General features: G+C 51.4%; 3 protein-coding genes across 5 annotated transcripts; 2 read left to right on the forward strand and 1 right to left on the reverse strand.

Annotated features, from left to right (window-relative positions):
* The first annotated feature begins 1,549 nt into the window (after nt 1-1,549).
* On the forward strand, nt 1,550-38,039 carry TMEM94 (transmembrane protein 94). Of its 3 annotated transcripts, none has more exons than XM_074160389.1 (31): nt 1,550-1,603; nt 8,451-8,570; nt 9,258-9,385; nt 9,954-10,090; nt 10,763-10,959; nt 11,716-11,867; nt 12,474-12,576; nt 12,890-12,976; nt 13,527-13,643; nt 17,418-17,474; nt 19,357-19,461; nt 20,018-20,182; nt 20,428-20,637; nt 20,793-21,108; nt 21,854-22,027; nt 25,157-25,259; nt 26,507-26,724; nt 27,945-28,126; nt 28,327-28,465; nt 29,091-29,206; nt 30,102-30,201; nt 31,664-31,772; nt 32,295-32,484; nt 33,042-33,119; nt 33,515-33,600; nt 34,001-34,082; nt 34,400-34,554; nt 34,878-34,972; nt 36,164-36,257; nt 36,507-36,677; nt 37,523-38,039. In XM_074160389.1, exons 1-31 carry the CDS (start codon nt 1,550-1,552, stop codon nt 37,593-37,595), a joined length of 4,113 nt encoding a protein of 1,370 aa, XP_074016490.1. In that variant the 3' UTR covers nt 37,596-38,039. The 3 variants fall into 3 exon arrangements, with proteins under 3 accessions (XP_074016490.1, XP_074016491.1, XP_074016492.1); XM_074160390.1 differs by having other exon boundaries at nt 27,948-28,126; XM_074160391.1 differs by having other exon boundaries at nt 20,428-20,589.
* A 5,375-nt stretch (nt 38,040-43,414) lies between these two features.
* Nucleotides 43,415-73,096, reverse strand: CASKIN2 (CASK interacting protein 2). The gene is made up of 19 exons (XM_074160388.1): nt 73,003-73,096; nt 53,989-54,040; nt 51,923-52,020; nt 51,678-51,823; nt 51,438-51,533; nt 50,463-50,593; nt 50,154-50,262; nt 49,911-50,019; nt 49,503-49,597; nt 49,305-49,422; nt 48,899-49,060; nt 48,345-48,469; nt 47,819-47,900; nt 47,615-47,706; nt 47,301-47,411; nt 47,083-47,184; nt 46,700-46,838; nt 43,769-46,358; nt 43,415-43,511 (listed from the first exon to the last, which is right to left on the reverse strand). The coding sequence occupies exons 1-19, from the start codon at nt 73,094-73,096 to the stop codon at nt 43,415-43,417; spliced, it is 4,548 nt and encodes a 1,515-aa protein (XP_074016489.1).
* A 16,549-nt stretch (nt 73,097-89,645) lies between these two features.
* On the forward strand, nt 89,646-94,289 carry LOC141473077 (melanin-concentrating hormone receptor 1-like). The gene is made up of 2 exons (XM_074160403.1): nt 89,646-89,703; nt 93,247-94,289. Exons 1-2 carry the CDS (start codon nt 89,646-89,648, stop codon nt 94,287-94,289), a joined length of 1,101 nt encoding a protein of 366 aa, XP_074016504.1.
* The last annotated feature ends 22,584 nt before the right edge of the window (nt 94,290-116,873 follow it).

Consider the following 116,873-nt stretch of genomic DNA (forward strand, 5'->3'; position numbering starts at 1 on the left):
TGACAAAAAATGCAGTGTCCACTTCCCTTCAGCTTTAAGAGCTTTGTGAGATTACATATTGATGTGTAACTCAGTGCTGGCACAGAGGTAATAATTAGTTCTTTCAGGACTTGTCTTAGATCTGGTCTGTGTTGGGTTTACTGTAAATACTGAGACCTCTTAATCTCTACACTTCTGGCTTTAAACACAGAATACGGGCTGTGCCTATTTAAACATCTGAATCTCGGAGAAGGAAAGGAAGCAAAGAGCTTGGCCAGGGATGGTAGGAGAACCCTGACATGGATACATGGTCTTCAAAGCCACATGATAAGCTGAGACTGGAAGCCTTTCCCATGCCTGTCTGTTCCATTCTGTACCAGCCAGCTGTAATCCTTGGCAAGCGACTGATGCGGTTCTTGGCTAGGCCAGTTGTTCACCCCTTTCTATGTGGAATGAATGTAATTGGTTTAGTGATTGCTCTGCAGAACTGGGAAGCCCCAGACAGAATTAGGACAGCACTGAAGTAGGAGCTATATAAAAACCCACTTATAAAGGTGCTTCCCTCCAACAATGAGAAGGAAGCGTTCCTGTAAAACATGAAAATGAGACAGAAGGCTCATTTCTCCTTCCCCTCCAAAGGCCTTTTTATCTCATTACCTGTTGTTCTGCCCAGCCCTTCCTTGTCTACACTAATCCTTTCCTTTCTCTGTGCCACTGCCCAGATGTCAGTAAACGGGGAGCCCCAGGGATGGTGTGTGGTGATGAAAAATTTGCGTGCACCTGTTGTTTTAGATTGTGAGGCTCAGGGTGCATGAATATTGGATGCTGAGAGGGGCTTTTGCTGCTTTCTCTATCAGTGAAAGAAGAGGGAGGGAACACTTCAGACCGGACCTATAACCATTTATAGGTTATAGGGTTAACCCAATGTTATAACCATAACATTACAACTTGTTTAAACAGCAAATGCTTATATTTTTTAATTGAACTTGAATCCAAAGCTGTGGAGTCATCTGGAAGACTCTCCTAGGTTTATGTAGGGGAGTTATTCCTAGTATTCCTAGGTCTCTCTGTCTCATCTAGTCTTTTTCCTTGCCTGCTCAGGTGTTCCTTCCCCTGTAGTATATTTTATAGCACTTTGTCCTCTCTAATTTGCCATCTGCTTTTCCACAGACCCCTGTTTGTCAGCATCAACCCTTACTGTGCCTGCATATGCATCTCTACAGGCAGGGAACCCAGGGATTCTGGCTGCATCGGCTCCATCTGATGAATGGACCATTCTTACAGACACCTGGTGCTATCCTGGGCAAACTTTCTTCTCTCTGCATTTTTTTTTCCTCCTTTCTATCCCTCATCCCCCACCCCCATCCACCGCCTCCTTGCTGGATATGCAGCGTGACTGGAAACAGGCTGAATTAATCAGCAGACTGGTGCTTCACTCTGCTGCTTCTGTCTCATTCTCTGCAGCGCTGGGCTCTGCACAGTCTCGCTCGCTCTCCCTCTCTGCTCTCTCATTTTTGGAGAGCAGCAGCAGTGCAAGTTGCTGGGGAAGTGGCGCAGGAATTTAGCCCAGATGCTCTTCAAGCAGGCTGATCTCTGGATCCCCCACCAAGGCAAATGCCGCAAAGTAAGTTTCTCTCCCTTAACATTTAAATTCAAAATGGCTTTCCCTCTCTCCCTCCCCAACCTGCATCCTGCCTGATGTGATGGTGCATGAAGAGCTTTGAGGTTTTGGGGAAAGAGGTTATGGCAGGACATGAAACAGTGAATGATGATTTTAGCTGGAAAATAGCTTGGTGTTGGAGGGGATGGGGAAAGGAGCTCTGTTTTAAACTGCAGATTTAACCCTAGAGCCAATAGGAGGGACCAAACATGATTTTAGCTGCTGACTCCTGCTTTACTGTCCCTTGGCCTCAAGACTTAAATTTGTCTGTTTCTTCTATGAGCTGTGATCTGTAGCTGTTGGACCTCCTTATCCCTTTGAAACGTCTCACAGCACCTGCTAGGCTGTACCATAGTTTTAGTCCCCAAAGACTTCAGATAAATAAGTGGGGATGGGAAGGAAACTAGTGGGGAGTTCTGTGGATTTCTGAGCATTGCTGGCCTCTGGGAGGGGATTAGCATCCTCTGGAGTAAGCTCTGCATTGGCATAAAGCAGTATGCTCTGTGTTGAAGCCAGAATAAATACAGATCCCTGACTGCTCTCTGAACTTGGAGGAATACTGTAGCTGGATAAATTACAGTAATGAAAGCTCAATAATTGCATAGTACAGGTGAGCTGCAAAGCACTGCATAAACACTGCTTCATCCTGCCAGCAGCCTGCTGGAGCAGGTAACTATGGTTGGGGATTTGGTGCTGCAAACAGGACCGAAGAGACAGACCAGGGAAGGTACGATTCAAAACTGAGCTTTTACCTGGGGAGAGATCATGTCTTTCTCTGCCGTTGAACTGCTACTGGCTGAGGGAGAAGCAAAGCACTGGGCTTTGCATTACTCATGTGGAAAGGCTGATCGTGCTATTGGCATCTTACTCTGTGCTTTATGGCGGGCATAAAATGTGAATGTCATTGTCTGGATTAAAATGGGCTCTGTTCACACTAAAATGCAGTGGTGATTCAGAGGGCTGATTAGCAGTGCTTCGGCCAGGTCTCTCAGAGATCTGTGCTCCTGCAGCTATGTCTCTTTGCAGTGTAAGTCTGCAGGCCCTGTTAGCGATGAGCTGCAGGGAGCTTCAAAACCAGTGACGACACTGGAGCCCCCACAGACACCCAGTTCCAAGCTGTGGGGGCTCTTTTGTCCGGGGGTAGGGGGAGGCCTGGGCTGCCTTTCATACCGTTGCTGCAGATGGAGGAAGGAGACAGTTGTTGACTATTGCTCTGTCCATTAACTTGGGCACTGCTGTGCTGAAGACTTTGCTTGTTTCATTTGAATTGAGACCACCAGCAGCTAAACTGTGGCTGCTAAACTTGTGTCAGGTGCCATTTAAACCAAGTTTAACAGCTGTGTTCGTTGTGCCTTCTGGTACCATTCTCAGCCAGTCCAGTTTTAAAAGCAGTGCTCCCCACAGAGCCATGATCTGCTTGATGGAGCTGCCTGAATCATGCAGGTATCAACATAACTTAGTTTTATCTATGCTTTCTAGTCGTGTTCAGGTAGGTTGGTGAATATTATGATTTTCACAATGCCTACAGTTGGTAGGGAGTTGGTAGTCCCATTATAGAGATGAGAAACTAAGGCACAGAGGAGCATCCGATTTTCACACTGCCAACCAAAAATCTGTGGCAAAGAATAGAATCCAGCTGTCCTGATGGTTAGTCCAGAGTCTTAATGAAAAGATCATCCTGTGTAGTAGGAATGTGTCAGGGTGGAGGCTTCATGTAGCCTGGGTCACTAGAGAAGCACTCTTGCTAGGAGTCAAGGATCAGACCTCTTTTGAAAAGTAACCAGGTGAGCACCAAAAAAGACAAAAAGCATAATCGGGACCAAGGATGTATGTAGTAAAAGGAAACTTTTGCCCAGAATGGCCTATACATTGGCTTTGCTGCCTACATCTGTATCATTCTGTAGCATGGATGTGCCATTTCAGGCAGTCCGAGCGCTCAGCAGCCATGGTTGGGCAGAGCTGTAGCACACTGATGTATGATTTCCTTTAGAACAAGAATAAATCCCTCTCTAGCACTAACCTGCTGTAAGAAACATTGCCCCCCAAAATTGCATGCTTTTCTGTGTATGATGTCTGCCAGCCTCTCTGATGAGACCCAAAAAACTCTGCTGTCCGTCATATTGCACCTTACCCTAAGCAGGAGTCTGACTTACAGTACTAAATGCAAATATATTTGGTGGAGTCACTCCTTCTCATGTGTTTTTGAAACTGTGAATAATGTTCACATTTCAGGAGGTGTAATCCTTGAAGTAGATTAATAGCCTGCAAAATGTCATTGTTAAATTAAAACCTGCCTTCTTTTTCTGCTAAGGAATGCAAAATAGCTCTCAGAGAAGGGAAGAACATTCTGTTGCCCAGTTTCCCACCTTCAGCTGTTTAAATCTGAAAAGCAATAGAGTAGAATTGTTAAAAAAAGGGGTCTAGTGTGCACAGTCTGGAAAGAGGGAAGCAATCTGACAGCTGCCTCGGAGGGGTTTTCCAGACCACTCTGAATCAGGGGGGTGGAACTCCAGTCTATGAAAATTGAAGCTTCTAGCAAATCTTGTTTTCTATTCCCTTACTTGTTTAAACAATCTTTGTAAAGGCGGAAAGATTCAAGTGTGTGGCAGTCTTGGTGAGAAGCCCTTATTCTGCAAGAGACTGAATCCACAGAGGATGGAGGATGATTCAACCCACTTTGCTCTGTAAAGCAAAGAATATATTTGTGCTCCAGTATTATTTGAAAAAATGTTTGGCATATGTGATACAACACCACGTATTATATCAACATTTACTGGTACAACAAATAAATATGCTACTATGGATGTGTAATGGCTGTATGAAAATATCAGAGGAGTTAATTATACTAATATTTTGTGTCCATTTCTCACCTGTATACGTTCTGACCTCTGCTTGTTTGTTCCTCTTGAAGGAAGGAGCAAGACCTCTGTCTTTCGTTGGGTAGCAGAGAGTGTGAGAATAGCTGATAAACTTTTAAGATCTTCTTGAATGGTTCTATGTTTAAACGAACAGGATGGGAATTTTAGGAGGACAGATCAGGAACCAGTGGTGATTTTGTGTGAGGGTGAAGGTGGGCTGCGGGAGTAGGTGCTGATGCTCAGGAGGCAACTGCACATTGTGGGAGGAAAAATCAGAAGATAACCAGTCTCTTCCTACCTATCAGTGTGAAAATGCTCCTGCAAGGCAAAGGAAACATTTTTGCTGTGAGCCAGGCAAGGCTAGAGATTTAAACAAGCTCTTGGATCATTGGGTATTTGCCAACTCTGTCAAATTATGGAGGCCCAGGTGAGCGGAGAAGGCAAAGAATAATCTACTGATTCTGTGGCTCCACATCTCCACTTTTCCTTCCTGAAGAGCCAAACCAGCTCCTAAAACCAGGCATTTGATCCAGCTCAAGTTCCCTTTCCCTGATGTTTGCAGGCAAGCTAAGCAGTAATTTAACATTTAGGATATTTACTGGAAGTGGAGAAGAGAGGCGCCCATTCACGCATCTTTTCATCTTCCCATCCAGTCCACACCTGGGCGCATTCATTCCCTCCAGAAAATGAAATCACCTGTACAAAAAAATCTATTGCACTGTGTGCTTTTTCCTTAACAGCCATCCTGCAGGTTACAACTCTGAGAGAGATGCATTATCATCCTCAAGGCAGAAGGTTGCAGTTGTCCTGTGTTTACCTGGCTTCAGTCACGGCTCTTGGCCTAAGGCTGCGATAGCCGGGGTCAGCTCCAGAGGAGCCCTAAGTGCACTCAGAGGTTCCTCTGCTCTCCAGCCTCTCGAGGCAAAGGAGAAAGCAACTGCTCATTTTCTCCTCAGGACCTTTTCCCTTTAGGTATGGGCAAAAGGAAAGTATGGCCTTTTAAAATGCCTCCTGATACCCATCAGGGGTTTGCTTTCACTGTAACCTGGAATTTACTGTCTGTTTTTTCTCTCTCTTTTTTTTTTTTTTTCTTTTGTTCTTCAGAGGAAACCCTATGCTAAGGCAGCTGGTGGGAAGGTGTCTTGCTGTTTTTGTTTTGACCTGAAAATTAGAGGATTACTCTTTTCCAAAGCGAAGATGTGAATGTTGAGGTTTTTATTAATGAACTGACACCTCCTGTGAGTGACTTCTTCACCCTGGGGTGCTCACCTCCTGTTTTGTGGCACAAAGAGCATTTGCAGCTGATGAAAGCCTGGAAAGATCCCTCTGGGACAGCTTGATAGTGCCTAGGTTTGCCATATACAAAGGTTTACTTCAGGGCATTTGAAAGATGCCTCATTAGCAGTTGATGATTTAACAGGGCAGCTCTTGTTGCGAAAACCTGGAGCTGCCCCTTGCCAGGAGCTCACGGTGGCTCTTCTTGCCTCTCCCTTTCATTCCCTGGTTCCACATGCATTCCCGTGATGCTCCCCAGCAGCAGGTTATCCGAGTCACCCCAGGCAGCCTCTCACATTATTACACTGTTTGTTTACCAGGCTGGCTCTGTCTGCTTTGCCAAATACTCCACGTTTTAAGAGTCAGGATGGGTGATCCCTGCCCTTCCTGCTGTTCTTCTGCCCCAGCCCTGCCACGCTCTGCACTTGCCCTCTCTCACCTGCTACAGCCACCTTCCTTTTGTGACTGCCCTTACCTTGACTGATACTACAGCAAAACAGTAACCCCTGTGTAAAGACTGGAGCAGGTTTACAAGTATTTCAGGAACCTTTTCGAGTGCCTCTGGATTTGCTGCCTCTTTCTGCTTGCTGCCTGCTGTGATGTGGCAGTTTCTCTCTCCAGGCAGCGTGTGACTGTACTAGATGTTGGCATTAACTGCACTTTTCCTTTCATTTCTTCTGTAGCTCTTGATGTATCCGTTGGAACCAGCCTAACCTGGAACCTGTCTAAGCAGACTTTGCTTTTCTGTTGAAGTCCCTCATTTATTTTTCTGCTTTCCCAGTATTGGAGAGGATGAATGTTTTTGTGAGTGCTTTGCTGTGCCCCAAACAGCCAGTGGTCAGCGTGGAGAGACACCTTACTGTCCCTTGCTCCATGCTGTTCTCAGGCACTCCTGTTTGCAGCACTCCAGCGGTGCAGCAGCATGTCCCTTGCCAGCTCCGTTGCCTGCCGTCTTCTCCTCTGGGAGTCTTTGAGAGACTCCTATGTTTAGTCCTGTGCTGATGTTACCTGGGCTGCTTCCAAGAACAACACAGAACTGCTTCCTCTATTCCTAAAACTGACACGGAGAATGAAAACTACAGCAGGATTATTTTTAGTTCTGTAAAAGTGCAGCTAAAGCAGCATTGCTACACTCTGCCTGTGCAGAATTTGCTGTTTCAAATTGTCCCTGATAGGTGGGGAGTGTGTGTGGTAGATGGTAGTTTAAAGAGCATCTATCTGCTATTCCGTGACGCTTACGTTGGAGTTTTGGGTTGGGCTGTCAATGCAAATGAGTCTGAAGTCCAAGATTAAGTTTCCAGTAAATGTTGATCTAGAAACTGCTCAATTCAGGAAGAGGAAGAAAAGCGCAGATCGCAGCTGAGCTGCCCTTGCAGAGCTGGGTAGGTGCATGCAGCTCCTGAAGAGCAGAGCTGCGGCAGTTTGAGACCACGTAGGACTTGGCAGGGCTGGAGGAGCTGGTGACTGCAAGAGCAGGAAGAGCTGCAGGTCCTGCCCAAGCTGTATCTGCTGGGGGTATCACCATGTATCTGTCACCCTGCTGGGGACCAGAAGGGGAAGCTTCCTGCCTGCTGTGTTCAGTAGTTCTGCACTCTAAACAGCGTGATACACCTGAACACGTCTAACGGGCAGGATATCCCACGTGCTGTACACCTTCAAGGTGTTTGTATTAAAACATGAAATGCAAATGAGAACTTTTATTGACCAGTTCCCAATATCTGCTGCAGCCCTCTCATGGACACCTGCCTGCTTTTCCATGTTGATTCCCTTTCAGTGATCTGGTACCCACAGTATCTCTCAGCAGTCTCTGTGATTTGAAAGGAAGGAAAGTGCTTGTGTTCTTGCCCCAGAAATGCAAGCCTTCACCCCTCTTTCTTCTTACCAGCACCTTATGGCGGTGTTTTCCAGATGGCATGCTCCTGGGTTGTGTCCTTTCAGGCTGATGGCTCTTTGCTGACCCATGAGGGAACAGTGCTCTGTGCTCTCTGTGCTTCCTTCAAGTCCAAATGTCTCCCTCATATGTTCATACACTTTGGCACTTAAAACTGCAGTGCTTTGTTTTGTAAAAGGAGGAGTTCATGCTGGAGTCATCTCTCTGCCTGAACTGATCCATGGCCTAGCACTTCAATCTGGGGGCTTCTGTGCCAAAGTAGCCACAGAGGCAGGATTCATAACGAAAAATTCATAATGAGCAGTTGTAGAAATAGGACCACTCTTGTTTGGAATTGCAGATATTCTACTACTTAGTTGTTATTACCATTAGCAAAATCCATCCTGTATCATAAAATTCTACCATAACTGTCTGTGTTCTGCTGTCTCCACAAGCTGATACCAGTTCAAACCTGCATAACCTCAGACCTGAGCAGCCTCCCTTTGTATTGTCCTCAGCCTCTGCTGATTACGATCTTGTTTTGCAGAAATGACTTGGTATTGTGCTTTGATAAAGTATTTATCCAGCACAGTCAGGACCGGTTTGTTTACCTGATATTATCTAAGTGCTCTAATTCCAGCCAGCAGTCTCAAGTTCACGGGAGGGAAGATGATTTCAGGAAAATGGAGAATCAGACTGGTGATGATGAGTGCAAGGCATTCACGGTAGGGTGCTCAGTCAGCCGCCAGGAAAAAGCCTAAAAAGAAAATAGGAAAGCACTAAACAATTTGTTTTTCTGGCACCTTAGGATGAGATGACCTCAAGTTTGGGCCTTACTACAAAGAAAGCCCTCACGATCCTGAGAGACCAGTTGTCAGCACTGCTGGAGGGGCATCAGAAAGAACGGAAAAAAGTGACTTCATGGAAGGTGAGGCACCAAAAAGCACAAGGTTGGGCACTCAGTCTCCCCTTCTGAAAGTAAAGCTGAAGATTAAACAAAAGTTGGCTGCATTCCCTCCTGGACTGCTGCTGCAGAGTGTCCAGGTGTAGAACTGCTAAAGTCCTTGGGAACAAGGCAAGGAATCCACCTAAGAGTGTATTTCTCCCAGTACTCCTCTCCAGGATGTTGGAGCTCTACAGGAGCTTAGCTCCACCTGTGAGGGATCTAAGGGCTTCAACAGTGACTAATGGCAGTGTGCCTCCGGGTCCTTATCAGGTGGAGAGAAAGAGCTGTGAAGTGCAGCAGTCTCCCCTTGTCCACCATGTTTGTCCGGCGTGTGTGTTGAATACAAAGTGCTAGTGTTTATGCACAGTACTTAGAAGTGTTCCTTCCTTGGTTAGTGACAATGTGGCAGCCTGGCACAGAACCCTTTTCATTCTTCCAAGCAAGAGTAAAGCAGAGAGTGTTCACCCAGATTTTCCAGCTGAGCAACTGTTAGTGCTTTAGCATTGGCATAACTGATCTGGGACGCTCTGTATCATATTCAGGGATTTTACAAAGTTGTGTTCACCCTGGACTGTCATCTGCTGCCTTCACCCTTTCTCACTCTGCTTTTCCAAACGTCTGGCTCTGATATTTCACTGATGCTGAATGTCTGCTGCTCTCCTTTTGTAGGAGGTGTGGAGGAGCAGTTTTCTGTACCATGGTAACCGTTGCTCCTGTTTCCACTGGCCTGGTGCATCCCTGATGCTTCTGGCAGTGCTGTTGCTGCTGTGCTGCTATGGGAGCCAACCGCAGGGGAGGTAAGCAAAGCACCCTGTGCTGGTGAACTGAAGTTCTATATCACCTCAACACTGCCTGTGACTGACGTAACAGTGTTGTCCCTCGTTCTGTCTAGACATCTAGACCTCAGCATACTCACACTGGTAATTCTGTCACTATCAGAAAAAAACTTCAGCCAACTTAATTCTACTTCTAATAGACCCACAGAGCGTCTTATGGAGAGACTGAGATTTTTTTTCTGCAGCATTCCTACATCTTGAAAAGTCCTTAGAAATTATCATAGATAGGAAGGATTTTGAAACTGGAGAAGTTAGTGGCTCATAGGAGAAGTTACTGTGCATGCCTTGACCATATTTGTAAGGGTATTTTTAAATTTAGACAGATCCTTTCAGAATTCTCTGGTGGCATTATTCTAAAGAAGCGTGATCATAGATCCTCTGCTTTTCCTTTTTAGCCATAAGTCTGTGGGATGTAGGAGTAAACAACTGAGCAGGTGTGCATTTATCTCTGTGGGCGGCTGGCAGTGCGTTCTGCTCATTTACTCAAACCTCGTCTGCTTTCTGCTTTCTTCTGTTTTGCTGTGCAAAGCCAAGGTGCTGAGATAGTTAATGCGCTGGCACTCTTCCTCCTTCTCCTCTTGGATCTCGTCATGATTGGGCGTCAAGAGAGGCTGAAGTGCAGAGAGGTGGAGAGGAGACTTCAGACAATCATTGATAAGATAAATGGTGAGGCCATATTCATCTCTCATTTGCATTTATGTTTTCCTCCCATTGGATTTTTCTCAAAACCTGATCACATACATTACTAATTGAGCTTATTAGCCTTCCCCTGTGTTACATGGAAACAGGCTGTGAGAATTGGGTCCTGCTCGTGCCTGTCCTGTGGAATAGTTGTTTTAAGCTGTCATGTGGCCATGTGCTTCCAATCTGTGTGTTATCAGGTAGGCGTCTGTTATGTCTGCACTTTGGAGTAATTCAAATCCTCAGTATCTTACAAAAATATCTGCCTTGTAGCAGATGATGAGAGAAGAATATGTGGGGTTGTACCACAACATAGAACAGAAGGAAGTAAATTGCTGTGCGTGAGCATCGTCTCAACAGGGGCTTCTGAACCTGAGGAGCAGTTCATTTCAGTGTTGCAGTTTTAAGGACAGCCTTTAGCTTTTCCATTGTTCAAGTATGTATTTAAGGTTATAAAATGACTATGTTTAGTTTTTTATACTGGGTGCAGAGAGAAGGGAAAAGCCATCAAGGAGAAAAAGAGAGATGATAAACGATCATGGGAATGGACTGAGCTTAGCACTGGAGGACCTATAGCCACTACAGGATGTAAATCGATGTATGATTTGTCCCTCTAGAATTGTTACCACTTAATTCGTTCACACTTTGGGCTTTCAGAGACACTTGGCAAAGAGGTGAAATGGCCAGACTCCATGTACCCTGACCTTCACATGCCTTATGCCCCCTCCTGGTCCCTTCATTGGGCCTACAGGGATGGTCATCTCGTCAACCTGCCCGTGAGCCTGTTAGTAGAAGGAGACGTCATTGCTTTGAGGCCAGGCCAGGAGTCGTTTGCTTCTCTGAGAGGGATTAAGGTAACTTGCTTGTCTTATTTCCCTGGCCTGTAACAGTGTATTTCCCAGGAATTTTCTTGCTAATACTCTAATTCTCAGTGTACAAATTCTTGGAGTGTTTGATTTCTTCTGACCTTGAAAACAGTTTGAAATTCCAGTTCAGTCAAGGACGGTGCTTCATTAGACAGGCTGCATCTGCATGAACTTCCAAACCCAATGGACAGGAGACACTAATGTAATACCGAAGCACCATATTTCCGTCTCTTCCAGGTCAAGGGGGAATTGTAACGTGCTGCTAAATATAAGTGGCGTGAATCTGTCCAGTAGGATAATCTGACATACAAACTCCCTACTTTATCCTGGATTTTATTTGGAGAAATAAAGTTTGTCTGCTTTGACCTTCTTCTTGCTACTGATTTATTATAAAAGAAGATGATATAAAATACCTGGGGTAGCAGTAAATTAAGAAATCAATTACAAGATCTATGCAAAGATTTTGCTGCTTGAAGAAGTTCGGAAAAAGTTTAAAGCTTGAAATTTACCTTTGTTGGGTTTTATTGTAACTTTCACTCAAATGCCAATTTTAATGAAATAACCAGATGTGCTTCAACACAAGCATTTCATTTTAGCTAGTTTAGCTAATGAATTTTTGAGAGCTGAGAGAAGGAACTGTGACAGTGGGAGGGGTCCTGCTGGACTAAACCTCTGGTCCCTCACAACAGGGTTCCACCGAGGCCCCGACTCTGCAGCCTTTGGGCTCTCTCACTTTTTTTATAGGATGATGAGCACATAGTTCTGGAGCCAGGAGATCTGTTTCCACCTTTCTCACCTCCACCTTCCCCAAGGGGAGAAGTGAAGAAGGGACCTCAGAACCCTCAGCTGTATCGTCTCTTCCGTGTCTTGAAGACCCCAATAATCGATAATGTCAGGTGGGTTCAATACAGTGCACAGTGCCTAGTTTGTCTGTGTCCTTGTTGCTGCCTTGTGTTGGCAAAGAATGAGACTTAGTGGTCCAGGATGGAAATTTTCAAATATGCTGTGCTGTGTCTCCTCTGTTACCTGGGAATGCTGTAAGTCTCTTACTGTCTGTCTTCAGTTGTCCTGGCAGGTTAGGCTAATATATAAAACCACATCTCTGCTAAGTATTACTGTTCAGATTATTACTTTCCAATTACATTTGAACAATGCAGGGAGGTCACAGATTTAATGCATTTGATGTAACCAGCGATATGACACCCTTTGGTCATCTGGAGATACAGCTATCTCAATGTCCTGTTGGAGTTTCAGTACACATTGGGGTGATGGAGCCTTCCTGTTTAGTGGGTGAGGAGACCTGGGGAGTTTGCTCAACAGCGCTGCAAATTTCCCTTGGCAAGTGCAATGCTGTTATTGTAGAGCTTGGCTTCTCTTTTGAGTGTCATTCCCCGTAGCGTAGGGTGAAGACAGTGTTCTAATCAGGTCTACTAGGAGGTTTATATCCGAGGAAGTGCAGGGTTTTGGTTGCTGAAATCTCAAACTGTTTTCCATTTTTTTAGGTGGTGTCTGGAAATGGCTTTGTCACGTCCTGTGACAGCTCTGGATAATGAGAGATTTACTGTACAGTCAGTGATGCTGAAATATGCTGTCCCTATTGTACTGGTAGGTCTCATTTCAAGCCTTTGTTGTTGAATAGAGCCATGTTTTGTCAATAAAGGTGAAGAATTTGCAGCCATCAACAGGAAATTGTGGCCAGGCCCCAACTCATGCGGCTGACTCTGTGTGTACCTTGGGTAGTTCAGAGAAGCAAAGATGCTGAACCATCTGGCAGTGAGAGTGGAGGGAGGAACCGTAGCAGCAGACCAAGCATATCTTCCAGACTTTCCCAGGGCTGAGAATGTTACAAGGTGGTGAAAACTCCTTCCCCACAAGTTCTAGTAGTTGGCTGACAGTGTCATTTCTATTTGAATTGCAGGCTGGCTTCCTCATCACCAATGCTGTGCGCTTCATTTTCAAAGCTCCTGGAATTGCTTCTTGGCAGTACACTCTTCTTCAGCTACAGGTAAAGGAGAGCTTTGAGCTCCAGTACGCCTGCTCCCCAGAGCACCTCTGGGACCGATTCCCTCCCTCAGCAGCTTGCTTCATCCCATGGCAGCATCCTGTGCATGTCCTTGGGCATGCTGGATCCAGGAGCTCTCAGTGGAGCAGGACAACAACTCTGCCCTGACCATTCCTCCTAGGCTGACCTTTACGTTGTTTGCTCTCTCTCATTTGCCATGTATGTGTATACACATATATGTGTGTGCATATAAATATATCTATATGGTATCCTTTGCCTTTAAACTTGTAAGAGTTTATGCCAAATTCAGCAGGAAAACCAGCTGTGAGTTAGTGCGATTTATTCACGGCCTCCTTCATTACAAACCCCTAAAGGTGTATGTATCTCCCCTCCTGTGCTTCTCCCCGTGTCGCACTGCTTCCAGTGCAAGCAGTCTCCTTCCTTCCTGCCACTGCCTTTTACCCATCCTCTCACTGTGGTGGAAAAGATGTCATGTAAAAGGTCTGACTTTTTGTTGTCTCTGTGCTTGCTGGTAATTACAATTTTTTTTCAGGTGAATGGTGTCCTACCCATCCTTCCATTGCTCTTTCCTGTCCTGTGGATCCTTGCTACAGCCTTTGGAGAAGCCAGAGTCTTGGCCCAGATGAGCAAGGCCTCGTCCACCTCACTGGTAGGTATCTCTCCACATCAAACCATTGCAGTAAAAAGGGCAGGAGATGAGAAGTGCTCTGTGAAGTGAGCACAATGAATTCAGCAGATGTGTCCATGTAACTGTAAAAGCTTTGGGTCTTTGGTTGTCCCAGCTACACCGTCTCCCTGGAGCAGTGTGACTTCTTGAACAGATGTTTTTTTTTTTCAACCTGTGTACAGCTATCCCAAGGTGATAAGAAGCTCCAGTGATTCCATAAACCTCTTCAAGGCATGTGCTTTCTATCAGCTAAATATAATCTGTCAGAGGGGTTAACATGGAGATAAATGCCCTATAGTGGCTATAACTAGGGAATGTTTAGCCACTGGGAAGGAATGGGATACATGAGATCCTCTGCAATCCCCTGTTTTAATATTTGGGTTGAACAGCCCTTTGCTGCAGCTCTGGGGCTTTTCTTGCAGGCCTGGCCTTTGCAGCAGATCAGGGAGTAAGAGGAATTTCTGGTGGTTGTGCTGGTTTGGGGAATGGAGTTTGGCAGTCTGATGGGCGTATGATCCTGAACTGGATGTGCTGATGGCTGTCTCTTGCTCTCTCCTAGTGGCAGTGTTGGTGGGATGCACTGTGCTATGTTTGTCTTCTGTGCTGACTTCTGTTACGCCTGTATTTGGACAGAGTTTCTCTCTCCTTCTTGTCCTTTGTTGGCCTCTGTGGCCCTGGGTCTGCGTTTTCTGTTCTTTTTCCTATAGGTTGTATGTGACTAAGCTGCCTGTGTCCTGGGAGGGAGGACACGTTACATCCCCTCAGTGGCATGTCCACCTTTACCATCTCTTTTCAGTGTTTTCTCAACTTCACCTTTCCCACCCATTCTCAGCATCACTTGCTTTCTGTCTTTGGAACCTTCCTCTTCCCTTCACACCTTGCTGTTTGCTGGGAAAAGCCAGAGCTCCTTGGCTTCCCTGCTTCATCATTCTCAATATACCCATTTGCCCTGTCACTCATACTTGCACCTTCCTTGTGTTCTTTCCTGTCTTCTCTTTTTTCTTGTCCAGGCAACTCACTCTGTCCAGCCAGCTCTTTCTGTGACATCCCAAACATGACCCTCCATCCTTGCTGCTGCAGAACAACTGTTGTGATGTGCCTTGGTCATTCTCCCCCTTGACCAGGGCAGTCTTCTCTTGGCCTCTCTATTTCACTCCTTCCCTCTCTCTACTCTGTTCAGAATGTAGCAGGTAAGACCTTCGTCCTCTCCAAGCACTTGGCCTGTGTGACACTCTTCTCCACCTTCTGTCCCTTCCCATCATGTTCCAGCTGTTTGATTCCCAGTTTTTCAAGGCTATAGGTGACCCCTGTGACTGGTTAATTAGATTCCTGCAGGACACAAACCAGTGCCCCTCCAGGTGAGCTCCTGCCTCAAGTTGCATTACTACAGTTGGATTACAGCAACATTCCTTTTAGAAAGGAATTTGATGTTGGTTTGAAAACATTTGTGCTGCCTTTGATAGGTTGTTTCAGTAATTATTTACCTTCACTGCTAAAAATGGGCCTTCTATGTTAGTGGGAATTTTTGTAGTATCTGGTTTCCAGCCCTTGGAACATTTATATCTTTTGTCTTCTATATTTAAGAGCACGTCAATCAAATTTCTGGTCTCTTGTAGCTACTCACATTCCCTTTTACCGTCTCTTTGGTTAAGTAAACAGTTTAAGCACCTTGAGTCACTATAAGCATATTTTCCAACCCTCTAATCTTTCTTTTGGCTTTCCTCTTAGCTTTCTCCAGTGCTTCGGGATCACTGTAGAATTATGAACCTCCAAAGCCCACAAAGTATTCCAGTAACAGTTATGCTTGTGCTAAATGTCAGAGTAATTTGGACTCTCTACTCTGTGTTCCCTTGTTAGTGCAACAAAGGATCATATTAGATCTTTAAGCCACTACTTTAAATGGCCAGGTTTTGTTCAGCTGATAATCTACAGCTATTGCTTTCTAAGACAGAGTCCTCATCCTGTAAGTCCAGCCTTCATTTTTGCTCCTAGGTATGCAACCTTGCTTTTGTGCCTGTTGGTATCCATGGTTTTTCTTATTTACCAAGCAATCCATATTGTTCTGTAACAGTGGTCTGTTCTCTTTATTGCTAGACCCTGCCCCAAACTTTGTATAGTTTAGAGTCTCTATCAGTAATGGCTTTTTATTTTTCTTTGAGGCTATTAACAAAATACGCAGAATTTGCCCCTGCTTGAGCTAGTCACACATCCTATTGCAAATAATCTGTTCCATTTGGAGATAGTTTATTTCTAAGATATTTAATATGGGCCCTATTTTCTCTGGTATTATTCTAGTTTTTTTAGAAAACCAGTAAAGCATTTTGTATCAAGTCAAAATACCAAGCGGTCTATGTCAAAAGCATTACTTTTATCAGTCAAATTTGTAACTTTGTCAAAAAAGATATCACAATAGTTTGATGAGATTTATGACTTACATACTTGTGGTGTTTGGCACTGGTTGTATTATTCCACTTCTTTTCTTTTAATTGAGTCTCGTGTTAGCTGCTCTGTTATTCCGTCTGAAATCAAAGTCTGTCTGGGATCCTGTGGTAACTTGGTTTGTTCTCCTCGCCCTTGTCAGGCACTGGCACCGCATGAGCTTTCTTCCATTGCACTGGGACTTAATCCATGCTTCGAGCCTTGTGCAAAATCAGCAGTAACAGAAAGTTGTCCAGACCTGCTAAATTAAACATATTTACTTTCAGTCGCTAGTGTTAGAATGGAAAATATTTCATAGTTATCATATGGTATGATTATTTCACTGAATAAGGAGTAGCCATATTGATTTAAGAAGCCTGCAATATCATTTGCAATTTCACTGTCTTCAACAAGCAGTGAACTGGTTTTAATTACCTATTAGTATACCTTTTCTTATTTTTATGTTAATTTTTACTTCTGTTTTCACTTCCACTCAAAACTGGGACTATTTTATTTTTACAACTGTTGCTGTTTAAAATTTTAATAAAATATTGTTAAACAGTTCCTAATTGTCCTTCATAGTTCTCAGTTTAAATTATTTCTGACACTTGTCTTGGCATTTTTCAGCTGTGTTAAACTGATCCTTTTTAAAGTGCCAGATATATGCATTATTATTTGGGGTGTCATTTTATTGACATGCAAATGTAATTGCCATATTCACTTATGCTTATGAATATACTTAAATTTAAACTGTTTTTCAATATCACGTCTACTGTGGAATCCTTTGTGCTGGATGCACAAATCTTAAGGTAGTAAATGTCTCGGTGTAATTCTAAGAGCCCCATGGTAGTGCCCTGCTATAATTTCTTTTCATTTCCTATCCATGTCCCATTCATACCACCTCATTTCTCCATGTCCATTGTGTTCCAGGCACCTGCTTTTACAACCTTCTCTTCCAGCTCCTTTCTTTTAACTGACCCATAGAGCTTAAAAACAGATCAGTCAATCCTGGCTCTTTCTGTCTAAAAATAACCATCCAGAAAGAGCCTCCACTGGGTCTAATTGCTGTTATTTTCTCTGTAGACATCTAGGTAATGACTGTGTTCTTCCGTGATGAACAGCACCAAGCGCTTTGACTGTGCTTCACGAGTAGATAAAGACATAGTCCATTAAAGACATAATTGCTTTGATGAATTATTGGTCTGCCTTGGCGTAGCAATTCCCACAGGGCAGGACTCCTGCTTTCTTCTCTCTGAAGGCACAGTATTTAGGGAAGGATGTTCCTCATGACACATTTCTGAGCACGATTATAGTAACTGGTCTCTTCTCTTGCTGCAGCTTGCTAAGTTTTCAGAGGACACTCTCAGCAGCTACACAGAGATGGTATCTTCTCAGGTACTATTATTATGAATTGTTTTCTTCCCTCTTCACTGCAGAACTTCATGATATCCTTTCCCTTCCTCTCTGATCTCCTGCTTGTTCCTAGACCCTTTGTACTTGTGTCAGTTGTCCATTGTCACTCCTTTGCTGCTTTAATTTGCTGTGCATGCAGGTTGCATGTCTTTCCCCTACACCTTCCCATGCAAATGCTGCTCTGCTGACCAGAGATTGAGGTGACTTTGATACTGAGTCCAGTTGTGCTTTTCTGAATATTGCAAATGGTTTGAAATCAACTTTTTCTATCCTGAAGAAAGTACCTCTTTCTAGTCCTTCTGTTCTAGGAGTAAAATAAACTTTTTATGGTGTGTGTAAGAAAGAAGGGAAGTATTTTGCTTGTACCAGAAAAATCTTCTTCAAGCCAAAACTAAAGAACAAAGAGGATGGTGGTCAGCACCAAGACCAAATATGAAGAGGGCACCATGGGATGTTCAGGCTTTTTAAAAGTCTGATCCTGTTTCATAGGCTCCTTAACAAGCTTAAGCACATTAGTAGTGCTTCCAAAGCTGGGGCAAATAAACACTCAAGAGACCTTTTTTCTGGGGGAGAATCTGCATCTGCCCACTCCATAAATTGCATCATCCAGATTAAACAGGAGGGTAGAAGAAAGACATTTTTCTGTCTAATCTGGCATTAAGATTCCCCTTTCTTAAGGAGACAGATGGACTCCAGGAGTGATTAAAAGTACCTAGATATTCTAAGAATCAATTCATATCTCCTTGGTTCCAGCCACATGGAGGAACGCACAGGGATGCGCGCACACACGCTTCCTTTGCTGGATATTTTGTTGTCTTGCTGTGGCAGTTCATCATTCAGCTGAGATGGTTTTCAGGTGTTAAATAGGAGTGATTTGAGCTGACCTTCCTCGTTGAAAAGATCTGCTTCTTTCCTTTTGTACCTATGTAACATTTTGAGAAACTGGTTTAAATAAGAGCTTTTTTTCTTCCTGGTCACAGCTCGTGATTGTTTTTGCATTTGAGTTTATGGCTGTACTAACCCTGAGGATCTAAGGAACTTGATCTAAGGAGATTTGGGGGAAGTGCTCTGCAGCAACAGCATTCCAGAACAACAGCTAAAAAGCAAGAAAACAACACTGTAGTAACAATGTAAAAAAAACAAACAAACAAACAAAAAACCCCTGGTTTTGCTGGCTTTAGGGATGCAGAGAGAGAAACATACAGCTCTGGTGCTTGGATTGATTGCTGCCATCCGGACTCCCTCTGGAACATTTTTGTGTAGAAGATGAAGGGTGCCTACTTGACATTTTAATTTTGCAAAATATCCCCTTCTTCCAGTTTATTACCATGTTGATTACAATTCATTTGTAATGACGGAGTAGTCAGAGCACCTTGGCTTTATTTCCAACATTGTCACTGCCTCAGTAGTAACATTGGGCAGGTCACCTCACCACAGTGACTCCATTTACCCAATTTGCGGCATGGTGATCATAAGCTTAAGGCCCCAAACTCTATAATCCAAGGGGATGAGAGTTACTTCAGGAAAAAGTACTAAGAGGTAACAACCGATTCACCCCAAATGAAATCACTTCAGAACTCCATCCTGTGTTTTTGGATAAACAAAGGTAGTTTCAGCAAATTCTCAATTCAACAATCAGACTGACTGTTAGCATCCTCTGGAAGGGGGAAGAAATGCCTTTCCCTTGAGAACATCAGCACTGTATCAGTTAACAGGTTCCCACGGAGACTGATGTTTATCTTACTGTGTATCACTGTGTTGAACCTGAAGGCAGGTAATGTCGTACTCCCTTTTTTCCTTCTCTCCCCTCATCTTTCACTGAATGAGTCTTTAATTGGCTGATGTCCTCTGCTTCCCTCGGCAGGAAATGATACGCTGTATCTGGAGCCACTTCCTCTGTGTTTTGAAAGGCAGATCCCCAACTCTGAGCTTCACTTCCAGCTTGCTCCATAGTCTGGGATCTGTCACTGTGAGTATTGCTGGGTTGTCAGAAGGAGGAGCCCTGCGTGGATGCTTCATTTGCATCATTCATATCGCCCTTCCCCAATCAGTTCACTGTGCTGGAATTAGAAAACCCTTCAGGCACCTGTCTTTGTAGAAGAGTTTATAACTGTCTTGTCTTGTCCAAGCAGCACATTTACAGGCTAAAGCAGTGGTTGGCAATACTCTGTGGCATCTAACAGGATGTCTGTATGCTCTGATTCTGGTCCCATAACCCTCTTGACTCCTTTTCAAGAACCAGCTAGTTCAGGTCCTGATAAGGTACTAGCTGGTGAAATAGGTTAAGTAGTTGCTTCCTTCCTGTGGTCTTCATGCCTATTTTTACAATATTTTGAGATAAAATTAGTGTTAAACAACCCATCAATCCTGCTAGAGCAAGGAATTCTTGGAAGGTTATTAAGTGTAGTTTCTTGAGACAGAAGTTTGGCAAAGGAGAGACTTTGCAATATTTACAACTATGTATGAACACTGAGACATGTTTTCACTGATACTTTGCTTTCTTTGGGTGTTGTGGGATGTTCTAGGTGCTCTGCTGTGTAGACAAGCAGGGGATTCTTTCCTGGCCAAACCCCAGCCCAGAGACTGTTCTGTTCTTCAGCGGGAAGGTGGAACCACCTCATGATAGCCATGAGGATTTGACTGATGAGCTCTCTACACGGTCCTTCTGCCATCCTGAGATGGAAGATGAGGTGAGTGATACATAATCCATAATGTAGTATGTTGGCTCTATTCATAGTTGACATGCACAACGTGAGGTTACAGAGGGGGCCCTTTGCTTGTAGAGAAGTCCTGTGCCATAATTCTTCACTTAAAAGATAAAGAAGCAGCGAGGATGAGATCCTCTTGTACAGGAGTCCTAAAGCAGCTGGTGAATCAGTAGCAGTTCATGTTCAACCACTGAATCACCACTGTTCATTTTCTTGGTCTCTTGCAGCCCCATGAAAGAGATGCTTTGCTCTCTGGCCCCCTGGCAGACACAATCCACATGACCAATGAGCAAGAGAGGAACAACTGGGCTAGTGACCCTCCAAAGGCTCCCGAAGCCCATGCCCACCGAAAGCCAAACAGCAGAAGCAAGCATCCCTCCGGGTCCAATGTGAGTTTTAGCAAGGACACGGAGGGTGGAGAGGAGGAACATACTCAGGTAAGACATACTGAAGGGGCACACAAGTAGTCTTTTGTGGAACTGTAAGACAGACTTAAACCCGTAAAGTTTCCCCTTTGGGAATTTCCTATGGGATACTAGGCTTAAGCTGTATTCATTGTAACCAACTAGAATTTTCTTGTCTGTTGGACCAGGTTGTTGGTGACAGTGAGGTGTTGGCTTGTGAGGCTGAAGACTTTGTGTGTGACTACCACCTTGAGATGCTTAGCCTGTCCCAAGACCAGCAGAACCCCTCCTGCATCCAGTTTGATGACTCCAACTGGCACATGCACTTGAATTCCCTCAAGCCTCTGGGCCTGAATGTGCTGCTCAACCTCTGCAATGCCAGTGTGACAGAGCGTCTGTGCCGCTTCTCTGACCACCTCTGCAACATTGCCCTCCAAGAAACTCACAATGCCGTGCTGCCTGTCCACGTGCCCTGGGGCCTCTGTGAGCTTGCCAGGCTAATAGGTAAGGAGAAATTAGATGAGCAGGCACAGAGAAATCAGAGCTGTCAATAGACACTTAATCCTTAGAGAGCACAAGAAAAATATTTCCCCAGTCGCGGTTGCTGAGAAGGTGGAATTACAGAGCTGACTCTGTTGTTGCTCGATTGCCAAAAGAGTCTATTAAAGAGATTGCTTTTGGCCAGTTCTGACATTGTAGACACTATCAAAGGAACAAATGTCATCAAGGATATTTCCAGCCAGCCCTGGCTAGGCTTGGTATTCTTCTGGCTCAAATCTGCCAATCTCATTGGGAGACAAAGAATACCTGCTAATGGACAGAGAGCTGCCCTGTCTTTACAGTAATGCTTTAGCAGGAGTTTGGGTATAAATGATGTGAGGTACCTCAGCTTGTTTTATATATGGGAAAACTGATGCATAGGGGAGATAAGAGGTTAGCTGTAACACTAGGATTAAAATCTGGAAGCTCTTGAACTCACTTCTGGGCCTGTCCTTCAGTGTCACAGTTCCTCTCTTCAATGAACCAGAAGCATGAAAGCTGTAATTACTAATAACGTCTAGTCCTTCTGAATGTTTTTCATCATAGGTCTTGAGCCATCTTGGGGGTAGATGCTCAGTGAGCACAGCTCACCTACCTATTGCTGGGGAGATGTCAGAACGAGCACAGGCAAAGTGGGTAGCACAGAAGCAGAAGGCCTTTATTTTGCTTCAGTTAGGGCCTAATTTTTCTCCTTATGTTCACATTTCAGGTTTCACACCAGGTGCTAAAGATCTTTTCAAGCAAGAGAACTATTTGGCCTTGTACCGCTTACCAAGTGATGAGATGGTTAAGGAAACAATCCTGGGGAAGCTTTCATCAATCACCAAGAGGAGACCACCCCTGAGCCACATGATTAACCTTTTCGTGAAGGATACCACTACCAGTAAGGCTGTGCCTTTCTTTGGGCATCCACTTGGTACAAGAGGATCTTTTCTGTAGAGAGCCTAGAAAATGTCAGACTGGAATAGTTTGGAGTCCCCATGGGGGCCTTGCTCTGCCTATGGCCAGAATGGATACGCTCAACAAACCTTAGTGATCAGTGCTATGGCATATTGAGGGGGAGGAATTCTTCCCTGCTTTGGCTCACTCCAGGATCATAAATAATTTTTTAAAATTATCTTAGCACACCTATCTAATAAACCTGGGTTTTCTGGGACCAAATGGCAGTATAGAGCAATTCTGGGTTTTGAACAGACTTCACTAAGGTAGTGAAACTGATACTGGACAGGGTTGAATATTACTCAGGGTTTTAACTAGTGATGCTCTTCCTATCTATATTGCATACTAGTAAGAAATCACAGAAATCCCATGCAAACTCATGGTGACCATGAATACAATACCTGAAGTCACGCTGACTTCACCTTCCTGTTCTAATAGGAATGGGCTAGGCTGGAAAGGACACACAGATAGGCACCGTGAGGTCTTAAAGCACCTCAGCAAGATTTAACAGCTTGCCCATCAGAGTTTTTAGTCTCTCCATAATACCTTAAATTGACTGAACTTGGCTCTCTGGAGTTGACATATGTTTAATATTGAATCTGAAATATGATTATTATTCTGGCTAGAGATTACCGGGTAAACTGTATTTTCTTGCCCAGTTCTTCTTAAATTTGTATCTTAATCGGCCAAGGAGCTTTTTTGTTTGTCCTGATTGCTGCTATCTTGCCTTTGTGAGCAAGAATTTTTCTGATGCTGAGATTCTTAGTGTAGGGAAAAACCTTCAATGTTGCCTCATTTCAACTCCTTATCCTCATTTTTAAACGGTTTAGTTTAGAGGCTGGAGCTCAGACGAATACATGTATGACCTGGATTATGCTGTCTAGAGTAAATTCTAAGAGGAATTTTGCCAGCAGGGTTAGTTAACCATTGGAACACTTCTCACATGGTAGTCTTGTCCCTTGAAATTTTCTGAAGTGTGTACAGCAACCAGAAATAATGGATTATGCAGATAATATTGGATGAAATCAAATGGCTCTGTTTATGCAGAAGAGTCATACCAGATGATGATAACTAACCTCTCTCGATACCTTATTTCTGAATAAATCTTTGAATCCACCCACTCCCATGATGTGCTGAAGTCAAAAGAGATAGCTAATAAATTCCACAGCTGTAACAGAAATAAGAGGTAACTTATCTGTATGTTCCCTTGCTTTTCCATTGAAATATGTGTCTCGCCATCTGGCAGTGTTCATCCCAAATCCATAGTAACCACATGGAAATGAGGGGCTCAGTGGAGTCTTCAGTGGAGTAAAATGGCTTGATACCATCTCTGTCTTCCTTTGCTGGAGCTGCACTCTTCGATTTCTCTTCCTCTGTCTCGCTGCCTCAGCTGTAGCAGCTTGGCTCTTCCTAACGAGCCCCAGCAGTCAGGAATGGCTGGTCATGCTCCCTGGCCTATTCATTAATTTTCTCCTTTGTGCCAGAGAAATCCTGGCCTTCATGATTTAGGAAGGGAAGAAGCTGAGCTCACTTTGTTGGCAATGACAGCTGAATGAACTCCTTCCAGTTTCTAGTGCGTGCTGTCACTGTCATTTACCCCTCAGAAGGATTGTTGGGTGGGATGCTGATGGTATGAATGGGAAATGGATTGCAATTGCTGTCAGGTGTGAACTTAGGGGGCGGTGTGTGTGTGTCGGGTCATCTGGAAGCTCTTGCTGCGTGCCCAGGGCATAGGTTTTGCATGAATCAATAAACAATTCCTGTTCCCTCTTTCCTAGCAGGGACTATCTAACCGTAGCAGCAAGGTGGGAAGGATTAGGTGTTTATACAATAAAATGAACCAGAGCTCTGCACAAGTACTCCTTTGTGTCCCTGAAACAGGCTCCTTCTTTCACACACAGCTCCTATTGGTCTGGGAGGTTTGTTATGCTGATAAACTTGGCGTGTGATGACTATTTATAGCACAAAGCAGAGAGCTGCTATGTTTTGGAAAATCCTCCAGTGTTCCTGAAGGTCCCTGCCTGGTTTGTACGAGTGAATATTCTTGGCTCTTGATTTCACCAGCTAGTGTGAGCGTTTGCAGTCGGCAACAATGCCTGCAAGAAGCCTTTAGGCTCATTTTTCTTGGCAGTGATGTTTTTTTCATTAGATCAGCTTTGAAGCTGTTGGGGGCAAAGTCACGGAGCAGCTGGAGGAGGGAACCTAGACAGAGGAGTCTACGTGCCTGCAATGTTAATGCCTCAGTGCAAATGAAAGGGCGCAGGAAGGGTGGAGGGGGAGGCAGCCTTGCATCCTTTAACTTGTGTCCTGTGCCTGGGACCTGCATCAGACAAGTGACATCACACACCTTTGGGAAACACTTTTTAACACCCCTGTCTACAATGGGGAATGAAAGATTTTAAGTCTGTGGTAAAGAGTAAAATAGTGGGGAGGGGAGAAAGCAGGACAAGCTGTGGTGTCCGTTGATTTTCGATTCTTCCCTGATCACAACATGAGTTACTTTTTTAGAGTCTGTTATTTTGAACTTTTGACCCATCCTGATTTAACACATTTTCAGGACCATTTGTGAAACAGGCTGCTATCTAACAGGTCACACTGTTAAATTATCTTCTGCTACTTGAATGGAAGGTATTCAAGAATAGCTCTTACCCTTTAGATCCACTCCAGGCCTAAAATTGAATTCACTTTCCAGGGTAGGCAGACTTTGATCCCCATAGGCTCATCACTGGTGCTTGCAGTCTCATGAGAAGAGGCACACAGGAATAGCTTTTCTTCTGCTCTGTTGGATACAGAAACACCATTTTAGGAGCAGGATTGTTACACAGGGTAAGGGGAGAATAGGAACTGACTACGTGGCTCACAGACAAATAGCAGCTGAATACATATCTTCCAGTCTTGAATAATTTCTCGATGGGGACGGAATACTTTTAACAAAGGAAAGGGAATATCTGGAGTGCATCAAGGCAGTTTGCAGGAACACTCGCTTTTAACCAATAAGGGAGCAGTTGGTATGATCCCCCTTTCCTGGGAACCTGTATTTGTGATGCTGACTTGTTGTTGTCCTGCACTTCAGGCACTGAGCAGATGTTTTCTCATGGGACGGCAGACATCATCCTGGAGGCCTGCACAGACTTTTGGGACGGTACCGATATCTACCCCCTCTCTGGCTCTGACAGGTGGGCAGCTTTGTCATTTGGTGCATTCAGAAGCTGCAGATAAATTGCAGAGGGAACCTCTTCACTCATTAAAATTCCCTTTACTGATGCTTGTTAAGCTAGTTAATAGAAGCTTCAAGTAGGTTATTAACAAGAGCCTTCTCTGCTTATAATGAATTGTTATAATTATAGCGATGTAATAGATTAGATAGCAACAAGCGATCTGTTGGAATGCAAGACGAAGCCACTCCTTACTGTAGCTGTTAACATATTGGCCTCTTATAAGTGGGCTCTGACTGTATTACTGTAGTAGGATAGTGAATTATCATCAGGTCACGTGCTGGTGGCAGAGAATTTTTTTGTTGTTCAAGACAAATGCCTTGTCTTACATGAAATGCAAAGTGATCAATTCTACCTGCTGTTGACAGCTTCAAACCAGTCCACCACAATGCAGCACTGCATTACCATTCCTGCTGCAATATCTGACAATGCCTGTTGCATTTTCATCTCTAGGCTAAATTTCTGTTCCTGCTCAAAGAGCAGACCAGTAATGTTTAGTTTCATCGAATAGCAGCGCATTGTTCTTCTAAGTCTGCTTATCCTCAGGTGTAAGAAAACTCCCACTGGTTCTTTTTGGAATATTTATCATCTTAGAAGCCAAAGAAAAATCCCATGTATAGTCTAATTTGTTACCTTTGTGAGTTCAACATAGGGAAGGAGCTTTACACTCTTCCGGTGACTGAATATTGACTAAATGGAGACGTCACATACAGCTCCCAGGACCCAAATTCTGAAAAGGGATAGGAGAAAAGTCTGTTAACTGTCATTATCTCTGCCACAGACAGTATTGTCAGAGTTGTCAGTTCCTTTCTCGGTGTTTATTTCCCTACAGATAAATCCTCTCTGATGAATTAAGCTTCTGCTGTCATGCAGTGAACTTCCTCGGAGTCATCTGGCAGCCATATAGAGCATATTATATTAATAAGTGTATTCAAAGAGTACTGTGTTCATACTCCTCAGTCTGATGAACAAACAGAAACATTCCCCACTGCCCCTGTTGGAATATGTTTTTGTTGCCCTGTAGCACCTGCAGCTTAGAGAATGCAGAAATAATAAGGAAAGGCTTTTTCAGAGACTCTCACCATTCCTCATGGAATACATTTTTCTAAGTACCCAACTGGTGATTTCTACATTGAACTTCAGTGTACGTTGTCAGAAATGAGGCACGTGTCTGCTAACTTTGCCTGGTTTTTGTCTTCTCCACATAGGAAGAAGGTGTTAGATTTCTACCAGCGAGCCTGCCTCTCAGGGTACTGTTCTGCCTTTGCGTACAAGCCAATGCATTGTGCCTTGTCCTCCCAGCTCAACGGCAAGTGCATAGAACTGGTGCAGGTCCCTGGGCAGAGCGCTATCTTCACGTGCTGTGACCTCCCTGGGACGACCCCCATCAAACAGAGCAGTCGGAGGAATAGCTGGAGCTCAGATGGTATGTGTCTTCTCTGGTGTCTGTAATAAGGTCTGCTGCTGGGTCAAGTGCCCACTTTCTGATCAGTCTAGAGCTGTAAGAACATTGTTATTCAGAGTAGCAGATGGAAATTGAGAACTAAGGGTTTCTGAAGTAGATGCATTTCCAGAGGAAGTAATGATGTAGCAGCTGGCAGGTATGTTTCTAGTTAAGTTGCTGACGCTTGGAGAGAAATTCTTCTACTTGTGGGAAGTCTGTTTCTTAAAGCAGACAACTGAGAGTCAACACTTCTGGGTATTTCAATGTTTGGTTTGCTATTGGTCTAATTTTATGGAAATCACATAGGTTGGGTATGGTGGCATGTGACTGTTCTCCCTTGATGGATTTTGTTGCTGTGCTGAAGTAACTGATTCCCACTAGAAGAATTGTACATCTCCTCCAGAACAGCAATGGAAACTGAGAAATAAGCACATACCATTACATAGTTCCTGGAGGCTCTTTTGGAAAACTAGTCTTAATCTCTTTCTGCCTTGGTCTCCCATGCTGTAAAATATCAATAATGGGGTTTCCAAGAGCTGGGAGGCAGCTGTTACTGAGTGTTTACAAAACACTTCTCGGTCCCACCTGTGGCAAACTTTGCAACTGTGTGAAGTGTTTTATTCTGTTCCCTCATGCTGCATCCAGCTCCCATTCACCCTGGGCTGATCTGGTGATGGTGAAAGAACCTGGTCAAAGAGCCTTTCCAGGCTCTTTGGGAGTGTCTGCAATGTCCCTGGAGGGAACACGATCCAGTTCCTTTGCATCAGCCTGTCATACTCTGATGCCACTCTGCCTCAGCTAGACTCGCCATGTTGTTTAAGCACAGTATGATGTGTTTAAAATGCACATGTGAACATTATGTGGCATACATCCTTTACCTTTCTGCCCCGGTTCCTTGTGACTGATCCCTGTCTTCTATTTTGTCTTTTTCCTTTCCACGCTCACTGTTTCACGCTTGTATTCTTGATCGCATACGCGGGGATGTCCTGAAACCGCTTCTGTGATTGGGTATGCTGGGACAAATGGATGTCTCTTCACCTTTCCTCCTGTATATGTGCGTGTATATCTGCATGTTTCTGTGTGCCTGGGTGCTGTGTCCTTGGGTGTTATCTTGGTGGCCTCTCCCACCATGTATATTTTGTCTGATGCACATGTGGCCCCTCGTGTCTAAATGTGATTGCGTGTTGTTTGCATGCCTGAAGAAGGGATTGGGGAAGTGATGGAGAAGGAAGACTGTATCCAGGCTCTGAGCGGACAGATCTTCATGGGAATGGTCTCATCTCAGTATCAGGCCCGTCTTGACATTGTCCGCCTCATTGATGGATTGGTCAATGCCTGCATTCGCTTTGTCTACTTCTCCCTGGAAGATGAGCTCAAAAGCAAGGTAAGCTGTCTTTGCTGAACCCCCTGAACTTGCCTGTCCCCTGGTTGTCTGACCGGAGAGTTTAGCTCCAGTGCAATCTAAGGTTAATCTGATTCAGCCAGCTCACGGGTCCAGAAGGTACCTACACTCCAATATGGCATTGGTCTGCAATGCTCTGGCCCGGACAGCCATACTGAACTCTTTCATCTGCTCACCTGCAGGTGTTTGCTGAGAAGATGGGTCTTGAGACCGGCTGGAACTGCCACATATCTTTAACGCCTAATGGTGATGTGCCTGGCTCAGAGATCCCTCCCTCTAGCCCCAGCCATGCTGGCTCCCTGCACGATGACCTACATCAGGGTGAGAGAACTGCACCTAAGCCACTTTGAATGCCACGCGTTTCCTGGATGGTTCTTTTAAACCCCTTCATAGGTTCCTGTGTCCTCAGCAGATACCTGATCCTTCAGAGCTTTGAGCACAAAACTGGATGGGCCTGAGGTGTGTGTGTGTGTGTGAGCGAGAGCGCCTTACGTTTATAGACTTTCTACCCAGTCAGTACCGCAATTTTTGGAAACAAACATCCCTCTGTACACCAGCTACCATGATTTTACAACTGCTCGTTAGTGCCTTTGGTTCATGCTGGAACCCTGCTCAAGCCACTGAGGGTCTCTTGCCTGTGCAAGACTTTACTCTTTTTTCTTTCTTCAAGTGGGATCTCTTTACTTTCTTCTTCCCCTAGAAGAAAGTGAGCAGAACAGATAAACTATTGTGTCTCAAAAGAGCACGTATCTACCTCTGAGCAGATTAGTCATCTAAAAATACTGCATTTTAGATGACTGAGTGGGATCTAAGTGTTGCTAACCTAGAAAATCAGGCCTCACATTTCCTGGCTTCTGCAGTGCCACATGAATATGCCATGTGGGTGGCACACAGGTGGCAGAGGCAGGTTTGTGCTTATTGTTTTTGCTGTTTCTCTCTGCTCCAGTTTCTCGAGATGATGTAGAGGGGCTTCTGCTGATGGAAGAGGAAGGGCATTCGGATCTCAACAGCTTTCAGCCAACAGACAGTGACATCCCCAGCTTCCTGGAGGACTGTAACAGGGTGAGGCTCCCTTTCTCCACACACCTTGTGCTGTTGCCGTGGTCAGCAGTATCACCTCGTTACCAGAGGGAATTCCTCTTCAAAGCAGATTGTCTGGTTTGCATTGGGAATCCTGATTTCCCCCATCCTTTTCCTGCATAGTATTTAGAGCCTGGGAAGTTTGGGATTCTCTCAGTTCGCTATTGCTGAACAGGTCTTTTCTTTGGAGTTTAGGAGTGGAGGTGACCACACATGGGATAGTCTTGAGAGCCACATTTAAGTCCATCTGGGTCCCTTTCCCATGTGCTCGGTAGGGAGTGGGAACATCCCCACATTCTGTCCAGACATAAGAAACTTTGTCTCTCCTCCAACTGTGAGCCGTGGCTGGTGCTGCCCAGTAGTCAGTGTGGGACAAGCTCTTCCTGCCTCATAAAGAACTCGGATATGCTCAGCAGAGGTTACAGGAATATCAAGAGATAGATGCAGATTAAAAAAATGAAAATAAAAATCTATAAAGCCTTGTTTTAGAAAGCAAGAATGCTTCCCTTGCTGTGTGGTGATATGGCTGCAATTGAAATAGATCCAGTTGCAATAGAGACAGCACAAAGTCTCTGACTAGATTCTCCACACAGATAAAAAGTCCTTAGAAATCCTTGAGCACAGGTTTATCATGCTGATCTTACAAACCTTGAGGGCAAGCACAGACAGCTTGATGTGTCAGTGTAGAACTTTAGCAGAAGACTTTTTACAGTGGCTTGGGAAAGCCAGCTTCTGTCTGCAGGGACATCAGTTTGTATCTGACCTTGAAGTTGCATAATTCAGGGAATCATAATTCTCAGTTCCACAGTTCCCTCTGAAATGCCTCTCCCTTACGCACACGCACTCCCTTGCTTTGTGTCTTCTTTCTCTTTTTCAGGCCAAACTGCCACGGGGGATCCACCAGGTGAGACCTCACCTGCAGAACATAGACAACGTGCCTTTGCTGGTGCCCCTCTTCACAGACTGCACCCCGGAGAGTAAGTGGCACAGAGCCTGGGTCTGTCCCCCTGCTGCCCACAAACACCTTCCCCATCCATTTGCTTTGGGTGTTGGCAGGGGTGAAGGGACAGGGACACAGCACAGAAATCTAGAAGGGCATCTCAATTTTAATGACCCTCTGTTGCTACCTGCGGGAAGCCAGGTGTTAACTCCATTTTAATGCAGCTGTTCCCTAGCTACAGAATTGGGCTAAGAACCACTCCTTTCAATTTGCATTTGTAAGAGACACAAAAGCAAACATCCAAAATGCTACTGCCTTTTATTAAATAAGCATTATCAGTGCGCTAGAAGACTTTGATCTCCACTCACAACCCTCACTGCCTTATATAACTCAGAAATCACTTCCCAGAAGAATTTTCCTCTGGCAGTTGCTGTTAACACCTTCTGCTGCTTTGCAGAGTTTTTGGTTGCAGAGACTAGAAAGGACAAAATTCCTTTCTCTCTCCAAGAGATACTGTTTTATCTAAGAAAGGGGCTGAGTGCTCAGCTGGCTAATACCTGTCCAGTCTACAGTGAAAGTGCTAAGCATCACTATGATTTGGCATTTTAGGTACCTCTGGGCACGGTTTACAGAGTGTCAGTAAGACCCAGTTACAGCCCAGGCTGCCTAAACAGTAGATTTCCTCTCTTTTTGCATAAGTGGCAGTTCCCCACTTCATCTAACCCCTTGCTGTGCTGCAGATCTGGGTGCACCAGTCATTTAGATAATTTGTTTACACGGGAATCTGCAGAGGGTGGGTTTGTAGTTTTATTTTTTTGCCTGGAGCATTCTAGAAAATTCATATACACTCAGAGCACTATGCACAGAGCTACAGAAGAAAAATGGGATCAAACAGCAGCTTTGATTTAGAGGCCCTGGGAGGGTGTTGATAAAAAGATTGATGAAGGCTAGAGGTAGTGGTGGGAGCGCAGGAACAGGGGCTGGCTCCGAGTATGGCTACACGTGGCACTGCTTTTGGAGCAGTTTGTTATATTCCCTTTGTTCCTTTAGACTTGGAACAGTCCTGCTGTGCTGCTGAGCAGAATTTAAAATTGTGTATTTATTTTGGGTTTGAATTATTTAGGCTTATTTAATTTCTGCTGTTTTCTAACAAGACCATTTGATGCTGAAGCCATCTGTATTGTACACCCAGGCTGTACCTACAGCTCTGCTCTGAAAGAGATGTGCTAGAGATGCAAATCTCTGGGTCACAGTTCTGTGAATCACAGCTCGGTTCCTGCAGGAGGCAGGTATACAGGGCACTTGGACTACAATTAGTTAGCTATCTAATTTTGTACTTTGACTTTGAATCTCACTATACATGGCTGATGAGTATCAGTTGGGGTAATTTTAAAAGATCTGATTGCTTGTTACCCAGACTTGAAAGAGTGTGTGAAACACTGCATCTTTCTGTGCATAATGAGATAGCGCACTGTGTTTCTCCTTCTGTCCCTTTGCAGCCATGTGTGAGATGATCAAGATCATGCAGGAGTACGGGGAGGTGACTTGCTGCCTGGGAAGCTCTGCCAACCTGCGGAACAGCTGCCTCTTCCTGCAAAGCGATATCAGGTGGGGCAGGATCCAGCCTCCTCCAGCTGCCTTTGCCTTGAGCCCAGCCATGGGTCACACCAGACCTGTGGTTGTGCAGAGGGATGCTCACAATTGCTCTGTCTGTTATTAGCCACATTTGTCTCCATTAAGGGCGATTTGGGTGGCATTGGATGGGATGACTACCTAGATCCCTTGTAACACAGAGATATTTCTCTCCGTCTTTGAAAGGAAGATGTTACTGTTGCTTGAACAGATGCATTATAGACACTTTTCATTGGGTGAGAGTGGAAATGTCCCTTTGGATCAGCCAATTTGTTGACCTTGAGCCACAAACCCAAATATGTTCATTATTTCTCTGGGAATAACTGAAAGTCTAGGGAGATTGATCCTAAATTCATGTTGCAGCTCAGGACTTCTCTACCAGCGAGACAAATGTAGGTCTCATGGCACAGCATGACTTTACAAGTTGGACTGCAGTGAAATGGTACTTTCTCCTCTGGGATGAGGACTTTCGCTAATGCTCCTGTGTTGTCCTTGCAGTATAGCCCTGGACCCTCTCTACCCATCTCGCTGCTCCTGGGAGACTTTTGGCTATGCCACCAGCACCACCATGACTCACGCCTCTGATGAGCTCACCCCGCTGCAGCTCTCAGGGCAGCTCAACAGCCTGCCCTGCTCCATGTCCTTCCGCCAAGAAGAGAGTACCAGCATCATCAGGCTTATAGAGCAGGTAAGCCAGGCATGTCCCCACTCCAGTACGCAGCCCTCCATCTGCAGCTTTTGAAGATCAAAGCCAGGAGCTCAAGTGAGCATTCTGGTTGAGTTGCCTGCAGTAGCTGCCAACATTAGCCTTTCCCATGTCTCCTGTCCTTTGTTCAGGAAGCACAACAGAGATACTCTTCCGGCCTGGCCCTACCAGTCCAAGGTGTAGGGGATGGTTTGGGAATGGTGCCTTGTGGCAACAGAACATGAATATTGTTCAACTGGATAAAGTATAAACCTGCAGACATTCCTAGCCAGACAACAGTGCAGTGCTAGGGAGAAGTGTTACTCCAGAAAAGCCAGGAGGTTTGAACAAACTTACCCCTTGGCTAAATTCTGCCTTTCCTTCACAACCACTACCTCTAGGCAGGAGGCTTTCCCCTTTTGCTTACAATGTGTCCGGATCCTCTCCCCTCCCACTTCCCCTGCAGGCCACATGTTCTGCCCCTGCCTGCCAGTAATTGCTCTTGGCTGATAACTGCTCCCATCACAGCAAGGGCTCTGAGGGCTTGTGCTTCCTTCCAGGCCAGGCATGCAACGTATGGGATCCGCAAGTGTTTCCTCTTCCTGCTGCAGTGCCAGCTGACCTTGGTTGTCATTCAGGTGAGTCCTGATCTGGCTAGGGACAGCATTTAGCTCAGAGGACAGGAGTCCTGGCACGGGTGTGGGTGGCTGCAGTGGGGAAGCCTTGTGAGAGAGCAAGGTGGCCTTCAGTCAGGTTTACACAGCACGTTTGGGGAAGTTACCAATAGAAACCCTATGATCTCAGACTGTATTTTCCATTCTCCCTGACCCTCTTACAGAAGTTTCTTTTAAACCCCTTTTTCCTTGGAGAAAAGCATCCCCTGCAGCACCTGCCCCAGCAGCCTGGAGGGACTGTGCAGCAGCAGCCTAGTTGCCAGCTCATCCCAGTGTTTTGGGGGAGGACAGTGGCATCTTGGGTAACAAGACTGTCCTAGCACTGCTTACACTCTTCACTCTGGATTGTTCCCATCCAGTTCCTCTCCTGCCTGGTGCAGCTGCCCCCCATCCTCAGTACCACGGACATTGTGTGGCTCTCCTGTTTCTGCTACCCACTGCTCAGGTGAGTCCCTCAGGCAAGGTGGAATTTCCTGCCTCGCACACACAGACCAGTCCCCCAGCCTCACTGTGTCCATGTTAAAAGAAAGCTGACAGCACCCACAGCATGCTAAGAAGGCTGCAAGTATTATTCCAAGCACCTGCTTTGACGAGGTGCTTGCAAACACAGGTAGGAGCATGGGTGGGTTTTTCCCCCATCAGACATTTGGAGGTCACCTCTCTCCCCATCTGCACCTGCCACAAATTACACCTTTTACAGCCCACGCTAAGGCAGTGGCCAGATAAGTACCAATGCTCCAAGCAGTCCGAGGAGGTTATTTGGGTTCAAATGTTAGACACAGATAAAAGAGCAATAGTTCTGGTGCCTGATCTTGTTACTGAGAGACTCACTTACCTTTCTCCAGCATCTCGCTCCTGGGCAAGCCTCCCCACAGCTCCATCATGACCATGGCAACAGGAAAAAACTTGACTTCCATTCCTAAGAAGGTAGGTGGCCCATCAGATTAAAATTGTTCACACATTTTTCTCTTCTACTTTGTCCCAGTGTTGATGCATAGCTGGGGCCCTGGGTCTTCCCAGCTCCCTTGGTGAACTGATCCATGGCATGAGCCATGCTATCCAAAAGCCTGGCATGGACAGGAAGGGAATCCCTTAGTGCCAGCATGCCCACAGGGCAGATCCACAGTGCAATATCCGTACTACAGCTTGTCTTTTGCAGCCACTGATTCCCTGATGGTTCATGCAGGGGAGGTTGGGCCAGTGACATGCCCATGTCATCCCCCTGCCTCTCCCTTTATTCACAGACCCAGCACTACTTCCTCTTCTGCTTCCTGCTGAAATTCAGCCTGACCATCTGCTCCTGCCTCATCTGCTTCGGGTTCACACTGCATGAGTCCTGCAAAGAGGTGAACGCTACCAGCCTCAACCTCACCGCCTGCTCCTCCATCATGCTGCACAGGTGAGGAATGGAGCCTGGCGGACACCCCCCTCGCCCCGCAGGGCCTATTGCTCTTGTGCTTCCCAGGTAGAACTGATTCCCCTCCAACAAGCTTCAGGATCTTGCATGACCCAGCTGTAATGGCTGTACAGAGGGCTGGGTGCTCTCCCTGTAGCCTTGACAACTGCATCTTTGCTCAGTGTTGCTTCCTGGTACTAGGACAGCCTGACTCCAAGCTCACACTTAGCTCTCTCAGCTGTCAGAGGAGGACACGGCCCTGGTGGAAAAGGTCAGACAATAAGTCTCCACTATTGACTTCTTTCCTTTGTACTCTCCTTTACTAGCAATGCTGATGGTGCTCCTGACTGGTTTGGGACGCTTTCCAATGCTCTTCTTGTAGCCCAGAAACTCACAGCTGGCCTGATTGTTTTACACACAGGTAAGTCCCTATTCCCAGACCCCACCATTTCCTACTCTGGGGGGAAAACTTGCATCTTTTGCCTCTTTCTTTGCCCACTATGCCAGAACACAATCTCCCTGGTAGAAGCAGACACTGCAGTGGCCTCTTAGTACAGGCATAAAGCCCCTTGTCTTACTAAACATTGCCCTAACAGATAAAAGGCATCACCTTCAGAGCTGATTCTCTTTCCTACCAGCCTGCTGAAGTGCTGATTCCTTCCCAGCCTCACCAGAAGAGCAGCATCCCTCCTTACCTTACTGCAAATCAGCTAGCAGCATCCTGCAGCTCTCCAAAAACATTCCTGCCTCAAAAGTCCTTGTATGCCTGCTGCCATTTTGTGAAGCACCCCGTCTCCTTCCCCCAAACAGCACTGGTGCAGCTGTGATTACCCTGGAGCTGGAAGCCTTTTTAAGCCTTCTGGAGGGGCGGGGAGCCAGCCCCTGGGTGACCCTCATCACCTGCAAAGGGTTTCCTGACAGAGTAGGTCCAGCTGCTCTCCGACAACCTTAAAGGGTCTCTGCTCCCTTTCCACCCTGTCGTGCTGTGGCTTGGTGCCAGGCAGAGCATTGCATGTTGAGATGTGCAGGGCATCCAGGCCAACAAAACGCTTCCTGATTTGAGAGGCAGCCCTGCTTTGGAGAGACATAGTGTGCGTTACTGTTTTGTGTCCCTCAGACCACCAAGGCCAGGCAGGGGTGCTCTGCCTGGCACCTGGGAAATGCTCTTCTGAAGAGCCCAAGTAAAAGCTGTGCAAATGTCCTGTCCCGTACAGACAGCACTGGGTCTCTTGATAAATATCTTCCTCTGGGCTGGAGCATTCCACTGATGCAGGCCTGTGGTGACCCGGAGACAAGGCCACCACCCCCACAGCTCCCTAGTTCTGGTCCTTTGCCTCATCTGCTTTCGCATGTCAGGCTGTGAACCAGCCTTGGCATCCCCTCAGTGAGTAACCCACCCTGTGCAGTGCTACTGCTGCGCTCCCCCCTCTCCTGCTTATTTGGGGACTTGGAATTGCTGTGGGGAGTCTGGTCTGAAAGGACCTTGAATGAAGACCTGGTTTCAGGGAGATAAAGCCCATATCCCTTTGGAGCAATAGCTGTTGGTGTATATTGTAAAGCGTTGTATCTGCGTGTGATGCTAAATAACCCCCTCTTCCATCTGTCCCCATAGTGTTCATATCCATCACCCACGTCCATCGCACCAAGCCGTTGTGGAAGAAGAGCCCCCTCTCCAACCGGTGGTGGACGCTCACTGTGGCTGTTGTGTGAGTATCCCCAGGCCCTGACGAGCACTTCAAAGTGCTGGAGGAAGGAGGGCTCTAGACCTGCTCCAGCACCAGTTTGCCAGTGCTGAGGAAAAGGATAGTCCAGGGCAATTGTTCTCCACTGCTGAACTGGTGAAGGGTCTCTGTTGTGAACTCAGGAGCGTTAGATCTGGGCCTGGACCCTGATCTGCAGATCCTGGGAAGCTTGTTATCTCTGCTGAGATTTTCTGTGTCTGTTTGTGATCTTAGATTGCTGGGGCAAGTGGCACAGACTGTGCTGGACCTGAAACTCTGGGAGAACCTCAATTCTTCATTGACCTTTAACCACGTTTCCATCTCCCCGGTCTCATGGCTCCTGGGTTTTCTTTCCTTGGTCCTTGTGGTTATCATCAATGAGATCGTCAAGCTGCATGAAATCAGGTATGGGGGTAGCAGAGAAGATGGAGAGAAAGGGCTGAAGCCTCGCTTCAGCCTGGCTTTGAGCTGCAGAAAAATGATGCACAGGGAACAGGGTGGGGAATGAAAAGGAAAAGATGATTCCATTGTGTAAATCACCTGGCTGTTATGTGCAAGCTTGTGTTCCACCTCTCGGGGAGGAAGCACAGGGGAGGAAAGAGGGTCAGGGAAGGGCAGTGGCAGTGATTGGGAGCAGGAAGGGAGACCAAAATTTCCTTATCTCAAACCAATGAGAGGGAGACAGCCAAGGTCTATGAAATACCAGTATGGAATTGGAGAGGGCCGTTCTCTCCATCTCGTCCCATGAGGACAGAGAGGCATTGAATCACAGCAGAGGAAATACGTCTTCACACAGTGCCTGGACTGTGGGACTCATTTTCACGGGAAGCGGCTGAAGCCAAGAATTTGTAGCAGGCAAAGTGACTGGCTGTTCTTAGCACAGGGAGCAGCCGGAGCTGGGAGTTAACGCTAATGAGCATTGATTCAGGAAAGGGGCTGGTGAGGAAAAGCAGTGGGGATTACAGGGAACCCCGATGGAGACAGAGCCACTGTCTCTGTTCCTGGGAAGGATTTCTGGGCCTTTCTCTGCTGTGTCTGGCGACCCTGGAGATGGGACTTGGCTGTGTGGGGTAGAACTGAGACCGTGGGTTGCTCTCTGGATTCGATTCCCCTCCCAGGCTACCACAAGGCCCAGCCCAGGGGCTTCTCTGCCTCTTGGGGCTCTGCAGCTCAGGAAGTGCAGTGGGGCAGCCGTGCTTGCCTTTTTCCTCTTCACATGCTGACTCTCTTCTTTCTTCTGCCCTCTCCAGGGTCCGGGTCCGTTACCAAAAGAGGCAGAAGTTGCAGTTTGAAACAAAGCTGGGGATGAATTCACCGTTTTAAACCCTCCCAGCTCGAGTTCCCTGGAGCCAGGGCCACACAGCTGCATCCTGCGCTGGGAGGGTGGCTGCACCAAAGGCTCGGGGAGTTTTCCCTCACACATGCAAACCAGACAGCCTCCTTGCAAAACTACATTGGCACCTTCCAGGGGTCCCCAGGCAGGGCACTGCTGTCAGGATCCCCCAGCAGGTATGCAGCCCCTCTCCGGCCTGCTAGGGGACTCTCAAGGGAGTCTGCAAGCTCTGGTGGCGGTTCAGGCTGCTTTTCCTTTATTTATTTATTACTAGAGGTTTTCGTTAGTATCATGGTGATGCTGAAATGAAGTGACTCCTTCCCTCTGTGTGAGCAGATGGGTTTCCTGGACCTGGCAGGAGAATCTGGGGCCAGCAGGGGGGACATAGGGTTGCTGAAGCAAGAGATCGCTATTGAAACCCATTTTGTTTTTCCATCTCTGCGTGCTCTCCTGGCTGATGCGTGTGTGCCTGCCTGTACGTGCCCTCACCCACTTCCCTGTGTCCTGGGGGGGGGGGAAGGAGCCATCGCTCCTACAGCTGGGGGTGCCAGGGGGCACTAGAGCTCACATTCCCAAGGGGACACTGTGAAGGGTCCCTGGCAGGGTGGTGGGAAGGCCCCTGCGATGGCCAGGCTGTGCCAGGCCTGCCCTCTAGCGTTGTTGCCGTAGCCATATGCTGGCTGCTGAGTGCTTCAAGAGAAGGGGGTTGAGACAGGGGTTTAAGAAAAGCTGTCCGCATTTGACCCTGGGGATCTGGTGCAGGGGAGGCAGGAGGGCAGCTCTGCCTGCAGGGAGTCAGCACGGCTTAGCTTCCTCCAGCCCTCTTGAACCACCTCTTATCTGCTTTAGCAACCCCCAGAGAGGTTTAGAACTGTTCTCATTTTTGTGATTCGAATTGCCATTCTGCTTCAGTAAAATGCCTGCTTGAGAGGGCCGTAGCTAGAGATATAACCTGAGACCTACCTATCTGGCAGGAGGGGGACATCTTTCCAGGCAGGATATCTGCATCTAGCGGTTGTGACTAACACAGAGCTGGTGGATGGTTCCTTTCCCAAGGCTGGGCTTGTGCTGTATCCAGTACTTGCTCTCCAAAGCACAGGGAAACCGCCTCATCGTGTTTTTCTGTGGCAGTGTTTGGAAGCCTCTCCCCTCCACGCTGCTGCCCTCACATCTGTTCCCTGATGTTCTGGAAGTCTCTTCTTCATTTGACTTCATTGACTGGGGGAAACCTTCCTCTGAGGGCTGCTGCAAACCATGATTTGCCCCAGTTTGTCACACCTGCTCTTGAGCTCTGAACAGACCCTGGCTGTACTGGGAACACTGATGCCCTTGTGGGCTGACAGTCGAGGGCCACAAAGGAGCACACAGGCTTAGCTACTGGAATATTTGCAGCTCATGGAGATGTTGACTCCCTTCCTAGTTCTAAAAATGGGCTAAAGCTGGTAAATCCTGGCCCCGTTTTTGCTCCCGATAGTAACACTACAATATACAGCTGTTATGTTCCCTTCGGTACCTGAGACTAACAAACTGCTGCTGGCTCTTCCCTGGCAGGCAGGGAGCAGGCTGGGAACCCCGAGCTCTGTCCTGCTGCTCCACCGTGTCTTCCTTCCATTTCAGCATAACCAGAGAGCACGCACACTTCTGTGTGTCTCTAAGCAATACCCTTCTCCCTGCTGTGGGTCTGGTGGGAGAGCAAAGTGGGGGTACAGCCAGCCTCTGAGCGCTGGGGACAGGCAGAGGATGCTGGAGGGGGGCAGCTGGGGGTGTTCAAAGGCCTGGACCCTGTTGCTACAGCTGGAGAGCGGATGTTTGGATTCCACGCTGCTGGTGGGGTTGCATGGGACAGGGAGCCGGGAGCTTGCTGGGGAAACGCAGGCTGCTCCCCTGCAGTGCAGCAGCGCCAGCCCGTCCTTGCGCAGGGGCTCTGCTCCCCGTTGCCGGCTGGGCTGGACTCTGCCTTCATTCCTCCCGGGCCCGCAGAGCTGCCTGACTTGGGCAGGACAAGCTGCACCCTTCCCAGTCTCGCTTAGATCACTAAAGGTGAGCTCCAGATCTCCCACCCCCTGGCACCTGAGAAATCAGCTTTTCTTTCTGCTGCCAGTGGCAGGTGGGGGACAGTCTCCTCTGGGGCTGAGCCGAGCCGGAGGCAGAGGCAGCACCGAGCTGCTCCCTGCTATCTATCCCTAATTCCCCCCCAGACCTGAGCTCTCGCCCTGTGCCACTCAACTCTTGTAGGTGAGAAAAGGCAGCAGATACTGGGGCTTCCTGCTGGCAACACCTTCTTCTCGAGGAGGCACCTCCAAGATTTTCTCCTCTGGGTGATCGCAAACCTTTATTTTCCTGCACTCTCCCTCCCCTGGCTAGACTTGGAGGGAGCCGAGGCGTATGAATGCAGCCTTTTGGATGGTCTCGCCAATGTCACCCTTCCCTCAGCCACTGACGTATCCGAGGGTCAGGGTGTGCGGCTTCAGAAAGAAATTTCCTACATCGAGATGTTTTTAAATGGTGTATATTTTATATTAAATTTTTTGGGATGTATGTAAAAATATTTGATTTGTATTAAAACTTGTAAATTGTATAAAAAAAAAAAAAAAAAGCAAGCAACCCAGACCCACACGCATCCAGTGTATGAACGGCAATAAATGATTGTCTTGGATAACACACACAGTGAGAGTGGGAGGGAGTTTGCACCCAGCAAAGCGAGGAGGTAAAAATGTGTCTGGCTGCTCGTGTCCCAGTGTCCGAGTTACCTGGCTCACCTGTTGTAGGCACACAGCCTGGATGCTCCTAGGACCTGGTCCTGGCACTTTTTCCCACTTTCCGCTCATCTTTGGGCAAATCTCTCCAGCTCCGAATGCCTCTTCCTACAGAACAACGGTCCGATTACCTCACGGTGTCCTGGATCCCAGGCACAGCCCACACGGCTGTTCCCCGGCGCTGCTTGGGTGGTGGCACCCTCGGGATGGAAGGTCAGGGCTGAGCTGGAACAGGCACTGCGAGCACTGGAGAAGAGCAGCCTGCAGAGACGAGGAGGCCTGGGTTTCTTGTTCCCAGCAAAGCAGAACCTGGTGTCACTACGGCCACACTCTGGTCACCAGAGAGGATGGAGGAGTGCTGAGCCTGGCAGGCAGGGGTAGCCGTGGCTTCAGAGGTGCCCAGAGCTGGGCACTGGAAGGTCCCCAGCGCTCTCACCACGTTACTGCCATGGTGGTAGGACTCAAAGTGAACATTAACCTGGCTGGAGGCGACAGCAGGACTCTTACCAGGGGAGATTATCTGAGGAAACCCAGATCCTAAGCACTCGAGGGGCAGGATAAAGCTGATCCTCGATGAACTTCAAACAGAGCAGGAGAGGAGCTTGTGCGATTTGACACGAAGGAGACAACCAGGCAAAACTATCAAAAGGGTCAAATATGCCCCACTGTTTAATAGAATTTAGTCTTAATGGATGTTAGTGGAAAACAAAACACATGATTAACACAAACAGAGCAGATGGTTTAAAATCTGTTGTCAGTCTGGTGATTACACGGGCTATTTTTTCCCCTCACTGTCTTGCTGCACGGAGCAGGTGCAGCCGGGGTCAGTTAGTCCCAGTTGCAGTGTACATAACTTACACGCCATACAGTAGCTTCAAAATAGAGATCTAGAGCTTAAAAAATAGGCATTCTTCTGCAAAATCAAATGTTTAATTCCCTTATTGACAACGAGAGCAGCGTGGTGCTGCCCTCAGGTGGCTCAGACAGCGACAGCTCCACCCCAGTGTCCTCTTATCCCTGACCCTAGAGTACAAGGCTTGCAGTTCTGGTTAGTAAATATATATAATAAATCACATTTAAAATATATACATTGGCCTTTAAAAAAAACACAACACATTTACAGTTTATCAACATCGGAAAAAAATAACTGGGCTTCTCCCAGGTTGACTCGTGAGAATAAAAATGAGTTTTAAAAGGTTTCTGCAAACCTTTTGATAAAGTGCCACTGGTTGTAGCTATTTAAAAACAATCGGGTCCACGACGTAGCACTTGCCTGTCAGACACGGTCATTTAAATACACTCAATGTGATGTATAAATCAGAGCAACCAACTGGCCAGGAGAGAAGTTGCCTCAAACTGACCTCAAGTCCCAGCCAACAATATTTTTTAATTTTTTTTTTTTTTTCCCAGGGCTTTTTTGTCTTCGCTTTTCAGCCCAGAAACCAGGCAGGCACCTCCTGCCCGCCCGGCACAACTCCTGAGCGGAGACCCCCGGGAATGTCCAGGCGGGCTCTGCTCGCGGGGGCTGCTCCCCTTCCCGTGCTCGGGGACCAGGGGCTGCACACAGTCCCATTCCGTCACAAACTCCCAAAAGGATTGGGAAGCAACTGCCTTTTCAGCCACCTCTTCTCCCTTCCCAGTTTGTTTTCCGTGTTGGTGATTTTTTTAAAAAGGGGGGGGATATGTGGAATTTTTTTTTTTTTTTCCCCCTTTGTTTGGAATTTTTGTAGCAAATGGCACTTCAGCACAATCTTAGGTTCCCTTCTGGTGCTCTGATGCTTTCATGTGCTTGGCACGCCGAGCGCAAGCCAAGTTCGGGGCTCTTGGACATATTTAGACATGCACTACTAAACAGATCCTGCTCGAGAAATCTGTCTTCCAGCTACGCAGCCGTTCCTACCGCTCGGATGCGAGGAGCTACGGCTGCCGTTCCCCCGCTGCAGCCACGGGGCTGTGACAGCAGCCAGCCTGCGCGCCCAGGAGCCGCTGCCGAGCCGAACGCACCCAGAGCACGCGGGGTCACCGTTCCCGCTGGGATTTAGCGCTGCGAGGAAGCCTCTCCCGGCCGTCCCGAACGCTGCTACTGTCTGATTAACCACGCTCACAGCCCAGTTTGTGCCAGCGGCTTCCCGCAGGGAGGGGGAGTGGGAAAAGGGACCGTTTTCTCCCCTAAAAAGGGATAGGGGAGGAAAAAAAAAATTTAAAAAAAAAGCGCTAACTGCGCTGCTACTTCACCCTGGCAGCACCGGGGCGGCGGTTTGCCGAGGTACGGTGTCGGCAGAGGGCAGCCTCCCATTCAGCAGCACGATCCAGCCAGACTGGCACCATCCTCCTCGCTCTGGGGAAGGGGCTGGGAGCCCTCCATGTCCGGCAGGGCCGTGGTGGAGCATCCGCCGCTTCGCAGGCTGTGCCAGCCCGGTCTCGAGGGGTTTGTGCGTCCCACCGGAGGGATTTCGATCCGCTTGGATTACACGCTGCCTGACGCTGACGCGTTTGGAAAAGCAACAAATAAAGCAGAAAGGTTCCTTCTCGCTCCGCAAGCTGCCAAATTGCGACAAGCCCTGTCTTCTTTTAGCTGCTGTCAGGCCTTGCCGGGGCTGGGATCTGCTCAGTAAATAGCCGGCTCGGTGGCGGCTGCCCGGGGAGGTCTCTCCTTTGACACATTGTTGGCAGGGGATAAATAATAAGAGGCAGGACTCAGCAATGCAGCGGGGAAAGAGAAAGGTCCCTTGTGGAGGCTCCTCGGCTCTGTGCAAGGGAGCGAGGGCTTCTCCCTGGCCTCCAGGACCGCATGCGCGGCCCCTCTGGGCTCTCCTCCCGCTGCCAGTCTGGTGGGAAATGCCTGACCCCCTCGGAAACCGGCCGGCGGCTGCACTGGCACGTGTGATACGGAGCCAGGGGCGAGCAAGGAGGGGCAGCTGCGTTCCCAGCCGCAGCGCAAAGTGCTGGAGAGACCCGGAGGCACCGCTCGGTGCCGGATCCGCTCTCCCCCCCATCACGAGGGGCACTGGTGGAGGCAGCCGGAGGCGGGGAGGGGAAGGAGGGAGCGAGCCTCAGTCCAGCATCGCGTCCAGCTGGTCAGCCAGGTCGTCAAACATGTTGCTGATGTCTTCCAGGATGTTCTTGGCTGAGTGCACGGCCCCCGGGTGGCTGGGGAGGAAAGGGAGAGAGTCAGAACACCAACCCAACGGCTTCAGGTGCTGATGGGGTAGGGTTGGCCAGGCTGGACCTGACCATCTTGGTGGCAGCCGGAGCTCAGCACGCGGCTGGGCTTGAGGATGTGTGACCTGGTGTAGCGTTAAGCGTGTGCCCACACACAGCCCTTCGCCTGTCCTCGCGGGGGGCTTCCCAATTCCTCCTCGAGGGGCCCAACCCCAGTGTTTCCCTCACCCCCAGCGCTGCCTCACCTCTCCGCCTCCTCCACCGTGATCTTCTTCTCGGCTGCCTGCAGCGTGGCGGCCAGGCTGGAGTTGGTCTTCTCCAGCCGCTGCTGGGCCAGGGTGGCCCCCGGGGCGGCTGCCAAAGGCTTTGCTGACACCTTGCTGCCCACCTCCAGTGTCAGTGAGCTGGGACCGGCCAGGGACCCGATCACATCTGGCACAGCCTCAGTGGCCGCCCAGGGAGCGACGGTGTGACGGGAAGGCTGCAGGACCTGCTGGTAGATGGTCTTGGGCCCAGAGAAGACCAACTTGGTGGACGCCACGGAAGTGTGCTTGGCAGGGACATCTACAAAGGAAGGGATGTGGTGGCACATGTCCTCCTCACCTCCTGTACCAACCCAAGAGGGAGCCTCAGGCCCTACCGCTGCCTCAGACACCCCACAAGCCCACGTACCTGGAGCGGGCGTCCTCACCACGGCGGTTCCCAGCAGCTCCGTGGGGCTAGGGGCTTTGGTGGGGCTTGGTGCCTTCTTGATCCCCTTCTCCAGCGACAAGATGCTTTTCTCTATCTCAGCAATCCTGAACTCCACGCTATCGTCGTCAAAGGCATCCCCGGCCAGCCCAGCCCGTGGCGCCGATGCCGGCCCCGCGATGCTCACTGCCTGGGCCTGGGCGTACTGGGGCGCAGGGCTGGCCCCCCCCTCAGCCTGCCCCGCCATGCTGAACGCCTTCAGCACCGCCTGCAGCGGCTCCCGCTCCCTGAAGCGCGGCCGGCGCTTCACCGTGTCTGACTCGGTGAGGTTGAACTCCAGCACCGGCGGCTCCTTGGTGGCAGTGGGTGCTGCCGGCTCTTTCCCAACAGAGCAGGGGGGCTCCGCTGGCTGGGAACCGGGCTCTGTGTCCGGTGCGGCCGCCTCGGCCTTGGGGTGCCCGGTGGGCTTTGGCCGCTGTTTGATGGTTAAGTTGCCTTCTTCTGCAAAGGGGATGCACTCGCTGGAGCTGTTCTGGGAGGATGAGGAGGAGACCCCCGGCTTGGCCTCCTCCTCTGTGTCCGAGCAGGCATCCTCCCGCCCGCCCTGCGCATCCACCTCTGTCATGGGAGCACTGGGCTCACTGAATGTCCGTCTCCGTGGCTTGCTGCTCTCAAAGGGGTCCCTGCCGGCATCGGGCAGCGTGGCGCTGCTGGTGTCACCGCCATTGTAGGACTCATTGTCCACATCTGCCCTGGAGAGATTGTCCTGAGCCACGTGCAGTGGTTTTGGGGCCAGGAGGGGCTTGGGCGGACTCGCCCCCGGTGTCCCCTCCAGCGCAGCCGCCAGGCTCTTCACTGTCCTGCCGTGACCGGCATCACTGGGGCTGGCACCCCCATCGGCCACGTCCTGGGGTGCTGCGGGCTGCCGCTCGGGGTCGGGGGGTTGCTCACCATCTGCCTCGGCAGTGAGGGCACTGGAGACGGAGCTGAGGCGCTTGGGAGGCGGCGGTGGAGGGCCCTTGCGCTTGGCCCGGATGGCAAAGGACTGGCTGCGGGTCACCTTGGCATCCGTCTGCAGACAGGCCCGTGGCATCTGGCTGCGGCCCGGCCGCCGTGTCAGGGTGGCGTAGGAGCCCAGGGTGCTGGTGGGCGCCCCCTCCTCCTCCTCGTGCTCCCCGTCCGACAGCGCGTAGCGGTTCAGGCTGTGCGAACGCTTCTTATACTTGAAGCCTTCACCCCCGTTGTGCTGCTCCCCAGCCTGCCAGGCGCCCGGGGCCACCCCAGCCGTGGGCGGCATGGCGGGGGGCTCTGCAGGGCCGCACTGGCTGTGCAGGTAGGAGAAGGCTTTTTGGGCCGACGACTGCAGGCTGCTCTTCTGCCCAGAGGAGATGGAGGGGTATGGGTGTGCCAGGGTCTTGGGCTGCTCCGCTCCCAGGAGGGAAGGGACCGTCGGGGATTTCAAGGAGACGTGTGGGTACATGAAGACATATGGGGCCGTCCCTTTGCTGGGGGTCTGTGGAGGAGTACAGGGGGTGACTGCTGGTGTCCCAGCACCTTTCTGAGCCACCGGCCGGGTGTACTGATCCGTGCCTTCGGGCAGGTTCCTCTCCTTGAGAGGGCTGCCCCCGCCGCCGTTGGCATAGCCGTTCAGCCCCTCGGGGGAGACGAGCTTCCCGTAGGGCTCGGGACTGGGCCGTCCCGGCAGGCTGGCCGGGCTCTCCTTGCTGCGTGGTGGCGCGCAGGACTGCCCGCTGCTGCTGCTGCTCTCCCCGCTGCCCAGGCTCTCCTGCGAGGGGCTGGAGAGGTGCCGGGACAGCACGTTGTCCTGCGAGTGCCCCGAGCCCCGGGATCGCACCCCGATGCTCTCCTGGCTCCGTGACATTCCCTGGCTGCTCTTGATGCCGAGCGTCTCATGGCAGCTGTTGGACATGGCTGTCTGGAGCTCGTAGCTGAGCTCACTGTCCTGGAAAGTTGTCATTTTGGGGGTGTGCGGGGACTGGCACTCCCCATTTTCCAGCGACTCGATGGTGACAATATCCAGGGCACCAGGAACTTTGCGTCTTGCCAGAGTTGCTTCTGCTTGGTTGAGGCTTTTGCGGAGGTCTCTGAGCTTCTTCACAGCCAACATGATCTTCTTCTGGTGGCCTGCAGGAAGGTTACAACAGGAAAGGGGCGTTAGGGCGGCTCTGGCCCCAAGGCCTTTGTTTCCTGGCCAAGAAGAGTCATGGTCACGTCACCAGCCAGGGCAAAGGCCTCCAGGTTATCCAAACCCTGCCTATGGGAGGAGACAAACTACGGCCGGCATCCACCTGGCTCAGCCCGGCTCCAGCCTGCCAAGGGGAGTCCTTAGGGACAGCCACGAACTGCCCTTTCCGGGTGCTCCGGACATGCCTGCACCTCCCAGCCTGAGGGAGAATGGGGCGGGGGGGACTTGGGTGGGAAACTTGGCTGCCCTGGGCCACCACAGCACGGTGACAGGGACTCACCCAGCTTGTTGATGCCGATCTCTTGCAGATCCTCCCAAGTCAGGTCCGTCACGATGGTGATGGAGTCGTAGCCGTTGTTGACCAGCTTTTTGTGGTACTGAGGCAACCCGATGGCACTGAGCCAGTCCATCAAGTCAGCCTGGGAAGGGCACGGAGATGCTGCCATGAGCATCGAGGCATGGGCAGCACCTTCATCCATCCCCTCCCTGCCCATGGCCAGGAGACTGCATTTTCGGGGTCTCTCTGACTGCATTAACACAGGCTGTTGCAGCACATATTTAATTACAGAGACTGCTCCTGTCCTGTCCTGGGGTAAGGGAGCTCTGAGAAAAGATATGGGGAAAAGAAGGTGCCAGACCAAAGGCTGGGTGGCAGGGACTCACCGGGATGTAGTTGGGCAGCCACTCGGCGATGCTGAGCTGCCCGATCTCGGTGGAGATCTTTTTCCTGTGGCCCGGCTTGGTCACGCCGATGGCTGTCAGATCCTAACACAAGCAGAGTGGGGCTGTGGTCAGCAGTGGCTTGGGGAACAGGGGGCAGCAGGTACCCACTGCCAGCAGCTCGGGGGGTGCTGCCCGGCGTGGGGAAGGACCTGCCTTACCTCCGGGGTCATGCGGCTGATGGTGGGGACGTCGTAGCCTGCGTTGAGGAAGTTGGCGGTGTACGACTCCAGCTGGAACTCACTCAGCCAGTTGTAAATGGCTTCTGCGTCCTGGGGAAAGGACAGTGGCTGCACGGGCTGGAAAGACCTGGTTGCTCCAGGCAAGATGACAGGATCTCCTTGGGCAAGACCCACCTGTCCCCACTGTCCTCAAGACCCAGTCCCCTATGTCCTCCATGCACTGAGAGCTGGGCTGAGAGCCCCGAATGTGACCCTCTCACCCAGCACACCAGGTCCCCACTTGGCCCAGTTACCTTGCCCTCGAGGAGCTGCTCAGGCCGCAAGAACTGGTGGAAGACCCTGTCTCCAGGGGGGCAGCCGCCTGGGGTCTGGTGGCTCTGTGGCCCTGGCAGAGGAGAGAGGAGAACTGTCACGGGGGCACTTGAGCAGTGAGCAGCCCCCAGTGCCCAGGGGTGACAGCTGTCCCCAAGGCCCCATGGCATTGGGACATCCCTCACCTGCTGGGGAGGTCAACTGCCCATTGCGTGGCTCTGATCCCAAAAGGTGTTGCTGGAGGTCATCACCGGCGGAGGGCAGTGGCTGGGGGAGAGGAGGAGTGAATGGAGGAAGAATCCCCCTCAGAGACAAGCCCTGTTGTACTCCCAGGAGCAGAGTTGGGGTCCCCATGCTGGACTGCTGGGCACAGCTTCACCCAGCGAAGGTCTGGCCCCTAGCAAGAGATCTGGGCAGGATTTGGCCCAGGGCCCTTTTTCTCCTCTCAGATGACACAGGACACAGCAGGGATGCTGCATGGTACCAACCACAGCCTCCAACTCCACTCAAAAAGGCCAGCTGTGCTATGGGGGGGCAACTGGGGACCCCCCAGGAGCATCTCTCTGCTGAGTCCTCGCAGCAGACAGGTGTTTGGTGGAGGATTCTCAGCTCCCGCAGCCCCTCGTTCGCTAGGGAAGGTGCTGGGGCTCCATCTCCAGCCTGATCCAGGCCTTGGGGAGCAGCACGGGGGGAGCAGGGGCTGGTGCCTACCCTGGCGTTCTCGATGAGGATGCTGGTGCTCTGCCCGTTGGTGCCCTCGGTGCTCTGGCCGCTGCCAGCACTGCGGATGCTGCCGATGCTGCCCTCGCTGCCCACGCTGTTCCTGTCTCCTGCTGCTTGGGGCAGGCAGGGAGCCCATCAGCAGCGCCCCGGCATTGGGGCTCACACAGGGCACAGAGGTCCCCGGCAGGGACCCATGTGCCAACACAGTGATGCCAGTAAAAACCAGCCTCCCACAAGATCCCTCCGGCTACAGATGTTACATCGGTCCCTCCCGCCTCCTGGCACACACAGAACAGACAGGGTGACCTGGGCTGGCAAGGGAGGCATGAAGGGGACATGGGGACATGGCCTGGCCAAGGACATGGAGAAGGAAGGGGCTGCTCTATGGGCTCCCCTAAACTCCCTTTCCCTCTTGTCTGGCTGTTTCCCCTCCCCTGGCCAGGAGGTGGAAGGAGAGTCTCCCCCTGTGTCCCCCTGCATGGGCAGGGCTGGGGACAGGGGAAGGTCCCCAGCCCCTCTCCCTCCCCAGCTGTACCCCTGACCTGAGCTGTCAGGGCCTGGGGCCGTCCGGGTTAGGGTGACGCTCGGGGCTGCCTGGTGAGGACACTCGTCAGGGAGGTGCTGCAGCCCGCCGGGGGGGACCGGGAGGGCCCCGGGGGGACCCTGGCGCTGGTGCGCGGGCGCCACGCGGGGGACAACCATGCCTGCATTCAAAGACAAAACACGCGTGGTCAGAGCTCGTGCCGGAGGCAGGGCAGGGGGGATATCTGAGCCTCAGCCCCCAAATTACCACCCCACCAATGGCACAACCCCCTGTGTCCACCCGAGTCCTTCTCTTCCCCCCTAGCTAGCCAGGGCTGCGGGGACCTGTTCTACAGGAGATGCTGGGAAGGCTGGGATGGTTTCACACAGGGGATTGTTCCCAGCATGCCCAGCACGGCCACTGACCTGTTCGCTTACTGATGACTTCAGCAATGGAGGGGGGGAAGTATCCGACCCGATCGGTGCCTTTTTGAGCGTCGTGGATGTGCCCCTTCCATCGCCCATCCGGGTGCTGCTCCAGGACCTGACACGGGATGAGAGGGATGGGGTTGGTACCTGGGGCCATGGTGGGGAAGGGGGGTGGGGAGCGGGGAGCAGCCTCACCGTGATGACGTCTCCTGCCCGGACATTGAGAGCAGTCGGGTCATGGAGGTTCCAAAAATCCTTCAAAGCTCGGACCTTCAGGATTCCTGATGCCTCTGAAGACAAGGGATGGAGGGAAGAAAGAAGGTGCCAGAGCACAGGGGGAAAGAGAGCAGTTCAGGGAAGGTGAAGAGAGAAAACAAGAGTGAGGAGAGGGGAGAAGAGAACATTAACATTGCAGGAAGGACTCAATCGTTGGACATTGCCTGCATGGAGGATGGGGGCATGCCTGATGGGACTGGGATGCTGATGCTCACAGCCAGGAGGAGGCCATTCAGGAGGTGTACTGGGAGCCTCAGGGAGGTCCCATGGGGAAGAAGCCCCTCTCAGTGCCAGGCAGCACCCAGCTCTGCACTGGCCCCACCTCACCTCTCAGCAGCTGCTTGATGTCCTTGCTGGCGTGTGAGGTGGTGAACTGGTTCACGATGTCCAGGGCTGTCTGGTTGTAGGTGTTCCTGATGTTCACATCGACGCCGCCCTGCCCGGGAGGGGACATGGTCAGGGCCAAACTGCCACCGGATCCGCAGAGGACAGAGGGACTGAGGGGAAGGGGGTGATGGCCAACCCCCAGGGGCTTGTCCCCCTGTGCAGCCCTGTCCCCACCACACTCACCTCCAGCAGCAACCGCACCACCTCTGTTTTGCCATAGAGCGCAGCCTCGTGCAGGGCCGTGCCCGTCTTCGTCTGCTTGTTGATCTCGATCCCAGCTTTCAGCAGCTGCCTGGTAGGAAGGAGAGAGAGGCATGAACGGCTGGACACAGACATCGGGAACAGGTGATGGGCTGCTTTGTGACAGGAAAGGGACAACCCCCTGCACCACTGAGGCTTTGGGAATAAGCGAGGTGCGTCTGGGAGGAAGCGGGACTGAATACGATGGGTTTTTTCGGGATGGAGCAGTGTCCCGGCCTGGCGGGGGGTTACCTGATGATCTCCTTGTGCCCGTTCTTGGCTGCCAGGTGCAGCGGGGTGGTGTAGTTGGGGTCAGTGGAGTCCTTGGACTGTCCCTCCAGGAGGGCGACGCACAGATGGCTGTTCAGCAGCAGCTGGGCCACCTGCACAGGGCACAGGGGTGAGCGGCGGGGTGCAGGTACCCCAGCCTCAGGGCTGGCTCTCTGTTCCTCATCCTACCACTCCCCCCCATCCACAGCTGCAGGGCTCGGCCGGAGCCGGACGGTGCTTGGCACGGCCACACTGTCGTGAGGGGCCATAAAAGGTCACAACAGCCAAAAATAGTCTTCCCATAATCAGGCTTTTCAGACCAAGCCCTAAAAAACTCCAGTCTCTCCAAGCCCAGAGTGACTCTCAGCATCTCAGGGCAGCCCAGAGGCACAGAGGAGTTATTTTTACTGCCCTGTTTATAGCTGCAGACATTACAGATACTCCAAAAATGGAAATATCCCCCTGGTCCCCCCCCCTGTGGGGCACAGGACGGTCTGGCTGGCCACACTCCAGCCCTGTGGTGCAGTACTGGCTGGGCTGGGGTCTCCCGGGGCACAGAGTGTCCCCATCCCTATGAACCATGCCGGGGACCTCAAGCACCCGAGCAGGGCTGGGCACTCGGGGCTTGTGGGGATTAGCCAGCTCAGCCTATCTGTGCTTAAATGGGAGCAAAGCTCGGGTGGGTGGGGGGAGGCTGCAGGGAACTGGGAGCGAGGACTTCTGGTTTCTCTCCCAGCCCTGCCACGAGGTCAGGAGCAAACCTTGCAGCTCCCAGGTTCAGGATCCAGCCTTGCCCGGCAGTGGGAGGAGGCAGGTGCTGCCTGACAGGCTCTGGGGCTCGGGCAGAGGGAGAATGGTCGCAGCCAGACCCAGTGCTTTGCTCCCAGAGGAACCAGCCGGCTCCAGAGCCGCCCCTGGAGAAATGCCCGGTGCAGGGCAGAGCCCTGCAGGACTCACCTTCAGCCGCCCGAACTCGCAGGCCAAGTCCAGGGGGGTTTTCTTCGCCTTGTTGATGAGGCAGGGGTTGGACTGGTGCTGGAGCAGCATCTCCGACTGCGGGGGAGCAATGTAGTACAGAAGCTCAGCATCATCCCGTACCCCGGCCTCCCTCCCGCCCAGCACGATGGGGTTTGTCCCCCCACTCATTCCCAGAGAGACCTGTGGTGGGTGCGTGGGTGTCTCTGGGCTCTCACTTACCACCTCGTAGTGGCCGTACTGCGCCGAGAGGTGCAGCGGGATCTGCCCGTCAAGCGAGGCCATGTTGACGGAGGCAGCGGCACGCAGCAGCACCCGCACCGGCTCCACGCGTCCCTGCCAGGCTGCGTAGTGCAAGGGGCGCATCCCTGTGGGGGAATGGGGCTCAGCAGGGCTGGATGAGGCCCCTGGCCTCGCTCGGAGGGCTGAGCCAGCTGCCAGGGCCGTGCTGGGGGGTCACCCCTTACCATTGCTGTCCTTGATGTCAACGGTGGCCTGTGCCTCCAGCAGCAGCGAGATGAGGTCCAGGCTGCCGCCCAAGGCCGCGTGGTGCAGTGCTGAGAACCTGCGAGAGAAGGCAGGGCTCAGCCCAGCCCTGGTCCCTGCCACCCTGTCCCTACAGCCCCTGCCTGCACAGGGACACGGGCCAAAGGCCGGGACAGTCACCGTTTGTTCATGGCTACATTCTTCCTGATTCCCCGCTCCCAGTGCCTCAGTTTCCCCACAGCGAAGCAAAGATAAATCCCTCCAGGCTGTCCATGCCCCAGGGCCCAGTGAGGGATGCAGGGACCCTGTGCACCCCCTGAGACCCCGGCAACAGGGGTCCCTCACCCCCCTGCTGTGCATGGGGACAAGGGATGGAGAGAGATGCATCTCCCCTCTCCACAGTGCAGCCAAGCAGCCCAAAGCCGTGCTGCTCACAGCATCCTGCAAACACACCAGCCCTGTGGCTACTCCTGGCCCCTCCGCCAGCCACCCCCTCCCCATGCCAGCAGGGATGCCGGGAGCCCACGGCACAGCGTGGGAGGCCGCCGGTAATGAAAGAGCCCTGTGTCTCGGGGCTGTGAAAGGGGCCTGTCTGCCCGGCGCTCCCCCCGTGCTGTCATGTGAAGGGCCATGGCCAAGGAAGGAGACCCTGCACCACTGGGGATTAGCCCATGTGCCGCTCCAAGGGGTGTGGGGGGCTCCAGACGGTGCCAGCCCGGGGCTCCAATGGGCTCAGCAGTGTCCCAGCCCTGTGCTGGGGATGCAGCCCAGCTGGCACGGCTCTCCTCCCCACCCGTGGTCCCAGGACACCCCCAGATCCCTGCACAGGGTCGCATAGGAGGGACCTCCTGTGTCCCTGAGCTCGTGTCAAAACCTCTGCCTCGAAGCAAGAATGTGGGAGGTACAAAATCCCCCTAGAGCCAACCCTGTGGGATCCCTGTGGGGCCAGCTCTGCCCTGGGGGCACCTGCACAAACCCACGCTCGCCCCATCATCTCCAAGCCGTGAGTAAGGCGTTGCCTCACCGAGGTCCCTGCCAGCAGCATGGGTCTCCCAGCAGGTCTCACCTCCCCACCATCCCCTTCCTGCACCTCAGTGAGACCCAAAACACCACCTGCACTGTTAATACCCCAAATGCTGGGGGTTAATAGCCCCCTCACGTGGTCCTCTGAGGGGGAACAGACCCTTTACTCTCCTTCCCATCAGCAGCCCTCCTGGAGCTGCTAGAGCACAAGCCCTGTGCCTTATCAGAATCAGATCATTGCTTCTATTATTACATTTTTTTTCTATTAAGCTCCATCTGCACAGTATTATTTTAAGACAGAGCCATCCTGCACATTTTCAACCCCCCACTGGCCTGTTAGGACTCATCACGGACACCTCCTCCTACAGAGTCCTCAGAAAGAAAACATGTAGAAATTAGGTACAACAACAGTACATAAAACAATGCTAATAACTCGCAGGTCAGAGTTAATTCAATAAGAATAACATGCTTATTTATTTTATGGGTCTTTGTGGTTTCTTCAACTCTCAGTACCCAGCTTATTAAGTGCTTGGATTTTGGGAGTGATGAGCTACACAAATGTGATGTGGTCACTTGGCAACCTCATCTTTTCTTTCTCTAACCCCCCTCAAATGAAGAGATTTTGCTCTTGGGGAATTAGACACGGACACAAGCATGTGCAGGCAACGGGGCCAGCCGGGTGCTCCTCCATGCTTTGACCAGCACACAGGACACGGGGCACTGGCTGGACACAGTGCACTCCCTTTTCACCCCCAGCCCTGCGGAGGGGGACGCGGAAGAGCTTTATGAAGGATTTTGCAGGTTGGATTGAGCACAGCCCTCAGGTTGGATCCGGGCAGGTGTCGGGTCTGCCTCTGCAGGGCTTGCCCTGGCTTTGGGATGCTGTTGCGTTCTCCCAGGCTCAGCAGCTCCCCTTGAAAGCTTTACGATACCCAGAGCTGCAGAACTGACTGGATACTGCGGAGAGCAAGCCCACCCATGCCGGCAGCAGCGGCACCCAGCACCCTGCCCGGGGAGCACTCACCCATCTGCATCCTGGTAGTTCACGTTCAGGCGCTTGGCAGATCCCAGGAGCTCTGCAGAAAGAAGAGGCGAAAGTCAGGGCAGGAGACAGAGCCCGTGTTGCCCCGCACGAACCCTGTCCCGCAGCCACACCAACCTCCCAGCGCGCAGAACAGCGCCTGGCCCATCCCGGTGGCCTCTTCTCTCCTCTCTCTCCACATTCACCTCCACGAACCCTCAACGAGCTAGCCCAGCTCGAGCTCAGACCCTTTCCTCCCTCGGTTCCTCCTGCTCCATCTCTGCATGCCCCCGGGATGGGTTGGATCCCGCAGCTCCTGGCACCCCAGCTCACTGGGATGGCACCTCCCTCCCCTTTATAGGCAGCAACACCCCAAAACTGCTGACCGGGGCAGTTTTGTCCCCCACTCACTCCCTGTGCCCGCTGCTGCCACCAAAGCCTGGCCCACAGACCACATGGTTGGCATTTTTACAGCCGGGGCAGAGGCTGAAGCCTCCAGCCGTCAATGAGAGGATTGTGCCATCTCGGATATCCCCGTCCCCTCGTCCGTCCCTCCTTCCCCTTCAGGGACCACTGAGCAGCGGAGGATGCTCACCCCACCCTCGGCACAGCCTCACGCGCACCCCCGGCTCCCTGTTCCTTCCCGCAATTAATTCGAATGAATTCCTTCCTCCCACACAGAGAGGACATTTTATTCTTCACGGAGGGGTTGAGAGCGGATTAACATCTCTGGAATTCATCCACTAAGTCAAAAGGGAAAGAAAGGGGAAGGTATGCGGGGGGCAAGAAATGCCGCCGCTCCTCCTCTGCCCTTCCAGGCAGCCCCATCGCCGAGCCGGGGAGGATTAAATGCTTTGAAAGGTTTCTGTGCTGTTTCCTATAGAAAATCAAAGTCCGAGAGCTGGGCTCCGAGCCCGGGGTGAAACAGCTGCTCAGACCCTACTGAAACGTGGTGGGATCCAGGAGAAGGAGCCCTCTCCCTCGCAGCCGGGCAGATCTCTGGGACTGCAGCTCCTTCTCCCCCTTTCCTCTTCTTCCTCCTCCTCCTCCTCCATTCCCTTCTCTTTCCCTCCTCTCCCAAGCTCTCTGCCCACCTCGCATGGCAGGTCCCATACAAAGCCACACTCACGCATGGCCCTTCTGCCGGAAAGGAGAGCTGAAGAGGGGGCCGGCTCATTCACCATGCAAATGGATAATTAAAGGAAACCAAGGAACGGGGCGTTCATTACTGCAATTTACAGTGTTTTGTAAACAGCCTAATTAATGCAAAATGGGCTTGGAGTGGCTGCTGGTGAAGGACTCGTGACTCCTCGCCACAGCTCAGGGGATCAGGACAAGATCACCCTAATTACCTCTTCTAGGGGCTGTTCCTGTTCAGAGCGGGAGCGAGCAGCTCCGCCAACCTGAAAACCCTTCCTGAAGGAACCAGCTCCCAAAACCACCGCTCGGCAGAGCTCCCATTTTTCCCTCGTAGCCCCATATTGCCCAAAAACCCAGGGTCTGGGATCTCCATCAAGGACAAGCTGCTTCTCTTGATCCCACCAGCCAGGAAAAAAAGTAACATTTCACCTCTAAACTGGCCACTTCTGATCTGAGTCACGGAGCGACCATAACCACCGAGCCCCACGGTGCCTTTTTCACAGAGCAAGGATTGCGCTTGGGGTGTACAGTAGAGCCAGGAATGGGGTCACCTGTGGTGGGCAAAGGCCTCATCCTGCCCCTCCAAAAGTCTTGTGATGGATCCTGGAAGCGGGGAGCAGGAAGGGCCGGGCAGTGTTTGCTGCTGGGGGATTTCCAAAGGACGCAATTGAGATAAAATTAAAAATAAACGAAGGGTTCCACTAAGCTGTAGGCAATGCCCGTGAAGCCACCACCTCTCGCTCCCCGAGCCTTTTTAATTGGGGTTTATAAATAGTTCAGTGGGAACTGAAGGCCAATGTGGGTTTGCTCCCATCAGCTGCAGCTGAAAATTGCCAAGGGGTTTGCTGCTGAGAAAGGGTAGGGAGGAAGAGGAGGAGGTGGAAGAAGAGGAAGAGAAGGGGTCCTTACCCATGGCAGGAGGAGCAGAGTGGAGCCGGGCGGGTGATGCTGGGATGTGAAGGGCTGGATGGAGATGCCCACTGAGCACTAGCACATCGGAAAGAAGCAGAAACATCCCACAGCCTTGGAGGCTGGTTCTGGAGTTGAGCAATGCCCACTATTTGAAGAGGGAGAGCTCACCCCAAAATCCCATCCCCGACCCCTCCTACAAGGGGACCAGGCTGCCCAGTGAGGTCCAGTGGGTGTCCCTGCCCACTCTCCAGCCCCAAGAGGCAGCTGTCAGTATCTGTATGGCAAAATGCTTGTGCCTTTGCTCCTCTCCTCGAGCAACATTCCTAAAATTAGTTCCCTGCTCTGGCAGACCAGCAAGGTCAGGACGCGGGGCAGGACCACACGGACGCGGTGCGGGTGGCGAGGAAAGCAGGAGGTCCCAAAAAGCAGGGCCGGGAGCAGCATTGCCTTTGGGGCCCTTCCCAAACATGAAAGCAGTAACACTTATATCCACCCGGGGCAGGAAGGGAAAGAACTCATCCCTGGTTTGCAGCTGGGTAAATCGCTGCTTGGGGAGCTGGAGGGTTTGCAGCCAGGCTGGAAGGTAAAGCGCGAGTAGGAAAGGGGCCAGACACCCTGGCACCGTGGGCACCAAGGCGTGAGCAAAGAGAAGGGTGGAGGGATGGAGGGGAAACTGGAGCAGAGCTGGATAACCAGGACCCTCTCACCAGCACTGTCCCACTGCACACCTCTGCACTGTACGGCACGCAGGACTGGCAAAGCAACCCCAAAGGCAGCCCTGCCTCAGCAGGCAGCCAGTGCCGGGATGGGGTGAAGCAGTGGGGCAGCACAAGAGCTGCCAAGGGGGTGCCACCAGCCCCCATCGTGCTCCTGGGGATGCAGTGACAGGAAGTCGCACGGGGTGCTTCCCTGCATCCTTCTTCCTCCTTCCATCCATGTGCTCCTTTTGACCGATTCCCCTGTTTCTCTCCCCATTTCTTCAGCCACTTCTCTCCCTGTTGGTGCCCTGACAGCTCCAGGCTTCCCAGCCTTTCCCACCCAGATGTTTTGGGGCTCAGCAGAGGCCAGGCCATTCCCAGCCCCACAGCCCTCCCAAACAGCTGGTTCGGAGGCGCAGCTCCAGCCGGGAGACCGCAGATCTGGGTTGGGAAAGGGCTGAGGGGTCGGGGCCAATCCAGCCACAGCACTGGGATGGGGTAGCTGAACTCTTCCCAGCCACATTATCACCTCCCTTGGGTTTGCACTGGGGCAGAAGCACCCGCCAGCCTGATCCACACCCCCACATCCCAGGAAGACGAACCCAAATGAACTGAAATGCTAAAAGCCCTAAAGGGGATATTTCCAGGGGAAAACCTGGCTTGGCTCACCCTGAGGGTTAACTCCGGCTGTGGGTTCCCCTCGCTCGGCCCTGCTCCCCAACACGACCCCTCCAGGGGGTGCTGCCGGGGCCCCCACTCTGCTCTGCTTCCCTGCTCCGGCGTGTTCGCCGGCGCCTGCCCGGGCAGGACGAGGCTCGGCAGCACGGGGCTGGGGCTGAGCGAGGCCTCCAGGGATCCAGCGAGCTTCTGTGCGGCGTCTGGCTGCCAAGCGGCAGGCGGGAATCACCTCCGGAGCGTTCCGGCAAATTGCTTACAAATGTAGAGCCCGCGTGCTCCGCCGGACGCCAGCCGGGGCAAAGGCATCGTGGCCACCCCCTCCCCAGACAGAGCCGAGACCCTCGCCCACGGCACACTCCGGATCCAGCCATGGCCGGGGGGGAACTCTCAGCCCTTGGCTTTTCAGACCCTCGCTGGTGGGGGGGGGCAGGATGGCACAGCCCCACACAGCGCGTTTCCAACCAGCTCCCCCAAGCAAGCTGATCATGCTGCACCCCATGCCTCAGTTTCCCTGTGGGGATGGGCTGCACCCCCATGGGGGGATGCCAGGCCAGATTGAGCTCCCCATGGGGTGCAGGGGGCTCCCGGGGAGCAGCCGGCCAGGGCGGGTGCCTCACCTGCACCACTGGCAGCCAGCCTGGCTTGAACATGTATTTACCCCCACAGGGTGCTCGCCCGGCGCCGGCTGTGCCAGCTGTGTGGAGCCAGGCGTGCCCTTGCCCAGCCTGGCCAGCATTCCCTGTGCCAGCGTGCCGGGAACCCTGTGTCACCCTGTGCCCTTCACCGGAGACATCATCCCCCCTGGGACACCCTTGGGCTTCGCTTCGAGGGCTGGGAGGTGGACATGATCCCTCCAGAGCACTGAACCGCTCACTGTTCGCTGGGAACGAGTGACATACGCTCGCCTGGGTTTGGCTGGGGAAGGAAATGCCCAAATATCCTGTGTCCCCCCGAGACTGCCCCTTAGAGACTCCTGCCCTGGCTCAAACAGACAGTGAGGCTCCAGAAAATAGTGCTTTTGCTGTGACCCCCACAGTTTTGTCCACCCAGCCTTTGTCTCTGTGCGGGACAGACAGATCTATAACTGGAGACCCACCTACTTGCCAGAGACACCTTGTAAAAATAGACCTTTCTGCTTGTCCTATGTCACAGATCCTTGTAGCTTCCCCTTGCCCTGGGAAATCACATCCCCACGCTGCTGGCTGCAAATATCCCCACGCTATGAGCCTCCCCACACAGCAGGTCTGAGCATCCCTGTACCATGAGCATCCCTGTACTGCCAGCCATGAGCACCCCTCGATGTCCAACCATGAGCATCCCTGCACCACCAGCCACAAGTCCCCCTGCACTGCTGGCCATGAGCATCCCACACGCAGGGATGCTCTCTCTGGGCACTGTAGGACCACCATCCTGCTGCCCTGAGTGATGTGAGAGGGATCGTGTTGCTCTGGACCAAATACATGCACATACCCTCTCGGGAAATAAAATACACCTGGGGACTATTACCACTGAGCCAGTAAAGCAGCTGGAAGAGCTAATCAGCTGTGATCTTGCAGGGCACCAGCTGTCTCCAATGGTGGTGGCAGCCTCCTGAAGGCGGAGGTGGCAGGAGGTGGCAGCTTCACCCAACCTGCCCTGCCCAGCCTCGACCTACACCGATGGCCTGGGGTGGCCCTGCCTCAGCACGCAGTGGGTTCATGGTGGGACCCAGGAGAAACTCAATGTCTTGCCCAAAATCAAGACAAGAAGAGGTGATGTCCATCCCTCTTCTGCGGGAATCGGCCTTCCCTGTAACCTCTCTGTCCACAGGCACGTCCGCTGTGGCCACCCACACCCGGCTCCTCCTGGCACAGCCTCCCGGCAAACCGGCTGCTTCAGGTGCAGTTTCCCAATAATAGGTCTGGAAGAGATTTGCCTGCTTTGATAGGGAAGGAGCTCAGCCACAGAGACCTTAAGAAACTCAACCAAAGTTGCCCAGCAAGCTTGGGACGGAGGTTGGGTGACAGCCAAGGGCTCCTGACCCCAGCTGCCTGCTGCAGCCACCAGCCTGCACCCTAAACGCTGAGCCCAGCGCTGTGCCTGGCTCCCTGGGCAAGCGGGGACCCTCCTACTTCCCCCGTGGTTACGGGGGGTGAATTTGGCTGCTGGGGTGCTGCTGCCTGGGATACCCAGCTGAGCACCCATCCCTGCATCCCAATGCCATGGGTGTCCAAATGTCAAGGGTGCTTTCCTGCCCGCAAATGGCCTGTGCTGGGGTTTGAGGCACCCCTGCAAACGGGCTCCCCACCAATGCCGACAAACAGGTCCTCCACCAAGCCAGGCTCTGAGGGTGGGTCCAACTGGGGCAAAGCCACTGGGTTAACTGGCAGGGATGGGGAGCCTGTAATTGGGGCAGCAGATTCCCATCGACACAGGGCAAATAGCAGTGATGGGAGAGAACGACACGGTAGGGAACCCCTTATCTTTCCCTGCACTAGCGTCTGGCAACTCCTTGAGAATAATTGCTGTCTTCATCCCTTGAGAAACCCACCAAACCCAAGCGTGAGACACACCAGACCTGGCCAGAGCCCGGCCTGCTTTGACGTTGCACAGGCTGTATGACGGCACACAAGTCCTGCTCCTGGTTTTGGCACCCTGGGTCCAGCTGCAATAAACCTGGGGGGTTCCTCACAGCATCCTGAGGGCTGGACCCATCATCTCTGCACTGTGACCGTCCCCTGGCCAAAACACAGATGCCTTGTCTCAAACCTCAACGGTCTCCACCATTTATCCCTGGCTTGAGCTCCAAATCTCTGGCTTACAGCCACACAGAGCCCAAGGTATCTCTGCCACCAAGTTGCTTCTGCCAATAGCATGTTTGAGCCTCCTCGTCTGTGCTTTCTCCTTCTCTAAGCCCTCTTGTCCTGTGATGTGTTCGGACATGATGGTGGGTGATGGTAAAAGTGGGTGATGGCAAAGTTTGGGAGTTTAAGAGGCCCAAAGCACCTCCTTTCCTCCCTCAGCTGGGCTGGGGACCTAGAACAGGTAAAGGGAGAGGGGTTTGGGGACACATGGCAGCAGGACCATGGAGTCAACTAGGAGCCTTTTTCCTTCTTTGGGCAAGGCTGGGAGCCTTTATCCCAGGGAAAACCCAACAATTAAGTTTTTTGAAGAGGTTGGCATCTCCGCACAGTACATTCATCTATCGCTCACCCCCAGCCAAGCTGTCCCAGGACCCCCAGTCAGACCCCCAATTTCCCCCCACTGCTTCCCCCCCAAAGCAAAGCAGGAAAAAACAGGCAGCTTGTTCAAAGCGAAGGCTCCCAGAACAATGAAAGGAAAAGCGGAGTCGGAAACCTCGTCCCCATCCGCGCAGCTGGGAAGAAGGTGCAGCTCTCGCCTCTCGTTCCTGAGGCTTGGCGAGATGGGGATGGAGAGGGCAAATGCCAAGTGGGGGAAACAGCATCACAGGAGTCCTCTGGGGCTGGATTCACCCCTTGCAAAAGCCAAACGCATGCTCCTGCTCTGAGTTTCAGGCCCCCCGAAGGATCTCAGATGCGTGGTAGGATGAACGGTGCTCGCTCCCCTTCCCCGCAATAATTTGGGGGTTCACACTGGCCAGCACAATGTGCCCCAACCCGGCTCCACCGGCAAGGGGGAAAGGTAACACCCCCTCTCCACAGAGCCAAAGTCGCATCCCCCAGCCCTGGACAGGATGGAAACAGCTGTGAAAGGCTTTGGGTGGGGGAAGCCGGGCGGCTCCTTCAGAGATACAAGGGCTCCTTTCCCAGCTGGCCGGGAAAACGCGTTACCGGGAGGTGAAGTCACCATCCCTGCTGGGACCTGGCTATTCCACTCTCCAGGATATGAACTCAGAGGAGCTGTATTTGCCCAGGGAAGAGGTGGAGCCTTTTCCATTTCCCCCATCCTTCCGAAAGGACAGGACGCCTCCTGAGCGGGAAGAGATGGGGCGATAGCGCCGGGGGCTGGCGGCCAAGGGCGAGCTCTGCCTGTGCCTGAGGGGCATCACTGGGCATGCCGTGGGGCCAAGAGCCACCCGTGGGCTGCAGGACATGGGGACCAGCAGAGCATCTGGTCCAGCGTTAACACCACACCTTGGCTCCCATTCAAGTGGTTCCATACTGGTTCGAACTTGTTCCCCTGGGAGCCAGGGAAGGGGCCGCATGGCTCCAGTGTCCCCCAGGTACCCAGGCAAAGTGACTGCACCTACAGACACCCTCAGCGCTCTCATTAATGTGATACCAAGCAAAGAGTGCGTTAATATAATCTGTGGAGGATGCTCAACAGATCAGCGAGGGCAGAAATAACACAAAAGGGACTTAAGGGAGATTAGGAGAACAAACCCAGGCAGATTCAACCTGGGAAAATTGCAGACTGCAGCATCTGGGGAAAAATAATCCGACCGGCAGACGGTCAATGGGAGGAAGAAAGAGGGGAAGCAGGATGTGGGGGGACGGTGAGAGCAGTGTGAGCACGGGCACGGAGCGAGCCACCGGTGAGGAAAACAACCCTGTGTAGGGGGATGCCGCTTCCTGGGGTACCATCTTCCATCGCATGCCCAGGGCTGTGAACACAATACGGGCTCACAGGGGACACATGAGAGCCTTGGGGGGACAAGAGAGGCTCAGGGGGACATGAGAGGTGAGCAGCTGGAGCCGGCAGCCAAAAGGCCTGCCTTACCCGGGAAGATTAGGGCAGGTCAGTAAGTCTGGATTTGCTGAGCAACAGTTAATTAGGGAGGACGGGCAGCGACGCAGCAACCCACCTACACCTGGAGGGTTTTGACGCTCAAGAGGAGCACGTAGCTATTTATTTCATGGTTCTAACAATGAGCCCCAGATAAAAATTAGAGCAGTCAAGAGCAGCCAGCAAAACCCTGTGAGCTCAAAGGAGTGATCCAGCCTCAGATCCAGCCCTCCGCTGTAGCTTGGATGGTTGCAGCAAATCATGCAGCTCCTAGGGGTAGTGGGGCAAGGCTGAGGCTGGGGGACGGGGCTGCCATCGCCCTACAGCACTGCCCCCATCACTGCTAGCCTGGTACCCACACATGGCAGCTGGCTCCTGGGAGCTACTTTGGCCACTGGAGTCACAGCAATGTGGTGGCTGGAAATCCTGTGACATCCTCCCACTTTGGCCCCAGAGAAGCTTCCATGTGCCTGGAGCAGGCACTGTCAGGAGGACGGAGTGGCTGTCCCCACCCTGGATGCTCTAATCTAGGCAAGGCACACACAGGATGGGAGGGGAGGCACCGGGAGGTGAAGCTGTTTGCTTGAGGTCACACAGAAGGTCGATGGTTCAAGTGCTGTCACTCCTTCCCGAGGCCCCAGCAGCCAGGAACTGAATTTTCCCCACAGCCCCCTCCCGTCACCATCCCATGGGCAATCAACTGTCGGCAGCCGACGACTAACCTCGAGCCGCTGCTGGCGGCCCTGCGGCCGGGAGTTGCAGTCACACGCAGTTAAAAATACCTTGCGGATGCCTTTCCTCAACTCTGACCCCACAAGCCAGTGCTGCTGCCAGCCCCGCTCAGGGACGTGATGGCGGGGTCCCCAGGGGCGCACACAGCCCCGTCTGCATGGGGGCAGGGGGAGACGCTGCCTGGGGACTGGGTTTTCCTCCCTATGAACCGAGGACTCCCACTCCTGCCTCTACCCTCTATTGCCAAATCCAAACGAGAAGCTCTTTGCTTCCTACCGCCGCCTTCCAGCAAACGATGCATGGGCTATTCGGCTCCATACGAATCACAGACCAGATCCGAACAGCTTGAGCAAACTGTTTCCTTCCCTTCTGGACAGAGCTGAACTGTGGCCTCCAACTCCCACTGGTCCCAAGGGATGCTGGATGGGTGAGGGCTTCTGCAGATGCCATGGCGCCGCAGCCATTCGTGGCAAATGCACTGGAAAAGAGCAAGAGGATCTCACCCAGCAGCAGCTGCTTGGTGCTCCCAAGCCATGAGGGATGGGAGGGATCCCTCTCCAAATCCCCTCTCTGGCGATGGCAAGGGTGCGGAGGGCACCCATCTCTCCTTGCCGCTCCCATGCCCCGCACAAAGTTGCCTACTGAAGCAAGCGGGAACTGCCCAGCCACTCCACGCTGCTGCCAGCACGAAGGGGACAGGTCTGTCCCCAGCGGGCATGGGCCAAGCTCCCTCCAGCCTGGGACAAACAGACCGAGAGAGACGAACCCACCGCTGCTCTCTCCTCTCCCTGCCAAGGCCGGGCAGGGCGGCGCGGCTTCGCAGCGTGAGGGCTCTTTGCCAGCCAGGTCAGACCCTCCGGCTGCCCACCCGGGTTTCCGGCTGGCCGGGCAATGCCACAAAGTGGGAGAAGCCACCACCAAAATCCAGCAAAGCACCTGGCCGGTGGCAGTTTTCTCGTGCCTTGGCTGGAGCAGGATGTTTTCACCCAGCTGGGGCAGCAAAGGGTTCCCCCAGGACCTCGGTCTGCAGCAGGACCCCATCTGCAGGGGACAGGGGAGGGACACATCAGCTATATCACCACAATGCCCTGCACCACCCTGTGTGTCCCCAGGTGGAAGCAGCAATCACTGATAAATCCATTTAGCAGCCAGCGACGCGGTATGTCCCAGGAGAGGCATCCCCGTCCCCTTGGTGGAAGTGGGAACCCACACCAGGACCCCGCACCCGTCTTGCCATCCCTTTGGGGGCCTCGGTGGCTGCTGAGTTATTCCGGGCGCTGCATTCCTGCCCCCCTCCCCTTGTCCCAGCTGCTCCGGGGCCAGCAGGGAGGGCAGCGGGTTCCTCCCTTTGCCCAGCTCAGGCGCCGGCCGGCAGCTGCTCAGGGACCAGCTGGGGACAAGGGCGACACGGAGCAGCCCCCCGTCCCCCCACGTACCACAGGAAGGGCAAGGGCTGATTTACAGCAAGGTCAAAGGCATCAGAATACAACTGTGATGGATAAGGGGGGTTGGATGTGAAGGCCCCCAGTCCACGGGCTGAGCTCCAGTCAGCAGCTTCCCAGTCAGGGAAGGGGGTTGGGGGGCAGCAATTAACACCTCCAAACCCCTAAGGAGCAGGTCCACCTTAGCAGCATAGGTAAACTGAGGCCGGGGCAGCATCCCCGGCCCCTTGTCAAACCGAGGTCTTGCCTGGCTGCCCGCAGGGACCTTGCTGCCCGTGGGGACCCCACTGCCAGGTTGTCCCCCTCCATCCTGTCCCCCTGCCTCAGCGCTCCCCACACCCCAGCCCGACCGAGCAGTGGTGGGACACAAGCCAAGGCCTGCCCGCTCCCTGGACCCCTGCCGGCAACCCGATCTGTTTACGCCTTTCCAGCGTGGCGGGTGCGTGTCGGGAACGGCCCCGGCAAGCCCGAGTTGGCGGCAGAGGCAGGACGTGGGAGCTGAGCACCAAAACCCCTGCCTGCCGCCTCGCAGCATCCTGGGGGGGGTGGCAGGGAGAAAGAGGGGGGTGCGCAGAGGGAAAAAGGGTGCCCCCACCTCCCTCAGCTCCTTTTTGTAGGAAAAGGCACCCCTTCTTGCACCGTGCCGCTCCTCCTGCAGCACCCCATGCCCCCCACCCCGGCCAGGGAATCATGGCAGGTTGCCTCACTCCCAGGCCCCGCCGGCAAACGGTTTTCTGAGCCGTGCCAGCCCTCCTGGGAAAGTGCTGGGAGAGCGAACCACCACTGGAAGTTTGCATGTCCCTTCCCGGTCAACGAGGCGCCAGCTTTGCAAGCACATGGCTGGCCATGCGTGGGGCTCAGGGGGCTAATGGCCACATGCCGGTCCCCATCCCAGTGCCCGGTTTGTCCCCAGGTGAGGCTGAGCAGAGGCACCCACCCACACGGCTCCTGGGAGGAGATGTTTAACCAGGAAAATACTCATGGGTGACACCGACACCTGGTGTGAATTTGTCCCTGTGAAGCCACAGGCATCCAGAGCAGGCTGCAGTGGGACAGAGCAGAGTCATGACTTTGGGGGCTCAGAGCTGGACAACCCCATGTCCACACCAGGTTTGGGGTGGAAGAAATGGAGAAGCAGCTCCAGGACATCCATGTGCATCCCAGCACGTGCTGCTAAATATAAACCAGTGGGACAGATGCTCGGAGACAGGGAGCTGCCTATGCCCCAGCGCTGCCAAGGAGGAAGGTGAGGGCTCCCCTAAGGCTTGAGCAGCCCTTAGGGCTTGGCCACAGAGCAGGGTCAGCAGCAGCTCCTCCACAGGAGGAACCTCCTCCCTTATGTAGAGGAGCATTTCCCTTCTTTTTAACCTGGCAGGATAAGTGGGTGCTCATTCAGGGAAGCCAGGAGGGCTCATGCAGCCCTTCCCATCCACATCAGCCCAACAAAACCAAAGCTGAGGTGCTTCAAGCCAACCAGAGCAGCCGGGGCTGCAGCCCAGAGCAATCCCCACTGCCATGGCCGTGGGGCCAGGCCAGGCCTGTGGTGCACCTGCATCCCCTGTGTAGGCAATGATTAGCTGCTGGGGAGGACTCTGGCCCCTTCTGGAGGCCAGCGAGGCCAGTGACATTCACGTGGCCCGGCCATGGTGGGGATGCATCTGGGGAGGTCCCCAAGGGGTGTGAGTTGGGTGTCCTGCCCAGGGAGAGTGGATACCCACAGGAGGGGAAGGTCCACGGGGGTCCCAATCCATGGTCTTCCTATTGCTGTTTGCACCCAATTTGGTTCCAGCTGGAAACCCCCTTAGGCTTATCCATGCCTGTCCTGGCAAAGAAACAAGATGATGCCCCAAGATGGGCTGCTCAAGAGGGAGAGCAAGGCCTGAGAACCAGATCCTGGGACCGATGCTCCAAGGGGGCCAGAGGCACCTGCAAAGTGGGTAGGAGAGCCCGAGCCAGCCCTGCCACTGGGCCACCTCTGTGCCGGGCACCCAACATCCGTGCCATGCTTGCCGACTGCCTTCGCAACCAGGCAGGATGCGAAGCCATGCCATACCTACCCAACCAGCCATGCCTGTGGCCGAGGACGGCATTACGAAACCCTGGCAGTTTTCACCCCCCACAGAACAGCCGGGGTCGGCTGATACGGGCTCTGGCTGCCAGGATCACACCCGTAGGAGGCTGGGGCAGGGGTCTGGGGACCGCAGCAGCACGGGGTGCTGTACGCTCTCTGCACAGCCTTGGCTGGGGCCCGGCCGGGGAGCGGCGCTGGCAGGGCTTGGCGGAAGTGCAGCCGGACGTGTTGCACCAGGCCTGGGATGCTGTGGCAGCCGCATACCTGCCGTGCGCGCAGGTTTTCCCGGCTCCCTTATCTCCCCATCGAAGCTGCGCTTGGTTGCAGCTCCGGCCCTTTCTCCCCCGGGGTGGCAAACGGCTCGGGGTGCCTGCGCACCCACCCTGGGCACAGGCTGCCACTGCCCCAGGCATCCCGCAGGAGCCAGGGATGGGCGAGGGTGTCCAGCCCTTCCCCAGGAGTGTAAAGATCATCCCAGCAGAGCCATTTCCAAGCAGTCTGGGCATCTCCAGACAGGTCTGTGACTCACCGGGACACCTCGGCAATGCCCAGGCGATGTTGCAGCCCCAAGGTTCAAGCAGGTCCCTCCCTATCCATCCCAGGCACGATTTTTTGGGGAAGCCAGGATGGGATTTAGGGGAGCGGGAGAGCTCGCGGCTCTTCCCCAGCCCCCTCGGCTTGCTAGAGCAGCCAGAAAAAGGTGCTTTATTGTTATTTAGTTTCTGCCCCTTTCATACTCCTTTGCCGGAGTTTTTGCCAGCGGCGGGCCTCGGGTCTGGCGGGGGGCCAGGCCAGCCGAGGCGCTTTTAAAAACAAAGCAGGGCGCGTGCATGCACACACACACGCACGGCACCCAGCCCCTCTTTTAACTCTTGCTGGGGCGATGCTGCATGGAAGATGGTTTCCAGCCGGCCGGGAGCATGCTACTGCACGCTCCCGGCCGGCTGGAAACCATCTTCCTCAGGGGATGCCATTGATCGCTGCTGAGATCTGATAATTCACTCTCCCCTTCCCAAGGAAACCTTCTTGCGGCACCAGGATCCCAATGGAGAAGTGGCAGGAGTGATTCTAGTGATGCTGTCATGGTCCACGGGGACCCGCTTGTCCTAAACAGGGATGATGCTACGACCCCCTTCTAGGTCACAGCTGAGCTCTTTAGACCCAGCAGCCCTGCAGGCATGAAGAGGAGAAGAAAGAGGAGGAGGAGAAAGAGCACAACAAGGCTTTCACCTAGAAGCAGCTTCTCTCCTGGGTGGCAGAAAGCCACCAGAAAGCACTGGTGACACGCACACAGCATCCCCAAACCCACAGGGCCAACTGCCTTTTTGCACAGGTTGCTGCTACCCAGAAAGTCTTTATACACCAGCTCCCTCCCGCTTGCAACCAGCCCCATGCACCTAGCACGTTCCCAGTCCAGATAATGGGATGCCTGTGCCAGTGATGTCCTTGCTGCGTCCCCTCCTCCCCCGCCTGAGAGTGGCCCTGGGGAGCACCGTCCCCGTTACAGTGCCCGTGTGCCACCAGCAGCCGGGCCCACGCCGTCCCGTGACTCAGGGCTGCCCTCCCTGTCTGCCTTTGAGCTGTCAGCATCCAAATTGTCCCGTGTTTCTGGGTCAGGCAGCCAAAACGGCCTCTGCAGCCCTTGTGAGGGGGGAGCCGAGCCCCCTAGTCCAGGCTGAGTCACTGGGAAGTGCCCAAAGGATGGAAATCCCCCTCCTGCCCCAAACCTCAGCCTCCCTCCTGTGACACCGGGGACAGCTGCCAGGCTGGCTCCATCCATGGCCCTGAGGGACCTCCGCATCCCCAGAGAGATGGGCAACTCCCGGGATGCCCTGGTGCTGCCCAGCTGCCCTGGAGGGAAGGCAGCATGGCCCGGGGCAGCCCCAACAGAGGCCACACTCATCCCCTTCCCTAGAATCAGCCCTTTTTTCCCCACTCTTTTACCCAGGCAGGGAAAAAGCAGCAGGTGGCCCAGGCTGCCAGCAAGGAGCCACAGGCTGCCCTGCCAAAGGGTTTTTAAAGAATCAGGACAGAAACACAGACGTGGGAGGGGAGCAGACATGGACCTGTGAGCACAGGGAGATGGGGTGCAGAGGGGCACGGGGCTGGGCGCCCCAAGGAGGCCGATCTCCCTGCGCGGCGCTGTTTGCTCACACCTTATCTCCCGTGCTCGGTGCGGTGACGCTTTCCCAGCTCTGGGCACACCGGCGGCAGCCGGGCCCCTTTCCAAACACAACACCCGTTAGAGGCCGGCTTTGAAAAGCAACCACCCCTTCACTCCTTTTGCCACTGCTGCCCACGTGAGGCTCTTCCTTCCTGGGGAGGGAGGCGAAAAAAAGGGGGCTAAACCCCACCATGAGCTGGGGCAACAGGGATGCAGGTGGGAAAACCCACCAAGCGAACACCAGGCTGCTAGAAAAGACTCCCATCCCGGGGAAGCCAGGAGCCATGGGAAGAGGAAGAGGAGGGAAGGATGCATCCCCCTGTGCTGTGCAGCTGCAGCCCTGCCGCCATCCATCCTCGCGGCCCCCACGCTTGCTGGAGCCTTTGAAGCCTCTTTTCTCCCCCTCCCACCCACCCACCCACCGCGGGCTGGTTCAAAAGCAGGTTTCGGCAGGCTGTGGGGCGGTGGGGTCCCCGGCGCAGGGCTGCTGCCAGGCGGGCTCCCCTGGGCACGGTGCCTTGCCCCGCTCCTGGCTCAGGCTGGGCGGAAGAGGGAGTTTTGCCCGTTTCGGCAGAGTTTCTCGGCGTCTCTCCGCAGGCGTGCCCACAGCCCTTTCCAAGCCGGTGTGCGGCTGCGGAGCCGGTCCAGCCCGTCAGACCTACAGCACGCAGGGAGAGGAGGGGAGGACACAACCGAGGACGCTTGGGAACTCGTCCTCGAAACTTAGGCTTCAAGGGACGTGTCCAGGGCCACACTTGGGCTTGGTGGCAGAGCCGGGTCCAGCCGCCTGCACTGCCCGGGGCAGGACCAGAGTGGGCAGGGTGCCCAGACATCCCTGCGCCAGCAGGGAAAGCCATCGTGTGTAACAGAGACTGAAATGATAAGGATCCTGCCCGAGGCTGGTCCTGGCTCTTCCCCGCAGTCAGACCACGCAGAGCGGATGGCGCACCCAGGGTTTGGGACAAACCTCCCTTGGGAGCAGCAGCAGAGCACGGGGAGATGGCACGATGAGCTTGCCGGCCAACACAAAGGCGCATTCAACATCGTTGCAAAATAACCAGCAAACTACAAAAAGGAGCAACTTCTTCCCCAAACAACTATGGAGCCGCTGCCACTGAGAGAAGGAAAAAGCCTGGCAGGACAAGAAGGAAGGGCGGGTGTTCCTGCAGAGGACAGGGATACAGAGCGCTGGTGGCAAAGGCTAACAAATCACAGGAGAGATACTAAACCTCACGCTTCGGGGCTTAAGCTGATATAGCTACTAGGGATTAGGAGGAAATTTAAAGGGGAGGGAGCGAGTTATCCCCCATCTGCCTGCTGCAGTCTCGCAGCACGCAGAGCAGCATCGTCCTTCTCTTGCCCAGCTGGATGGGTGACAGCAGCAGCATCTGAGGGCCAGCACCACTCTCAGGAAAACCCTGCTGTGTTTTGTGCTGCTGGGACACAGCAATGAGGGGCACCAGCCCAGGTGTGGGGATAAAGCCAAGATGGCCTGCAAGCTTCTCCAGCATTTCACAACTTGCTAGGTCACAGCCCAGACACAGGCGAGTCCCAGGTGCACACCCCTATCCTTGATATATCTGAGGTCTGGAAAGCCCCAACATCGGTGGTGAAACGGGATAAGTCACTGGTGAAATGGGGCAAGTGGCTGGCCCAAGTTGGCTGGATCACCCTGCGGCAGCGACTGAACCCCGGTAGGTCTTCGCTCCCTGTCCTTGAGAGTTTAACGCCAGTTTGCTCAGCTGCCACCCTTTCTTTGCACTTCGCACAAGTTTAAACAAAAACCTTCACCACTCCCTCGAGGAAGGCAAACAGTGAGTCCAGCTCCCATCACCATCCACGGCTCCTCCAGCCCTTGGCTATCGTGGAGGGCATCACCTTTCCCCAGCATCACTCCAGCATCTCCCCATCCCCTGTCCCTTAGCCCTGCATGTCCAGGGATGGGGACATACAAACCTTGTCCAATTCCAGAAGCCAGCACCCTTTCCCAGGGATGAGAGCCCTGGCCGGGGAGCTCTGCCTCTCGCTTCCCCAGGGAGCCCCAGCCCCTCGGTGCCGCAGCGGCCGCCCTGGCCCAGCCAACTGGCGCATTGTTGGCGAGCGCGGCCAGCCCAGGGACGTGATTGATCGTCGGGGAGAAAGGCCAAAGCCGTGACGGGTCGTTTAACAATTTCAATTAAACTCTGCAGCACTCCGACGTGGAGGGGAGGGGAGAGGGAGAGAGAGAAGGAAATTAAAAAGCGGGATGTTTCTGTGCGGGAACCTCAGCAAAGCATGGCCAGCTCGACAGGAGCAGCTTGGCTCTCCCGGAGGAGAAACCGTCTCCGGCTGCAGAAGCGACCACAGCGTCGTCCTGATGTCCCCTTCCCGCAGGTGGGACGTCTAGCCTTCTCCTCTCACTCCTGCCCCCAAAACTTTCTCCCTGCCCGCCCCACCGCCGTATAATAATAGGTGCTGTGACCCACTTGCACGGCAGCGCTTGCGCGGGGAGGAGGGCTGCGCACGGTGAATATTAAACAACGTGTCCCTGAAGTTCCCGCTGCCGGGACTGGCGCTTGATTTTTGCTTACGTGCGGTGACTTTTTTAGGCACAGGAAGCCCCGGAGGGCTGATCACAGCAACCGAGCTCCCAATCCACTGAGACAGCAGAAGGACTCTTAGAGGGATTTAAAAAAAAAAAAAATAATAATAATCAGCATCGCAGCCTGTCATATGGAAAAGGCGCCTTAATGAGCAGCAAATACAGCAAACGCTTGGCTCACATGGCATCGGGGAGAGGAGGGAGAGTGAACTGCAAGGGATGGGGAGCAGCGATGCCCTCCATGGAGGGGATGAGCCCCTGGGGCCAGGCAAGACCCCACAGTGGGTCCAGCACAGAAGCCCCACTGAGGGCTTGTAGCAGTGGCCTTGCAGGGGTCTGAGCTTTTTGCTCCCCCCTCCTTATAAAGGTATAAAATGAAAATAAGCAGAGGGAGCTGCTGACGCCACTGCAGCGGGGGAGTTAAACACACATTCACGTGGGTGCCCCACGGCTGGAGGGAGGGGAAGAGAGAAAACGCAGACGGGGTTTAACTGGGAGAGTTACCGGAGGGGACTGGAGAAAACAAGTGTAACTTCACCCCTCCGGGTGCACAATGGGAGGAGAGCTGCGGGCACCCCAGCCTGCCTGTGCTGCCCGGCCATGGGATACCAGCTCAGGGGAACGGGGCTGCGTCAGCCTGCAGGACGCTCATGCCCTGACGTTATTCATTGCCTTGGGGGTGTCCTTCAACCCGCCTGCGCACACAAACCTCTCTCGCTCCACCTCAGGGACCCCACACGGGCACAGTCCCTGAGCTGCAAGTGGGGGTAAAGGCACCAGGCACCCCTGTTCTGGGGAGGAGGTGGTCCCCAGCCCTCCTGCAGGCCTGGCAGTCAGGATTTGCAAAGTTTTGGCCCCAGCCAAAGCTTTTCAGCAGCTGACCCAGAAGAGTTTATCCTCTTCTCACGTTTATAATCCTCAGCCTAACTCACGTTTCTCAGCACCAGCCTCTCTGCCCCGAGCTGCTCCTAAGAAGCCTTAAAGCTTCTTCTCCTGCCCGAGTTTCCCCTCTCCCTCCTCAAGACAGTTTTTTCCCCTCCAGCTTTCCTGCACACACCCACGAGACCCCCCACGACGTGCCGCCCTGGCAGGGGGGTCCGGCACCCCCCAGCCTCCCCCTGCCCAGAGCGGCTGCTGCAGCCCGGGCAGGCGCCATACACCTTCCCCCAGCCACACACCACACCGAGCGCCTTTTTATTTACTTTTCCCAGTTTCCTTCTCTCGGTAGGTCATGAGAAGCAACCAGGAGCTCAGCCCTCTACAAGGGCACGGAGGCACTGGTCATGATCTGCTCCTCCACCTTTCCACCCTCCACATCTCCTCCAGACATTGTCCGGCGCCTGCAAGACCCTGGTGCCCTTAGGGATCCCCACGAGCCCGACATTCGCTCCGAGCCACGCTTGCTGCTGACCTTTCCAAAAGCACGTGCAAAAAACCAGCCCTGCTGAAGGGTTAAACATTACCAGACTGAAATTCAAGGCTTGACGATTGGTTCCAGTCGACTGGCTAGGATGATAATTTTTCACAAGATAAACACGGCCGGGAGCGAGCGGCAATCGCTAAAGACCTTTTGTAGCAGCGTCCCCCCGCAAGCAGCTTTGCTTCCCCCCGCTGCTGCCGTTTCCCTTTGCCCATCACCACTCGGTGGCCCACACTTCAGGGCCCCTGGCCCCAAGCCCGAGAGTAACCCTGGCCCTGCCGAGAGGATCGCTCACAGCCCAGTCATTCATCTGCAGGGGCTGCTTTTGCGCTCCCAGCTCTGGCCACAGTGTAACTCCTGCTCTGGGGTGCAGAGCCAGCACTCCCACCCCGGCTTGGACGGCATCAAGCCCGCTGCCGGCACTTGCACCCCGGGACAGGCAGCACTGCCTGGTGGGGGAAAGGCAGCCGCAGCTCGGCACCCGGGTACTCACTGCTCTTAGATGCCTTGATCTTGGCCACCAGTTTCTGCACACCAGGTATGTCCCCGTTCTTCACGGCCTGGATCAGCTCCTGCTCTCGCCCCATGGCAGACAGGTGGGAGCGATGGCAGCACGGAAGGCAGAGACCCTCAGATCCTGGTGGTTTATAAAGCCATAGGAATAAGCACGGAGTTCCTCAAAACACACTTTGATAGAAGATGTAATCCAGCAAGAAAGATGCTTTACAATCCCACGGGACATAAAAACCATAAGGAAAAAATCTTTTTGTTAAAGGCAGAAGTCTCTTTCTGTGTCGGGAGGAGCAGGACCCGGATGGGGTCTGGCTGGAGAACATGCGATCAATTAAAATGAGAAATAGTTCAGTGTTCAGGGACGGGCTCCTGGCAGCACCAGGGCTCTGTGAGACAAAGCCAGGTGGCTCAGGGCAGGGTGGCCGGAGCAATCGGCATCGGGATGTCCTTGGCCTCTCACAGCACTCCTGGAGCCGGAGGTGTCGTGCTTTGCTCCCCTCGCCAGGCTCTGCTGCGCTGATGAGTCCCTAATTCTTCCCAACGGGATTACAGGCTCGTCGCCATCTGGAAGTTATAGATCCTCCCTCTCTGGTGCTCATTAGCCCCTTCGTTTCGGCATTCCTCTTGGCGACGGCGCTGCAGCCACACTGGGGAGCCCCGGCGCGGCAGCCCAGGACCTGCGGAGAGGAAGAGCAGAGTTAGCCCTCGAAGGCCATTTACCTCCCAGCTCCGTCGCGACAGCTTTTGTATCCGCGCCGAAGAACGAATACTTTGACTATATTTAGTCCTGGTGGGACTTGGCTCGTCCTCGTGTTCAACAGAGAGGAAAGAACCTGCAGAGGAAACCTCCCGAGGGTGCTGTTAGGGGTTGCTGAGGAGCAGGACAGGCGCACACACTGTCCTGTCCATAAAGGCATCACACAGGGCTCAGGGCACCACGGTGTCTCCCCCTCTCCTTTCCTGGCAGGAGCAGCCAAGGGATGGAGATGGGAAGGTGTAGCCAAAGTCCTCTGCAGCCCACAGCAGCGGGCCAGCCTGGCCGGCACCCTTCCCCTCCTGTGCAGGGGTAAACCTTCACCCTTGAATTACTCACGAAGCTCAGTGCTCTGGGACCCAAGACACTCTTTAACCAGTACGTGAGCTCTCTCTGGCCCAGGTGAGGAACTGGGTGTAATTCAGCAGCACAACCACACTCAGGAGAACAGGGTCAAGCCTGTGTCCCAGCCAGCTGGGGTATCCCAGAGAGGGCACAGCCTCCCACGGCAGCAGTTCACATCTCCCAGCCCGCGCTCTCGTGCTGTGCCAGGGCTGCCCAAACTGGGCGGTGAGAAAATCCCTCCTGGTTCGGGGCCATGTGCCTGGCAGGCTGCTCCGACACCCGGGGAGGAGCGTGCGTGCAGGAGGGCAGGGAGCACGCACCATGCCAGCTGCAAGGCCACTGCCGGATCACCACGCGACTGCCCCTGTGCCGATCCGGGTCAGATCGGAACCGACTCCGGCTCCCCCAGCCATGGCTCAAGCGTGCCATCTCCCTTCCCAGAGCGCCCACCCTCAGCCGTTTATGTAATAGCGGGTGTCGCTTCCTCTGAGCAATCGAGGTCACCGTTTTGAGGATGGAAACCGCAGGGGAGAGAAGGCAACAGCAGGAGGAGAGATCCCACCTGGGTCACAGAGGGCAAAAGCAGAAGGGGCGTTCCGTGGCACAGCATCGCTCAGTCCCCCTCCCCATGTAAAGCTGGAGGCTGCGACCACCCATGAATGTGGACCCCCCATGCTCCAGCCCTCCCCTGGGTGCAGCAGGATTCAGGGCAACTAGAGAGGCGATGCTCCAGTGCTTGCTTAGCTTCCTGGACAAGGGGATGCTGAGATTCCCACACCAGGCTGGGGGGTTCTCCCCTCATTGTCGCTCCCCTGATGGGGATGAGCCGGGGGGGTTGGTAACAAGCACCGAAGGCAGTGCCCGCTGAGGTCAGCTGTTACCTCCCCTCGTCCCAGGGCACCCGCACCAGCTTATCTACCTTACAACAAAGTTTCAGCCACTCGACTCAGACTAACCCCTTGCTGCAAACAAATCCCCTCCCAAAACCTCCTGCGTTGCACCATCTTCAAAACTGCTTTATTTCATTTAACCCTGTGCACTGCGTCCAACTTTGTGCTGCTCTTCAAAAGCGCTCACAAAAAGCGAATGCAAGGGCGCTGAGATTATTTACTCGTTTATTAAAAGAGTCCACAATGGCCTCACTTAGAAAACAGCTCCGTGCTGCTGCCTACCTCTCCCGGAGCGTTGCAGGGGTCAGCAAGTAACTCGTAGGTACCCGGGAGCCCCGAATACTGATCTCCACCTCTTCAGCCGCCCGAGAGGGGAGCAGCAGCGAAAGTAAAACTCAAGGAACGCACAAAGCTGGAAAGGCAACAGCAAACATCCCTCCCACCCGAGCAGAGCTGAGCCTCCAGCCCAGGAATCCACCTGGAGAACCAAAGTATCCCAAACATTCCCGCAGCCAACAGCAGCGCCGGGAAAAAGGAGGCAGAGAAGGAAAAACAAAACAAAACAAAACAAAAACAAAACAATTACGTAAGTGGAGAAGGAAAGATGCGAAAGAGCGGTAGGCACCGAGACCGGGTCCCGAAGGGGCGGGCGGGGGAAGCTCGCCTCCCCCGGGAGGCCCCCGGGAAGCCCCGCGCCGCCCGCAGCGGGGCGAGGCCGGGCGAGCAGCGATGGGGGCACCGGTCGCGTCTCCCCGCCCCGGGACCCCCCAGGGGCCGCTCCCTCCTTCGGGGAGGGCTCAGGGGGATTTCTACCCCCACCGAGACGAATCGCTCCGTTGCTTCTGCCAGCGACCCGAGCCCGGCGGGCTCCGCAGCCGGCGGCCCCCACTCACCTGGCCGCGCTCCCAGCCCGCCCAGCACCGGGGAGAAACCAACAGAACCGAACCGAGCCACACCGGTGCGGTCCGGTCCGCGCTGAGCCGTGCGGTGCCGCACCGTACCGAGAAGTACAGAGCCGAGCCGAGCAGCAACTTGCCGAACGGTGCGGAGCGGGACCGAGACCGGGAGCGGGACCGGGACCGGAGCGGCGCGGTCCCGGCTGCCCGGCTCGCAAGGCGGCGCGGCGCTCGGCAAAGTCCCGCTCGGGCTGGCCCCGTCCCGGCAGGAAATCCCTCCCCGGCCCGGCCTGATTGGAAAAGCCCGGCGGGTTGTGCGGGCTGGGCAGGGCCGGGGCTGCTGTCACTCACCGTGATGCGCCGGCAGATTTGGGCAGGGGCAGGGCCGCGGCAGCCCGCCGCACCGGCACCGCTCCCGCCCCGCACCCGACCGGGGGATGCCCCTGGGGGCTCCCGGGCAACCGGCTCGCTTTGAACAGGGCCCGGCCGGAGGGCCAACGCGGCCCGGGACCGGCCTCGGTGGGCGGGACCGGCGTGGTACGGGACCGACCCGGTGGGAGGTCCCCCATCCTCGACCTGGGACCGACCCGCTGGTCCTGGAGCAGCCCCGAGGGCGATCCCCCATCCTCGACCCTGGGGGAAGGAACGGTCCCCCATCCTCGACCCGGGAGCGACCCGCTGGTCCTGGAGCAGCCCCGGGGGCGGTCTCCCATTCTCGACCCGGGGGGAAGGAAAGATCCCCCATCCTCGACCCGGGAGCGACCGCGTGGTCCTGGACCGGCCCCAGGGGACGATCCCCTACTTTTGGCCCCCAAGCGACGTGGGTCAGCCCTTTGCCCCCTCCACCACTGACCACCCCGGCAGAGGGGCTGCACAGGCTGCTGATGGCACCCATGGGACCAAAATGCACTGATCCCTAGCTGTCCAAGCCCCAAATTAATCCTACACTCACAAAGCACTAAAAACCATTTCTGCCAGTCCTTAACAGAAACACTGGAGCCCAGTGCTCCCCCACGCACAGTTCTCTTAAAACAAGAGATTGCCTAATAAAGCTGGACAGCTTTTGCTGCATGATACCGCTGGATTATCATCAACTAATCAGATTAAAAACACACAGAGACTTTGATTTTATTCACCGAGTGCCCAGTCCACAGTTCCCTGGGGGAGCTCCAAAAATCCGGTACCTCTTCAAACCAGGCCCTGAGACATTTCACCAAACGATGGTTTTGTGAGCAATCCCAATAAGAGGGATCCTCGGCAAGGAGCATCTGACGTTTCAAGACACACCCTGTCTTTTCAGTTGGGGAATAAAGAGATTATTATGCATATCTAATTATAAATGTCAACATTGTACGGCTGCGATGCTGAAGCATGAAGCTCTAAGTAGCCCTGCTAGGAAGGGCTGTGAAGTGAAAGGTCTTGTTATTCCTCCTGTGAGTTTTGCCAGATCCTGTAAAGCGCAGTGACATTTATAATAATCCCCTGAATTTATGTAGCACCTTTTGTCCTTTTAAGGATCTTAATTAAGCTTTGCAGCTCCTCAAGCACAGACTAAACCCACTTTGCAAAAGAGGAGGCCAGGCCCTGCTTTGTACAAAATATGCATCCTGTTTCAGGCAGGGATAGGACTTTTCCACCCTAACAATCTCCAGCAGCACACTGTTACGCCGCACTGATATTCCCACGCAAAGGTTATGCTGCTTCAGCTAAACCTGCAAGGTTAAAACTGGATAATTTAAGCTTTAATCTCTGGGGTCACACAAGCCCTTAGAATGGAGGGTTTACCCCAATTTACTCATAATCCACAAATTCTAGTGCAGTCTGTGAACATTAAACCACGTATCGAAGCTTGATGCCTTCGATTTACGGCCCTGCCCACAGCAGCCCCCATTTCCTATCACATCTCTCTCAGCTTTCCATCGGACTCTTGGAGGTTAAACATCCCATGGGTGATCCCAGCACAAAGCCCTGCCAGTGGCTCCAGCAGTGTCTGCCTTGCAGAGCTGACAGACCCACCATGACATTTATTGCCCTGCATCCGCAGAGCAGGTGCTGAGAGCATCGATTGAGTCTCTACTGCAGAGAAACCCCTTCTAATAACACTTTGCTACTTCTCTGCATGTTTGCAGTCTGGGGGGAGTGTTTCGGGGTGCAGGCACCCATGGGTGGCCGCCCCTGTCCTCAGCACCTGCAGAAAGGTGCCCAAGGCAGCACCGACATGTGTTCCCCAGTTTGGGCGAGGGGTCTGGGGTCTTCCACCCGGGCCGGGTTGCTGGGGTCCGGCCGGGCCCCTGCTCCTGCTTGCAGCTCTTTAGGTCGATATTGCCATCTAGAGGCCCCTGTTACAACGATCGTCTCCTTGCCAAGCATTGGGAAGTTCTTTGTTTTTTTTTGATTCGATGCAACGTTTGAAAGCAGCTTTTGTGGGTTAGGGGCTGAGGGGGAGGAGCTGATTAGTTGCTGCTACAGTTGATACGTTTTTTTGACTCAAAATGTCACTGCACATCACCTTTGCCAGCTCTCCCTGGCTCATGTCTTGTACTACTGATTGATGGCTGCAGCTTATCCCGGCTCTTCTCGCAGCCCCAGCAGCTGTTCAAACCCCTCCTCTCTACTCTGAGATTTACCTTAATTGTTTTTCCCCGCCACCCTCCTCAAAACAAAATGATGCATTTGCTGCCAGGGAGGGAGGGAAGCAGCCCCACTGGCAGGAGCAATGCATGCAGCAGCATCTACAGCAGCTCTGCTGCCAGCACTGGATCCAGGTGAGGCCGCAACAGACACAGCTCCAAGATTTGAGAGTGCAAAACCTCTCCCAAGTCTCACCCACGAAAGCCAAAGTTGGAAAGTTGTGGCAATCTCATCCCCACCCAGCAGGAGCGGGTAGGTCTGCAAAGGCCCATACCAGACATCCGAAACATTTTAAGTATGTTATGAACCAGCTGGATGGAGATATGCTTCTCCCCTCTCAGCTGTGGCTCACGCTCCTCCTTTTGCTGCTGTTTAAAGCCACAGGGAACATGCCCAGCTTGACCCAAGAACTCACTGCTCCAACCCCAAAGCTCCTCTCGCACCTGGGTAGGGGGAGGCTCACGCTGACATGGGAGTGGAGGCAGCCACGCAGGCAGAGCAGGATCCCTTTCCCTGGGTGAGTGTGCAGACACTGCTGCGCAGACACTCCTAGTTTGGGGTCAGAGCGGGGCTGGAGACTGGTTCCTGCACACCCACCAGAGTAACACCACCACAGTAGAGGCTGTGGCACCCAACGATGGCACCACAGTATTTGTCCTGCAAGAAGGAAGGTGCAGGCTGAGGAAGAGCCTCTCCCATGTTGAATCAGACCATGGCAGAAAGCAGGTTACTGCCTAGATTTAAAGCCAGCCTCAAGAGTCCTTCCTGCAGCTCCTGACGTTCATTCATGCAGTGCCTGGCTTCGCTGAGCACTAAAAGGGGATGGGTGCCCCACTGCTGGACTTCGGTACTGTCTGTAAGCAGCCCAGCAAGTCTTAGTCTCATTCCTAGCACTCAGCAGTCACATCCCATCCCCGGGGGACCCTTCCCTGCTCAGGCATCCCTCCCACATGGTCCAGGACAGTCATTTCCCAGCTGGCTCAGCACTCCACCTTGCTGGCCACAATGCCAAGGGCAAAGTGAGAGAAGGACAGGGGATCCAGACACACAAGGTGCTTATGTATGCATTTACTCCATCACCTTTTATAAACCCTCCTGGCAAGAGCTGCTGCTGGAAGAAGCCCAAGGAGGAAAACTAAGCGGTTTGACCAAGAGGGAGATGCACTGCCCACAAGGAGGAGGATGCTGTGATGGGCTGGTTTGGCCTCAGACTCCTCCTGCCCCCATACCATGTGCAGCACAGCCGCTTTCTGCAGTCTCAGGCTGTCCACCACCACCAGCAGGGCTTCAGTGCCAGGACACATCCCAGCCCTGGGCCAGAACCTGGACACAGCTCCATGTGCATGCATCCCACAAAGCTGAACATCAGCCATAGTAAGAAAAGCAGCAGTTACTGCCCTTTACAGAGCTGGTGGTACCTGCTGGTGGCAGACAGCAACATAAAGAGCACCTAGAGTCAGTTCTCCAGCAGGTAACAGGGCTTTGGAAGCGATTTAGAAAGCTCTGCTCAGCTACAGTCTTTTACAGCAAAGAAATCCCCTGCACACACGTGACCTCAGGTGACCAGCCCTCAGTTACATCGCTCCACTGGAGACCAGCTCCAAGCTCCCTCGAAAAGCAACTCCACAGCTGCAGCTCAAGCACGTATGAGCTGGGAGTTGGAGCCCGCACCAGCTTCTGCCCTGGCACGGCAAACCCTACATACAATCCCTTCTCCTGCATCCGCGTGGGAACTTGGGCAGGCGCCGGCATGGGGCTCCCAGCAGGAGCAGCCTTCCCATGTGCCAACGCTCAGCTCCCACCAGACTCACCTCTCCCCGGCACATGTGTGCTGCTGCTCGCACTGTCCTCCCTGTTCGCCTCCTCTCCTCCTCCTCCAGGAGCGTCCCGGTGCTGACAGCCACTTCTTTCTGGTCCTGTGCCTTTCTTTTCTCTCCGTCTCCCTTCCTCAGTCCCTCTCTCAGGAAATTAAAGATAATCCTCCCTTTTCTTGCTGACGGATTCCCTGTTTAACATTCGCTGCGTGTGCTTGCACTGATTCAAAATGGGATTAGACTTTCTGTTGCTTTGATGTCAGTTGGGCTTTGCACTTAAGGCAGAGGGGGAAAAAGAAAATGTCTGTTAACAAACCTCCTGGGTTCTGCCCATCCACTTGCACCCATCCTGGAAATGAAGGTCAGACACATTTATCAGCAGAAACCAAGTCCCCTTCCAGGATCAGCCTGGTGGGAACAGACCGACCTGCAACCACAGCACCACAGTCCCTACACCAGGCATTATTCTCTGGAAATGCCCAGTTTCCACCCTGACTCTGTTATCATCCCGCAGCGTGGGAGCTGAATGGCTCCTGTCAGGAGGGAGGTGTCATTAATCATCAGAAAACCACAGCTCGTTGGCTGTCAGTGAATATTGCAACCTCCAGCTGCCACACGGCAGGGAACATGTGGGCCACCGGCATCGCTTCAATAGAGATCGGGGCTTGGGGCTCCCCACGGGGAATACCCTGAGCTGCTCATTTCTAAGGGAGAAGCAGGTGCTGCAGGGTGGCTAAAATGGAAATCCATACCCTGCTCCCTGTGGTGTGACACTTGTCCAAAAGTGTCCACAGTACACTCCAAAATCAGGCATTTCCCTCTGCTTCCTTGGGCCTGAGCTTCTCCCTTTGGAGGACAAGGATTTGGGGTTATTTCCACTGGCTGGTACCTCCAACACCAGTCCGAAGCAGACGAAGAGCATTTTCATCGTGCTGTTTGTGACAGTCTTTGCTTTGCCTCCGAGACATGGCTCCTCAAGTCCACGATGTCCAAACTAACCTGCAGCACAGTTCAGAGCTGGGGCATGATCTCCCTCATCCCTGTCCTGCACTGATCTCATGCCAGAAGAAAAGATCTTTTACATGGGATTCTGCAGAGCCGCAACCAGGGCTGGAATCTGACGGTGTGTGCTGTTCCTGCACATCCAGGACAGCCCTTTCTTGGAGTCTCCAGGCACTTGCAGGTGATTTCTGCTGCCTGATGCTTTGTCTCTGTTCCCATCTGAGCTTCAACGCACGGTGAGTTAGGTCTTCCTCTGAGTAACAGGCAGGTCTGGGGGCTGCAGAACTGGAGATGTTTGGTTGCAACTGGAACTAATCCAGCAGCTTCTGGAGGATATTTGAGAAAGCAGTTCCACAGATGAGGACAGTGCAGCCGCAGACAGGACCCAGCTCTCAACCCAGTGCCCAGGGAGAGGCACAGCCAGCGCCTGCAGAGCAGAAGTGGGGGCACACCTAAGCTTTCCCCAGGATCTGGCACCCGTAATCCCTCTGTCACCCACACCACACCAGTGTGCTGCAGCCCTGGCTGGTACTGCCAGCACATCGGGCATCCTCCAGGATTGCCCAGGGCCTTGGGACATGCCTCTCCCAACAGCACAGTGTCTAATCCGTTTTGCCCAGTGCACGCACACAGACTTGATTAATGTCTGCAATGAGCTCCATCCATCATCGGGGAGTAAAGGAGATTAACTCCGCAGCACGCCTGCCTCGCGTTGATCCCATTCTCCAGGCCTCCTGATTAATGGCGAGGCCGCCTTATCTGTCAGGCCAGGAAACACGAATATCCGGGTTGACCGGGGATGAAGGGAAGCTGCAGGCGCGCAGGCTGCAGACGGGGTGCTGCCAGCTTGGCTGTGGCATGCTCTGCCATCGGGTCATGCCAATGCACTCCTGCTCCCTAGGCTGCCAGTCCCACTCCCTGTTCCCATTGTTCCCTCCATTCCCATTGCTCCCTCCACTCCTTCCTCCCATCCCTTCCCTGCCATGCTGGGGAAGGCCAGAAAGAGAACAGCAACCAGAGCACTCACACATCATGGCAAGAATGCAATGCCAAAACCCAAAGTCTGGGGCTCCATTTCCCCTTGATGGTGAGTGGGAAAGATGTCACTCCCCATCCACAGAAAGAATTTGGATGAGCTGATTTGGAGGCCTGGAATAACCCAGCAAATACCCTGCCGGGGCTGCAGGCAAGGCTGCAGCTGACCAGTGCTGTGGAGGGCGGCCGCTTGGCTGGGCTCTTCCCCGAGAGGACGCGTGTGTAAAGTGGATGCAGGGAATTAGCAGTGCCATCTGGACGGGCTCCAGCTCCTGCCCCTGGCTTGCTGCTGATGCTTCATTAACAGCTCCCGTCTCCTTGGCTTCTGCCGCGATCAGCTGGGCTGGAGTTTTGTTGTCTTGGGTTTTTTCCAAGTGGAAATTATTTCTCATTTAACAATCAGGACACAGAGAAAGAGGCAGGAGAGGAAGGAATTTCCAGGAGATGAAAGGGCAGGATTAAGGACACAGCTTTTGCTTTGTTATCCCTCTAGTGTGCCGAAGAAATTCCTTTCAGGAGAAGGCTTTAATTAACTATGTTTTTCTGACAGGAAAGAAACCTGGACCTAGAGATAGGTCTGGTTTCTTGAGTCTGATGACAACCTTGGCTGCAGCCTCAGCAGCCCAGATTCATACACATGCACATGCTTTTATACAAAACTCTGTACAACACATTTCAATTTGCTTTACAAATTTTCACCCCAGTCTGGAAAATACGGCACAGAGGAAAAAAAACAAACCAGGCATGAGCAAGGCTATCGTGCACAGTGCCAGTGGGAAGAGGATCCAAGTGCACTGAACCAGAGCGCTAAGGTGGCTTGAGATGTAGGAAGGGGCTTTTGCATAGAGGAATAACTCAGGGCAGGAGGCAAATGAAATATCTCCATTGCCTTCTAGACCAACAGCCTTTCTCACACAGCAGGAAAAGTTGGGGGGAGAGGAGAGAAAGAGGCCCAGTGGCAAACTGGGACATTTAGAAGGCATTGCACTGATGTATCTGCATCCTCTGCTGCCGCAAAACCCTTCAGGAACTGAGTCAATCAAAAATAACATTTGGGGCTGATTTTTATCCAGATGAACTCCCTCCAAATATTTTAAGGCAACCAGCAAAATGGCCAACTTCTGGCTTAACCCTTCTCTTAAAACTTGCACCAAGTATGAAAGAAAGAATCATCTCAGAAAACATCTTGTTTTGTGAGCTTGACCTGCAAAACTGGATGTGGTACAGGTCTGCCCATCCCCAGCACCACTCCAGTCACCTCCCTGCACCCCAACTCTGCCCTGACCCGCTTAGTCTTCCTGCAGCTCGACTTTCCTATAGAGACCTGGACAGGAAAGACTGAAAATCCACACAGGTTTGCAGAGGAAGTCTCACCCCTACCTGACACAACAACAATAACTTCTGCCAGGGAAACACCTCACCTGGTCCCTCTGAGAATCACATTTGCCTTTTTTTGAGTCATGTTAAACAGGGAACTCACACCAAACCCACATCTTGCTCCTCTCCTGTCTTCCCAACTAATGAACTCCCAGCTGATAACAGATGCTGATTGCTGTTGCTAGAATGTCTGTCTCTGCTCTTAGCATTTAACACCCCAAGGGGCTAAGTGGTTTACCAATTATTGTTTTCATAAATAAGCATCATTTTAGTTTTTCATTATCATTTTAAAAGGTTCCCACCTCTTCCAGTGCCCTCAGTCATTGCTTCCAGCCCTAGCAGATGTCTCTGTTCCCAGCGGCAGCACAGGGCACATATGGCTGATTTGCCAGGGGGGAAGCAGAGAGGAAAAAAACATCTGGCTGCTCCAGCGACCTGACTGCCGAAGCGAGCAGAGCTTTTCCTGGCCCCTGCAGGTCCCCATCAGGAGGGTTTCCCATCCCATGCTACCACTGCTAACAGTTCTCCTCCCCACACAAGACTTCAGTCTCACTTGTGATTTATTCCTTATTCATTTTACAGGTTTTGTGCTTCTCCACACCTTCTCCAACCTAAGAATTTCCTGGGAGATGCTGTATCAAATGCTTTACTAGACTTAAGGTAGATTCAATGTACCACAGCTCAAAAATCAGCTATTACTTCTTTTCTCCCTCCTGCCCCTGCTCAGAATCAGGCAGCAGGATTGCAGCCTCTGGTTATAAAACACCACCTTTTTTTTTTTGATAGCTCTGTCATAAATCCTCATGCTTGGATTTGCAATTTCATGTGACAGCTCTTTCCAGGCAATGACTGGAGTTTATCTCGTCTCCCTGACTTGAACCTCTCGGGATTTTTAGTTTTGCTTGTTCTCAGATCTGTGATCTCCATTTCCAAGTTTAACATCAACCTCATTGAAAAGGGAGGCAGAGCACTCATTTTGGGTTGGGCAAATGTCTGTCCTTGGTCATCAACCCCCCTGCATCAGTCCCCCTGCTCTGCCTCCTCTTGAGCCCCATGCAACATTATCCATGAGCTACAGATCTGAGCCAAAACTTTTTTCCCCTGTTCATATGCAGAAGGAATTGAGGTTACAGATACCTCCTCCTTGCGCTAATGCTTGTTCTTGTAAAAGGGAAACACAGTGAGTAACACCATATACCCTGCGGCAGGATTTGCCTCTCTGGGGGCTGTCGGCTCTTTCTGTCAGACGCCGAGAGCTGCCGGCAGCTTCTTGTGTCTGACAATGGGATCTGCCCATTTCACCGAGCGTGCATCAGCATCCCTGACCTCAGCACATCGGCCACAGACAGCTGTGGAGCACGGAGCCCACCAGCCTCTCAGCTTCCCCGTCACAGGGCAAGCCCTGCTTGGCCCCTTCTTGTTATTTTTGGCTGTGCTTTTGTCTCTGGGATCCTCTAACCTTTAGCAATGAAAACAAAACCACAGAAGGCTGCTGCCCTAGCCTTTGGCTCGCTGGGAGCAACTGTGACGGGCAGGGGCTGAAGTCTAAAACCTCAAATTAGCAGTGTGGGACTGGAATGAGCCAGGGCTGACCAGGCAGCTCAGACCTGTCATTTCAAGGGCAGAAAGCCTGTGGGGAGAGAGGAGCTGGTCATCTGGTTTCAGATAAACGCCAATTTTGTGCTAATTAATTAGAAATCCAGCATAACCAACAAGAGGGTTTAGAGGATTGTTTAGCTAAGTATTCCTGTAGAGCCACGTGTGACTACCAAGCAGCTGAGAAAGGGAGTTCACTCTGCTGCGTTCTTTAGAGACGCACACATATAAGAGAAAGAGTCTGGGAGTTGAGAAATCAGGGCTTTGCTCACAGTCTCAGGCCATGGCTCCATGTTCATTAATACCAGCCAGGGCAGTACCAGACCACACTGTAACACTGATCTGAATCGAATCAGGCATCAAGACATGACAGCAGCTTCTTTCCAGTCAGCCAGACCATATATGCAGTGCACATCTAGATTGATGACAGCAGCACCTGAGTCACCATCAAGTTGCCTTGACGAAGCTACTCCTTCAAACCTTTGGGGTTTTTGTATCTTGTCTGTTGTTTTTTTAAATCAAATTATTACATTCAGCACACATCCCTCTATGGGGATACAAACAGTTGTGCTGTGATAATCATTGCAAGAAGATGGATAAGAAGCTGCCTAAGCCACAGTGCTGTTGTAGAGAGAATTACTGTCAATTTTTGACCTCAAGCTCAGCATGTGGCTTTAGGGGAATTATTTGACTTTGGCACATGACATTTTCCTTCCTTGTAGGCAAGAAGTGATAGCAAAGACTTTCCAGAATCAAGGGAGGGAAAACAGATCAGTATTTGGAAACTACTTTACCAATCGTGCCTGAAATGGAGTAAGTGAGACTGATGTGGAGCCATCAGACAGAGACAACAATATTCAAGTACTCAGCCAGTATGGAGGGTTGATGCACCCTGTCTAACACATCCTGAATGAAATCATCCCTACCCCTAAGGCTGCTGCAAGGGTGAAACTTCACCCATTAGGCTGTGTGATCAATATAAACAAAGACAGAGCTAAGCAATAAAAATACAAAGACCCCTTCCGTACGTCTGGAGCTGTGAATAAGGAGACCAGTGAGTTAGAGGGGGGGATTTGCAAGTAGGCTTTTAGCGAAGGCTCCTCTCTCCAGAGTCCAAATCAGAGTATAGTAGGTAGGTGCTAAATAAATATTTAGAGAATGAGAAAGTCTCCATTTAATGAGAAATTATTTGGCAAAACGAGCTGGGGAAATGGTTTCAGTAGCGCAGTAACAGAAGCCGGCACTGCGTTCTGCCCCATGGGATGCTATGGTTCTACTCATGTTGCGTAAGACAGGATCTCCAGCTGGGACAGACACAGGAAATATAACTCATTACTGAAATGCAAGAGCCTTTCAGGGTTAAACCACTGTTAGACCAGCCAGATTCATTCCCTAGTCACAGAATTAGCCTAGCAGCAGCTTTGAAAGATTACTATCTTTCTTCATAACAGTGATGTTGCAGACAGCATGGTCTAAGGATAGTGGTGATGCCAAGTTTGTAGGAAGAAGTAATTTTCTTCTATGTTCAAGGGCTGAGCTCCATTTCCACACCTTTATCTACATCATTAGACTGTTGAGATGGCAGTTGCCTGCTTAAATGTTAATTACTATATCTCTCTTTTAAGATGTTTTCAAGGGGTTAGTGTCTCAATCTTCCTTGTAATTACATTGAGTGGTTAGTACAACTCCTCAGCTATATCCCAGGTCCCCTGAGAGCTCGTCCTACTGCAGTTTCCAGTAGATGAGCACTCACAGAACTAGTCCTTCAGAGAGCTGCTGTCTTCAAGTATTCAGCCAGATAATGAGCCGATTACTATGCCTGCTCTTCGTGACAGCAAGCTCTATGCACAGCCAGGCCGTGCATCATCAATTGCTGTGGTTAATATTCCTCTTGTTTTCTCTATCCCTTTGACTCGGTGGGGCTGCTTTTACAGAGACCTGCCCCTTTTTGGGCAAAAACTTCCATAGATTATTGATGTAGCAAAAAGGGAGAACCAAACCTTGCCAAAGTCTAAGTATAAAAGCCCAATAATAAAACAGCCACATAGCCATGCTCTGAAGTGAGTATCAAGTGCTGAGCACGGCTTTGTCGTTGCAGCTATGACATGCGTGCATCAGGGATGGAGCAGCTGTGATTTATCATCCCCCTAGAGCTAAGAAGGGGGAATTACAGCTTCCTCAAATACAAGGCAGTTTCTAAGTGAACAGCAATATTTGAGACTGCAAATTGAAAATAATGCTGTGCATTGGAAACTGCCAAATTTAAATGTCAGATTCTTTCTTTAAAAGCTATAAGATAGCTAGTTCCTCTTCAGGGGAAGGGAGTAGGGACTTGTCAATGCAGGGAAAATGTTTGGAATAGCAACTGCCCACCAGTTTCCCCTGCAAACACTCATACTCTGTACTTCAAGGCATGAAGGCACTCACTGCAGATGACAGCAACATGTTCCGATAGCTCTCCTGCCTTAGCTCCATCATCCCCACATGCAAATCATAGCTTGCTTTGCAGCAATAATCCTGTATAGATGAGCACTAAGATTTGCCCAAGATGCAAGGAAAAAAAAAAAAAAAAAAAAAAAAAGAGTCTTTTAAGGAAATATTAAGTGACTGAGAAACACCACTTTTTCACAAGCTGTGCAGGTTTAAAAGTGTCTTATACACCATGGACATCTGCCAGAGAAGAAGCTCTAGGGCAAATCACTGACTGAGGCAACTCCAGAAGACCCAGCAAAAACCTCACAGCATAACAGACAAATTGGCCCCAGCCTTTCTCCAGTCCCTAAGAACTACAATGCCTGGGCAAAGCGTGCTCCAGATTTCTGTCTACCTCTGGTCCACTAGAGGACAACCTAATAATGATGAACTCCTTTGGCGTACATAGTAAAAGGCCCATACTGAAAATGCTGCTGCCAAGTATGATTTACAGCCTATGCTGAGATTGTTGCTGGTTTGTGTGCTGGACCCCATTTTTAATGGTATAGATTATTTCTAGTCCCGATTGATACAATCTTATGAAGCTCCAAAAAATAGCCCTTACAGTTGATGTCAGCCTTTACAACTACAGAGAAAGGGACAGAAGCAAGGGAGATTTCCAGACAGATAGATGCAGTTTTTATAAAGCAAACCCAATCCCCTATACCGCACTCAACCACAGAAAAAAAAGCTGCCCGTTGCTGTTGGTTTTCTTACAGACTTCTGACATGATATCATGCTTTTTCAGTGCAGGAAATGCTCAGAGGTACAGAATGAGCCTTTCAACCTGGTAATGTGTGGTCTATCAAACTATAATGGAGGAACCTTACTCATGTATAAACTGTGGTCAGGAAGCACAACAAAATCATCAGCTCAAAGCCGCAGAAAAGAGCAGGCTACTGCTCTTGCAAGGCACAGAAAAAGAGCAAAGCAGCTTCTCAAAACCCAAGGGAGTTCTTGCCTAGTATTTTTAAGGCCAAAACCATAGAACATGAATAAAATCTGAGGTAGCAATAGAGCTAATTTCTGCAGCTAGGAAGCAAATGAGCTGTGGCAAGAAGTGGAACAGCAGAAAACAGCAGAGAATTAACTACAAGTGTGTCAGGTTGGAATTAGAGTTATAGGGGTCAGAGGGTCAAAGCAACAAAGTTTTCACTGGATAATTTGGTATCTTGACATTCCCCAACCCCACTAGTGCCGATGTGCCTGTGACTCAAGGATGAAAACTGCATGTGTCTCTGCAAATGCGAAAGATACACACTGAAGGCGGGAGATCAGAGCTGCTTAAAAGGCAAAATCTGCTATTTCTCTCCTACTGACGATAGCGAGAGCAGGCTGGCTGTAATTGGGAAGGCGCAAATCCTAGCCATCCCTTCGGGGGCGGCATGGGGAAGCAACGTGAAGGGGTACTCACTGCAACCCTACCGAGGCACTGACGAGCCCCTGGCCGGGAATCGGCTCCCTCCCACGCGAGGAGGGCAGCTCCCCCCGTCCCCGCTCAGCACCGGCATTCCCTCCCACTCGACGGCGGTGGAGGGATGCTCTCAGACGACGTGGCTGGCAGAGTCAGCTGCTCTTTGATGTCAGTACCTGCTCCGGGCTCGGCGGGGCGGGAGTGGGCGAGCGGAGCGCCGCGCAGCCGAGCCGCAGCCTCTGCTCGCCGGCTGCAGGAGGGCTCCTGCCTCCCACACTCTGCCCGGCCCCGGCGGTGAAGACAAGGGGGTGGGGAGGGAAGACACCCCATTGTTGCCGCGTATCCACCAAGGGAACTTGCCCAACTTTCTCCATCCCTGACACCGGGCCTCACTGCCATGGCCCCCACCAACTCCTCCCGCAACTTCTCCGCGCCGGAGGCTCGGAACGGCTCAGGTGAGCAGGGGCTGCGCGGGGCGGAGGCGCACCTCCCTGGCGGGGCGCCCGCGCTGGGGCCGGGGCGTGGGCGCGGGGAGCTTTGCGGGGCAAAACCCACATGCATATGCCTCTTGCACTGCTCTGCAGCGCTGAACCCGGCCCGGCTTGTGCTCAGAAGGGCTGCGGGGCCGATCGGTACCCCATGAAGTGGGAGAAACTGAACACAGGGGCACAGCCCCCCCGCAGCCCCTCACCCCCGGGGCTACCGGCCGGGAGCAGCCGCCTTCAGCACCCGGGCGCGGACAGCTCCGGGCCCCGGGCGGGGCGGCGCACGGCGGGCGGGACGGGGCCAAGCCCTCTCGGGGGCTGGGGAGGGACCCCGGGCCCCAGACCTCCCTCCCTCCCGGACAAAATAAAGTCCGACCATCGCCCCTGAGTCCAGTGGCTTGAAGGGATTCGCTGCTACCTGTTGGCTGTGAGACGGTACTAACTCCAGCAGCCTGTTGGTCTTAGCTGCAGAGAAGAGATGAACCAGCTCAGCTAGACAGGGAAAGGAAGGCACAGAACATGAGACATCGCTGGAAAGGGAAGCGGAGATCCCCACCAGTCTCCTGTCTTCTCCATACTACCACTGTTCCCAGATCAATGGTTTACAGTCAGGCAGACCAGTTCTCAATGGTGCAAGTTGGTGAAACTCTTCAAGAGAAGGTGTTTTATAATGTAATCTTTGCCTCCCTCTCCACCAGCATGTCCTTCATAAACCAAAAGTGTGCCTTAGGTGCTTCCTTCTGAAACGCAGTAAAGTAGTAGTTTCTTATGTATCTGGGCATAGCTGAGGACAATCATCTTAGAGAAAAAAAATTTAGGCCAGTCCTCATTCAGTTCAAATACTGCAGTCCACTTTGGGACTTCTAAAAAAGAGGCAGCCACAGATCTACAAGGAAGGATAAATCAATGCTTGAAGTAGCTGTTTCAGTAAACAAAGCACAGCCACCTGGACGTGCACAGAAGCAGCATTGGAAATCCAGATTCAACCATGTCTCAAGATGAAAGAGGCTTTAGAAACGAGATAACTTTTGAGTATTTGATAGTCATGCACTTCTGACTCCAGCCCATAATACACACATGGACTACAGCTTCACACTAGCTTCCAGCTAATAACACCTGAAAGTCTTGCTTGTACAAGTACAGCCAGCAGGAGAGATGCTACAGCACTATACAGCCTACTTTTCATGTGAGGCCTTTGGGCTTGCATACGTTCTGCTCTAAGGCCAGCTGAGCTCATTCCAAGTGTTGCAGGATCACCATGAGCACTCTACTGATTACACTGCAGGAACAGGACATTTTGTCCCAATTTCCTGCTAACCAATTGGCCTTTATGGTTCACTCACAGAATCCATCCCTGTCACATTCCTAACAAAGTTTGGGGCTAGAAAGAGAGGGGAACAGAACTCATAATAGCTACGTGCAGAACAGCAGGACCACAGTCATAGTCTTTCAATTTCTAGTCTGCCATCTTCAAGCATTAAGGAGGTGTGAGATCTGTTTGGATGTTCAGAGATGCACAGGCTGGATGCTAAAGAGTAAGCACCACGTCTCAATAGGGTGCTGATGGCAGTATGTTATCTACCAGAAGCCATGGAACATGCAGCAGTTCCTTGCATTAATGAGCAGCCAGGAGGAAAGGGGACCATTTAGAAGCCCAGGACTGGCCTGGACCAGGCTTTTTTGTCTTACCAACCAAGCCTGGCTTTCGTTTTCAGGTCTCTGCATCATTAGCTGCTTTCCATCACCTGCAGAGGCTTTTCCGATAAACTGGTGCTGCAACAGCTCTACTGGATTCTGATGTTGGCCTTGCTTATGCCTAAGTTGGCTTCTTCCTAGTGCCAGAAGGATTGAGGAAGTGGCAGCTCATCATGTCCCACTTCTAAGAGCACTGAACTATTACATACAGTTGATATGGCACACACTTTTCCAGCCACAGGCCAGGCCAGCAATGCAGCCACAGTTTTCTTGCCAACACAGTCAAGCTTCTCTGTCACACCAAAGTAAATCTGGAGAGGTTTGTACTCAAGGATTCTAGAGGTCAAAGTTAGCAAATACCACCTCAACAAATAGATACCACTTTGGCAGAGACAACACCTTATGAGTATCTGTTATTTCACTTAACCTCATTTTCAAGATTCCCCCTGGTTTCTATTGGAGGAGACCTCCCCACTTCTCCTACAGGTATAGGCTGCTAGGGAGATGGAATAGTGCAGTGACTGAAAGCATTTCCCATTAACACCACATTGAATCATCTGCAATTCAATGAAAGACACGTGCAGTCTAGGCTCAGGGGGCTGTCATGCGTGTCTTTGTAACAGCCACACAAATAACTCACACAAAGCCTTCCCCAGAAAAAAATCAGGTCCCATAGGAGAGGAGTAATGAGATTTGCCTCAGCTGAGAAGGTGATTTAAGACTCCATCACACACTGCACTTGACAGTCTCACAGAAAAGAGCGCACCACAATCAGTGCCTTAGACACCACCTTCTGTGCTCAAGAGCAGAAATCCCTGTTGGTTGGTACTGAGTGCTTGTGGCTTCAAAATGTGATTTTAAACCCAGGCTGGGGACAAGGCAATCTGAATTTGATTATGTTTGGGCCTCCCACCCCAAACAGCAACAGTCAAGCACCAAAGCTGATAAGCTAAGTGTTATCAGGCAAGAATTTTACCTTTGAATTCCACCCACATTCAGAACCCAGAGACAACAGGTTTAAGTAATTTTTTTCCTCCATGTACAACCCAGGAATTTTCTCTTTAAGGAAACACTCTGAAACACACTCCCAAATCCCTGTCTGGCCACACACTTGGATTTCTTTTTAGAAAAGGAACTAGAAGAAGGGAGAAGGGCAGGGAAGGAAGATGGGGAGGAATGCATGCTCTGGCCTAACCCTGACAACAGAAATGGAACACAGCCAGGGTACAGCCCCAGATCTCACAGTTTAGATAGGCATTAGCTATCTGCCTGCACGGTCAATGAACTCTGTGTCTCAGTGTATAATAGACAAACCACCCAACAGATGAGCTGAAGCTGACACAACAGCTTGGGCATTGACTACATCCAGATTTTGTCACCCACATACAGGCTTACTTCTCTGATGTGGAAAGCGCCAGCTGCCTCACCCACTCCCCTCAAAATGGGTGGACACCTAACACTCCCTGGAAGAAAAGTTACTTTCAACTCCCTGTCAGACACTGGCAAGTGCAGAGGCACACCAACCTGACTTTAGTCCCCACAAAAAGAGCTGGAGAGGTTCAGGTCAGAACAGGAGTACATCGGGAGAGCTGAGGATGTCTACACATGGTCAGATTTGGGTGGTATGCTGCATGCATTGGGCAGCAAAGGAGGAAGTGTAAAATCCCCAGCTAAGCCTCTCCAGGTACAGCAGAGGGTCTTAAACACCATTCCAAGCTACACCTTTGAGGGGGATCCAGCTGCAGGACAGGGCAAGCACACAGAGATGTAAACAGATTGTCTCTGGGTTGCACTCATGGTTTTGGTTTGTTTTGGCAGTAGCAGAGAAATCAGCTCCGTACACCAACGTAATAATGCCCAGTCTCTTCAGCATCATCTGTTTCCTGGGCATTGTGGGGAACCTCATTGTCATCTACACTATTGTCAAGAAGAAGAAGCTGAGATGCAAACAGACCGTGCCTGACATTTTCATCTTCAACCTCTCCATTGTTGACCTCCTCTTCCTCTTGGGCATGCCTTTCCTCATCCACCAGCTCCTAGGCAATGGCTCCTGGTACTTTGGAGCTCCCCTATGCACCATCATCACCGCCCTGGACACCAACAGTCAGATCACCAGCACCAACATCCTTACAGTGATGACACTGGACCGTTACCTGGCGACTGTCTACCCTCTAAAGTCTACCTACGTCCGGACCCCAAGTGTTGCAGCACTAGTTATCTGCTTGGTGTGGCTCCTCTCCTTCCTGACCATCATTCCTGTGTGGATGTATGCAGGTCTTATGCCTTTGGAGGATGGGACCGTCCGCTGTGCTCTCTTGCTTCCCAACCCAGAGACTGATATCTATTGGTTCACCCTTTATCAGTTCATGCTGGCATTCGCTGTGCCATTGATTGTGATCTGTGTGGTCTATTTTAAGATCCTCCAGCACATGGCCACCACTGTGGTCCCATTGCCCCAAAGGAGCCTCCAGGTACGTACCAAGAAAGTCACCCGCATGGCAGTTGCCATCTGCTCTGCCTTTTTTATTTGTTGGGCTCCTTTTTACATCCTCCAGCTGGTTCACCTTGGCATTGACACACCATCCATGGCTTTCTTCTATGCCTACAACTTTGCCATTAGCTTGGGCTATGCCAACAGTTGCCTCAACCCCTTCCTTTACATTGCCCTCAGCGAAACGTTCAAGCGCCAGTTCTTAGTGGCCATCCGCCCTGCAAAAGAGCCATGTCGCAACAGCAGCTCTGTCAACAACAACAGCACCACAGAGGCCAGTGTATGTCTAAAACTGGCACCAGAATCCACCCAGCAGACTCAATTTCTGGAGGACTTTTCCCCACCTTCACTGCCTGTGGCTGTTCACTAGGGTACTCTGAAGTGACCACAGCAAAAAGCCTTCAGATCTATAAATCGATGGGGAAGCAGCAGCTTCAGGCAATTCTTGGTGAAGCATATGAACTGCAAGCTTCCACCTCCAAGAGTCCAGGTGCCTCCCTTCCCATTGCAGGGCTCTGCTCCTACACTGCCCTTGGCCTATGAGATAACTGCGTACTGCTGCTTCTTTCCACTCCTGCACTCATCACACTGACTCTCATCACACAAGACACTGCCCCCCACAAAAGGATGGATGGCAAAGGGAGAAAGGACACGGAGGACTTCATGGGGGAATGTTCACCCTGGAAGAGTAAAGCCTCTATCAACAACACTGCCTAGTAATTCCCCGTCTCTTGGCCTGACCAGGATTCCTAAGCAGCACGCCAATATAGAGCTTCTTCATTCAAAACTTGAACCTCTGAAACACAATGTCATATATTTATTCTTGGTAAGAAATCTGACCTGCAAACTTTGATGGCTGTGCTCATATCCTAGAGGTAAACAGCAGAGAAAGGTCTTGGGGCCACAAGTCTCAGCTAGATCTGATGCTTGGCCTTTTGGTCCAGCCCCACCTGCCTCCAGTGGGCTGTACGGCTTGGTAGCCAAAATATTTTCAAGAACTGGCTAATTTTGATGCTAATCCTAAATATTTCAAGCAAAATCAGGCAGATAACAATTGCAATGCTTCAAGGGACCACAAACAATTCTCAAAACTACTGCTGCTAACACCAGCTTTGTGGCTTTTCATGCCAATGAGACGATTTTCACACTGCTTGTTCCTTGCAGCCTGCACGGCCATTAGGGAACCCCGGGCAGAGGGTTTTAAACATGACTAAAAAACAATATGCAGAGATGCGTGGAGCGAGAAGATGTGAAAAGGCAGCTCAGAGGAAGCAGAGTTGCTTATGCAGCTTCCTCAAAATAACAAATGCTTTACAAAGTTAAAAGAGGGAAAATTAAACGTCTGTGGTTTTTATGTGCGGCTTCAACAGTCACAGATTAGGAAACAATTTTGCTCATTACAAAGAGTAGAGAAAAGACAGCACAGATCAGCTAAACGCAGGGGATTACACTGATAGCCTGTGCAGGGCTCCCAGGGGACCGTGCAGGCATTGTTCAACACTTTGTCAAACATGGAAGAAGCGGTTACTGTAGATGAATTTAATATAAAGAGGAATTAAAAGCATCAAACAGCACAAAAGAATTTGTTACCGCGCCTATGGTTTCATGCCACCAGCCACCCACAATAAACCCAGAACAGAAATTCACCCTTACATGACTACACAGCAAAACTATGTCACCTGCACAGGACATCCCAAGCCACAGGCGCACTTACAGGCGCACCTAACGCACACATACCACAGTCACGGCTGTTTTTAAGTACAGCCAATATTTCAGCCTACACCCCGCGGAGAACACACAGCCATTCACTCACCTATGGCGATCAAAGCAGGCCGGTGTGCAATACCAGTGCTTTTGACATCATCAGTTGCAGCGTGTTGCTTTTTGAGTCATTGAATAGACCTCATAACAGGGTCTCTCTGTATTTTCGTTCTGTCAACCTGCACCCACCGCAGCAGCACACCCACACCATGGCTGCACTGTATCTTGTCAGTCTTTTTTGCCCACGTTTCCCCGGGCAGTAAAACCAGACAGACGCATACGGAGCTTTCAAGTTTTATGACTTGAAAAAAATCTTTGCCCCATTTTAACTGCCAGGAATTTTTCACCTGTGCTGGTTTTCACGGAGCTGCTTTGCTCTTTGGTCCATACTTTCCCCAAAGAGCTCGGGAGCGAAGGTCAAGGAAGACCTGTGTATGTGCCAAGCCAGACTTGCTCTCATGACAAGGGAAGCTATTGTGTTACCTTTCTCCCATAAGGAAGTTCAGGGGAGAACTGGCACACATTTCTCTGTGAAAGGAGGTGGTAATGGCTGGGTGGGTTTTTTTCCCTCCTTTAATAGCAGCAATGAGGAAAGTATGAGAGAAGTGAAAACAGACTGAGTTGTCAGGGCGCTCAGAGAGCAGCACATTGAAGATGTTATCTTGCTTACAGTAAAGGTGTTTATGGTTGAACTAGTCTGTTCCCGTCTTAAGTGAGTCAATCTGACCCAGTGTGGCCAAGACATGTGTAAAAACCATGGGGGCACCGTGAGCTAACCAAGAAGGGTGGTCAGCACCAGCTGGTGCAACACCAGGAAGGGTCTTTGTTGGGTAGACCTTTCCCAGATCTCATCACACTGAACTCAAGGCACAGTACACAGGCATATCCCTAGGCTGAAGTCATTTCAGATCTCATTTACATGAGCGGGAAAGCAATGCTAGACAGACCTGGTCCAACACTGGAGACAAGGCGTCCTGCTTAGCTAGTATCCCAGCAGAAGAACTTGCCCCTTCTCACCACCCTGCAAAGGCTCATGGTTTCCACTCCATGTTCCTCCTTCCTGTCCCCCTAGGGTTTCCTAGTCCAGATGTCTAAATGCTGGCTGTGGAGTCCCCTCCCTTTCCATATATACGCATAAAAGCTGTGGCAAACGCACCTTGGGAAGACAAGGATGTAGATACCTGTGAATGTGCTGGGAGGTTGGGAAGAGAGGCATAGACAAAGGAAATGCAAAGGCCACCGACCTCTTTTTGCCATCTTCCCTAAATCACCACAAAGCACAGGGCAAGATGAACAAAAGCCTCTCCTTTGAATACAAACCTTTTGATCAAAGGCATCCCCGTACCTAGGGGGTAAGGTAAGGACTTCCAGTAGCTATACAGTCTCTGTGCGCTTTGGTGTGACCTATTCCAAACATCCTACCCCTTTTCCCTATTTTTCAAAGCCAGCTTTGTTAAGTTGGAGAGTCTGACGTTGAGAGAACATTGACGTTCTGGTTTGTGTTCAGCTTTACCTCTTTGTCTATTCCGCTCTCTGTATTTATTATGTGATCCCCCCTGTCTCAGTGCCTCGGTTACTGATTGTAGAGCCTGAATAAAAGGCATCGCTAAGTAAAAAAGGACACAGCTACTTGTGCAGAGATAGGCAGCTGAAGCGCTTTTATCTGAAAGGTGCAGTGAGAAGGACACAGAGATAACACAGTATGTTTCCCTACAGTCCTGCCCCCATACACAGCCCGTCAGTCAACTCTCTTGCTGGAGAGAAACTAAGGGAAATCCAGCTAAATAACCAGGGGGGAAAACCCCCTCAAAACCAGAGAGTGATAAAAAGAAACTATTCCATCTAGTAGTTCAGATCAACAGCCTGCCACATTGGATGAAACAAATTTCCTTAGCTCCTTTTGCCAGCACTTTTCCATGTGTTCCTGAGCTGCCTCGTCAGACAGCAGGAAGACAGATGGGTTCATTATCCACCCCCTCCTCTTCTCCTCCTTGTCCTTAGAGGTGCAACCAAAGCCACATGTAGCAGTTCTGCTCTTGATAAACTCCCACGAGGGCAGATGGTCCAGTTACTTTTACTTCTACTTTCCCAGCTAGCAACAAAGTCCTCTTGGCTGGTCACTGAGGGATTCAGTCCCTGGCTCACCCTTCTGTTACCTCTTTTCCACTATGCAGATCCCCATGTCCACACTGAGCAGTAAAATATACTCCTGCCTTCCCTACAGTCACAGCTCTGCCAAGCCAGCTTGAAGGACAAGATAGAGCTGAGGTCCCCAAAGTCCTGCCAGGCAGCGGGCTGGCGGCATCCTTCCCCAGACACCTTTCTCCACCTGAAGTCTTTACACAGCTAAACCTGCCCAGTAGGAAGCTGCAGCCGTGACAGGGAGCGAGCACAATGGTTGCGGCTGCTGGGTGGGGAGGAGGGAAAGGTGGGGTGACTCACTGGCCCTTGGGACACAGCCAGAACCTGACTAAATCATGTTTCATCAATCCTCCTGAGTTACTAATTGGATGCATTTCATTCAGCAGACTCACCGGTGGGAGAGGAGCCACATGGCAGGTACGGATACGTTCCCAGCCCACTTGCTTCGCATTAGTCCTCCTGCCAGATGCAGGGACCACACAGCAATGCCCTTCCTCACTCACCTCCCGTTACCAAAGCAAGGCAGCTAAACCCTCACACCCCCTGCAGCCTTTCCACTTGCTCCATCCCTACTGTGGGGCTGGGGAGGGGACAGCACACAGGAAAATCTCACCAGCAGTAAAGAAGTAAAAGGGGAGGGATATCTCATCTACAGCCCCTATTTCCCACTGGAGGGTTCCTTCAGCAGACTAGGGCTCTTCAGTGCCTCCAGGCAACAGAAGATGTACTTTGAAGCTGTATTTATGGGGCAGCGCTTGAACAGGGAACTCACTGCACCACTGGAGGGGAAACCTTTATATCAGCATGTTTCTACCATGTAGAAACCATTTCTACCATGTGTTTCTAGACATGTGTTGGCTACAGAAATCATCACTCTTCATCTCTCAGTCTGGCTCATGGGAGAGCAGCAGCACTGGCTTCTCTTGAAGAGTAGAGCTGGGCTTCAACAACTGCAAAGTTATACTTGAGAAGTGGCTTAATTCAGTGAGACATGACAGTGCACATGGAGTGGTGCTTTCATAAGCACTTCTGGATGTGCTGAGGACAAGCATGTTAAAAAAGCCCCCAGGGTTGTCAGCTCAGTACCTTTCACCATCTCTAAATGCCGCTGGAGTCACATCAACGCTCCCTAGGGGCAAGCCTTTGTGTAAAGGATTCTTCCTCCAAAGTGAAGTCAGACTACATTGGCATGGCCCTCCCTAGGCACAGCAGCTGAACAATGCAAGCACCACTGAAGGCCCCGTCCTGTAGGTTCATACGGGGTTAGTCCCCTGGAAATGAAAGACAAGTTCTGCCCTTCGCACCGGGCTGAGATTCAGTTTACACCACAGCAGTCAGTAGGTTTTTAGCACAACAGGGAGCAGACAGTACCCCAGGTACTGACTGCATCATCATCCGGCACTGCAGGAGAAAAGGAGATCTGCAGGGTCTGGCTCCACAGAAACACCTTTGGGGCAGTGACTTTGTTGAGCTTCAGCTAAACAGTGACACACGCAGGTTTTGGTTTAGGCCTTAAACCTTATTTCTTCCATTTAAAACTAAGTTAACAGATGAGTCAGCCCTTCCCTCCATCCTGTGCTCTTCTATTCCCTGCAGGTTTCCACTCGCAGGGTAGGCAGGTTGAGAGTCAGTGACATCATTTTAATTATTCTGGTGTTTGGTTATTAAGTTGCCTTTGCTAAGTCTGAAGGAGCTCTTACGATTATCTTCCTACACATGCTGCTGGAAGTACAACAGCTTGGCAACACCAGGCTGCCATGTCCTGCTCCACCAGACACTTCAGAGGAGAAAGCAGTGCCCTCCTTAGGCAGCCACAGCAAGGAGAAGACTCCTGCCTCGTCCAGGAGCAGTGCTTCTCACACCCACATCCCACTGCAGGCACAGGGATGCAGTCCTCTACCTTTTCTCCCATGGGGCTTGACCTCAGAAAGCCAAATACTAACATTTTTGCACACATTTGGCACAGAGCACTTGATAGGGATAAGCATGGTGATGGAAATGGTGGGTGAAGTTGTCACTGATGAAAGCTTCTTAAAGCTCTTATTGACTTATTCCATTAGGAGGTTGGTTCTTGGAGTGTACCTTCTCCAGCAGCCAGGTCCTTCCCATTGAGAAATGGAAACAGGAAAAGGAGCAGACTGTTCACATCAGGGTTCCCTCCATCCTCTTTCCTGTCTGCTCATAAATGAGGACTTGAGAGACTTTGGATTTCAACTTGCATAAAGCATCTTGGCGATGTAATTTCCCCCCCCCCCCTTTTTTTTTTTTAAAAAAAAAAAAAAGTCAAGGCATTACAACCTCCTAACCCATAATCCCCAACTTAGACCTCCAAAGTGCTCTGGCAACATAAATTCATCATGTTATCAACACAGAAACTGCTTCAGAAGAGAAAGAGACTAAGATGTCACCTCTCAGAGCGAGAACAAGTTGCCTGTCCTTTGCTTTTATTCAAGTCCAGATGCTTTTCCCCAGCCAACCGCTGCCACTGAAGAAAGCACATAAACATTTCTCTTGGGCTGAGACAGGTTGTGCCAAGCCGCGGCCCCCGGCCAGTACTGACACAATCTCTACGTTTAAGAACACAAACACTGGCAGCTCCATGAGAAGGGACCCATTTGCTGGAATTAATATTCAGTCTTTCTGCAGCATGGGAAACATCAATTGTTTGGTGAGAAATAAATTACACGTCTTTCTTGGGGGGATTTTAATGAGACCTCCCCCCTCTTTTCCTGACACTCTCAGACTCAGAGTAAAAGAAAAAAAGCAAAACAACATTCCAACATCTCTCCATCAACCCTGCATTGTAATGACCCAATCAGGGTAATTAGGATGTCTCATGTGTGTTCAGGGAGGCTTTACCCAGCAAATCCAGCCTGGTGTTCCTTATATTGCTGCAGCATAGCTAATTACTCCTGGTTTTAGAGGGCAGGGGAGCAGATCAGCTTTGTATGCAGTTCGGAAAAAGGGCTATGCTAAGTACAGTCCAAGCTTGAGCACACGTGAGAGCAGAGAACCATGCATGCAGAAAACAGAGACCCCTCCACACTGTAGAGACTCTGGGCAGCGCTTTAGGGCAGGAAAGTGTTGTACACTGTCATGGCAATGGACACAAATGGGAGCCTTTCCCAAGGCTCCTGGGAGCTGGATGTGCACTTCTCCATCTGCCTCACCTTTCTACACCAGACACCACAGGTACAGCCATGATCCCCCAGGTGAGCATCCACATTCAGGCTGGCAGACCCTACCAAGCCCCTCTGCCATCAGGTTTATGGAGCCCCAGTGGGGATCCCATCACCCAGAGAGGTGCCCTGGGAGCATCTGTAGCCCATCTCACAGCCACTGGCTACCACATGAGCTGCTCACAGCCCACATCTCCACACCACTGGCCTGATTTATCATCTTTCCTGCCCACATGGCAGTATGTCCAAGCTCAGGGTTGCTAGGAATGGATTAGAGCTCCACTGTTGATACCCTGCTATTTTCTCATCTCCAGATTTGACTAAAGCACATAGAAGTGTTGGTGTGTGGATGCGAGATAAGGGAGGACAACACTGTTGTCTCAATCAAGGCTGCACTGAACTGGCCACATAGCTGCACATGGAGACTTAGCCCAGTTTACACGAGAGTATTTCTTTACAAAAATTTCCAGACAGGCATGGCTGGTAGACTCAGTCCCTTGTTTTGTGGATATCTGCCCTGTTTCTTCTTGCTGCCTTAGTTTCCTCAAGCCTAGAGAAATTTCTTTAGCAGCAATAATTCCCAACTCACACATTCATGAGATTTTATGAGTTATCATCTGTGCTTGGAGAGGATAGACTTGAAAGGCTGAACAGGAAGGGATTAGAAACCAAGCTGTAAACATGGAAGCTGTGAGGGACACCAGTGAAAGTCTGCTGCAGGCAGATGGAGTCTGGTCCACAGCTGCCCTGCAAGTGCTCTCCTGTGTTTCCGTATCACATTTCCCTTCTGCACATACACGGTCTAACTCATTCCTAGAGCAAGAGTTAGCCCGGGAACCTGCCCTGAATGGCCAAATACATCCCATGACCGATCTGACATGTTAAAGGGGTGCAAGTACCATCCAGTCTCACTGCCCTCTCTGACCAGCCCCCAGCACCCATGCTCAGACAGGTATTTAATCCTTTCCAAAACAGGCCAGCACCCTACACATTGCATGCATGCATCCGAGAGGTTAACATTCCCCAGGCAATTGAGCAGACTGTGATCGCACGGAGAAATGGGTCAGTTGCACAGGGGACCTCAGACCCCCTTTAGTACACAACCACAGAAGGAAATCCAGTCTGCTCTCACTCACACAACTGCCTCCACTGAAATTAATGATATGGGATTAGAGAAAAGCCAAGCAAAACAAGGTCTGAGTCACGCCAAAAGCTTCTTCCGTGGCTGCCCAAGAGTGAAGTTTGACATCCCGAGGCTCTGATTTCACCACCAAAACGAGCTGCCAAGAAGGAAAGCTGACATGTTGCTGTCCTCTAGTTCCTGGAGTCTAACAATCTCAAATGCTTTACGAGTATTAATGACCCAAACCTCAGATGGTGGCTGGAGACAGGAGAGTAATGATGAACATTTGATCCTTGGAAAGCGTAGGCTGTCATCTCAGACAAAATCTACAGTAATGCTGAAAAAACCAACTGCTTATCTTCACTCTGTCCTTTAGTGCAGGAAAGGAAACCAGAAAAGAGTAGTGGATGATTCAAGAAAAGACAAAATTACCAGAAGCACTTGTCTACAGCATTAAAAGTGACAGATAAAAGCTGCAGCGCTGACGAGCCTGTGAGCACCAGGGATCGGGCAGATCAGCCGAGCCGTATTAGAGACAGGACATAACCTCCATTTCTTTAATCTCCACAAATCACTTCATTGTACTAATTCTTTAAAGTGTGCTGATTCCAACAGCTGCAAAGATATCAGATACATCCCATGGGCTGGGAGAGGTGACCCAGCAGCGAGAGTATTGCTTCAGGTGTGTATGAGGCTGGCTAAGAGACATGCAGCCGACTTACAGAATTACTAGCAGAAAACAAGCTTCTGCAACCAGTAACAAGCTGCAATACATTAGATCTGTCAGGAGTGCGTTTCCAGGAGTGTTTAATCTCTTCTTTAAAGAGGAATCATCAATACTAATGAACTGCAATTGTGACAGCTCAGTGCAGAAGCCCAAATTTTAAATTCTGTATCTGACTGTTCATGTGGTAAAGGAACTCAAACAAAGCTGCAGGAGCACGGAGTCTTTGTAGGAATTCTTCGACCATTTTGCTACTGCGTTAGATGTTACAAGAGTGGTGGAAGGCCTCAAAGACAAAGGCAGTTCACAAAGTTACTTTCTAAGCAGCAGTTCATATTTTGGAACATATTTTCCATTAAAAAACTGCAGAAACTAATTCATCTGCACATACATTTCCCAGAATGCAGCCATCTTGGGGCAGAAAGCAGCAGGGCACAGCCCAGCTAGTGCAAGCTCTGGAGAAATGGGATTTATCAATAGAAACCCCTCATTGCAGCTCCTGTGGAAAGGGCTATGGGATCAATCATATCAGGATACCTCACCACCTTTTAGAGTCACAAGCAGAAAACCCACATTACATTTCTCCCCCTTCCAAGAAGCTATTGGGTGATGTTCATCAACTCATTTGTAAAGGAAGCTTTGAAGATGTGGCTCATTTTGGAAGAAGCAACAATCCCAGATCACAGCTGGATGAAAACTGCTCCTTCTCACCCTCCCATCAACTAGAAGGGGATAACCACTGAGGATATCAATAAAAACTTAAGCAAATTCTGCAGTTCCTTTATTCGGCTCCTTCCTCGTGTTGATGATGAGCTAGAAAAGGGCAGTACTATCCAAACTGGGTTTGACTTGCAAAGCACTGGACAGAGGGAGGAATCTGGGGATGGCACTGGTGGTGGTGAGGGGACAAGACCTGGCTCCTGCAGCACAGGGCACCGGGAAACAAAGCTCAGCTTACTGTTAGTCTTTCGATCAAACAAGCCTAACTCCTGAAAGGGCAAAGCTGATAACAACTCAGGGTAAAGGAAGCTTTGAGAAACATGGAGTATAAAGGACAATAGGAAGACTATAGAAATTTTGAAATATATGTTCCTTTTAACCAAATGAAAGGATGACGAACAGAAAAAAGGAAAGGCTAAAACAGCTTTGGTTCTCACGAAGTCCAAATTGGAACTTTTATGACTTGATGCTTTTATTAACTCCCAAAAGAAAAATTGCTGTCTGAAAGCAGGAGCCACTCAGTGACCTGCAAGACATCTGCCTGCACTTGGACAGTGTCACAGCTGGCAGTGGTGACTCTGCAAGTGGCTTATATTACCCCATCCTGCTGCCTCACATCACATCTGACATTTTTGTGTCAATTGCTGTATTTCAGGATGCATTAGTGTGAGCAGCAAACACCCTGAAGTAAAGAAAAAAAAGTAAGAGCGCGCCTTACTTGAGTTGTGGCTGGTTGGGAGAAGAGGGAATGGGAATGAGTATTGATTAGCAGATGCTGGACTACTTTTGTAGTTGTAAAATTGATTTAGGTGACATTTCTGAAACACCCTCTGGTCCATGTTACAAGCATTAATAACTCCACACCCATAACTTACAGAGGGGGCAGAAATGAATTTGTCCAAATTTTACAGTTGGAGAAACTGGTGCTCATGGTGGTGGTGATTTATTCCAGCAAGACGCATCAGATCCTGACTGTTCCCCTATGATGTGCTCACCCTGGGGTATTTACATCTCTACACAGACTGAGATGAAGCAGCAACCACCTCTCCAGCAGTCTGTCTAGCAGTGTTCATCCACACAGGAGAACCAAAGACACAGAGGCTTAAAATGAGATGAGCTGATGGCACTTTGGAGGCTTTGCCCTGGATGATAATGCAAGGTAAAAACATCTCAATAGTTTCGCATAAATTCCTTTCCTCCTTTTCACTCCTGACCTGACTTTTCCCGCTTGAGCCTCTACTTAGATGTTTCCTTTTAGGTTCCCAGGAAAGGTTTTCACCAGCCTCTAAGGCCAGGACACCACGACAGTGAGTGTGTCAACTGGACAAAGTTGGTCAGTTCCCATCAAATAACTAGAAGCAAGACATTTCTAATCAAAAGATCCATCACCAAAGGTGATGCTACAGGCACTGGGAAGGGAGAGAGATGTGAGGAAGCTCTAAAGACTTGGCAAAGAGACCAGTCAGCACCATTTGTGGCACTTTGGGAGAGCAAATAGCCAAGAGACCAGCAGCACCTCTGAGGTCCTTGTTTTAAGCTTCAGAAGGAGCAATAGGCACTGGAGACGCAGTGAGCCAGACAATTTCAGCACTGAGGGAAGAGTAGCCAAAAAGAAACAATCTTCTTGTTGTTTTATGAAAGAAAAAGAATTTGTGGCTTTGGTTCTTTTTAAATAGACCACCTCCAGTAGTTAGTTCCTCTTACTTTCTCCTAGGGATGAAAATAAAGAGGAAAAAAAAAAAAAAATCAAAGTCCATTCAGAATCTTTCAAGCAGACTTTGAAAATAGAATTATTGAGCTAATTAAAACCAGAGGTGAGTTTTACCAAAATCTATTGCAGTCTTACATGCCTTGTTAGTAGCTCTGTCAGGATAGTTGATTTTGGCTGCTTATAATACTGCTTTGTAGCTGGCATAGGGGTTTCAAGATCTCTGTTCAGCGCCTGTTCTGGCTCCCTTCCCTGGGCATGCCCTGGCCGTGCTGTTGCTGAAACACCCTGTACAGCAAACTAAATAAACCAACGAAAGTGCAAAGGAGTGTTCAGTGTCAGCAAGGGGATGTTGCCAACATAACCATCTAACATAACAATGAAAGATCCTTCCTGAGCCTGTGAGAGCTTCTGGTCTGCACTATTCCATATTAATTTCCTCCCTGATAGACAAATATTTTAACTGTTCAGAATGAACCCGGTACTCAGAGCATCTCTACCGAGATACTCCAGAAGTTTGGTGACTAAACTGAGCAAGGACTTAATTTTTAATCCTGAACTTCGGAAAGGTTCCTGCCCTCACACACATCTACCTGAAAGCAACCGCCAGGGTTTGTTGGGCTGAGCCTGAGCCCATCCCAGCAGCCTGCTGAGCAGATCTACATCTGGGAAAGGGGCAGCAGTGTCCCTGAGCATCCATCACAGGCACAACCACCAGGGCTGGCACACACCTGGCTGTGCCTCCAGGTTTGCACAGGTTTGTTTCCAGAACCATCTTTCCAGGGTCAAACAGGGATGCTTTTTCAGCAGAACTCCCCTTTCTTCTGGGGATTTATTATTGATGTTACTATGGTTCCCATCTTCAGCTCAGTCCTTAAAAGTAAGGAGCATTACTCTGTGCAAATTGAGGGCATTTTCCAATTGCAAACTCATAGCGCAAAGGGACACTGGCTCTTTCCATATCTAGTATTTATTTATTACATTTGTGTGGAGGGAGAAGTTCTCATTGTGCTATACAGCTCTCAGATCAGCAACACTTCAAGCACAGCTAGTAAATAGACCTTTATTTATTTAGAAGCTGAACAAATTTCAGCTGATTGAATGACTTGCACAGCTTTTTTTCCCCATTGTACAACTCGTTTGAGAAGTCACCCCCCACATTTAATTTTCTGTGAAGTCAGAAACAGACTTCTGTCTGTACTGTTGTACAGTAACAGATCCAGAATTGAGTGAATCAATACCTTTTGAATGGATTTCCCTGCAGCTGTGCTCGCACCTTTATTTGTTTCCTGCAAAATTCTGGGAAAAGTTACTTTGCTTGGATAAGCCGAAGCCTGAGCTTATTCTTCTAGGTGTGTGCATAAGAACTATCCCTGCTGTTTGTGCACGGTTGAGTCAATATAACAGAAGGGATTAAACATGTTTTATTATGAGCACAACTGTGCACACACGGGCCTGTCGCATACTGGCATACAGTATTTAACAAACCAGAAATGCACGCTGAACTGCTATAAATGCAGTAATTATTCAGATAGTCACAGATAGGGCGTCCACACAGGGGAGGCAGCTCTGAATAGCTACAGCACAATTATAACCTAGCCATTATGCTGGATAATTTCCTAGCAGACACACCAGACTCCCCCCTGCACACAACCCTGCCTTTGAGCCAAAGATCCATAAGCCAATTTACATGGAAAAATAGGAGGTGTCAGAAGAAACAGAACTAGACAGGTCTCAAGGATATTAATTCCTGCTCCCTTAGCCTTGAGCTTTCAACATATCATTAATTTGCGATCGTTGATGTTAGACTTCCATCAATGCCACGAAGAGGGGAATACTTCACTTAAGCTGTGCTTTTGCTGGGTGAAAATAAACCAATGAGAGAACCAGCCTGCATGCACAGGTTAAATCACATCAAACCCAGCCACACTGAGCCCCCCGTTCCGACAGCGGGCAGACCACAGTTCACTCCCAGCTCTGCAGGGCTCACCCCAGCCCACAGCATCTCTCTGCACCACAGACCCAATGGCCTGCCATGGGGAAGAGATGACAAATGGCACTAAGCTACTTCCACAAAGAGCTGTCGACTCCAAAGGTTACCCAGCATCATCCTCTTCCTATTTTCACCTCCTCTCAAGCTCCCTGACCAAGGCACCCAGGGCTGTGATGACTTGGCTCTGGAGCACACCTCCCTCCCTCCAAGCACTACAAGTTGTTAATCAGAGTTTGATAAAGAGGGGTGTAGAGGACACCCAGCACCCCACCAATCTAGTCTACCATCTATGAATTTATGATAGATCTGCAAGCAATTTGCTCTGGGCAAACAAAACAGCAGCCAATTAATTTGTGGCTGGGTGCAGTTACATCAATAACAAAGCAGATAAGGGATCCAAACTAGTAGTGCTTGCTACAAACAAATTAACTGTCCATTTAGGCCGAGCAGCATGCAGTAATGAGCTGATAGCCATATCAGTGAGTCATTAGATGAGAGACTAAAGCTTCCTTTGGGTGCTGTTACCAAGTTTTAGCTCTCCCCAAAACCTAGGGCTTTGCACAAAGGCAGGGCAGAAAAGGCCATTTCCATGAGGTTTAAACAAGTACAGCTGTGAGATGCTGAGGTTTGGCCACACTGCTTCTTACAGGGCCTCTAGCCCACAGCTGAGGTGTTCCCCAGTCTGGTTCTGCATCCCCTGACAGTGAGATCCCACATGCATCCACACAGCAAGCGAGGGCTTGTCTTCACCCGCTCTGGGAGTCAGCTCAGCTCACCAAGGAGGGCTGTGCTGGTAGGACTTGGCAGCATAACCTCACCTCACAGCACCGAGGGCCTCCTGCCCATCAGCACACAGCAGCCTCTGCACATTTGTTGCTTTGAATTTAGATGCCTGGGGTTGTTCCCCCCCCACCTCCCACCTCTTTTCCTCAAGCAGCAAAGGCTGGAAGCCCGGAGTATCATTATGTCTTATTGTGTCTGACATAGCAACTCCCATCCTGGATCTCCAGGTCTGGCCTTTTGGGCATGATTCCAATATAAATACTCGACTTGTATTAATGCCTGCAGTGCGTCAGCCCCCAAGAATTCAGGGCCATCAGACAGACTTGACACCATCTATAACCCAATAACATGGGTGGCATCCTCCCTCCTCCAAAGCTCTCCCCCACAGCACAGGAAGCCAGCTTTTCAGGGGCCACAAGGATAGATGGCAGCAAGTTCTCAGCTCTCTAAATACCTGGAGGGTGCCTGCGAGATGTATTTTCCCACCCACTTGCCACCCTACAACCACAAGTCATTCTGGGTTCTTATCCTTAACTATTGGTGCTTGGCATGACAGGGCTCTAACCCTCCAGCTTTTCCACTCTGCTGTAACAGGGTCAGCGTCAGTGGAAGTACGTGCCGGGTGTGACGAATCTATCCCCAGGATCACATATAATTTCTGCCACCTTGAGATGGAAAAAGCCTCCGAAGGAAAGGGCAGGAGCAGTTAAAAATCAAACCAGACAGCTAGACCGGGACTATGAACCACATAACCACATATGTTGGTGCCGTGGGCACTGCTGCTCCTGGTGCCCTCACACTGAATTCACACCCCACCTTGCTAATAAGGCCTTTTGAGACAGGCCACAAGATTATGCTAAATTAAATGAAAAAACAAGACTAAAACTACCACATTCGAGGCACTCCTCTTCCTCCCAGGAGCCTGAATGCATTTTAACTCAAACCTAATAGGACTGGTGAAGGGAAAAGCATTGCATTTACCCATTTGCATTTCTCCACTTCTCAAAAGAAACACCAAGCAACAGCTCCAGAAACTCATTTCCCTTATGAGTTAAGCTGGTGGAGGAGAAACAACCAGGCAGCACTGTGGCAGATCAAGAGAGCAGGCAAATGGCCTCAGCAGACTTTTCAGTCTTCCAGCCGAAATAAAGATCCCGCTCAGCAACAACTGCAGCTCCTCATTCAATTTTAACCCTGCAAGAATTATCCAAACTCCATAGACACCCCAAACCCTGGACTCTAGCCTGCCAAACCAGCTGCTCCTGCAGCAAGGCACTTTATCCTCCCAAATTTCTACTTCTATCTGCAGCTTTTTCAAGATATTTAAATTAATTTAAAGCCACAATTAAGGCTCAACCTTTCATGTTCTTTATTCTTAAAGAGCTGCAAAACCAGAAAATCCTTCACATCTGAGCAGGGCCAGGTCATCCTATATTAAAGATGGGGCCACAGAGCTGCGTTTGTGCAGTGGTTAACAGCTCAGGATTAATTAGCACACACTGAACCCTACCCAGGCTTGCTGAGCAGCCACAGGAGAAGGCAGCTGGACATCTTTCAGCAGCAAGCACCTGCCCAGACCTTTGTGGAAGGACACCCTTGACCTCACAGTAATTTAAAGTTTAGAGCTCAGTTCAGTCCTCTCCCCTTGCTCCAACTGGGGGGCAACACTCCCCTCCAGCTAAAAGACCTATGACTCAGCTATGAATCACCAACCAGCCTCTTCATCTCATCCACCAGCACCAAACCTTGTCTACGAACAATTAGACAGATCTATTGTCATGCTAAGCAGCCCCCTGGGCCCCTGCGGCCCCGACAACTCCTCCATTCACCGTCTGGGTTGCAGGGGCAGAGGTATTTTTAGTGCAGCCAGCTTTTTTAAACAAGAATTGGAAATGGCGCTTTTCTGGTTGATTTACTGGCAGTGGTCACAGAGCGCGGGGCTGCGTGGTTGCCATGCCGCCTCTAACCAGAGGCGAGGAGCTGGAACGCTGGGACGCAGAGCCCGAACAGATGAATCACGCAGAGCAGCAAGGCTTGGGGGAGTTTCAGCCTCCGAGTTGTCAGAGCAATGCACAACTTCAGCGATGCCTTTTGCAGCTGAGGTCAGCCCAGGTCTGTGCGCTGCATCCTCCAGAAAGGACCCTACTCCCAGCTGTGAGCTGAGCAACAGCTGCTCACAAGGGTTCAGTTTGCTCCTTCAGCTCAAGCCAGAGACTCACGCTTTCACCTATGGAGAATTAAAGTGGCAAAAGGCAAAACCAAGAGGTTTCGGGCAAGGATAAAGTCAGCAGTGCTTTTCCCAACAGCCATGCAGGCAGACAGCAGCTCAACACACTGCAGACTCCCCTTTGGGAGGATCACAGCTCTGTGGGGTGGTGAGTCTCCAGCGTGAGCACACCACTGGGCAGTGATGCAGGACACGTTTCTGGAGGTCTTTGCTCTCCAGCGCTGTGGTAGACAAAGTTTTCCCAAACTAGTAGGCAAAACTATCCAGTTTTCCAAGCACAACAGGGGATGGAGAGAACAGCAGAGAGGCAGTGAAGGACTGCCAGCACTGGGTAAGAATCTCCTTTATCCTATAAGGTAAGCTACATCCTACAGAATCAACACCACTACTCCACTTGGATGGGATGGGAGTGAAAGGGGTCATCTAAAGCAGACTCCTAAGCTCACTTTGCAAGAATTAATTCATGATATTGCCCTCCAGAAGGTGATATTAACCATCAGTCACACATTAAACAATTTCTGCTTTGTAGGTTTTTCCAAGAGCAGTTCTGTGAGCAGATGACATTTGGGGTGGAGTATGTTTTAGTTCTTTCTGCTAAGCACAAGATATCATTTGGTTTCCAGGACAAAACTATTTTATTTCAAAAGACAGAAAAGCAGTTTCCAGAGTTCATTAGTCCCACAAGCTTTTCTGACAGTAAATGCAGTTGGTGACTGTTCAAACTGGAAAAGAAGCCCCTTGTGTGAGACAGGGACAAGGATCTGCTCAGCTTTAAGTACAGACACTTCAGAAGGCAGCAACCACTTCCAGAGCACCTCAGACACTTGAACAGCTCAACACCTCCACAAATTGGGAAACTTACATTTTAAGGATCACTTAATGGGCTGCAGTAGCTAAATGGCTTTTTCACATCCATCCTGAGAGGACTTACTCCATTCTGTTTTTGCAGGGAAGAAAGATCAGCCTCCACTCACCCACAGACAGCAAAGCAAGCTCCCCAAACCTTCCCCCACCCATGCTGGCAGCCTGGCTCAGGCTCTGCAGGAGGTCCCTTGCCCCCAGGTGGCCATGTCCCCACCACAGACCAGGAGCTTGGGCTCCCAATCACCCTGCGCCAGGTCACTGCACCTCGCCCATCTCAGGACATCCCTGTTCCCTACAGACACACACTCTGCCCCAGCCTGGCTGTGGTGGGAAGGCTGGACAGGGTGAGCACCAGTATTTCTTTTGTTTGGAATTAAAAGGGCTTATCCAGCAAAGTTACAGGCAGGGCTTATGATTTCCCAGCATAAGACAAGCTTAAAAGAAGGGATCAGCTGGAATGAGGCAGGAGAATGGGAGAGGTGCCACTGCCGTCTTCTTGTCCCAGAGGTCCAAGAGGCCAAGGGTCTCATGCTTTCCCACGCCTGTGGGAAAGGAGCAGGCTCCTGGGTTTGGGCCCTGTCCCCTCCAGAGCTGCCAGCACTCGCTGTGCACACACAGCCAGGAAAAGGGTCAACGTCCTGGCAGGCAAATTCGCAATTGCATGGACACACAGCCCAGCACCCTCCCAGAACACAGGCTGATGGAAACACTGCAGCAGTGGCCATGCTGCATGGCAGGAGCCACACACTAGCTTTGCAGCTTAAAAAAAAAAGAAAACCCACACCGCAACAAATATCTTTGCTTTAATCATGTTCACTGGAGGCCAGAGCAACACAAAAGTACATCATTAAAATGATCCATCTGTACAGGAAAATTCATCTGATCCCCTTCCTGGGGTGGGGAGGCACAGGGAGAGGGTACAATACAAAAGGAAGAGGGATGGGTTCCCTCCTATTGTCCCTGCTCAGCACCAAGGTTTTCGACTCCATTATAGGAGACCTCCTTCTCATCTGCACACAGGCAAATCTCAAAGAGAACAAACCATTTAAATGGACCGGCTTTTATTTCCAAAGAGGAGAAGAATTCCTATTTGTTCTCAGGATTGCAATTTTCTCCCCATGCTGCAGAGGATACAAACAAACGAGCAGGGAATGAAAGGGATTAATGAATGAATGAGTGGGACCTGGGCTCCCAGCTGCAGGAGGAAGGGGGGAAGCCAAGCCACAAAGCAAGGCACTGCCAGAGCAAGATAACCCATACAGCTAGTGTTTAGCATTACAGACACCAAGGGCTCTTGGGGACCCCCGTTCAAATGGAGATGAATTAACAAACATCTCTGAAAGGATTCATTTACAGGGAAAAACAAAAAGAAAGCTAGGAAGGGTTTAAAGTTTAGACCAACCACATATTGCATAGAAAGGGTTTGTTTTGCCAAAATGCTGGACTTCTGACACTACTCACTTCCCAGCAGCTTTTGTCCTCCTTGAGGGATGGACCTACATGATGCTAGTTTCCTCCCAAAGTCTTAAAAGCTACAGAAAACCAACAAGACATTTGGTATTTACTGAGGTGTTTATACCAAGCATTGCTCATTTAAGGCCTATAGACTCTCCTGGCTGGATGAGGGATATGTAGCCCTGTGGAAGCTGCAAAACCAGCAAAAATTAAATCATCTTTTCCCCTTCTTCTCAAGCTACTTTAAATTCAACATCAGGAGATTAGAGGTGAAGTTTGGGATTAGGATTAGTTTTCAGCCTGGTGAGTGGGCTGGTCCGATTCACATGGCAGTCAGTTCCTGGCACTGATGGCTTCCAATAAGCTGCATCACTTTGCTCTTGATGCCCCAAGAAAAATCTCTGCTTTGGCTCACCAGTGCTTGGCAATGATAGGACACACAAAAGCTGCAGGAAAACCATCACAGTTTGGTTGGTTGGGAGAAGCAAGTGACACTGCCCTCTAAATCTAAGAATCTAGCAGTTACCCATCATGCTGCTATAATGCATGGCTTAATTTAAAAGCAAGCTTAATTTGCAGATTAATTATTATAGTCTGACTGGATGAGCTTGCAATAAATCACCTGGGTGTAAAATTGCACAGCAATTACTTGACTGTACATTGAGCATGTAAATGTTAGTAAAAAGGTGTCACCTAATGGAGACTGATGTTGGGGAACTGCAGGCTACAGCCAGCAGAAGAAAGTCACAGTGCAAAGCAGGTCAGGGGAGGAGGTGGCAAACAAGAACACAGATCAAAATGTTTAGCACCATTCAAATTGGTCTTCAGGAGCAACATGCAAAACCAATGCAAGATTTTCAAGGACCTGCAAATTATGATAGAAGCTGCCAGAATTCCTTGCAGGCAGTTGTGACAGCAGATTTGAGAGATGAACCACTGCTCAGGACAGCCCCAGCCTCATTAGCTTAGGGAAAAGCAATACAAATGGATCTCAGAGAGATTGACCCTCAGCCAACAGTGAGGTTGCAGCAGATGATGGCTTTCCGGGTGCCACAAACCTGGATTTCAGGAGCATCAGATTTCACCATGATCAGCCCAACCCTGCAAAGCTATTCCCTTACAACTGGTATTCCCTTGCAGGAATGGGATATAGCAGATTCCACCACACTGCTGATCCTGGGTCTGGAGCAGAATACATGCCCATGGGACCTTGGAGCACACAAGCAAGAGACTCCCCAGCCTAGTCCCACCCCTGGCCAGGGAACAGCTAGGTTCTCAGGTATGCTACCCTCACCCTCACCAGGAAAGGTCTGCACCAGCCCATTTCCAACATAATTGCTGCCCCAGCCAGCACTTTTCTGATAGCAGAGTCAGAGCAGTGACAGGTGAGTGTCCATACTCTGTGTGACACACAGCCCACACAGAAACTTCTCTTTGCCTGCTTTTGGCTGGCTGCAGCCTCACTGCTCAGTGGTGCCAAGCACTGGCTCCAGTTCTGTTTGGGATTCAATTTTTGAGGGACCAGAATTTCAGTTTCATTTTTTGAAGAGGCTCAGCCCAGGGCCATGGGACACCCAAGACTGGAAACAGCTTTAGAATAGCAGGCCTAAGCGTGTTATCTTCTTCAAGCCAGGATAAACTGGAAACAAGGATACAAAGCAAAGCACCTCAGCCCATCAACACTAACAACACTTGTAGCCTCACAGATGAAATCCAATTTGCCAGAGGAGTTCGGATTTATTACCATGATCAAAGTACTAGGAACAAATGCAAACACTGTTGGATGGAAGCTGTGAACACTACAGCATTATAAACACTCATCCAGGGCTCAAGTTAAGAGAAGCAGCTGAACCAGGCTGCAATCTGCATTCAGGGCCAGGACCTTGATTAGAGCCAACAGGAGATGTGGATCCTTCTCTAATTCACAGCTGCCTCCTTCACCACAGGCTGCCCATAGGGTTGCTCAGCAACACAAGGGCTGATACTGCCAATTTATGAAGAGCAAGATCTCAGACTCCCAGGAGGAGATGCTCTTACTTACTGTGGGCAAGTTGCATTTGCGCTCAGCTATGGTGAGCTGCCAGGGAAAACCAGGAGCCTCCAGCGCCCCCATCACTCACAGGGCTGTGACCCTGCCTGCATTGGATGCACTGGGCAGAAAGCAGCACATTTGCGTGGCACAGCTTTCTGCAACCCCCCATTAACACATCCCATCCCAGCAAACAGGGTCCTGGCACCAGCTCCAGTTGTCCACACTGAAAGTTGCAATAGGGTTAGATCCATCCAAAGTTGACACCGTAATTTCCTGGTAAGCTCCTGACACGAGGAAGACCTCACAGGTAAGCAGAGGAAGCACAGACATGGACCTGTCTCTGCCAGGAGGTTCACAGGCACAGAAATGCAGCAGAAGCCTTCTCCAGGATGAAAACGGGTCACCATCGAAGTCCTGCAACCATTGCAGCTCACAATTGGAGGATTTCCTTGTGCTCCTTCCCTTTAACTACCAAACAGCTTTTCAGCAGCACCAGGCTCCCTGATGCACAGGACACTCCTGGAACAGTGTTTGCTGTGTGCACAGCCCCTCCACTAGAACATCAGGATTTGTCCAAAGCCCCATGACAGTGCCTGAAAGCATCCAGGGATCTCAACTTCCTAACCCAAAGGGCCCTTTCCCAACAGACCACCAAGAGCCCCAGCTGCAGCCCCTATCTACTTCCTAATACTAAGAACACCAAAAAGGAAATCTAGAAAGCCCAAGTTAATACCATCTGCATTATTAGGAAGTTAGCAATGCTGTCAGCAGGAGCTAAGATAAACTGTTCTTCCAGCCCCCAGAGAGCCCCTCAAGCCATGCCTGAAAGGACCAAAGGCAGCAGGAAAAAAAATAAAAAAAGAAATCATTCTTCACTATGACAGAAAATTTTCATGAGGAATGAAAAGATGACAAAAGCTGCTTCACTGTTACAGAGCTCCTCGGGAAATAGGGGCAATTACAAAACCTGCCTGGGATTTAGCAGACAGCTGCTGGGAACCATGTCGATTTGAATGGAGAAAGAAAAATTAGGTTGGAGAATTATTAGCAATACAAGAGAGGAGCTTTCCATGCTCTACACCCAAAGCCAATGCAAAGCACTTAATCCTTACCGATGTCTGGTTGCACAGCTGGAGCTATGGGTCCATCACCCTCAGGATGGCAGTTGACTGCCCAGGGCTCAAACCCAACTCTGTCCTGCTCTGGGTACTTTCAGTCTCATCCTGCAACAGTGGAACCTTTGCCTCTTCCACCTGTGACTCTGTCTGAGCTCCCATGTCCTTTAACGCTACATGCAGTGGCAAAGTATGTTTTGATTTTTCAGTTGTATGCAGGTTTTGACATGTAGGATTGAGATCATTGGTCATACATCTTATTCTGTGCAATAGCAAAGGTCCAGCTCTGCTATACTAGTACCCAGCACCTTTCAATGCGGAATGTATGACGGGTCCTCAGTCCTGCAGCACTGCCCCTGGGCCCCCAAAACCTCTTAGAGCTGTCTCCATTGGCCTCAGGAAATATCTACCCTTTGGGCTGGCACATCCAGTTTATTTACTTGCTTGCCTGGGAGCTGGTTATCTTGCTGCTAGATAGCTAGTCCCCCACAAAAAACAAGTGCATCTCTGGTGTCCCTAAGAAGCAAGGGCATTTCTGGAAGGTCTGGGTCTTCATTAGTTTCCAGACAGTTTTCCATCTGCAGTAGAAGGGAAAGGTTTCATTAAGGACAAGATGAGCCATTCCCCAAGCAAGACAGCAGCTAACAAAGGAAATCACTCTAAGTCACCTCCCAACACATACGACTTAATTAAACAAGGATTCTTCCTCAAAGGCACCATCAGATTTCTGGAGCCATGGGAGAGCTGAGTGAAGAACCGAGCTGCCTGCAGCCCCCGGGGCTGTGTTAGCAGGTCACATTTCCAACGCCAGAGAAAGACACTCCATTTTCTTGCAAATAGAGCTCATCAAGAGCAATGCTTCCTTGAAGGTTTCCCACCCCTGAGCGGTGCCATAACCCAATGCTGCATCATCCCATTTACACCCGACACACAGGGCTCAGACCCAGACTCCCTCCAGCATCAGGGCAGGTACAGAGAGAGTAGCATTTTGGGTATTAATATATTTGTATATATTTGGATATTAATTACCAGGCTCCCTGTATCCTCCCTTGGAGACCCATTGACTCCTTGCAGCTTGCAACGGGAGATCTGTTTGACCCACACGTTTTTCATCTCCAGTTCATCAAA

The sequence above is a fragment of the Numenius arquata genome, chromosome 17, assembly GCF_964106895.1.
Source record: "Numenius arquata chromosome 17, bNumArq3.hap1.1, whole genome shotgun sequence".
Classification (NCBI taxonomy): domain Eukaryota; kingdom Metazoa; phylum Chordata; class Aves; order Charadriiformes; family Scolopacidae; genus Numenius; species Numenius arquata.

Excerpts from the sequence above, each read along its gene's own strand:
- TMEM94 (XM_074160389.1), top strand. The coding sequence starts at position 1,550 with ATGCTCTTCAAGCAGGCTGATCTCTGGATCCCCCACCAAGGCAAATGC. Across the intron at positions 17,475-19,356 it reads CAGAGATGGTATCTTCTCAG|GAAATGATACGCTGTATCTG; the intron begins GTACTATTATTA and ends TTCCCTCGGCAG. Across the intron at positions 33,601-34,000 it reads TTCTGCTACCCACTGCTCAG|CATCTCGCTCCTGGGCAAGC; the intron begins GTGAGTCCCTCA and ends ACCTTTCTCCAG.
- CASKIN2 (XM_074160388.1), bottom strand. The coding sequence starts at position 73,096 with ATGGGGCGAGAGCAGGAGCTGATCCAGGCCGTGAAGAACGGGGACATA. Across the intron at positions 48,470-48,898 it reads CCCAGGCCCTGACAGCTCAG|CAGCAGGAGACAGGAACAGC; the intron begins GTCAGGGGTACA and ends GCCTGCCCCAAG. Across the intron at positions 46,359-46,699 it reads GATCGGCATCAACAAGCTGG|GCCACCAGAAGAAGATCATG; the intron begins GTGAGTCCCTGT and ends ACCTTCCTGCAG.
- LOC141473077 (XM_074160403.1), top strand. The coding sequence starts at position 89,646 with ATGGCCCCCACCAACTCCTCCCGCAACTTCTCCGCGCCGGAGGCTCGG. Across the intron at positions 89,704-93,246 it reads GGAGGCTCGGAACGGCTCAG|TAGCAGAGAAATCAGCTCCG; the intron begins GTGAGCAGGGGC and ends TTGTTTTGGCAG.